Raw genomic sequence first — 144,179 nt, 5'->3', positions numbered from 1 at the left:
GACTCAATCTCGATTCAAACCTATCCCATTTCTCTGGAATTCCCATCCACTTACTTTTACAGACAGTCCAGATGACATAGTTGCAAATAATTGCATTCTAGTGTTTCAGTTTTGGCCCACTATGCTTTTTCCAGTTTTTGTGGGTGTACTGTAAAACACCATTGTATTACTAGTGTAAAATGGGCAAAGAGCTATTAATGCTTTTCAGGGCTCTTGTGCCTCTAAACACTTTCTATCTGCATTTTTATTGCTTCCTGTTCAGTATGGCTGGAGTGATTAGTGACAGCTCTGGACAGCTCTTCAAAAGAGGATGATCTCCTGGCAGCCCTTCAAACAGAGGATGGTCCTGTGTAAAAGAGGACACCTGGCCACCCTACATCCGATTGCTGGGATTCCTGCAAAGAATGACAGTCTAGATGGGTCTCATTCTGCTCTGGAAATTCACTGTCGATGTGCTTATGCAGACGTGCTCAAGGTCACTTCACACAGATTAAATCTTGGGTGCGTAACCTTATTTTGAAAATGCAAAAGAAATAAATTTTAAAAAGTAGACTTGGCGACGGGGTGGGTGGAATGAGATTCTAGTTTAATACTAAGATAGGACATGCAAGACTGGAGTCAGCCCGCCCTCCCCTGTCGTATTGCATCTGGCCATCCTATGACCCTGGCAGGGGTAAAGAAAGCTCCCTGGATTAGTCCCAGGGCTGGCTCCTTTCTCAATGGGATAGTTTCAGGAAGACTTATGCCTTAGGTTCCCTTCTTGCTTAGGACAGGGCAGAGCCAGGGCTCTCTGCCCCACATACCAATCTCACAGCACTATTTACAGGCTGCAGCGTTTGGGATTCTTGAGCTACTCCAAGAGAGGCAAAGCCAAACCACAGAGCCAGAGAGTCAAACAACTTGGATGGAAGGCAGATGAGCAGAGGATGTATGCCTGGGCTCATTCCAAACTCTCTTTGCTTGCGGTGATTAACAACTGGAGAACGGGGTGTGTGTGTGTGTGCATTTTGGGACGCTCCTGAACCACTTGCAAGCAGGAAGCAATATTTGGCTCTTTCCTTTCATAGAACCATAGAATAGTAGAGTTGGAAGGGGCCTACAATAGGGTGACCACATGGAAAGGAAGACCGGGCTCCTGTATCTTTAACAGTTGTATAGAAAAGGAAATTTCAGCAGGTGTCATTTGGATACATGCAGCATCTGGTGAAATTCCCTCTTCATCACAACAGTTAAAGCTGCAGGAGCTATACTAGAGTGACCAGATCCAAAAGGGGGCAAAGCTCCTACAGCTTCAAATGTTGCGATGAAGAGGGAATTTTACGAGGTGCTGCGTGGAAACAAAGGACACCTGCTGAAATTCCCTTTTCCGTGCAACTGGTAAAGATACAGGAGCCCTGTCCTCCTTTTCATATGCCCACCCTAGCCTACAAGGCCATCGAGTCCGACCCCCTGCTCATTTGCAGGAATCTACCTTAAAGCATACCTCACAGATATGCTTTTCCAGCTGCCTCTTGAATGCCTCTAGTGTGGGAGAGCCCACGTCCTCCCTATTAACCTCACTTTGGGGTTAATTTAATATTCTAGAATGGAAGGTAGTGACAAGCTCCATCTTAGAAGCCCTGCTTCTAATTAGCGGTGTGCATACATTTTGGAACGAATGAGAAATTGAATGGAATGGAGGCCATTTGGTTCAATGTTCATTTATTCTAGAACAAATAATAATAATAATAATAATAATAATAATAATAATAATAATAATAATAATAATACATTTATTTGTTACCCGCCTCTCCCTCTGGATCAAGGCAGGGTCCAACATGCCTTAAGTAATGAATAAGAATGAATGGGTTTGGTTTATGCACATTCATAACTCTTTCAGGGGTGTGGAACCTGCCCTTTGTTGGCGGCAGAGCTGATACTGGCATCCGCTCCTATTGGCTGCCATTTCATTTTCCCAGAATACCTTGGCCATTGCATCATTCTGAGCCATTTTGGAGAGGAACGGTGCCCTCAGTAGGAGTGACCATTTTTTGTTTTGTTTTCTCATAGCTGCCATTTCGCCCTCCCAGAAAATCACCTAGAAAGGATGCACCATCCAGGCCACTCTGGGAAAATGAAATGGCAGCCCCCAGAATCAACTCTCTTGTTGCCATCTCAGCAAGCAATAACAAGAAAGAGAGAAAGAAAACAAAATGACTCACAAAAGGAATGTGAACAAATGAATGACATTGCAAATGTATTTCTGAATGAATCAAGAAACAATGGAATAATCAAATCAAACACATTTCCTTGCAGACCCGCTACATTCGACATTACATAATAGAGGCTTCTATTTGAAGTGCTGTCAGAGGCCAGTCCTCTGTTTCAAGCCAGGCTCTGTTTGAAGGGCTGTCCGATCCAAGTCTGGAATAAGGATTTTTAAAAAATCATAAGAAGCTAGAAGAGGCAGAGCCTTTAAGCTGACCATTCACAGTTAGCACCTAAGGAGCAGGCTGAGCAGACAGGCACATAGCTAACCTGATCACAGTTTCTCCCATTATGTAGGGTGACCATATGAAAAGGAGGATCAGGCTCCTGTATCTTTAACAGTGGTATTGAAAAGGGAATTTCAGCAAGCATCATTTGTATGCACACAGCACCTGCTGAAATTCCCCCTTCATCACAACAGTTAAAGCTGCAGGAGCCCTGCCCTCTTTAGCTAAAGTGACCAGATACAAAAGAGGCAGGGCTTCTGCAGCTTTAACTGTTGTGATGAAGAGGACATTTCACTAGGTGCTGCATGCATACAAATGATGCTTGCTGAAATTCCCTTTTCAACACAACTGTGAAAGATAAAGGAGACTGTATCATATGGCCACCCTACCATTATGGTGAGAAACGTTGCATTTCTACTGAAGTTCAATAATTCTTTTTAAAGGTGCACCTATATGTTTCAATTAGTATATGCAAATGTTATGCAAATTTATGCCCCCTTTTTGGTGATGCACACCCTCTCTTCTGCTTTTTTGGAGATGTGTAGGCCACCCGTTCCAGATATACATGTCGGCTGGCTTAGGGCCTTTGCTTAGGGCCTTTACTTAGGGCCTTTGCAGTCAATGAAGCAAATGGAATTGTTTTATTTTCAGTGCTAAAGTACTGGAACTAGTGGAGTGGAGTGGCTAAGCTGCAAATTCCCTTGTTCAAACCTCAAGTGAGCGCACCAGGCCAGCCTCTCTATTCTCTCAGCCTCAGTAGTCCCAGTCTGAAATATGGGATAATTACAGACCTGTCTTGCAGGGCAGAAATAAAGATTACAGAGGCTGGGTGTCATGTGAAGTGGAATGGAGGCGGCAGGATGGACTGTGCCACTTCAAATTGCAAGTGGTGATTCACACAACTATTTAAAAAAATCTTTATCTTTTTTATGTTATTCCCCTCCACCACCACCCTGCAAGTAGAAAACATGCACAGCAGGATGAAGGCTAGATTAGGAACTTTCTACACGGCATGATGTGCTTGTTTTCTATTGACAGGGAGTTGTTGTTGTTTTTACAGGGAGAAGCATTCAAAAATGGCACCTGCCCCCACAGTCCATTTTACAGCACAGACCATTTTGCAGGCTAATTCTGCTGCATGTGCGCACTTGTCAGGCCTGAGACAACTTGAAGAGCTTTGAACCCTCGATATACTTAAATATTAGAAGAGGGCTAGGTGAACTATGGGACTCATGTGGTCATTACTTGTTTATTTTCATAGTACATGTTTATTGAGAAGTCAGTCCCACTCATTTCAGTGGGCCTTTCTCCCAGGTACATAGGTATACTTTCATTAATTAGGGTAGATGTGCTTTCCAGGGTTAAGAAAGGGAACATGCAGCCCTAAAGATAAGGCAAATAATAGCACAGAAATTGGTGGGAAATAAAGGAAAGGATTATAGCGTTGCTGGCATTCTTGATTTTGGAGGGATTCTTTATTCTCCCCACTCCACCTCAGCCTTGCACAATCCTATGCCTGTTCAGACAGAAAAAAAGTCCTACAATTCCCAGCATTCCCCAGCCAGCCATGCTGGGTGTTGTAGGATTTCCCCCTCCCTATCTAAACAGGCATAGAATTGTTTCCCAAAAGACTATGAGCTTCTGTACATGAGCAATTTATTGCATGCTCGTGATTGGCCATTCATGGAAGGTAACAGGACCTTTACATGACATTGTCAACCTCTAGGATGTCTCCTGAGCTTTCCCCCTTTATCCCGGTTTCAAAAAGATTAGAGTTGAGCAGTAATAAAAGTTAATAGTGCCATATCGGCAGTGGTGCAGCACTATAATACAGCCACTAGATAGCGCTGTTTTGTTGAACATATAGAGCATTGTCGAGGCAGGAAGTTTTCAATTCCAAACCACGACCCCAGAAGAAGAAAGCCTGATAAAGGCGCAAGGTTTTTGCTTAATGTAGAGAAGCTGTATGCCATTACTCCTCCTGGAGTGATAGAGCAAGGAAGTTTCAGTGTCCTGGCCAATTTTTTAAAAAATATTCTAAGTGGCTGTTTTTAAAACTTCTTAAAATACTGTGGACACGGTGACAGAGTCAGCAATGTCACAGGCATTAGGAAATAGAGGCCTACAATACTAACACCAGTACTGGGCCTGGCCCTTGAGGTTTTGCTGCCTGAAGAGAAGGTCAAGATGGTGCTCTTCTCTGTTCCATATACAGAAGCTGACTAGAGTGGCAGATGAATCTTTCGTCAACACTGGTGATGAAACAGCATCCTCCACCACACCTGAGGCAGCTGGCTATCTTAGGAGGTCCAGGACAAGCCATGTGGCATTCACAGCTCTGTTCTCCAGTAGAGGGGAACAGCTGGGCAGCTCAGGTGGTGGTAGCTCCCCTATCCCCAGCATCTACTGCCAGAGGTGATCACTTCACTCTGCCTAACTGATATTAGACTTTTCTACATGAAGCTTTTTAACCCACATCTTTACAGAGGCTTCCACTTCTGGATTCTTTGCAAGTTTAAGATCAACTCCTTTACATGTGTGTTTTTTTTTCTGGCTGTTTTCTCTCTCTTCCTTGCTATATGTTCCATTAGATAACCACTAGGTGGCATGGCAGTATAGCGAGGTTGCACAATTACACTAGGTTTCTGTTACAACATTCAGAAAAAGTACTAGACTTTCCTCATGAGGGAAAAATAATGATTGCTAAGCACAGAGAGGCCCTGGAAGATGACAACATTGTGTAAAGGACCAGCAAACTACTGTGAGTGAGGGATCACAGGTGTACAATAAATTCCTTGTGTAGAAAGGCTCATAATGTGCTACAATCCAAGCAGCAATGGATGCATGGTGTGTACATGAGGGGTGGGATTTTGCCAGTGGCAAAACTAACCACAGGGAATGTACTGTATAATTAAATTGTACAGAGCGAGAAGTAGGCATTCCTGCTCATTTTGATGAATACGAATTCTCTGCACCCCACGGGGAAGCCCTGCCTCAAATGAAGCTCTGTTTAGTTTGACTGATGAGCTCCATACTCACCTCCAAAAGTCAAAAAAATCCTGTTGGGTCAGGTTAAGGCAACACCCAAGGCTTTTGCACAGTTTGCCAGATGCACAATTAATCGCCTAGAAGATGGCCGGTGGCACTGGAACTGGATGCATTTGGCAATTTGAGTGTTGACAGCAAGAGGAAAAGAGCAGTTTTAGTTTTGCTGCCAGTTGTGCAAGAACTGGAGAGAACCTGTTAAAGGAGATTGGATGCTGTTTTAAAATCTGGGGCCTTGCCAAGCCAAGCTTATATGTTTGCTGAGCTTTTATATCTGCTGCTGAGCTTGTATATTTGTATATAAATAGACACCACCAAATATTATAAGTCTCCAGTAGTACTCGCCTCACAAAAACTGACCCCGTTGTGTGTTTTTTGAAGAGACTTTCCCTGGAATAGTTCTGTGAAAGGCATTCTGCACACAGTCAGAGGCACCCTTGTCATCATTTCCTCACCTTCCAAGTCAGCCTGAGCCCTGGTGAAGCAGAGACTCCATCAAACTGTCCCTGCTTAGCATGGAGGCCAGGTGGCACACTCGCTGGCCCCAACAGGCAAATTTGCCGTAAACATTTCTTTCCCTGTCATTGCCGGCAACGAAAAGAATGTCTCCCACTGTCAGGCAAACCGCAAGTGAGAGATTTCCTCATTTTGACTTCAAAGGAGGCGTGTCGAGTGTTGAGGGGTTCCAGACATGCTGAGCAGAAGATTCACACAGTCCCTTTGGGAAAGTGTGTCTGTGAGTGCGTGAGAGCGTGAGGAAGAGAAAGAGAGAATTAATCTCAGGGCGCCTTCACAGCTATCTTTCCGTACGGCTGACATTAATTCCAGCAGTCAAACGCTCCACCTCTGAACCATTTGTGCAAGGGTTGCTATTAAGCGGCCACTTGGTTTCTCTCTACTCAGTCCCCAAGCTGAGGATAAAACAGCAGCCTCAGCTGCTTACCTTTGCATTGAGCAAAGGGGTTAATGGAGGATTATAGATACCCCCTCTGTTTTGCTTCAGGCCGGACACCTGTGCCTTTAATAACAGCATAACAGGCCAAAATTCAACAGGCGAGATGTCTCATTCCCTGCATCTCCATGCTTGGAATAGCTTTACCTGGGGGAATACCTGCCTCTTCCCGGGGTGTTAAAGATACATAAGGAGAAAAATACCTTTTTAAAAAGGGCTCTATTCAACAAATGATGCCCAGGAGAGCAGACGTGCAGGAGTGGAGAACCTGGGGGCTTCTAGATCCCAATGCTGAGGGATCATGGGAATTGTAGGCCAAATAGGGTGACCATATGAAAAGGAGGACAGGGCTCCTGTATCTTTAACAGTTGCATTGAAAAGGGAATTTCAGCCAGTGTCATTTGTATGCGTGCAGCACCTGACGAAATCCCCTCTTCATCACAACATTTCAAGCTGCAGGAGCCCTGCCCTCTTGACCAGATACAAAAGAGGGTTCCTGCAGCTTTAACTATTGTGCTTTAACAGCAGTACTGAGATTCAGGACACAATCCTATGCATGTTTAGATAGAAAAAAGAGTCCTAGAACTCGCAGCGTTCCCCAGCCAGCCAGCCAGCTTGTGTGGTCTGACTCAGAATAAGGCAGCAACAGTTCCTCTGTAAAACAACCAAACTTGTACTTAAAATAAAACTACAGTATTTGATATTTCAGGGCAGCCTTTGCCAGCCTGGTGTTCTACAACTGTTTTGGACTTCAACTCGCATCATCCCCAGGAATGTCCCAAACATCTGGGACAGGCTATTCTAAGGGAAGATGTCCTACCCAGGACAAAACACCACCTGGGGGAACGCCATCATATCCCTTACCTGAGCCCGACATGAAGCTGAGTTCGACAGAGTGAAGATGCAGCAGCCTCAGGAGAGGTCAGAGGTCACGGCAGGAGGCAGGGGCACAGATGAGGCAGGGGGGACTGGAAGCCAAACTACAACCGAGGTTGGAAGTCATGTAGTCGGAGGTCCGCTACTGTTGGGGCTGATCTGACGCCAAGAGGAGACCCAGCCACAGAAATCGGAGGTCACGTGGAAGCCCACCGTGGAAAGCACCGGAGGTCACCAGGAGATGGAGCCACGTGGGAGAACGCTGATCCTACGGGGGAGCGTCCCAGTTTGCTCGCCGGAGTCACTGCAACATGACACAATGGGGTCACTCTGTCTCATTCTGTCTCTCGTCAAAAGGCAGAGCAAGGAGGCGCCCAGCGCGAAGACGACAGCAGGGACTTGAAAGGCGGTGCGTGGCTGCCAGTGCCTCCTCAGCTCCTTTGCACAGGAAGGGAGAAGGCAGGAGACATAGGCAGGCAACCACAGGCAAGGCCCTGGAGCCTGGCGGAGAGCGGTGGGAGACGGGGAGCCTGGGGTCTCCCGGCCTAGCTTAGTGGCCGCATGCTTTCCCTTTGCCTGGGAGCAGCTGACGCTGCCGACGGAATGATACTGGTAATTCCTCTCCCTGCTGAGCAAGAGGTTCTGGGAGCTGGTCCGTTGAGGGGGCAGGACAGTTTGCACAGCTGGGAAGTGGTGTTGGCTTTCACCCTCCGGGAGAGGTGGGAAGAAGAGGTGGGCCCTTCTAAAAAGCAACAGAGGGGCAGCCTGGAAAGAACACCGGTAAACCATGGACTTTAAACACAAAACAAAACCGTTGTGGTCCAGAAAGGTATCATAGTCTCCTTTCTTCTACTGGCCTTGCATCTGCCCCTTTAGGAGCAGCAGACCAACCCAAACACTGGGTTCGCACGATGCACCGCAGCTCATTGTGGCTTATTTTAGCCATAATGAGCCGCGGGGCTCATGGGCACCATCCAGGGAATATTCAGCCCCTGAACCTGGGTTGTCATGTCATGCGAACCTGGCTAGCAGGGGTATATGAGGGTTAAACAGCCCTCGTATCACCATAGAAGAAGCGATGCTCAAACAACCCTCGAATAACCGTAGAACAGGCCATGTTTATCCCTCGCACAACCCTTACTGGCGTGAAAGAAAGAGGCCTGGTTTACACATAACAACAACTCAGAGTATGAGGTTGGCATTGAATCAAGTTTTGTTGTTTCATGTGAACCTTGCATTATGGTTAAACTATGAGTTGTTAACCGCAATCAACCCGGAGTTCACAAAAACAAAACCAGATTCTTTTCCTGGGTTATTCATGGTTAACAACCCGCAAACTAGGGATGTGCTCCGCTTCTCCTCGGAGCGGAGAATCAGGAGCGAATTGGCCTGCTCCGCCTTGCCCAGAGGCGGAGTAGAAGCGAACCGGGGTCCTGGAGAAGCATGGCGAAGAGAAGCGGCCATAGGAGAAGCGCTTCTCTTTTTGCGGAGTGATCCGCCCACCATTTTGGATAATTTCACCCATAGGATTGCATTGCGGAAAAGATTAGGAGATAACTGTGTTGTTTTTAAAGCTATCTTTCTGAAATTTCATGTGCTTAGAGAGTTGTGGCTGGGGGTCATTTTGAGCCTACTCTCCGCACTCTGCGTGGTGCGGTTCGCTTGCTATATTTTTTTAAAAAATAGGGTAAAAAAAGCGGGAGAGGTACCTTTTTGAAGTGCTGAGAGGCAGATTCAACTCCCAGTCATGATCACCTGATGAAGCATCCTCCAATCCCAAAGTTGGAGGAGGGGATAGGCAAAACGGGATACTTAGTAACTTGGGATACTGGGAAACTTCTCTTTCTTAGTCTGAACGGACTTTTCCCAGCGTTTTTTAAAACAGTAGCCCCACCAAATGCACAAACACAACCTGAAATCATATACTAAGCAAATAAATAACAGATAGGAAACACAGCACTGCTACCCACACTAACCTTGGTGAACAACTGAATAGATGTGGTGCAAGGGGATGAGGTCCCCTAGGGCATGTGGACGTGCCCAGTGCACTCCTGCCCTTGGAGGGTTATCAGAGCCCTCCAAAGAGTAACCCAGTAGAGAGACTGGAGAAGCTAATGCCTCTCATGAGTTGAAGTGACAGGTAGCTTCTTAAGACTGGTACTTACTTAGGGCCAGTCAAAAACTGGCATATCCCCCTCCCCCTGGGCACGTCCACTTTCCTCTTACTAGTAAAAGACAGACATAGCCTTTTTAAAAAAAATTCTTCTTGTTGTTTATTCAGCAACACTGCTGCTTTTAATTCCATCCCTCCTTTGTTTGTTTATTTATTTATTTATTCTATTTTATATTTACACCCCATAGCCCAAGCTCTCCTGGCTTTTCCTCTTCAGTGAAGTCAGGCAGGCTTTCATTGTGGTTCAACTCCTTATTGTTGTTGTTGTTGTAGTTATTGCTATTAATATTAATTAGTACTGCTATTATTAACGTTACTATTGTTGTTGTTGTTGTTGTTTAGTAATGGCTGTGATCACAGTGCAGTCAATCAACTCTGAAACAAGGATCACAAAGCTTTACTCTTATCCTCCTAGCCTCCTAGTTATGGGATGCAAAAGAAAAGGCATCTCTCTGTGCTGCTCCCACCTCACAGGGATGGTTTGCATTACTGGCTTTGAAACTATCCTTGGCTCACTTCCTTGTGCCCCCAGAAATGTCTGCTGCCTGCCTGCCTTCCCCCCGGGGTGCTGCTGTGGTGGGGCATCTGCCGGGACTGACTCCCCCATACTAGATCTATGGCATATCTCTGCCTGGCTCTCTGCCTGCCTGTCCTCCTCCTCTGTGACCGCCTCGCAGGGATGGTTTGCAATGCGTTACTGCTGGCTTAGAAAGAAACAAGCCATCCTTGGATTACTCCTTGCGCCCGCCTCGCAGGGTTGGTTTGCAATGCGTTACTGCTGGCTTAGAAAGAAACAACAAGCCATCCTTGGATTACTTCCTTGCGCCCGCCTCGCAGGGTTGGTTTGCAATGTGTTACTGCTGGCTTAGAAAGAAACAAGCCATCCTTGGCTCACTCCTTGCGCCCGCCTCGCAGGGTTGGTTTGCAATGCGTTACTGCTGGCTTAGAAAGAAACAAGCCATCCTTGGATTACTCCTTGCGCCCGCCTCGCAGGGTTGGTTTGCAATGCGTTACTGCTGGCTTAGAAAGAAACAACAAGCCATCCTTGGATTACTTCCTTGCGCCCGCCTCGCAGGGTTGGTTTGCAATGTGTTACTGCTGGCTTAGAAAGAAACAAGCCATCCTTGGCTCACTCCTTGCGCCCGCCTCGCAGGGTTGGTTTGCAATGTGTTACTACTGGCTTAGAAAGAAACAACAAGCCATCCTTGCCGCACTTCCTTGCGCCCGCCTCGAAGGGTTGGTTTGCAATGCGTTACTGCTGGCTTAGAAAGAAACAAGCCATCCTTGGCTCACTCCTTGCGCCCGCCTCGCAGGGTTGGTTTGCAATGCGTTACTGCTGGCTTAGAAAGAAACAAGCCCTCCTTGCCGCACTTCCTTGTGCCCGCCTCGAAGGGTTGGTTTGCAATGCGTTACTGCTGGCTTAGAAAGAAACAAGCCATCCTTTGCTCACTCCTTGTGCCCGCCTCCAAGGGTTGGTTTGCAATGCGTTACTGCTGGCTTAGAAAGAAACAAGCCATCCTTGCCGCACTTCCTTGTGCCCCCAGAAATGTCTGCTGCTTGCCTGCCTTCCCTCCCTCCTCCCCTGCCCGCCTCGCAGGGATGGTTTGTGTGTGTCTTGCTTTGACTCAGGGGATAAGTCCTTCCTGCACTCACTTAGACTTTTTGAAGTTCCAAATCAATTTTTCAAGTGTGGAAGAAGATTCATATTTAGGTTTAGCTACTCCCCAATTCATGGCATGTTGGGATTTCCTTTGAAATGGCCCCATTGAGCTGTCTGCAGCTTTAAATCCCTGAGATACTGGGGTGTCCGATTTTCAAAAATTCCCCAAAAATCAGGGGAGGCTTGGATTGGCTTGAGGCTTGGCATGCATGTGTATACGTGCATGAGGTGTCATGGTGCCTAACTTGAGGTTTCTACCGTGAAAATTGACGGAGATATAGAAAGGGGTGTTTGAATTGGGGTCAGGGGTGCTGCATTGGAGGTTAAAGCCCCCCCAAATCAGGGGATGATGGAATTTGCTTGAAACTTGCCATGAATGCGGATGTGCCTGCTTCCAAGTTTTTATCTGTCAAAATGTCGGAGAACAGTCCATGTCTGAAAATGGGGTGTCCGGTTTTCAAAAATTCCCCAAAAATCAGGGGAGGCTTGGATTGGCTTGAGTCTTGGCATGCATGTGTATACGTGCATGAGGTGTCATGGTGCCGAATTTGAGGTTTCTAACCTTAACAGAAAAAAAGTTGTAGGCTTTTTTGGATTTCAATGCAAGCCTATGGGGAGGAAAGTGGAGCTCCGATCCGGATCTGGAGCTTCGCAGCGAACCGGAGCGGACTATAGGCGGAGCAGAGTGGAGCGGAGTGGACCCGATCCGGAAGTTGCGGATCTGGAAGAGAAGCGGATCGGGGGTCCGTGCACACCCCTACCGCAAACCATAGTGCAGGGTTCTCATGTAATGACAACCCATGACTCAATGACAACCCATACTCTGGGCTGTCATTATGTGCGAACAGGGGCTAGATCTAAATTAGTGCTTTTTATTGTTACGGAAGTGCTCTGATAACTGTTGGGACTCCTTGCACAGTCTGTATACCACTTTTCTAGCATTATTTCACACTTTTTATTCCGTATTACCCCAACAGATATCATTGTGTGCACAAGATATAAATATAGAAGAGGGATGTAGCGTCACTATGATGGGATCGTATCCATATGACATGAGGTGTAGGTCTGGCCTACATCAGAGAGAACTCCTTTTGTCTATTTCTCTGCTTGCGTTTAGACTGCAGTCCTATACACACTTCTCTTACATGCTGCTTCTAAGTGATCAGGTATTGGATTGCACTGTCATTTTAATTAGGGCAGGGGTGTCAGAGCCTGGAACTGAATTTCATTCCAAGAGAAGGGGTGGGGGTCGCATTCCAGTGGTGGGTGGGGCCGAAGTCAAAAGGGGCAGGGCTAGGGTGACCATTTGGAAAGGAGAACAGGGCTCTTGTATCTTTATCAGTTGTAGAGAAAAGGGAATTTTAGCAGGTGTCATTTGTATGCATGCAGCACCTGGTGAAATCCCCTTTTCATCGCAACAGTTAAAGCTGCAGGAGCCCTGCCCTCTTGACGAGATACAAAGAGGCAGGGCTCCTGCAGCTTTAACTCTTGTGATGAAGAGGGAATTTTACCTGTTGTTGCATGCATACAGATGACACTTGCTGAAATTTCCTTTTCTATGCAACTGTTAAAGATACAGGAGCCCTGTCCTCCTTTACATATGCTCACCCTAGATTGTGGGGAAGGGGCATGGCCAGGCTTGATTGAGACCCCAGGAGGCCTGCATTTGGTCCCCAATCTTGAGGTTTTGTACCCCTGATTTAGGGTTTATTACTCTGCCTCTTTTCCTACACAGAACTGATATCTGTACAGAAAATAGTGACAACAGAAGCAGCCCTTCGGGCACTTTCAGTGCAAATTGTCTTGTCCCATTCCTTATTCAATGAAATGGAGACTCTATGTTCAGAGAAAGTATACCTGTAAATACCAGTTCCTGGGGGACAAAAAATAATCTTCAAAGAAAACTGTGTGTATGTATAAGACAGACAGATCTCTTCTGGATCATGACCACAAAGGGTACATGCAGCCATTAAGTTTTAATTTGAAAACCTCCTTCCTGCAGAAAAGAAAGAAAATGTGGTCCATAAAGAGCAAATGAAGCAGAGTGGGGGCCTTGGTTAAAACAGCAAAGCCTTAAAATGTATTTCCTGGATTTACTTGTTGTATTTTTAATAAGATATTGCCCTCTTGTGGCTATTCTTTGCTATTGCACTAAAGCTAGGCAGGTGTTTGTGCTCTGGAGGTCGATCTGGCTGGAGCAAATCTTACTTGGAACCAGAGTTCAGTGTCTGCAGCTCTGCTTATGCTCAAGGCCAAGAGAGCAGCTGAGGATGGAGGAGTGATGTTCTTAATTACATTTCAGACTCCTATTTAATTGTTGTAGCCTATATAGTAAAGTATTGTAGGCAGGCAAAGGCGTGCGCAGCACATTTCAATAGGTGGTTCGAGCAGGGATTTTTAAAAAAGCGTTTAACAGCACATAATTAAGACAAACCTGTTCTACATAACATCTTAATGTTAAAATCACTGAAATGAAGAACGGGAGACTTTCAATGTATCTGAAATTAACACCACTGGCTATGAAGTTAAAGAACTATGGCAAGAGGAGAAAGTTACATGTATTCCGTTAGTCACCAGCAACACATCATATATTTTTTTTATTCTTTTACAGAAAACATTCAGAAATTAGGCCTACTAATTGGTTGCATGAAGGAAGGACTTCTCCACACAGCACATAGTTAAGTTATGGAACTCACTACCACAGGATGCGGTGATGACCACCAATCTGGATGGCTTTAAAAGGGGGTTGGATAAGTTCCTGGAGGCAAAGGCTATCAATGGCTACTAGCCCTGATGGTTGTGTGCTATCTCCAGTATTTGAGGCAGTAAGCCTGCGTGCACCAGTTGCTGGGGAACATGGGAGGGAGGGTGCTGTTGCACCATGTCCTGTTTGTTCATCCCTGGCCGATGGCTGGTTGGCCACTGTGTGAACAGAGTGCTGGACTAGATGGACCCTTGGTCTGATCCAGCATGGCTCTTCTTATGTTCTTAAAATACATCCACACCAATATCAGGAAAGCTGTCACACTTAAAACATGTTCAATAGTCAGGAAATTTCTGAATCAGTAAAAGACAGCATGACTTGGCAAAGCCCATCATGTTCATCTAGAAAGACCAGCACTCGTAAGAAAAGAGAGATGATGATGATGATAAATAGTAATGGCAAACCTGTTAATTTTTTTAAACGATTTTTTTTTAAGAAGGATGAACAGTTATCAGCAATTGTTTCAAAATATACAACATCCCAATTATATCAAACAAATTGGAGAGGAAGGTCTATGGGTCAAAATGCATTATTTAAAAATGAATTACTGTTTTCTAGCACCAACTAGAGTTACGCTTCTTCCTTTGCACTACTCAAGCAAGTGAGCCAAACCACATACCACAGAGGATGACTAAAAACAACTATCTAAATCTATGTTGGGAAAGAATTTCCTTCATGACTCAAAATTCCTGATCCCACCCAGCAAAGGTTTTGGGAAATCTCGCTCATATTGGCATAGGTTGAGATATTTTGCTGGTCAAATTTACCATCAGTAGAACACCAATGGAAATACCTTAATGGAAATGTCTTTGTGACTTTTAACAATTTTACTTTGGACTTTCAGTCTAGAGAAACTGCAGGTGGATGATATGAAATAACTAACAATTACAGGAGAAGTGGAAAACCCTTCTCCATCCCACCAATTGGCACAAGAGTTAATAGTTAGTTCGCCCTTCTCAACCCCAACCGTGGCTCACCTCTTTCATCAGCTACCTTCGTTCTTGTTCCCGGGCAGCTGAACGCCTTTGGCGTAGGACCAGGGACTGGGCGGACTTTGTCCATTACAAATTTGTTCTCTCCTCTTTCTCTTCTGCTATTTCATTGGCCAAACAGCAGTATTACTCAACGTTGATCCAGTCAAATGCTATGCATCCTCAGCGGCTCTTTGCGTCCTTCAATTCTCTTCTGAAGCCTAATCCACCATCTCTCCCCGCCTCTCTGTCTGCTAATAACTTTGCCTCTTTTTTCAATGCTAAAATCCAAACTATTCGCTCTGCTCTTGCCAGCTCTGCTCCTCTTGCAGTTCCTGTTCCTCATCTGTCAGTTCCTCCTGCAAATTTCTCTGCATTTCCTTCGGTCTCAGCTGATGAACTGTCTACAATACTGCGCTCTTCGAAGCCTTCCACTTGTTCTCGTGATCCAATTCCTTCTCGGGTCTTTATTAACCTTATCCCTGCTATCCTCCCTTCCTTGCTTCATATTATTAATTTTTCTCTGTCCTCTGGTTCATTTCCTTCTGCTTTTAAACATGCTACAGTCTCTCCTATTCTCAAGAAACCTACTCTTGATGTGCTATCTCTGTCTAACTACCGACCTGTCTCTTTGTTGCCTTTTGTTTCAAAGATCCTGGAGCGTGTGGTCTACTCTCGTTGTCTTGATTTTCTTTCTAGTAACTCTGCTCTGGATCCTTTTCAATCTGGATTCCGTCCTTTGCATCCCACTGAAACAGCCCTTACTAAGATTACCAATGATCTTCTTATTGCCAAGTCTAAAGACCTTTATTCCGTTCTTATTCTCCTTGATCTAACTGCAGCCTTTGACACGGTTGATCACGATCTTCTTTTGGATTCCCTTCATGACTTCGGATTTTGTGGCTCTGTCTATAACTGGTTTGCCTCCTATCTAGAGGGTCGCTCTTTCAACGTGTTGGCTAATGGCAGCTTGTCTTCTTCTTTTCCCCTTTCAGTAGGGGTTCCGCAAGGCTCGGTGCTTGGCCCGTTGTTGTTTTCTTTATACATGTTGCCCTTGGGTAATCTTATTCAATCTCATGGCCTCCAATATCACCTGTATGCCGATGATACACAATTATATCTTTCATCTCCGGATCTTTCTCCTGCTGTTCACGATCGTATCTCGGCATGTCTTTCAGATATCTCAGCTTGGTTGCTTCACCGTCGTTTGAAACTTAATATGGCAAAGACTGAATTGCTTGTTTTTCCTCCTAAACCTTCTCCTCATCTCTCATTCCCTCTTACTGTCAATGATGTTACGCTTACTCCAGTCAAGGAAGCTCGTAGTCTTGGCTTTATATTTGATTCCTCGCTCTCCTTTATTCCTCATATTGAGACAGTAGCTAAATCCTGTCATTTTTTCCTGTATAATATTGCCAGGATTCGATCATTTTTGTCTGTCTCTTCTGCCAAGACTCTTGTTCATGCATTGGTTATTTCTCGGTTGGACTACTGCAACCTTCTTCTCACTGGCCTTCCTTCTTCTCACATCAGTTCGTTGGTTTCTGTTCACCACTCTGCTGCTAAGATCATCTTCTTGGCTCGCCGCTCTGACCATGTTACTCCACTTCTGAAATCTCTTCATTGGCTTCCAATTCACTTCAGAATCCAATATAAACTTCTCCTGTTGACCTACAAAGCTTTTCACGGTCTAGCTCCTTCCTATCTTTCCTCTCTCATCTCACACTATTGCCCCGCTCGTGCTCTTCGCTCCTCTAATGCCATGTTTCTCACCTGCCCAAGGGTCTCTACTTCCCTTGCTCAGCTTCATCCATTTTCTTCGGCTGCCCCTTACGCCTGGAACGCTCTTCCAGAACATTTGAGAACTACAAGTTCAATCACAGCTTTTAAAGCTCAGCTAAAAACTTTTTTTTCCCCTAAAGCTTTTAAAACTTGATTTTGTTCTGACTTTTATACTGTTAGTTTTACTCTACCCTGTGCCTGTTTGGTGCATTCTCTTCCCCTCCTTATTGTTTTATTATGATTTTATTAGAAAGTAAGCCTATGCGGCAGGGTCTTGCTATTTTATTGTTTTACTCTGTACAGCACCATGTACATTGATGGCGCTATATAAATTAATAATAATAATAATAATAATAATAATAATAATAATAATAACAGCAAAGTCCAAAGGCGAGGACCGTCGAGGGGCAAAATCCTCGCTGCTGCTGCTACTCTTCTCCTTGGGTTTGGGCAGCTACGGTGGCGCGCAACAGGCACGGGAAAGCAGGGAGGAAGGAGGGAGGATGGGTGAAAGTGTCAGGAAGAGACGGCGAGGGCAGCGGCGGGGAAAAGGAGAAGAGAGAAGAGAAGTCGGGGAAGGCAATGAGGGCGGGCGGGGGGGGTGAGGCAGCGACTTTAAGTGAGCTAGCCAGGCAGGATCTACACAAGGGGTTTCGGGGCGCCCTGCAGGCGCACGCAAGCACCTTCAGGACGCCTTCACTACGTTGTGTAGATCCGCTGGTTTCAATTCGGCAGTCTCTTGCCTGCTGCTCACGTGACTCATGGACAGGAGGGGAGTAAAGTCCCCACCTGGAATCAGAGCTTTTGCAGTTCATTAATGCAGTGATAAGATAACCCTTATCAGGGCAGAGGCCCTGAGACCACAGAGCGACCTCTGCACTCTGGTTGACAGTTACGTGCTGCCTCTAACTTTGGGGGGAGCTTTTTTCCTTGAAGAGTTATAATGGGTCTGCGTTTTCCACCCCTCTGACAAGTGACACACTTTTTCACCCCGAATGAAATTAGTGGCTTATTTATTCTTGAGAGCTGAAAAGATCCCAATTTGGAGTGTGCATGTGTAAGAGTAGGAATTAATCACCACCCCCTTTGCATCAAACAAGGACCTTACTACTCAGAGCCTGGGTGGTGGTGGGAATATCATGGAAACCAAGTCCTACAAGTTCAATCGCAGCTTTTAAAGCTCAGCTAAAACTTTTCTTTTTCCTAAAGCTTTTAAAACTTGATTTTGTTCTGACTTTTATACTGTTAGTTTTACTCTACCCTGTGCCTGTTTGATGCATTCTCTTCCCCTCATTGTTTTATTATGATTTTATTAGAATGTAAGCCTATGCGGCAGGGTCTTGCTATTTTATTGTTTTACTCTGTACAGCACCATGTACATTGATGGTGCTATATAAATAAATAATAATAATAATAAGGAAAATTTAAAGCAGTTCTGTGATTTGTATCACTGATACAGTGTGCTGAACTATCCTTGTCATTTTATGAAAGGGATATGAATTTATTTATTTATTTTTAGTTTCTTCTATTTTATTTCTGTGGGGAAAATAAATGTAATGAAGTCCAGAACACAGATGCAAGGAATGGAAGGGGGGAAATCAAGTCAGGGGTTTGGATTTTTAAATTGTTGAGGGGGGAATTTACAGACCTGATAGTCACCAAACTTTTTGGCACCAGGGATGGGTTTCGTGGAAGACAATTTTTCCATGGACGGGGGTGGGGGGTGAGGGGATGGTTTTGGGTTGATTCATGCACATTACATTTATTGTGCACTTTATTTCTATTATTATTACATTGTAATATATAATGAAATAATTATACAACTCACCATAATGCAGAATCAGTGGGAGCCCTGAGCTTGTTTTCCTGCAACTAGGTGGGTTAGGCTGAGAGTCTGTGACTGGCCCAAAGTCACCCAGTAGGTTTCAATGGCAAAGTGGGGACTAGAACCTGGATCTGGCAAGTCCCAGTCCAACACTCGAACCACTATGCCACACTGGATTAGACAATGGCAGGGCCTGTCCCCATAGAAAATTAATGGAGAACCTCCAGCCCACAGACTGGATGCAGCCCCTGGGGGTTTCCATCCCTGTACAAGCAAGCTTCTGTGCTGTTAACTCTGATCACTGATTGGGGATAAGAGGATATTTAAAAGCATTCAACCTTTAAATATCCTGCAAAGAATGGGATAGTTGCAAAGATTTTGAGCAGTGTCGTTTGCAGGCAAGAGAGATGCTGCACAGAATTAAGATGTGCATTTTACAGACCAGAGACCTGCTTACTTGTGAGTAGACATGCAGAGACTTTGAATTTGGGATGCTCTTTAAAAGTGTTGCGGAGTAATTCATTCAGAAGTCTTGTCCTGCTTGCTTCTGAGTAGGGCTAGACACACAGAGAGACGCGCGGGCAGGCAGTGCTGCTTCCACCTGCCCGGCGGCCAGGTAGAGCGTGCTCGCCCAGAGCCCCCTTCCTCCTCCCTCAGCAGCAGGAAGGGAGGCGCTGCGCCGCCTGCTACACTTGCGCACACGAGGAGGAGCGAGCAGGAGGAGGAGCAGGAGAAAGACGGCAAGGGCAACCGCTGCTCAGTTTCCCTTGCGCAGCCGCCTTTGGCCTGCATTTTACACACACACACACACACACACACTGCAACCTCTTTCCTCCTCAGTTGATGGCCCTGGAAGAGAGGCTTTCCCAAACACATTTGAAGAGTGGGCGGGGCTTAGGAGCATATTAGGGGATTCAGTTGAACCTGTTGAACCTGTTGTCTGCACGCCAGGATGTGTAAGCAGCAGCATACAGTAAATTTGGAAGTACAGGCATTAGTCCAGGTAGCCAAACACCCCAAAGAGAGACAGAAAAAGGCAGGCAGCTGTTTTGATCCATAGCAGCAAACCAGTTCTCAGGGAGTTTTCATCTGCTATGAGCAAGTCCGTTGTAAAGCTAATGGGTCTTAATTGCCCATTTAAGAACAAGCCATCCCAAAATACTTTGCATCACAACAGAAAACAAAATTGTTGCTGGGGGAAATTCATACCACCACCTCCACACACACAGCCCCACATTATGAGAATGCAGCTAGATTAAGAGGAAACAAGGACATCTGAAGCGAGTGATGGATTATGTTATATCCCAGTTCAATCGCAGCTTTTAAAGCTCAGCTAAAAACTTTTCTTTTTCCTAAAGCTTTTAAAACTTGATGCTGTTTGGACTTTATACTGTTAGTTTTACCCTACCCTGTGCCTGTTTACCCTATCCAGTGCCTGTTTGCATTCTCTTCCCCCCTTATCGCTTTACTATGATTTTAATAGAATGTAAGCCTATGCGGCAGGGTCTTGCTATTTACTGTTTTACTCTGTACAGCACCATGTACATAGATGGTGCTATATAAATAAATAAATAAATAAATAAATAATAATAATAATAATAATCCCTGCTAATAAAAAAGGTGTTGGTGCATCTTTTCTGTGAACCTTAGCTCTGCTGCATGTAGAGTTACCAACTGACCATGACAATCAGCCTACAATGTTGCTCCTTTATCTTATAACAGCTGGATCCACAGAAATCAGCAAATGAAGCATAACCAGTTGCTGCAGATTGAGGTGTTATTAAAGTAGGGCGACCGTATGGAAAGGAAGACAGGGCTCCTGTATCTTTAACAGTTGCATAGAGAAGGGAGTTTCAGCAGGTGTCATTTGTATGCATGCAGCACCTGATGAAATTCCCTCTTCATCACAACAGTTAAAGCTGAAGGAGCCCTGCCTAGCATGACCAGATACAAAAGAAGGCAGGGTGCCCAGAGCTTTAATTATTGTGATGAAGAAGGAATTTCACCAGGTGCTGCATGCATACAAATGACACCTACTGAAATTCCCTTTTCTGAACAACTGTTAAAGATACAGGACCCCTGTCCTCCTTTCTATGTGGTCACACTAATTAAAGGCACAGGAAGTTAAAAGATTGGCAGTTCTCTGTGCATATTTTTGAGGTACCCATTAAACATCCATATTGACAAGTATTAGAGAACTTTAAGCTGTAATTATCTCAGCAATGTTTGGTGCAGGGGAGGTATAGGCAATGTTAAGGCAATGATTGTTCCAGGCATTCCAGGGAGTAGGAGCCTGTCAAATTAACAAGAGGTCTGCTTAATTAGTTTTCTTATCCATAAATGATTTATCCTGCAGAGTGATGACCTAAACAGTAGAGCTGTGCACGGACACCCCCCACCCCAATTTATTTCAGATCCCAATTTGGTCCTTTTGAATCAAACCTGATTAGCTTTGGATCGATTCGGACCCAGTTTGCCTCACCTCGAATCCAAATCAAGATTCAGATATCCCAATTATTTGGATTTTTCATTTTCTATAGACTTGCATTGGAAAAAGGAGCCTTTTAGCTTTTAGCAACAGTTCAAACTGTTTGTCACTTCTGCTCTTTTTGTATCTCTGCGGCACCAGCTGTCTGCTGGCAAGACAGCCTCAACTGGGAGAGCTGTTTAGCCAAGTGGCTGGACGGCCCTTCCTTTGGCCCTAGATCAGGGGTAGGCAGAAGGAAGGTCTGCAGATGTTTGGGACTAAAACTCCCAGAAGCCCTTGCCAGCATGGACAATGGTCAGGAAAGCTGGGTCAGGAAAGCCACTGGCATTTCAAAGAGGCAATAGTCCTTCACAGGATTCCAAAGCAATGAACACAGTAATGGGTGAAGGTGAAACATTGTATTAAGCAGGGACAAACCAACACCTCAAGAAAGCAGACTATCACAGGGCAATAATTGCGGCAAGAAACTACAGAGCAAGATCTGTATGTGATTCCAGTCACTGGGAACATCCAGGGCTGGTGCCAAACTATTTTGCGCCCTAGGCAAGGTAAGCTACTTTCACACACACACACCCAAAAAATGCCAACTTTGATTTTTAAGAACAGATGTTTCCTGGAAAAAATAAGAAGCACAAAACTTGAAACTGCTAAATTTATTTTAAAGTGCAAGAAATACGTCATGCCAATTATAGCAAACAAATGGGAAAGGAACGTCTATGGGTCTAAAATGCATTATTTAATAGGAATATCACCTCCAAATCATCCCCCACAACTCACGCGCGCGCACACACACACTCAGCATCACTCACTCCAAACAAACACATGCATGAACACATGCATTCACTCAAAGTCCCCATTCACCCATACGTTCTCTCTCTCTCTCTTCCGGGCGTGTTCCCGAAGTCCAAATGTGGAGCCGCCCCACCCCATCGTCCCTGGCTTCGCTTCAGTTGGGTGGGCGTGGGGCGCCATCTCGCCCGCCCAGGCCCAGCTGAATCCTCGGGCTGGGCCGGCTCACAGCCAACGTGCGTGAGTGTTGCGCTGCACCCGGCGCCCCTCTTAGCTTGGTGCTCTAGGTGGCCGCCTGAGTGGCCTCTATGGTAGCACCGGCCCTGGGAACACCCTCAAAATCAATGATGAATGAACCCCAATAACAGCCTGGTATGCAGCACCTTCTGCCTATGTCGAGGTTCTGAATACGGAGGGTCCCAGGATTACATATATTTACTACGCTCACATTAATCTCACCTATATTCTGGCTATATTCCCATAACCTCAAGGACATTTTTTATACATTCTTGCAAAGTGAAAGGATTAGCCTTAGCTGATAGCAAGCGGCCAGTAAAATACAACCATTCCAGACACCCCTCCCCCTCCCCCTCCCCGTACAATGAGACAGACCTTGAGATCTCCTGCAAGGTTCATCTAAAGGCAAATAATAGCCTCTGAGCAATAGCAAGAAGCATCACTTAATTACTTAAAGTTTAGAGCCAGAAGGAGAAATTGTTGTACACAACTAAACTCAATATATCAATGGTCTTCTGCATTTCCACTACACAGTCGAAGTCCAAAACTATGAAGATCTACTTTCTGCATAGATGAGACCTTTGTCCCTTCCCAGTATTTCCAGTTTAGAGTATTACAGCCACCCTGATTTGGAATGATGGGATATATCCCTTCCCCAAACTGGTTCCCTCCAAATGCTTTGGACTTCAACTCCCATCAACCCTAGTCAGCACGGCCAATGGTTATGCATCCAAAACATCTGGAGAGCACCAGGTTGGAGAAGATTGCCCTAGAGGAAGTCAGAGCCAGAATTGATATTTGCGAGCTAAAGCTGGATGGATTCCTTTTTTCTTTTCTTTTCTTTTCTTTTCTTTTCTTTTCTTTTCTTTTCTTTTCTGGTTCTCTCCATTTAAAAACAAACAAAACAAGGCACCAATGGTCTTTGAGCAGAAAAGCTTGGGCAGCCTGCCTAGGGAGGAAGATGTATTTCCCTTCACTTACAATCCACCAATTAAGATTTGATAACCCTTCTAAGACAGACGCTTTAGCCAAGCACAAGAAAATGAGCTTAATGAAAAGTGGAGGGAATTAATTCCCTTGCCAGCTTTGGAAAGGAGCAAGTGCCTTGAAGTCTGTGGCAGCCCAGGCTTTCTGGACTGGACACTAGCCCTTTCTAAGATCATCTTCTTGGCCCGCCGCTCTGACCATGTCACTCCACTTCTGAAATCTCTTCATTGGCTTCCAATTCACTCCAGAATCCAATATAAACTTCTCCTGCTGACCTTCAAAGCTCTTCACGGTCTAGCTCCTGCCTATCTCTCCTCTCTCATCTCACACTATCGCCCCACTCGTGCTCTCCGCTCCTCTGATGCCATGCTTCTCGCCTGCCCAAGGACCTCCACTTCCCTTACTCGGCTTCGTCCTTTTTCTTCTGCTTCCCCTTACGCCTGGAACGTTCTTCCAGAACACTTGAGAACTACAAACTCAATCACTGCTTTTAAAACTCAGCTAAAAACTTTTCTTTTCCCTATAGCCTTCAAATATTGAGTTTGTTCTGACTCTATACTGTTAGCTTCACCCTACCCGGTGCCTGTTTACACTTCCCTGTGCCTGTTTGCATTCTCCTTCCCTCTTTATTGTTTACTACAACTTATTAGATTGTAAGCCTATGCGGCAGGGTCTTGCTATTTACTGTGTTATCTGTACAGCACCATGTACATTGATGGTGCTATATAAATAAATAATAATAATAATAATAATAATAATAATAATAATAATAATAATTCTGGCAGGTCTAAATCATTTTGTCACTCAATGTGTGTGTGTGCGTGTGTGTGTATTAGGGGTACGCACCCCCACTTCAACTTGGACCCCGATTCAGCACTTCTTATAATGGCCCACTTCTACTCTGAACAATTCAGCATGCTCAGCTGTTACTCAGTACTGTACCGGAGCCAAGGTTCAGAAAACAAGGCTTATTTTTATGCTTCCCATTGACTAGCAGGGGAAATCCAAATACAGCTATAACTCCCCCCCCCCCCTGGCCAGAATTGGATGATAGGGACAGGCATAGCAGCCCTCTAGATGGAACTGCAAATATTTTTATTTCTTAGCAGAACTGGATTAAAATGGCAGGGAACATTGCCACTTCTGAGGGGATCAAGCCTGCCAAATTTCAGAATGATAACCTCAGGTGTTTTGGTGCAAGAGCAGCCTTGATATTTTGAGGATCTACCAAAGAGGACGTATTTTACCCACCAGCCCACCATGTGTTCCTTTGCAACAACTATTGCTCTGACAATTATACACAGGCTGGAGGTGTCCTGAAGGAATGGATCTGCCAGATTTCAGGAGGGGAGGGGTTCACATGCGAGGGGAGCTCTCAAATTTGCGGAAGGGAGAACTGATTTGCCTTCCCATCTCGTACCATCCCCATGTATTTCTGTATGTGTCAGAAATTTGTGTGACACATACTTGTGTGAAAATGACACACATCCTAGAGGTGTTCCCAAGCAAGAATCCTGCGAGGTTTCAGAAGGATAGGTGCAGCGGTTAGGGACTAATGATGCTTGAAATCCAGTTAAAAGGCTTTTAAATAGTTAAGGGTGGTGACGTTGGAAGAATGGCCATCTCACAGTCCCATCCAACAGTCTGGGCTGTTGGTTTTTATCATAAAGTTTTGTTTTAATTGGCAAACTTGGTTTTTATGGATTTTGCTGAATATGTCTCTATAGATTTTTTAAAACCTTGTGTGTTTTTTATCTTGTATGTCACTTTGAGAGGAGAAGCCTAGATCAGCGCTGGGGGCAGGGGCTAGGAGACGTGTTCCCGGAAGTCTGGGAATGCGTCTCCCAGCCCTTTTCCCCGGTGAATTGGGGCCCAGTCCCGGTTGCCCTGGAGACCTCTGTTTTTCTGGAGGTCTCCAGGGTTTCCCAGTACATCTGGTCACCCTAGACAACTTGCCTTCTCAACACTTGCCCATCCTGGCTTGTAGTCCACGGAGGGGAGATGGTAAAGTGATTCCTGCTGAACATTATCAATGCCTCCCTAAGGGAAGGTAACTTCCCATCATATCTGAAAGAAGCAATTGTCAGACCACATCTGAAGAACTCCTGCCTTGATCCCATAGACTTCAATCATATAGACCAATGAGTAATTTATCCTTTTGAGGCAAGGTAATTGAGAGGGGCAGTGGCCATTCAACTCCAAGCAATCTTAGATGAAACTGATTATCTTTTGGACCTCTCAGCAGCATTCAGTGCCATCGACCATGGTATCCTTCTGGACCACCTAAGGGAACTTGGGATAGTTCCTCCTCAAAAAAAGGAGCTGTTATGTAGAGTCCCCCAATGCTATTTAATATCTACATGAAACTGCTGGGAGAGATCAGCAGGGGATTTGAGGCCGGGTGTTATCAGTACACTGATGACATCCAAATCTACTTCTCCCTAACATCTGCATCCATGTAAGGTTTGGCTTCTCTGAATGACTGCCTAAAGTTGGTTATGGATGAGGGAGAACAACCTGGATCCAGGCAAGACAAGCCTGCTCATCCTGAAGGGTCCTAATTCGGGTATTGAGATATGTCAACCAGTTCTCAATGGAGTTGCACTTTCCCCTGAAGTTTGTAGCTTGGGGGTGCTTCCTGACACAGCTCTGCTCCTGATACCCCAGGTTAAGGCAACAGTGAGAAGCACCTATAATCAGTTCAGCTGATATGCCAACTACGCACATTCCTCAAACATGTGGACCTGATAACGGCAGTGCACACACTGGTAACCTCTGGGCTTGATTTCTGTAATGTGCTGTACTTGGGCTGTCTGCATATTTAGTTCAGAAAGTTAAACTGGCACAAAATATGGCACACAGGTTGGTCTCTGGGACATCCCGTGGAGACCATATAACACCGGTTTTAAAATCTTTACACTGGCTTCCTGTTCCTTTCTGGACAAAATATAAAGCGCTGGTTCTTACCTTTAAAGCCTTACCTGGTCTATCCAAGGTACCTTAGAGAGTGAATGTGAGACTGGCAGTCATATGCGAACTTTTTCCTTTGCCGCCCCTCACATGTGGAATGATCTGCCAGATGAAACGCACCACCTCAAAGTCTTCAACTAATGTTAATGGTCCTGGTGGCATTCATCAGTTGAGTGATGTGTACATCTGAGTAATTAATTATTTAATTAAAATACCTGACTTTGAGATTAAATTTATAGAGGCCTTGGAAAGGCTGCAGTCCTATGCCCAATTGGCAACTGAAAGGAGGACAGGTCTCCTGTATCTTTAACAGTTGTATAGAATAGAAAATTGTAGCAGGTGTTATTTGTATGCATGCAGTACCTGGTGAAATACAAAAGAAGGCAGGGCTCCTGCAGCTTTAACTGTTGTGATGAAGAGGGAATTTCTCCAGGTGCTGCCTGCATACTAGCCAGCTCTGCTCCGCTTCCAGCTCCTGTCCCTCACCTGTCAGTTCCTCCTGCAACTCTCTCGGCGTTCCCTTCGGTCTCAGCTGATGAACTGTCTAAAATACTGCGCTCGTCGAAGCCTTCTACTTGTTCCCGTGATCCGATTCCCTCTCGCGTCTTTATTAATCTTATCCCCGCTATCCTACCGTCATTGCTTCACATCATTAATTCTTCTCTGTCCTCTGGTTCATTTCCTTCTGCTTTTAAACATGCTACAGTCTCTCCCATTCTCAAAAAACCCACTCTTGATCGACTATCCCTGTCTAACTACCGACCTGTCTCTCTCTTGCCTTTTGTCTCAAAGATCCTGGAACGTCTGGTCTACTCTCGTTGTCTTGACTTTCTCGCTAATAACTCTGCTCTGGATCCCTTTCAATCTGGCTTCCGTCCTTTGCATTCCACTGAAACAGCCCTTACCAAGATCACCAATGATCTTCTCACTGCCAAGTCTAAGGGCCATTATTCCGTTCTTATTCTCCTTGATCTAACTGCGGCCTTTGACACGGTTGATCACGATCTTCTCTTAGATTCCCTCCATGACCTTGGACTCTGTGGCTCTGTCTATAACTGGTTCGCCTCCTATCTAGAGGGTCGCTCTTTCAGCGTGTCGGCTAACGGCAGCTCGTCCTCCTCTTTTCCCCTTTCAGTAGGGGTTCCGCAAGGCTCGGTGCCTGGCCCATTGTTGTTCTCTCTATACATGCTGCCCTTGGGTAAGCTTATTCAATCTCACGGCCTCCAATATCACCTGTATGCCGACGATACACAATTATATCTCTCATCTCCGGAACTTTCTCCTGCTGTTCACGATCGTATCTCGGCATGTCTTTCAGATATCTCAGCCTGGCTGCTTCATCGTCGTTTGAAACTTAATATGGCAAAAACTGAACTGCTTATTTTTCCTCCTAAACCTTCTCCTCACCTCTCATTCTCTCTTACTGTCAACGATGTCACGCTTACTCCGGTCAAGGAAGCTCGTAGTCTTGGCTTTATATTTGACTCCTCGCTCTCCTTTACTCCTCACATCGAGGCAGTAGCTAAATCCTGTCGTTTCTTCCTGTATAATATTGCCAGGATTCGACCATTTTTGTCTGTCTCTTGTGCCAAGACTCTCGTTCACGCACTGGTTATCTCTCGGTTGGACTACTGCAACCTTCTTCTCTCTGGCCTTCCTTCGTCTCACATCAGTCCGCTGGTCTCTGTCCACCACTCTGCCGCTAAGATCATCTTCTTGGCTCGCCGCTCTGACCAGGTCACTCCACTTCTGAAATCTCTTCATTGGCTTCCAATTCACTCCAGAATCCAATATAAACTTCTCCTGCTGACCTTCAAAGCTCTTCACGGTCTAGCTCCTGCCTATCTCTCCTCTCTCATCTCACACTATCGCCCCGCTCGCGCTCTCCGCTCCTCTGATGCCATGCTTCTCGCCTGCCCAAGGACCTCCACTTCCCTTACTCGGCTCCGTCCTTTTTCTTCTGCTGCCCCTTACGCCTGGAACGCTCTTCCAGATCACTTGAGAACTACAAACTCAATCACTGTTTTTAAAACTCAGCTAAAAACTTTTCTTTTCCCTATAGCCTTCAAATATTGAGTTTGTTCTGACTCTATACTGTTAGCTTCACCCTATCCGGTGCCTGTTTACACTTCCCTGTGCCTGTTTGCATTCTCCTTCCCTCTTTATTGTTTACTACAACTTATTAGATTGTAAGCCTATGCGGCAGGGTCTTGCTATTTACTGTGTTATCTGTACAGCACCATGTACATTGATGGTGCTATATAAATAAATAATAATAAATAAAAATAAATAACAAGTTAACACTAGCAATGGGATAGCGAACCAATGACCTCACTTGCATGCCTTGTCTCCCTTTAGAGCCAAAGAAATGTTGCCAAGATTAATTCCAACTCAGCTATTTCACCCTGGAGTCTCCATTCTCCACTTTAAGGTCCTATAGAGGGCCATTGTCTTTTTTTGCTCAGCCTCAGAAATACAGCTGACTCTACTTTCCCCCATAACAAGTTCTCCATGTTTATTTTTTGTACCACTGCTAGAAAAGAAAGCGTAGCAAAGAGCATTCAAAGTAATCAAGGGCTGGAGCAACTCAGATTCGAGGAAAAGTTCTGAGAGAGAAAAAAATACGAGTGTGGTTTCGGGGGCGGGGGTCGATCCTGATAAAAATGCTTGGTGCTTCCTTGCGATTATTTTAAACCAGTATTGCAGCTCCGCCCTGATCTTAATAACGACCCACATATCTCAGCGCAGAAGAGAAACTCCGCTGATTTCAACTGGTCTTTACAACTCTTTCATGTTTTTTTTTTTTTTACAGCCTTCCAAGATAGCAACTCTATTTTCCTCTGAGCCTTTTCTACCTTGGCTGATTCCGGGTTATGAAGGGGCGGGACGTGTGTGTGTTTGTGCGCGCACAAATCCCGCCTTGCCTGGAAAAGTTAACATGCTAAACGAGTCCGAAAAGGCATCAGGCAGAGAGCGAAGTGCCGGAGGTTGAGCTCTTGCGACAAGGAAAGATTTAGAGGTATCCTTTTCATTTTCACCGTGCCTTTGTCAAACTGTCGTGAAGAGGGGGGGAGGTGTGCCACTTTGGGGGTGAAAGGGAGGAGTAAAAGGGGAAGGGGCTGCGTTTGACTCTTCAATCTAACTATCGCAAATGGAGACGAAGTACCGAGAGTGCGGTAGCGGGTGAGGGCGGTGTCCTCTTTCAGTCCGGGTCGAACAGTTTGACAGCGCAATGCTATGCATGTCTACTCAGAAGTAAGCTTCATTGAGGTCCATGGGACGTGCTCTCCCAGATAAGCGGGTATAGGATCGCAGCTCTGCTCTAACTCGGACTGGCAGATTTTCTTAGAAGGTGCTCGAAATCCTTTTGGAAGGCTGAAAGGAGACGGAAGCCTTTTTATACTCATATATGAACTGTGATTTGTTGCTAGTTTTAAATGTTTTCTTTCTGTTCAAGGAGCTCAAGCAGGCATATGTGAATTTCCCCATTTCCTTGCAGCAGCTGTGTTCCAGTTAAATTTGTGGCTGAGTGGAAATTTGAATATGGGCCTCCCTGGTCTTACTCAAGTTCTCTAAGCGTTACCAAACTTCCTCTCCATTTTAAAAGTAAACACAAATTGCAAGTGAACTCAGGAACGTGAGCTTTCTGTAACTGGGTTGCCTGCCAGCACCTTTTGCTCCATGAAAAAAACAAGTCTTTATTGTTTTTGCTAGAAGAGACTAACACCTCTTTAGAAATAATCCAAGGAATGTTATTTTGGTACCTGATGCAGAAAATTCTACAAGTGCTTCTTCCCTCTCCCTGGCAGTAATTTAGGGCATGCGTGGATAGAAAAGGATCTTTAAACATCCACCAAAATGTTTATTGCTCAATCCACAGATCATTGAAGATTTTCTATTCTATTGTACAATACTACATATAGTTAAAACAACAGAGCTATCAGATACATAACATCCATTACTAAAATGATGGTAAAATGGGTGAACAGCAAACATACAGAAACCTTTAATTACTTCTCAATCACAATTCATTTATATCTCTGATATAATAACACCTCAAGCAAATACTGTCCAAAAACTTTACCTCTGTTAGCTTTGGCTGCCAGAAGACCTTTACTTCTTGGGAGGAGAGCAATGACAAATCTTGATAAAATAGTTAAGAGCAGAGACACCACACTGACAACAAAGGTCCGCATAGTTAAAGCAATGGTATTCCCCATAGTAACCTATGGCTGCGAGGGCTGGACCATAAGGAAAGCTGAGCGAAGGAAGATAGATGCTTTTGAACTGTGGTGTTGGAGGAAAATGCTGAGAGTGCCGTGGACTGCAAGAAGATCAAACCAGTCCATACTCCAGGAAATAAAGCCAGACTGCTCACTTGAGGGAATGGTATTAAAGGCAAAACTTAAGTACTTTGGCCACATAATGAGAAGACAGGATACCCTGGAGAAGAGGCTGATGCTAGGGAAAGTGGAAGGCAAAAGGAAGAGGGGCCGACCAAGGGCAAGATAGATGGATGATATTCTGGAGGTGACAGACTTGACCTTGGGGGAGCTAGGGGTGGTGACAGCCGACAGAAAGCTCTGGCGTGGGCTGGTCCATGAAGTCACGAAGAGTCGGAAGCGACTGAACGAATAAACAACAAAAGCTTTGGCTGCAAATAATGCAACACCCAGAAAGTCATGCTGGTTAGGGAATTCTGGGAATGCACACATAGAATTACAGCTTTATTTATTTATTTATTTATTGCATTTCTATACCACCCAATAGTCAAAGCTCCCTGGGCGGCTCACAGAAATTAAAACCGTGAAGTACACTTCAAAGTATAAAACAAACAACAGTATAAAAACACAATATAAAAGCACAACCAGGATAAAACCGAGCAGCAATGCAAAGTTCTATACAGATTTAAAACAGCAAAGTTAAAAGACCAAGACAACACCTTTTTTGTGTGCTGTTGGACACAAAATGTGCAGTTGGGGGAAAATGTGTAGTTGGAAATCTGATAATGTGCAATTGAAGGAAGTGGTGAAAAAAATAAGACATGTCATGTGTATATGTTTATTACATTATATTGTTTTATAAGCCAGGTGAAGACCTTTTTATCCTCCCAGAATTTTAACAGTCTATAAATTTTTAACCCTGCTGTTTTAAATTTGTATTTTAAATTTGTATTTTTTGCATTGCTGCTGTTTTTATCTTGGTTGTGCTTTTATACTGTATTTTATATTATTGTTTTATACTTTGAATTGTCTTATTTTGGTAAACCGCCCAGAGAGCTTTGGCTATTGGGCAGTATAGAAATACAATAAATAATAAACTTAACAAAAGACAAAAGTCAGGGATGGCATGTCACACAAATTATATAGGGGTAGAATGTGCTGCGTTTTCATAACGCAAATGCCCAAACCATTTTTTAAAAAGCTTTTTCTTTTTGGCTGGAACCTCCTCTTCTTCATCTTTGGGCAGGTAATGCTTTGTCGCACCCTTGTGAATACCCTTAAAGTTCTCCTGTTCTTGTGTTTTAGGCCTGTCTCTCACCCTATGTTCTTCTGCAGCCAATGCAAAACAGCCTTTCTTCTGCACCCTTCCTCCCCCTCCCTTCTGATCAGCTCTAAGGCTCCATAAGTGGCTCTTCGCACTATGAAGTCAGATAGGGACTCAAGGAATAAAAATTAGTTAAAAATGAAATACATGGGATTTTTTTTAAAAAAAAAGAATTTGGGGGGGAGAGAAGCTTAAACCCTTAAACTCATAAAAAGCCGTGTTTCCTAAATACACAGCATGTCTAGAGACAACTACAACAAATTCCACACACACCTTCAAATTAGTGTTTCATTCCACTGAAACAGCCCTTACTAAGATCACCAATGATCTTCTTACTGCCAAGTCTAAAGGCCTTTATTCCGTTCTTATTCTCCTTGATCTAACTGCAGCCTTTGACACGGTTGATCATGATCTTCTCTTAGATTCCCTTCATGACCTTGGACTTCGTGGCTCTGTCTATAACTGGTTTGCCTCCTATCTAGCGGGTCGCTCTTTCAGCGTGTTGGCTAATGGCAGCTCGTCTTCCTCCTTTCCCCTTTCAGTAGGGGTTCCGCAAGGCTCGGTGCTTGGCCCGTTGTTGTTTTCTTTATACATGTTGCCCTTGGGTAAGCTTATTCAATCTCATGGCCTCCAATATCATCTGTATGCCGATGATACACAATTATATCTTTCATCTCCGGAACTTTCTCCTGATGTTCACGGCATGTCTCTCAGATATCTCAGCCTGGCTGCTTCATCGTCGTCTGAAACTAAATATGGCAAAGACTGAATTGCTTGTTTTTCCGCCTAAACCTTCTCCTCATCTTTCATTCTCTCTCACTGTCAATAATGTTACGCTTACTCCAGTCAAGGAAGCTCACAGTCTTGGCTTCATATTTGATTCCTCGCTCTCCTTTATTCCTCATATTGAGACAGTAGCTAAATCCTGTCATTTTTTCCTGTATAATATTGCCAGGATTCGACCATCTCTGTCTGTCTCTTCTGCCAAGACGCTTGTAAGCCTATGCGGCAGGGTCTTGCTATTTACTGTGTTATCTGTACAGCACCATGTACATCGATGGTGCTATATAAATAAATAATAATAATAATAATTGTTCATGCACTGGTTATTTCTCGGTTGGACTAATGCAACCTTCTTCTCTCTGGCCTTCCTTCTTCTCACATCAGTCCATTGGTTTCTGTCCACCACTCTGCCGCTAAGATCATCTTCTTGGCTCGCCGCTCTGACCATGTTACTCCACTTCTGAAATCTCTTCATTGGCTTCCAATTCACTTCAGAATCCAATATAAACTTCTCCTGTCGACCTTCAAGGCTTTTCATGGTCTAGCTCCTTCCTATCTCTCCTCTCTCATCTCACACTATTGCCCCGCTTGTGCTCTTCGCTCCTCTGATGCCATGTTTCTCGCCTGCCCAAGGGTCTCTACTTCCCTTGCTCGGCTTCGTCCATTTTCCTCTGCTGCCCCTTACGCCTGGAACGCTCTTCCAGAACATCTGAGATCCACAAGTTCAATCGCAGCTTTTAAAGCTCAGCTAAAAACTTTTCTTTTTCCTAAAGCCTTTAAAACTTGATGTTTCTTGGACTTTATACTGTTAGTTCTACCCTACCCTGTGCCTGTTTACCCTACCCAGTGCTTGTTTGCATTCTCTTCCCCTCCTTATTGCTTTACTATGATTTTATTAGATTGTAAGCCTATGCGGCAGGGTCTTGCTATTTACTGTTTTACTCTGTACAGCACCATGTACATTGATGGTGCTATATAAATAAATAATAATAATAATAATAATAATAATAATAATAAAGTGCATGGAAATGAGACTCATTGCATGCAATAGAATTGACTTCTGAGTAGACATGTCTTGGATTGAATTGAAAAGCAGCAGCAATGATCGAATGAAGAATAAAAGAATACACACACACAAAATAAGTTGTTAATTGCAGGGTTATTGTGCTGGAAAGGAGAGGAAATTCTCAGTAACATCTCTCACCAAGGGCTTCATTATTCAATGACGGCCCAATGACCAGTCCACAATCTCATCAGCTGGCCTGGACTCATTAACTGGTAATTCAGTAATTGGTAATTCATTAACTGGCCTTAACAAGGGATACTACATCAACTGTTTATATCCTCCTGTGGCAATCGGAGCTAGCCGCTAGCCCAAAACTGTGTTCTTCTATTTTACCATGGCTAGGACATGGCTGCCAGAAACCCCATGCCAGGATTAGCCACTGCCACCCTGCAGCAGAGAAAGCGTGGGGTTTCTTTAAGCGTGGTGGCAACCCAGTGCCATCTAGGCAGCCCCCCGTGATTGAGAGCGGCACCTGCCACACAAAGGACTCAGGATCATGTATGCTGGATGTGCCCAAGGAAAATGGCAATTGGCATCAGAGTTTATCCTAGGAAGGTGAGAAGAGTGGCAAGTAAGAGGGCTAATCATTTCCTGCCCGATTGCTTCGTGTATATAAAGGGGCAACTGGATAGGCTGTGACTGAACTGTTTGCACCAGCTGTTATTCCTGCTGCTATATGGAAAGTTAAAATGTCGGCGTTGCCAGGTTCACTCTTCTTTAACCCCCCTTTTCCTCTTCCAGCCATAACGACCTTTGACCATGTGGTTCTACTTGGCAGCCTTGCTGGGCCTCATTTTCCTACTCCGATGGTACCGTGAAAGACAGGTCTTGAGCAACCTGACAGAGAAATATGTATTCATAACTGGCTGTGACTCTGGTTTTGGCAATCTGCTGGCCAGGCAGCTGGATGCTCGGGGCCTTCGAGTGCTGGCAGCCTGTCTTACAGCGCAGGGGGTGGAGAAGCTGACAGCAGCTACCTCAAAACGGCTGCAAACCACCCTCTTGGATGTCACCAGCACTGAAAGTGTGGCCAAAGCAGTGGAATGGGTGAAAAGCCATGTGGGAGACAAAGGTAAGGACAGAATTTAGAGCAGGGGTGTCAAACTTCAGGTCTGGGGGCCAAATCCGGCCTTCTGGCATTCCCCTAAATGGCCATGCTCCTTCCCCGCCCCCAACCAATTATTCTTTGGTAGTTTCCTAACTTTGCACTCCCTCCCCCATTCTAAAAGGTGGAGATGCCTCTACTACAGGTTTAGTTACTTGTAGTAAGAGCTTTGAGCTAAAATATGTTGGTGTTTTTGGCCCTTGCCTACCACTGGCCCCAAGAGCTTCTCTGACAATGAATTAATCCCTTGTGCTGAATGAGCTTTGACATCCTGATTTAAAAAATAATAGATTCTGTGTGTATTGAGCCTGCATGAAAAAGCATACACCTTCTTCTCAAGAAAAGTCAGGTGGCATACATGAGGCATAGCCCCATCTTTATTATTGTAACAACTCTGTGAGGCTAAGCTAGGCTTAGAGATGGTGTCCACCTGAGGAAGTCCTTATCAATTAGGAAGTGAAACAGGTCCAGTCAAAAATAAGTTTCTAAACACTTGAGGCACACTCCTTAACTCAGCCTTCCCCAACTTGGTGCCCTCCAGATGTTTTGAATTTCAGTTCCTATCAGCCACAGCCAGCATGGCTGAAGTAAAAAACAGTGGCCTCATTCAGAAGACACCTTAAACCATGGCTTTAACCACGGCGGTTAAGCCAGAAAGCCTTATTCAGCATGGTTAAAGCCATGGTTTAAGGTGTCTTCTCAACACAGCCCGGCTTTCTGGCTTAACCACCATAATTAAAGCTGTGGTTTAAGGTGTCTTCTGAATGGGGACACTGTCAAAATGACTAGAGAAATATATTTTATGAGGCATTTAATAAACAAACATCTGGGCAGCACCAGGTTAGGTAAGACTGCCTTAAGTGTATTAATTTATTTCATTTCATTAAACGGTTCGCACGACTTGCTAAACCCTTGTGGGTAGCATCCCGGAGCAACCCACAAGGTTAAGTGTGGGTTAAGTGTTAAGCAACCCACAAAGTTAAGTGTATCATGGCGGGGGTGTTTCCTCCACCCATGATGGTTCCAGTACCCACCATCAGAACCCACACTCTACATTGTGGGTTAATTGACCCAGGGTGGCTTACGGTGTCATGTGTCGGGCTCCCCATTGAAAATTGTGACCAACCATAGTGATGGGCTATGTTTGGTCACAAGTGGCCAGAAATGCCAGTGATGCTCTAGCTTATTTGGCTAATCTCTATGGTCAAGATCGCCTTAGCAACAGCTGGTGCAGCTGGCAAGAGCCTATTCTGGCTGCAGAGGCTGCTGGGACACATGGCTACCACGGTGGGAGGAACACCATTTCCTGCTCTGCCTCATGTAGCAAAATGTCTTATGCTTGCCCTGCCAGGAAACCACCAAATGTTTGGTGATTAGGGGAAAGGGAGCAGCACTGGGGAAAGGGAATGGGCCCTCTGGAAAGCAGGTGTCTTTGGCCTCCCCCTTTGGCTTTTGACTTCCACCTCCATGGAATTCAGACTCCCAAGAGTGTCTGCAAAATGGAATTCAGCCCTTGGGCTAAAAGAGGTGGAACAGAATATAGAATGTCAGCATGCACAAGAGTTTACCTGTGTGGGCAAGAGAGCTTTAGCCAGCCTTTGGAACAACAACGAGTAGGGAAATGTAATGCTAGAAACAGCTTTTAGTGCAGGCGTAATTCAGAATAGGCTCTCTCCAGCAAGCTGTCTATAGGCACAGAAAATGTGGAGCTTCACAGGAAAGCCCCACTGTGGCTTCGAGGACGCTGCTGCATCGTATAACCAAAGCAGCGCCACCGTGCACCCACTGTGGGGCTTTCCTGCGAAGCTCCACATTTAAAAGTTGGGGACTAACCCCGACTTTATAGGCTAGAATGAGGCGAACATGGCTCTTCTGCTGTCTGACCTCACTCCAGTGTCAATGTGGAGGCATTCTTGAGAGGAAGGCGACCCCTGATTGGTCACCATTCGCCAGGGCAGGGGACAAGCTGCATGGCCGCCAGAAACCCCGTTCCCTTCCACTTCATCAGGATTAGCCACTGTAGGCAGCCCCTAGTACAGCTGCTCTTGCTAGAAGTATTTTCAGGCTGAAGGAGATGGTGGCACAAAACTGCTGAACAGGCAGAAAGAACCAAAATGGTGTGTAGCAGATAAGAATACTGGACCTGGGATAGCTGCTTAGTCATGAAACTCCCCGAGTTCACTACTAGAGTTGGATTATTATACTTAGACCTTGCCTCTTCTCCAAGGAGCCCAATGCAGTGTATGTGCCACACCCTAATTTTCTCTGTGCAGCAACCCTGTGAGGTAGGCTGAGAGGTGGTGACAGGCCCAAGGTCAGCTTTGTAACTGAGAGGAAAATTGAATCTGAGTCTCCCTAGTCCACCTAGCCTGATGCTCTACCATGGAGTTAGTCAACATGGTGTCCGCAGACACTGGTGTGCCCTGAATACCTTCCTTGGTGACCGGTGAGGTACCTTACCCCTTTTATCTTTTAAAAAAATCTTTTTAAAAACAATATTTTATCTTTTTCTGAGGGAATATGCTAAATTTTGTTCTTGCATTGTTCAAAGCTGACCTCCCCTCATTAATTTGCAAAGCTCCAAGTTGAGGCAGCAAAAGTGGGGGTACTATTAGAAGATGGCAGAATAATAGCAGCTACTTAGTCTAGTCATCATATTTTTACTTCCCTGTGAGGTGCTATTTGGATTTTTTTTACCTCAGGCACCAAAATATTTTTGACAGTTTCTGGTTCGTATTCTCAGTATTTGTAGACTAAGCTATGCGAGGGTGCTCAAGAAGGGTTTTTTTTTTTAAAAAAAAGGATGGGGCGTTTATCGTATCCCTGATCTCGCCTGTCCTTTTTTCCCAACAGGTCTGTGGGGCTTAGTGAACAACGCCGGCATTTCAATCCCAGTGGGCCCCAATGACTGGCTGAGCAAGGAGGATTTCAAGAAAGTCATAGACATCAACCTTCTTGGGGTGATTGATGTGACCATACAAATGTTGCCTTTGGTGAGAAGAGCCAGAGGGAGGATTGTTAATGTTTCCAGCATAATGGGACGGATATCCATGTTTGGCGGTGGCTACTGTCCTTCAAAATATGGTGTGCAGTCCTTCTCCGACAGTCTCAGGTAACCCTGTGAGAACATGTATCAATGGCAACCCCTTTTTGCCCCAGGAGAAGCTTTCTTAAAGGGCCTCTTTGTGCGAATACCACAAAATTCTGTAAAAGCAATCATGCTAGGAAATACTAGAAAAAGCAGTTCTAAGGTGACTGCAGTGCTTTTAACAATATTTTCAGAATACAACTTGTAGAATTCACATAGGGAATTGTAGTCCAAAAACATCTGGAGGGTACCAGATTGCCTGCCCTGCACTAATGCTTCAACCGTAGCATTGGAAATAGGTTTGGGAGCTAATGCATTTCTGGAAAGCAAGTGAAAAGCATGTCTGGTGCCATATGTTTAGCATAAAAGCTGCAATAATGTGGGCCTTTTACCTGCAGGACACCATTGGTGTGGTGTTTAATTCCTCCATCTAGGAGAAGCAGCTCTTACTGGATTGGATCCAGATTTAGTCATACTTTGAGAAGACCGATTGAATCTGGATCTGACTGCAGGTCATTGTTTTGATGCTGAGTTTCTTTCTGCTTGGACTGAGACCTTTCTGCTTGGACTGCCAATAGCATCAGTTCTATCTCCTCCTTAGAACAGGGATGGGGGCAACTTTTGGGCCCTCCAGATGTTGTTGGCCTACAACTCCCATTGTCCCTCATTATTGGACAGGACTGATGGGGGTTGAGAGTCCAGCAACATCTGGAGAGCCACAGGTTTCCTCTTCCTGTCTTAGAACTTGCAAACCTAATTGAAGAGAAGGTTTGCTGGCAGCAATACAGTTACTCTTCTATACCAAACAGATATACAACCTAAGCTAACGACACTTATGCAGGTCCTCCAGGGGTTACACCTTAAAGCACCCACTCGTACAGGTAGTCTAGAGACTTGCTTGGGCAGAAGTGGTCCACCATAATTATTATTTTGGCTTTCTAGCAAGCGTGTTTGTACCTGCTGCCAACTCTTTTCCCTCCCCGAGTCCTCGGGCATGTGTGCAAAGTGCTGGCTTTGATGAAAGACTCCCTGCAGAGTCTGTGAAACAGGAATGGGCACCTTGTGGCCCTCTGTCTCTTTTCGGGAAGCTCTGGGCAGGGAAGGAAAGAAGAGGGGCAAAGGGCATCTCTGGAAGTGAGGGGAATGCAGCCTCTGACAGATTCCCTCCTCTCCCCACCTGAGGGAATATGGCCCTTGACAACAACAACAATAAAAGGCGCTTCTGTTTGTGAGAGATTTGCTTAAATTCAAAAGGTGGGAAGAAGATCCAGAAAGCTGAGCTCTGTGGGAGAATGTTTGGTTATCGTAGCTAAAGCTAACAGTTGGAGAGAACAAAGGTCCGTCATTAAAAACAAGGCTTTATTTCTTATCTTTTTCATCCGTCCAATGACAGAGGAGGATTAGAAAAACTAAAAGGCTTAGGAATGGAGGGCGGAACAAGATCCTTGCTCTGCAACCTTTACTAGACTGAAGGAAGGAAAGGAACCTCTTGTGCAAGCACTGAGTCATTACTGACTCTTGGAGGGACACCAGCTTTCGCTGACGTTTTCTTGGCAGGCCTTATAGCGGGGTGGTTTGCCATTGCCTTCCCCGGCCATTATTACCTTTCCCCCAGCTAACTGGGTACTCATTTTACCAACCTCGGGAGGATGGAAGGCTGGGTCGACCCAAGCCGGCTGCCTGAAACCAGCTTCCGCTGGGATCGAACTCAGGCCGTGGGGAAGAGTTTCAACTGCAGAAACTGCAGCTTTACCGCTCTGTGCCACACGAGGCTCTTACTAGACTGAACTGTGTGGGAATAAACACCAAGAATAAAGGAACAGAAATAAAAGGGAGTGTGGAAAATAATTTTTAGTTTTATTATTGTGATAATATCATGCCTTTTTCCCTATTGCAAGAAGCCCAATACGGTTTACATAGTCTTCCTTCTCTCTGTTTTAGCCTCCCTATAACACTGTGAGGTAGGTTATGCTGGAAGTCAGTGACTGGCTGAAAGCCACCGAGTGAGCTTCATGGCTGAGTGGGAACTAGAACCCGGGTCTTCCCAGTCCAATTCTCTAACCACTACACCACACTGGAAATGAATAGGGGGGAAGCAAGAAAGATTAAAATAATCAGAGGTTGGATGTTTTTGTGTGCAGGAGTTCCTGCTTCAGATTAGCATTTTAAATGGTAAATCTTCATCTGCATTTTTAATTAAAAGCTAAAGTAGCGCTTAAGCCATAGGCCTTTAGGGCCTGGTTGACATGATACTGCTTGTGTAAGTTTTCTTGCCCATGTCAGTTTGGCTTGAGAACTAGCAGGGGAAATCATGCTGTTTCTTGCCTTCTGTAGATGAGAGCACTGTAGACAGGATAACTAGGCTGTTCGCCAGAGGGCCAAGAGCACTCGCCCTTGGAGAGCAGGCGAGTGGATTTATGAATAGCTGGATTGGGGAGTGAAATGGCATTGTTTGGAAATTCCAAATAGTTATTGTGGGTGCAATTACCTTGGTATAAGTAATGTGGAGACACAGAACAAAATCATTATTATTATTACCATTATTATTGCAATGAGTATTATTACTATTATTATTGCAATAACTTATTTCTTTAAAAACACCTGCTATAGAAATTTCACAGTGCAGCCCTATGCATGACTTCATTTAAGACTTATTCCCAGAAAAGGATGTATAGACTTGGCTAAATCTGTTCCATCTAGGTTTCATGGATTGTCAAGTGTCTTTTTGTCCATCATCTGCTCATTGACGGAATCAGATTTTTTAAATCCAGAATTTCGTTCTACTTGCGCTAATTTACAATAGCAAATCTAGTACTTAAGGGGTTAGGCTGCTTCTGCCCACTCAAGTGTAACAGGGTGAAAAAATCACATGCTCTTAAGGTATTACTTGGGGGAGCATGGGACGTATGGCCTATCATTTATTTATTTATTTATTACATTTCTATACCGCCCAATAGCCGGAGCTCTCTGGGCGGTTCACAAAAAGTGGCTATTGGCTCAATAGCACCTCCAAATTGAGAGAGGGAACTTCTGGGTACTAACTAGAAGCTGGAGTCAATGGCCGACAGAAGATCTAAAAGGGCCATTCTTATCTTCTGTTTCAATACGTTGACTCGGTTCGGACAACACAATAACCAACAATGGGTTAAATAATCAACGGAGGGTTAAATAGTCAATGGTTGGTTATTGTGTCGTCTGTCAGGACTTTTTCACATCACAGTTGGTTATTCAGCTGAAACAACCGATGCAAATAACCAACACTGCAGAGTTGATTATTTAAACCACCGTTGGTTATCATATCATATGTCGGGCACTGTTGCCTGTTTCATTGCACATGGTTATTTTCAGCGACTACAGAGTCCCCTTGCAAGAGCAGCTAAAGCAGCAGCTGCTGCTCAAGTCCAGCCAGCAGAACTCAGAATGGCTGATGGGATACCGAGGGAGGGAGGGTGGGGGATGTGACAATCAAACACACCGTGTCCTAATAGTCAACTCATCGCTGGCCTTAATCCACACCACGGTTGATTATAATCATGTTGTGTGGGGAGCACTGCCTCGATAATCAACCGTGGAGTTGAGTATTAACCCGCCATTGACTGTTGTGTTGTCTGAACACAGCCATTGAGAACATCTCTCTATCCCTTTTTTTATATATATATATAATTTTTATTTGTTTTCTACACTATATAAACATACATAAAACATTGCAATAGTAATAATAATAACAAAAGAAAAACATCAAACAACTGCTACAAACATATTGAATAAATGTTGAGTACATATATGTTGAATAACTATTACCTATATATTATCATACTACAACATAATCATTCTTAACATAAAAGTGCACCCCCCACCTCGGGATCATTCCTGAGTCCAAAATTTAATCGTTTCCTCTGCTGGCGGTTTCCCACTTCCCTTAGTAAACACAAATATTAGGAACTGCTTCCAGATTCCTTCAAACTCATTTATTTTAGTTACGCCTTTTCTCCACTTAATATTACATGTCAATTTATCATTAATGGCTATATCCCATACTTCTTTGTACCATTCTTCAATAGAATATTCCCCTTGAATCTTCCAGTTCCTAGCTACCATCAATCGCGCTGCAACCAGCAAACTCGATATCAGCTCTATAGTTCCTTTTCCACACTTTATATCTTCAAATAGTGACAGCAATGCAATCTTTGGTGTTTGTTCTATTTTCATTCCCACTATTTCTTCAATTTCTGAAAACACCATCTTCCATAATCTTTGTACATATTTGCATTGCCACCACATATGTAAATACGTTCCTTTTTCCCCACAACCTCTCCAACAATTTGCTGAATGCTGATCATTTATCTTATTCAATCTAATCGGGGTTAGGTACCACCTCCATAAAATTTTAAAATAATTCTCCTTTATTCTCACTGATAAACTTCTCAACACTCTTTGTTTCCATAGTCCCTCCCAGCTCTGTCGCCCTATTTGTACCTTCAAATCTGACTCCCATACCATTTTCTCTGGGTTCTCTCTAAACTCCTTCTCTAACAATAATTTATATATTTCACTCATTAACCCTTTTAAAACTATACTACCTCCTTTCCCTTTTTCCTTATTTACTATTAACTCTTCAAACTTCATCATCTTTCTACAAACTCTATTATCTTTAATCCACTTTTTATTCCATTGTTCTAATTGCCCATATTCTAACCAAGATATTTTTTTCTCCTTTAACAATTTTTCCATATCCTCTCTTGTTTTTATATCTCTTAACCAATCCTTTAATTTCATTTTACTTTTCTCTTTTAATATTTTACATAATCTACCCTTCAGATCCTCTGGGAAATTCTTTAACATTATTATCGGTGCTAAGGGAGAGTTGCTCGGAAGCAGCTTCCCTTTAAATTTACTCCAAATTTCCCATTGAGTCCTCAGGAGTGGATTATCTATACTTCCAACCCACTTTCTCCCTCCATCTTTAAAAAAAACATTGTCCAAATTCATCTCTACGTTACTTATAGTTCTTTCTTCCATCCAGTATAAATCTCCTACTCCTATAATTGCTTCTACAATATGTCTTAATCTATTTGCTACGTAGTACAATTTTATATTTGGGAGACCCAATCCACCCTTTTTTTGGCTTAGATACCAATTATTTTTATTCACTCTTGCTCTCTTTTCTCCGTTACAATATTTATTAATAATATTTTGCCAACTTTTTATCTCAGTTTCTGATATTTTTATTGGTAACATCCTAAACACAAAATTAATTTTAGCTAATATCTTCATTTTTATTAAGGCTATTCTTCCGAACCAAGATAAATTTAATCTTTTATATTTCTCCAATTTCTCTAATACCTCTTTCTTTAACCTCGTTAAATTTTCCTTTTCAAGATTCTCTAATTTTTTTGTAATTTTAATTCCCAAATATTTAATCTCCTCCTTAACTTTCATTTCTATTCCCTTATGTTCCCAATCCTTTTCCTCCTTCTTAGTATAATTAAACAACATCATCTCTGATTTAGACCAATTTATTTTTAACCCTGTAATTTCTTCAAATTCCCTCAACTGATATTTAATTCTTTCTAATTTTCTTATTGGGTTCTTAATGGTCAATAAAGTATCATCCGCAAACATGTTTAACTTTATTTCCCTTACCTCTCCAATTCCTTCTAATTCTTCATCCTCCCTTAGTGCCTTCGCCAAAACTTCCATAACCATTACAAACAGGACCGGCGAGAGCGGACATCCTTGTCTTGTTCCTCTGGCTAGTCGTATCTTTTCAGTGAGTCCGTCATTTACCACCACTACAGCTGTATTTTGGGAATATAACTGTTCTATTACGCTTTTAAATTTATTTCCAAATCCCAATTTATCTACAATAATCTTTAATGCCTGCCAGCTCACACAATCAAAAGCTTTAAAAATATCCAGTGCCAAAATTCCTGCCTTAATATTTGATTTTTTTATTACATTTATTACATTTAAAACTCTTCCCACTAGTTTTAAATGTGGGTTTGTGCCTTCCTGCCACAAACCCACATTGATCTTCTCCTATATATTCTGATATAAATTTATTTAATCGTTTAGCCATAATAGATGTGAAAATTTTAGCATCCTGATTTATTAACGAGATAGGTCTATAAGAATCGGGACTAGTCAAATCTTTATCTGGTTTTGGGATCAGAATTATCAATGAATGTTCCCATGATTCAGGTATCATCTCTCCTAATAATATCCTATTATAAAGTTCCAATAGCTTTGGAACTAAAAATTCTTTGAAGACCTTATAATATTCTGGTCCTAAACCATCTGCTCCCGGTGATTTACCAACTTTTAAATTATCAATAACATCTTCAACTTCTCTTTGAGTTATTACTTTCTCCATTAACTCTTTATATTCTAGTTTTATTCCATTCTTTATAAACCTTCCAATATACTCCTCCACCTTTTCTTGTTGAGTTTCTTTACCCTTATATAGTTCCTGATAAAATTCCTGAAAATTTTTTATTTTATCTTTCATTATATGACAATAATTCCCTCGATTATCCTTCAATGCTTCTATCCCATTCCTCCCTTTTTCTTTTTGTGTGAGTCTGGCAAGCAACCTAGAATTCTTATTACTGTTTTCGAAATATTCCCTTTTCATGTAAATTAAATTCTTTTGAACCTCCTCTATATTTAAATTTTCTAATTGTTTCTTCTTAGCTTGTATTTCTACTAATTTATATTTATCTTTACCTCGCCAATATTCTTCCTCCAAATTTCTAATTTCTATCTCTAACTTTTCCTGCTCTGCACGTTGTTGTCTTTTTAAGCTACACGTCTCTCTAATACAGATTCCTCTTACTACAGCCTTCATGGTGTCCCAAACGACTGACCCAGCTTTTCCTCCCTTTTCGTTAATTTCCCATGACTCCGACAATTCCTTCTGAATTTTCTGTACCACTTTATTATATTTCAATATTTTTGTATTCAACTTCCATCTATATGCCTCTTTATAATTCTTCTTAACTGTAAATTCTAAACTTAACAAGGCATGATCAGTTACTTTTATTACCCCCATTTCCATTTTACAAATCTTAGTTGCAAAATCTTTTGAGACAAATATATAATCTATCCTGGAGTATGTATGATGAACTGGGGAAAAGTATGAGAATCCAGGCTTAATCCCGTTGAGTAAACGCCACGAATCTGAATAATCGTTTTCTTTTACTAATTTATTCAATATAGTTATATTATTCCTCTTTTCCACATTAGTGGGATTTGACCTGTCCCATCTATTATCCATAACCATATTAAAATCCCCAGCTAATATGACATACCCCTCCTTGAATTCTTCTATTTCTTTAAATAGCTTTATAAAAAACTCTCTATGTCTCTCATTTGGGGCATACACATTAACTAGCGTATATACCTTTCCTTCAATTTTACCTTTTAACATAAGATATCTGCCATTATCATCTTTTTTTGTTTCTTCTAATATAAACCCACTTTTTTTTGAAATCAAAGTGGCCACTCCATTTTTTTTTGATGTCCCTAACGAGTTAATCAGTCCTTCCCCAGGGTCTTTTCCCCAATTGCTCCCGCCCAAAGAACCAGTACTTCCTTGGAATAAAACACACCAACACCCGAAGTAACCAAGATAAAAGGTTTATTGTAAAAAGACAGCTACTAAATAGGCACTTGGTCGGTAGCAGCTATAGACAGGTAAATAAAACAGAATATAAGAGGGAATAGGGGTAGGGAATGGATAATACAGATACAAGTCAGGCAGAACCACCCATACATCCATTCATACAAGAACAGACAGTCTGTCCACTAAATTTCCCTTCCCTGGTCAAACCGACCACTTTAATTTTATCATATTCGAATTCTCGAAGCCTTGGTGTGTTTCTTGGACCATTATAATATCCGATCCTTCTTTATTAAACATTTGTTCTATTCTCCTCCTTTTCACGACTGCCCCCAAACCTTTAACATTGAGTGTTGATACTTTTATCTTTTTATCCATATTCACCCTTTTGAAATCTCTTCCGATCCCTTGTGCTCTGCAACTCAAATTTACTTACATAACAACACAAACTCCATACAACAAACCCTCACCCTCCTACCCCAACCCCTTCCCTCCTACCTTCCCCCCTCCCCACCCCCCCACTCTAATCCCCCCCCATATCCCCGTGAGCCTAATACTCCAGCCATCTACTTTAAAGGGGAGGGGGGGAGGCAGTGCTGCGCCTGGCCGGCAAGTTTCTATGTTGGCATTTCTATTTGCAATTATCTCAAGACATAATTAACAATTCTGTTACTCCCCAGATGTCCCAGCCTCATTCCCCCCCCACCCACACCAGTCCCACTTGCTTCCCCATACAGACCCAGCCTCTTCAGCAACTCTTTACCTTGATCCAATGAGGTTACTCTGTGTTCCCCCCTCCCATATGTAAATCTTAGAAAAACAGGGTAACCCCATGCATAAGGGATTTTGTTCTTCATTAATGTTTCAGTTATTGGTTTAATACTGCGTCTCCAATTTAGTGTGTGTTGAGAGAGATCATTATAAATTTGCACTGCTTTGCCTTTGTACTGCACCTGGGTCATAGATCTCAATTCTTTCATTACTTGCTCTTTTTTGTAATAATTACCAAATTTCACCAAAATGTCTCTAGTCCCTTTGTAGTTTTGCCCCCCCACACGGTGAACTCGATCTAAATCCGATCCGTCTATCGATAGGTCAGGCATCTGCTCTTTGAACCAATTCAGAATGATTTCTCTTAGATCTTCTCCTTGTGTCTGCTTCAGCTGTTTTATACGAATTGACGATCTACGAGATTGGTCCTCCAAGGCAATCAGTCTTAATTGATAATCTTTAAATTGAATATCTGTTGATTTTTCGAAAGCCTCTTGCTTCTTCTGGTCCAAATCAGCTTTTGCCTCCAATTCTTTAATCTTTTTTGAATTTTCAGATGCCTTATCAGCCAGAACACGCATTTGTTGTCTAAAAACATCCATTTGCTGATCCATTTTTTTAAAAATAACAATATTATTCTCGGCTATCGCCGCTTTAATTTCCACTAAAGAGGGTGGCTGACTGCCAATTTCTTCTCCCCCTTCAGCCATGTTTTTTTCTTTATTTGGTGCTGTGTCTAAGAAAACTGGGCCTGTATCTTCGTCTTCCTGTTCTGCTTAACATCTCTCTATCCCAAGGACTGTGGTACATGATCCTGCTCTTCCATGTCCTTTCAGGATTGAAAACATCCATTTTGGTGTCAAAGTCTGTATAATAGAACCAGGCTACTTCCGAACTAACATCACAAATGAAAGCATCATGCACGACAACTTCCGTCAGCTCTGGGAGAAGCTCCCAAAGGAGACCAAGCAAGTCTATGGGGAGTCTTACTTGCAGAAAAGTGAGTACCACCCACCTGTTGTCTTAGATTTTGATGTGGTTTGATGGTGGGTTCAAAAATGTTTAGGTGCTCTACTGAATTGTAGAGCATCTACGAATAGTGCACTGCAACATGATCACCTGGTTTCTATAGTCAAAAGTGGCCCGATCCGAGGCAGTAAGCCTGTGTGCTGGGGAACATGGGAAGGAGGGTGTTACTGCACCATGTCTTGCTTTGTTGGTCCCTGGTCGACTGTGTACAGAGTGCTGGACTAGATGGACTCTCGGTCTGATCCAGCAGGGCTCTTCTTATGTTCTTATGATACTAGATGTTTACTTGGAAGTACATTCTACTATGTCAAGTAGGACTTGCATTCAAGCAAGCCTGAATAAGCCTTAAATAGTTTATATACTTTGAAAACAAACATCATTCTGCATCAACAAAACATAATAGATAGAAGGTGCATTGCCACATGTGAAGCAAGGGTGGGCAGCACGGGGACCATATGCGGCCCCTGCCAGCCCCCACTGCAACTGACTTCCAGGAATTGCCCACCCCTAGTGTGAAAGAGCCATGTAGGAGGGTTGAAGCTTTCCCCTCACCTCCCGCCAGCCATCACCAGTTCTGCATGTGCGCACACACCTGCTATGAAATGTTGAGAGGCGTTGCTTGTCTTTGCAACCATTCAGGCTAGCAACCTAAAATAAATGCTGCGATGCTCAGTATGTTAAACGCAAATTTCGTGTGTGGATTGCAGAGGTTGCATCCAGATTTAAGCTGGATCAAATCCACTGGCAGAAGTGAACTTCCCAGCCCCATCCAGTCCCCTGAAAAGGCGGCACAGAGAGTTGGGGGATCCTGCTCAATGGGGTTCGGACTGCGACTCCCATCATCCTCATGCCAGCTGAGGAAGATGGTGTTGTAGTCAAAAGATATCTGGAGGGCAATCAGTTGGAGGCTCAATGAATGGGCTGGAAGCAACACAGTAGCAGGATTGAAGCTAAGCAGCTGTGTGCCTGAACAGGAGGCGGCTAGAAGCTGCCATGTCAGCTGTGCTGGGCAGGGGTTTTTTTAAAGCAAATTTTCCAACTGCACGAATGCCCTGTCAGACACACACACACACACACACACCCGCCCGCCCAAGCCAAACACATTATTTCTCTTTCACGACTGGACAGATTATCACCACCGCTAGTAGCACCTTAAAATTAAAGGTAGATTGACAGGGCCATACGGATACCCAGGAAGGATGACAGACCAAGAGAAACACACCACTGGTTGTCACCTACAGCCCCCAACTGAAACCACTGCAACGGATTATCAGTGAACTCCAACCCATCATCAGCACAGACACTTCTCTCTCACAAGCCTTGGGAGGCAGGCCAGTCCTGGCCTACAGACAACCTCCCAACCTGAAGCAGATGCTAACCAGCAATAGTACACAGGACAGAGGCACAGACAGAGGGACCAAACCATGCAATAGACCCAAGTGCCAACTCTGCCCCCACATCTATTCAGGCAACACTGCCGCAGGACCCAACAACATCAGTCACACCATCTAGGGCTCTTTCACCTGCATCCTTATATAATTTATGGTACGTGGCATCCCTGACTTTTTGTCTGTTGTTAAGTTCTTAATAAACACGAAACACATGTCCTGTTTTTATTGCCACTTTTTTCAACTGCACATTATCAGATTTCCAACTGCACATTTTGTGCCCAACTGCACACTAAAAAACAAACCTGGTGCTGGGCAAGAGATGCTTTCTAAGCCAAAGCAACGTGTGCAGCAAGTGATGCATCCATGGCTGAGCTCCTGCCTATACAAACTGCCCCGTTGGCTTCAAGGGGAGGAGAGAACAGAGCAGGATCCTTTGTCCACACATGTTCTTGGCAACTGATCCATACAGCTATGTGCTACTTCCAGTAGTAGAGGCAATGTGCCTATGTACACCAGTTGCTGGGGAACATGGGCAGGAGGGTGCTGTTGCCCTCATGGCCTGCTTGTGGGTTCCTGGTTAACAGCTGTGTGAACAAAGAGCTGGACTAGATGGACCCTTGGTCTGATCCAGCAGGGCTCTTCTTATGTTCGTATTTTGTGACATAATATTTTTTAGATGGAGGCCAAGGTTTCTGTTTGCCAATTATAGCTACATGCAGACACGTGGAAATGTGCATGGCTTGGGCAATTTACAGCCCTGAAGAACAGGGGCTTGTGGTCGAATTAATTCACACTTCATTAGTCAAGGCTTCTCTTTCATTTCTTCCCCCACCCCGTCCTTGTCTTCCCATATAGTACTCAAAGAAACCACTAGAATACAAGATAAATGCAATCCTGATCTGTCCCTGGTTACCAGCTGCATGGAGCATGCCCTGACTGCTGTACACCCTCGAACCCGCTACACGGCCGGCTGGGATGCCAAGCTTTTTTTCATTCCTCTGTCCTATATGCCAGTATGGCTGACTGATCAATTATTCGTCAGCTATGGCCCCAAGCCAGAGCGGTGCTGTTAGGGTTGTGGGGCCATGAAGAGCAGAAGATTGTTGTTGTTGTTTTTACAGTGATGGCCTGGGCTGAAGACCTTGCCTCTTTTTAAAAAATTGCTTTTAAAACCTTTCTAATTCTTATGTGGCTTTTGGTGAGATGCCTCCTTCTCTTGCTACATGACGGCTTGTTTCCAAGCTGGCTTAAACCTACATCCTGCCTCTTGTCGGCAGGAGCAGGTGTCGAACCAGTGCTTTGCTCTCCCTCCCAGAATTCCTTTGTCATTTGGCTGTAACCTTTTCCCTTCCTTCTGATACAGAGGGAGGTGATACCTTCCCCGGCTCTGCCTCTCAAGCAGCCTCTGGGCACCAACATCTGAAGCTGCCTTATGCCTAGACAGATCATTGATCTCTCTAGCTCAGTAGTGGTGACATGGCTGTCCAAGGTCCCAGCCAGAAGTCTCCTCCCAAGTCCTTGTAACTGAAGAGGGTGAGGATGGAACCTGCCATCTTCTGCCACTGAGATATGGCCTCCATCCATGCGGGAGTAGCTCTTATCCTATGCAATCATTGACCAATAGGCCACTTGCTCAGGGCTGGCTTAAGACACAATTGGTGCTCCAGGAAGATCATCCGGCCTACTAGCCCAGGCCCAAATCCACATGTACAAACATCACTGAAATAAACAGGATTTGTGAGTTTCTGCGCTTTGGCACAGTTTTTGTTGGCTTCAGTGTGGCTTGTGGAGTTATAGGAGCTTTACAGGGGCCCGTCTGCCTTCCACTCTGGCTCTAATCCTTGTGGGCTGGCAGCCTCATGTTAAGAATGACGCCACATTTAATCTGTAGTCACAAGGGGTCCCTTTAATGCAACATATATCAGAGGTGGGGAACCTTCCTTTTCTTTTTCTTTGCCGAAGGGCCAAATTGGCTCCCGGCGAGTGGAAGGGGCCACCGTGTCATTGCCAGCATGCAGCCATGGCCACTTCCTCAGATGCACACAAACGCACTAGTTGTTCCCATTTCTGGGAACGCACATTCATGCCTTCTCTCCCCCTGCCCCGCTCATCCCATGCACGCATACACTACCGAGAGGGAAAGGGAGCCTTGCACCCTACAGCAAGAAAAGGAGATAACAGCCTTTTCATGCTACAGGGTGAAAAGAATCTCCTTTTCCTCTGCCCTGCCTTTCTGATTGGTGAGAGCCAGCGGTGGTGTAGTGGTTAGAGTGTTGGACTGGGGCTTGGGAGATCCAAGTTCAAGTCCCCATTCAACCATGAAGCTCACTGGGTGACTTTGGGCCAGTCAGACTCAGCCTAATCTACTGGGGCATAAAATAGAGAAGAGGAGGGTTGCATGAGCTGCCTTGGGTTCTTTGCAGAGAGGAAAAAAGAAGAGATACCAACGTAATATAAATAAGTTTTCTTGGTGCGCAGCACTAAAAGGCTATTATCTCTGATCAGCAGACAGGCAGCGAAAAATGGGTCTGGAGAAGAGTCTCCCTATAGTTGACATATTTGTTCATTTTTCCCTTTTATTTTTAAATGAAAAAAAAAAAACGTTTGCAACCCTGTACCGAGGATTGGAGGAGAGGAGGTACAATATGTTGATGTCACAAGTGTGGTTCAGGAGGCAGAAAACGTAATATCTTTTAAACGTCTCCTGAAGACATCGCTTTTTACACAGGCTTTCCCTGGACTGTGACTTATTTTGGTTTGATATGGCATTTTTAACTTTTAAAGTTTTAAATTTATTCTGATTTGTTGTATTTTATGGTTTTAATTGTAAACTGCCCAGAGAGCCTCGGCTATTGAGAAGTATAAAAATGTAATAAATAAATAAATATCCTTCCAAAGAGTTTGTTTTACTGCATTGTACACTACCATCCACAGTATGGGAAACATAACACCTTTCCTTTTGGGAATCCATTCGATACCTTGGGACTAAAAATTATGTAAACATCAGACTTCTATGCTTTCACTAAAACGACATCAGAGCCTCATTCCGGTTATCTCATTTCTACTCCTGTAATGGCACAGCAGCTAATGTTGGTCTCTTTTGTCTCTTTCAGGATCTTTTATTGATGGAGTAACTGTCTATGAAAGACAATGGGGCCATTAAAACCATACACTAACCCACACTCACTGAATGTGGGTTGTTGTTGAACCATGGGTGGTAGTGGTGGTTTTCATGTCTGAATGCAGCTGGGGTGGCTTGTTAACCACAGTGTGGCTGGTTTTCTTGAACAAGCCACCTTGAGAACCCATGGTTTGTTGTTATGTTGTCAAGGGTGGTTAACAAGCCACCCCAGTGGCATTCAGACATGAGACAAAAGAGGCCAACATTAGCGGCGGGCGTTCAAACAACATGCTAACCCACAGTTCAACAACAACCCACATTCAACCACTAAATGAGTGTTAGCATGTCTGAACAGCTTCAGTGTGTACATCGCTTCAATCAGTTTTATGTGTCTTCAGTTAGCTCACCTAGGGCATGAATAAGGGACATTCCATCAACCAAAGTCCCGTGTATAGAAGATGGTTGCTGACTGTTAATTCTGCTTTCAGGGGTCCTCATGAGAAACTGACTTATTGGTTGAAAGCATGGTTGTATGTATGTGACTCAAAATGGGAGTTGGGGCCACGTCACATGACAGCACCATGCATATCTGCCATTGTGCTCGGAACAGGACTCATCTCATTAAACTTCTTTGGCTTTGACTAGCTTTCTGCCATCTTCTTTTCTTCTTCTGAATGTTGCTCCTTCAGAAGCATTTATTTGACACCTTGTGTTTGGTTGGTTGTCGCAAGTTTCATTCCCTTGTGGAATATCCTCAGTTGGAAATTAGCTGTCGTGGCTGATGCAGCTCTCTCAGATCTAACCCTGAACAGCCACGAAGGTCTGAAGTTCGCATCAAACGGATTTAGATTGTCTTCTATCTTTACAATGATGTACAACTGTGTGTGATCTTTTCTTACATACTGTAGGTAAGTCACGGCTCAGCAGCAACAACCTCCTGTTTGTGGAGCAGACGTTCTTCGTACACATTGCTCAAACTGCTTGTTCTCATGAAATGTCTTTGTGCCCGTATTTGTCCAACAGATACTGAATTGATGACTACTGAAGTGGTAGAAAGTTAGTTGAAGCCAAAATGGAAAGGGATGGATCGGGTAACTGTTTAATGGTTTGCAACGTTAGCATTGTTCCAATATCATGTCAACTCTAGATCTTGAGAAACTATTCCTTATTCAGTGTACAGAGCCCCTTGCTTGAAATACTTTGTCTCCTCCATTTTCAGCATGTTGTGTTCCAGTCAGACAAGCATTGCACTTAAACAGATTGACTGAACACAAAAGTACAATTTGATCATAGGCAATCTACAAACAAGTTTGCTGTAGGAAAATGTGCAACACAGGTTTTGAGTTTGATGTAGACAAACCAGTATGATGCCATTTTTCCATGCTCACCTGATTCAATTTTTCTTATGTTTTTTGAGAGCCCCACATATGCATTGATGAAATTCATAACTTCCTCAGTCAAATGTTCCTTTCAAAATGTCATATAACAGGATGCCACATAAACGGGTCCTATCTGGGGTTTTCCAGATGGACCTGCCCCCTTCACCTGGCCCCACCTCCCGCCCCCTTTTCACCAACCACCAATCGCTCTGTGGTGTTTATTTTGGCTTTTGTTTAGGTTTTCCCGTCCATTCTAAAGGGTTGAAATGAGCTATAGGGTTATGCTGGTATTCTTGGCTCTGTCCCCTTTTGCTTTTGACCCCACCCACCCCAGCCCCTGAGAGCTTCTCCGAAATGGAATTTGGCTCTCAGGCTGAAAGAGAGTCAATCCCCCTGGCATAAAAATTGACAGTCCTCACCTGCTATAGAAGGGATGTGTCATGGTCCCACCCAGGTGTCACGTTGCCACTGAAATAATCTTCTGAGGAAGAGCTGGAACCTTCACAGCTAGATGGCTCCAGAGAATAAGTTACTTCAGAAGACCCCAGCATTACCCAAGTTGGTCCAGGCTTCTCAGGGGTGGTGTCTTTGGCTCTGCCTTCTGAAGAGGCAAAGAACTTAGCTTCTGAGGCAGAGGAAGACGCTGGGCCACCATCTACCCCTGAGAATGTCAGCATCTTAGGATTTGTGATAGGATAGTGGCCAGGCGAACAGTGGTTGCTTACTGAAGAGGACTACTTATGAGAGCCGGTGTGGTGTAGTGATTAGAGTGTTGGACTGGGACTGGGGAGATCCAGGTTCTAGTCCCCATTTGGCCATGAAGCTCATTGGGTGATTTTAGGCCAGGCAGTGACTCTCAGCCTAGCTTACCGCACAGGATTGTTGTGATGAGGAGGAGGATTATGCATGCTGCCTTTTGTTCATTGCAAGAGGAAAAAAGAAGGGATATAAATGTAATCTTATGAGTGAGTGTGTGAGTTGGATATAGGCAACCCACATCCTGAGTGCCCAGGGCCGGCACTTCCATAGAGGCCAGTTAGGCGGCCGCCTAGAGCACCACAGTGGTATGGGGGCGCCGAACGGCACGCCCGGAAGTCACCCTCCCACTCCCAGAGCCGCTCTGGCCGAGTGAGGACAGCTTCCGGGCATGCCGTTCCGAAGCCTTCTGCCCGCCCCAGAGCCCCTGGCTTGGCTTCAGCTGGGCGTCTGCCCAGCAGCCGAAGCCAACCTGGGACACGGGGGGGGGGGGCTCCACGTTCTGACTTCTGGTGCGCGCCGGACGTCAGAACGTGGAGCCGTCTGACCGCCCTCCCCCAGCTTCCCGACTTGGTTTCGGCTGAGCGCTCCCAGCCAAAGCCAAGCCGGGACGCTGGGGGTGGGGGGAGGGGAAGGAGTGGCTCCACGTTCTCACTTCCGGCACACGCCGAAAGCCAGAACATGGAGCTGTCTGACTGCCCTTCCCCAGCGTCCCAGCTTGGTTTCGGCTGGGCCCTCCCAGCCAAAGCCAAGCTGGGGGGCGGGGCGGAAACAGACGGAAGTGGAGCTGCCCACCCACCCACCCACGCATGCATGCCACCGCAGTGTCCCGTCAAGCCAGGAGGACTTTGGGAGAGGGACAGTTAACCTGTCTCCGCCTACCTGGGGTGGGGTGGGATACGGTGGGGTGGGAGGGGGTGAAAGCAGGTCACCTTGCCTAGGGCACAAAAAAGCCTGGCACCGGCCCTGTGAGCGCCTCTTTCTTCACAGTAGCTGTGCTCAAGGACTAGCTTTGACACAGCCAAAGATAAACCTCTGTGAGCTCTTTTCTCCTCCCTGCTCTTGCAATCTCATCCTCCTCAAACCTCTCTCTCTCTCGTCAGCATTAGCATCCCAATTTGCTTACCCCCGACCTCTGCATGTATAGACAGAGAAAAAACCCCTGCAATTCCCAGCACTCCCCAACCAGCATGGGCACACCCCTCAGCAGAAGGCAGACTCGTGATTGTTTAGCATTCTAGAAGATTCTGTAGGCTTGAAATGAAGCAGACATGGCATTTTCGTTTCATTTGGCCGTTTTATTGACTCTCTCCCTCCATATTCTCCACTTACGGCTTCTACAGCAAAGAGGCCATTTCTGAAGATGTCTGTAGTAATGCAAGGGTCTTCAGCAGAAGGAAAACTGGCATGTGTTGATTGGTTTCTGGACGTCCCTGAGGTAAAGATTCTGGTGAGATGAGAGAATGAGATGGACTGAAGCTAGAGGTGGGCCAAATCAAGTCATGGCTTCCCAACTCCAGGCTCCCCCGGAAGTCCAATGCAGCTGCCTCTGGACAAGCTTCATCCTCCTGTCCGGCTTCGCCTCAGTTAACTAGCACCTCCATTCTATGGCTGCCTTTCTTCTTGCAACTGGGCACTGCACCCGCCTTCTCAGCATTCGCCACCATTTTGACTGTGATGCAGCTTTGTTTAAACTTCACCAAAAACCTATAGGAGACAAAACAAATCTCAGGCTGAAAGACAATTCATCCTGGTTCTACCGACATACTCAGAGAGGGTGTGGCAGCACTCAAGCCTGTGTTATCCAGACTTTCTGACTCCTCTTCAACCAGACAGAAATAAATTAAAGAAGACAGGGAACATCTCAAAACATTGCAACAACTTATCCATGAGGTGAGACCCTCTATGCAAGTTTTGCCCAGAGCCAACAACAGTGCTGAGGTTGAACTTTAGGGTTCTACTTTGTTACTAGAATCCCTGAGATCCAATAACGAAAGCCTGGTATAATAAAAGACATACCCTGAGAATTAAAGAATTCTGAGCCCAGAAATTTGTTTTGAGTAACAGAATTGAATGGAGCCCACAGACTTTCAACACAAAAATCCACTCCTGCTTACCCCAAGCTTTCTTTATTAATTTGCATGGGGAGTCATTTTGTTGCTGCTATCTATCTATTTATCTATTGTCTATAAAATACTAAGGTGATGCATGGCAATGTATGGCACAAAACTTTGTACACTGGAGGTTCCAAGCTATGACACACTAGAGGTTCTGAACTATGAGAAGAACTTCGTATGCTAGAGATTCTGAGCTATGAGAAGAACGTGTTTTTAAGTAACATGGTATGTAAATACAGCTGATACAGCTGGCATTGAAACATATCATTGCTGAACCAGCAGCTTCACCCTACCCAGTGCCTGTTTACACTTCCCTATGCCTGTTTGCATTCTCTTCCCCTCCTTATTGTTTACTACAACTCTATTAGATTGTAAACCAATGCGGCAGGGTCTTGCTATTTACTGTGTAATCTGTACAGCACCATGTACATTGATGGTGCTATATAAATAAATAAATAAATAATAAGAACAACAACAACAACAACAATAGATTCCCAGTAGGCCTCGCAGCTTGCTGGTGCATGCCTTAGGTAAATCCCGCAGGTCAGCAGGTGAGCAGTGGGATGTGGACACATTTGTGTTGGTGTGGACACAGCTTTAGCCTTCTTTGCATTCCTCGCCTCCCCTGCCTAACTCACTCTCCATAGCTTTTCAAGGAACAAAAGGAAAGGAAGATGATGGTAGAGAGAAAGAAACACCCAAGGAAAGGTTCCAGTACTGGCTCCAGATCCTTCCCTCTCCCTTACTCATCGGTCACTTGGAGTTTCAGTTTTTGCCTTGTAACCTCCAGCACAGTCTGGTGGAGCCGGGTGACCAGTTCAATCAGGTGGTCGCTCATAAGCAGTAAGTCCCCTTTGGTGCCTGCCGTGGAAGACTGTAAGAGGAACAGAAATGGCAACCTGTTTCAGGCACTCACGTGATGCTTTTCCTGACTTAAAAGCTTCAGAGCTTCCTTCTATCAGCCTTAGCGAACCACTGGACATCTTATTGGCTTGCTCAGCCTTCCTCAACCTGGTGCCCATCAGATGTTTGGGGCTACAACTGGTGCTGATGGGAGTTGAAGTCCAAAGCATTTAGAGTGAAGCAGGTTGAGGAAGGCTGAGCTATACAATGACAAAATGCCTTCGCTGCCTGATAAGGTCTGTTACTCTCCCCACAGAGCTGAAAACCACCCTACCTATCCGCAATATGAGGGAAGGAAGTTGTGATGCCCAAACAGCTGTAAAGAGTGTCTGTCATGGTGCCACAGTCCTCGGTATGTGCAAAATGATTATTGAAGAAAGTAACGATTACACACACACATTCACAAAAGTAAAACCTGGCTTGCAAGCCCCAAGCAATTAACCATAGTTGCATAAAAGGTATTAGAAATCTAGAGAATTAAATAATTAATAAGGTAATTGGTACAGAATAGGGAAGAAACGAAGTGAGTTCTCAATGAACATCAGGTAAGCATTATGAAAATGTAACTGGCAAAGCAGTTTGGATAATATCCAAAGAGTAAATCCTGAATTATAACTCATCATAAAGATGAAAATGATTATGAGAAATGGACAGACATCATACAATACTATGCAGGGTTAATGAATTTCAAGATTCCCCTTATCAATTAATGAGCAAAAAACATTGTGTAAGGTATTAAACAGGCCTGGCCCAAGACATTTTGCTGCCTGACGCAAAAGACAAGGCGATGGCCCATTCTGTGTACAGAAGCTGACTGGATAGGCAGCCGAATCTTCTTTCAGCACGGGTGATGGGAAACATCCCTCCGCTGTACCTGAGGACAGTAGACTAGCCTAGAAGCCTCTGAGGCAGGCTGTGTGGCAGGTCTCTCCTCCAACAGAGGGGATCAGCCAGCAGCTCAGGGTGGGGTGGGGTGGGGTGGGGTTGCTGCTACCTTCCAACATCTGTTGCCTGAGATGGACACCTCACTATGGGCTCGTCTACATGGGCACTTTACCCCAGGGTACCTTCGGAGTGGCAGCAGGTGATCTACATGACGCAGCCGACACTCTGAAGCAATCCAGGGGCAAAGCCCCAAAGCTCCGCACTAAAAAAGTCGGGAGCCTTTTAAGGGGTGGGGAATTAAAGGGGGTGTTGGAAGGGAGCAGACAGGGATCTCCGGGCTTCACATTGCAAAAAAATAAACATTTTTTGAAAAAACCAGGTGTGGGGGGAGAGCTCTCCTCCCTCTGAGCTTGCTCTGGCTGCCCCATTCCTCCCCCCCATTTTTTTATTTTTAATCTTTAGATGCGGAGGTTTGCATCTAAAGATTAAAATTTAAAAAAAATGGAGGGGGAGAGGAACAGGGCAGCCAGAGCAAGCTCAGAGGGAGGAGAGCCGGCTGCCCCGTTCCTCCTCTCTCCTTGGTCCTGCCAGAGGCGGCTGCAGCAATTCCGATTTGGCGCTCCTTCCCATGCAGATGCTGGGAAGGAGCGTCATTTCGGGAGCCCGGGGCCTCAGGGCGCAGACCAGAGGCCGTCAAGATGGGGGATGTGCCACCACTCCTGCTGCAATTATTTGATCAATCAATTAGAATACAGGTGACATAGGGTGCAATCCTATGCATGTTTAGACAGAAAAAAGTCCTGCAATTTCCGGCATTCCCCAGCCAACCATGCTGGCAGGGGAATACTGGGAGTTGTAGGACTTTTTTCTGTTTAAACACAGATAGGATTGTGTCCTTAATCAACAACATCGTCCTATGTAACGTTTACTCGGAAGAAAGTTCCACCATGTTCAACAGGGTTTACTCCCAGCTAAGTGCACATAGAATTGTAGCCTTAAAAGTATTTAATTGGTAAACTGTCTCACTGAAAATAAATTAGCAGCATAAAGTGTTCCCCAAAGCTATTTAAACAAAACAAAACCAAGAACTAAACTTGAAAATTGAAACTACAAAATTGGACTTCCTATTTCCAGATCTGTGTGAAGATATATGTCAATTTCGGCAGGATGAAGCAATGCACCTCAAAGACATTTTCACACACACTGGGGTAGTTACAGGGAGAATCACAGAAAGGTAAACATCCTAGGATGCTTCGTGCATGTCAGGCCTCCCCACTCCGCCTTGTAGTTAGGGTGGCCTCTGCCTCTCCTACTGGGTCTTCCCCACTTTTCCAGTTACCTCTCTGATATGCAGGACAAAAAAACCATCTGAATAGCAGCTCACAGAGACACTGGCGATGTCACTCAGGGTGATCACTTTTTTGGCCTCAACAGCCTTGGCATCGGCCAGGATGAAGTGGGCCTTGGTGAGAAGGAAAATTCGAGAGCACATCTGAAATAAAAAGGACAAACAGAAAGTTGCCGTCTTGACTACTCATGGCAGGGTCATAGAGCTTCTCTACATTTTTTAAAAATGTGCTTTCTTACTAGGGCTTTCTGCATCCGCTTTCTTTCTGGGATTATGATCGGCACCATTACATGGGAGCCACATGGTTTGAAATTGAAAACTTCCTCTCTCTGAGTGCTCCTATGCTGCATTTACTTTAAAGAGACAGCACCATCTAGTGGTGTAATTGTAGAGCAACACCGTGTTTACACAGTGGAAGATCACGCAATTTCTCAGATATCCCCACATTATCCCTGGGTTTTTTAAATCCGCATTCTCCAGAGGATAATGCAGGAGGAGCTCTGGATGCTGACAACTTCGTGTATTGGACCTGCAAACTTCTGTGAGTGGCTAATCACGAGTGTGCTATAAATCACTCGTTTAGAGAAGCTTACTATAAGAACACTAAAAGAATCCTCTTGCTGGTGAGCCCACTTAGTGCACTGTCCTGTTTCTACTGTGGCCATCTTGTTGTGTCCAAGCAGGACATGAATGGAATTGTTTGTTCCTCACGTAAGACCTGGGATTTGGAAGCACACTATCTCTGAACATGGAGGTTTTCTTTTTAGTTACCATGGCTAGTAACATTTTATTCAGGACCTAACAAAACTAGAAGCAAGGCCACTTTTTCTTTTGCTTTGTTAGATCATCCAACCTTCCCCAACCTGTCCTCCAGACATTGGATCCAAATTTAGCCATGCTTTGAGTAGACCCATTGAAATCAATGGGACTTAGTTTAGTTGTGACTAACCTAAGTCCCATTGATTTCATTAGGTCTACTTGGAGCATCACTAAATCTAGATCCAACTCCACATGTTTTGGACTACAGCTCCCAGGATTCCTGACCATTAGCCATGCTGGCTGGGATTGATGGGAACTGGGAGTCCAAGAACAGCTGGAAGGCACCAGGTTGGGGAAAGCCGAATGAGATCACATAGTCCAGCATGGTTTCCAACTGAGCCAGTCAGATGCATCTGGAAAGTTAGAAACACAGCATGAAGGTAACCCCAAAAGCGACATTTAGATAGGGTTCCAGAAATTGTGTTCAAAGTATTTCACATACAGTAGCTGTTTCAGAACAGGTCTATTAGGAAAAACACTCTTTGTTTAAATTGTTTTAATCTTTCTATGCTAAATTTTTTTTAATTATGTTTATTATGCTGCATTTTGTATCCTTGTGAATTGTTGTAAACCACCCAGAGAGTGGTAAGAAATGAAATAAATAATAATAATAAAAATCCTTACAGCAGCCCTCTAAGGTAAGCAGATATTATTACAGATGTAGTGGTAGTGGGGAGAGGAGGTCATGGCAGACGGTCTCATGCCAGCCACTCTCTTATTGCTTTCATCACCAGCAACTGGTGCTCAGCGATGAACAAATGTGACAGAGCAGATTTAACATGATGCAGGAGGAGGATATGAATTATGGCCTCTCTGGATCAAATATGACTCTAGTAGCAAAAATGCACGACATGATGAGGAGGGTTACAAGGTGGCTTGGGAAGCGCCCGTGTATTTTTGCCCACTCTTCTCTTATTTCTTTATTTTTGGAAAGGTTTTGCAAACATGCAAATTAAGTGGGATCTGCAACAAAACGTTGCAGCTGGGAGTGCTCCTGCTCATTATATGTCGTTCCCTTCCTGTCCCACCCATCCTCCTACCCAACAGCCAGCGTCCCATGTCCATTAAGTATGATCATTGGGTTTTCAGATTCTTCTCCCTCCGCTCCACCCCCAATCTAAGATTTTGTTTCTGCTTCTGCAAACCTTGGGGTTCGCCCAAGTCTGCTGATCCTTCCCCCCTCTTGAGCATGGATTCTGATGTTTTGGCTACGATAGGATTCATGCTCAAAGAATGAGTTAACTATTAGTATATACTGGAATTCTTTATTTTTTCTTTGAAATTATGCAAAAATTAAGTAAATGTGGATATATCTGAACTGTGCACAGAAATGTCTTGTACCAATTTGCAGACTCATTATCAGTGAGGGCTAGGCCCAACAGCCGGGTGAAGGGCAGGTTTTGCCTCCATCATAATATCACCCCAAGAGCAGCAATTTACTTTTTCCCATAGGAGTGAAGAGTGAAAAATCTCTCTCTCTCTCTCAATCTCTCTCTCTCTCTCTCTCTCTCTCACACACACACACACATACACACACACACACAGCCCTACTCTTGTTTATAGCCCTGTTCCTTTTAAGAGCCAGATAGGGACGGTGAGACATTTTTTACCTTTCCATTGCCTCGGTTCACTTTCCTCACTTGGTCAACCATCACCAGCGTACCATTGGCGGTGATCTGCTGGAGCTTCCGATATTTGGCGTTCTCCTTCAGGCCCAGGTAGTCTGCTCGGAAAGGCTGTGGGACGCTAGAAGGCACAACACATAGATTGCAATCTGCACCAATCCTGACAGGCTGATCCCATCTCGGCTGGGAGGATGTCAACTTCAGCCTTTGTACTCACCTCTTGGGGTACAGACTTTTCTTGCCCCGGAAAAGTTCACTGGCACAGAGCTTATCCTGTAAGGCTTCTTTTCTCTGTGGTGACAGCTGATCCCGATATTTCTTACACTGCACCAGGGGCCAGCCAATGGGGATTGAGAGAGAGAGAGAGAGAGAGAGAGGGACAAAACAAAATTAGATATACCTTATTTACAGTCTGGAGGAAGAACACTTGAAGGGGGCTTGAAACCACAGGCAAATTTGCCAAAAGTCACATTTGTTTTGAGTAGATGTTCTTCTAGCCTCTAATATTGCACTCTTAATGACTCCTCCCCGCATCCGCACCCCCAAAAAACTTTATTCAGGGGAAAGCACCTGCCAAGTTATACTCTTTTAAGTTGAGATCTTGCTCCGCACCCACACAAGCGTGGCCTTTTTACATCTTTTTGGTCTTGCAGGGTAACTCTGCTAGTGGGAACAACAGCCACTGAGTCTGGCCATAATGCACATCAATAATGGGAGTAGCCCACAGAGGAATGTGGTAGAGGCATGTTGAGAGCGAGGGAAGTAATTAGGCAAATGAAAGAGTGGACAGACGCCTCCCTTCCTTTGCTTCAGCTCCTCCATCCTTTCACAGTTTATTGGCCCCACATGTATTCAAACATGTTTAATTTGCATCATATATTGAAAGCCACTGTGTTTGGCGGTCCAATATACAGAGGCAGTCTTGCCTCTAACATTCCCAAGTGGGTCATGCCTTTAGATTCAGGTTTACTCTGAAAGGAGAATGAACAGAATGAGCAAGGATCTGTCTCGAACCCTCCAATGGTGGAAAATCTTCTTCAGCTCTTTATTGGTCTCCTCAACAAACTTGTACGGGGCGGGAGGCCAGGCTTGGTCAGTCACTCTCAAAGAAGGGAGGTTGTTTTTCAGGCTCAAGAAAAACTTCTGCAACTATAAGACAGGAAACAGAAAGCAGAAATCCTCAGACATCCAAGAGGGTCACCCACCAATTATGTTGTGATGGTGTATTCCTGTTTACAATAAACAAACCACTGCTACTCCCTCTAGATTGAAAGATGTATAGTGGATTCTTCATAGCAACTTGTATTATAGTAGGCAAATGATTCTAGATATGCCCCCTAACCAGGAAGCCTTTTACTGCTAGGTGGTGTCAACTTTATTATGGAGCCTGATGACACATGGGAGAATTAGGTTGTGTGACAAAATATATTTCTGTCCTGGCACAAGGGTGGCCATGTTTTCTACTTTACAGAGGATGGTTCCCTAATTGAAGGTCTCCTCTATTTGAAGGGCTGTCTAAATCTAGTTTAAAGAGAAAGAACCCTAAGAAGGGAGGGCAGGGAGGAGGAGCCTTGAATTTGCCCAGCCACACACAGCACCTGGAGATCACACTGAGCAGGCAGGATGGGGAGGTGTCTTGTATTGCTTATGTAAAGATAAGCAATAATTATCTTTACGTTAATAATAATTTCCACATTTGCATCTTTACATATAAATTAGCATATCTAAATGCTATGCCAATCGCTGTCCTCCTTTTTTTTCTTTTTTCTTTTTTGAAAATGCGCAGGCTACTGTCCGTACCTGCAGTTCACAGCCTGAAAAATGGCAATGCTCCCAAGAATACTAAAGCTGGCCACCCCTGTTCTAAAAGCAAAAGCCCCATGATATTTCAGCAGGAAAAGATGCAGGAAAAAGCCACAGATAGTTGAGGAGAGTGGCAACAGCTATGGCTAGCAGGGACGTTGCTCGCCTGCAAAAATGAGTGCTCCCATCAAACACTTAAAAAACCTCAAGGGGCTTCTTGACAAACCCAACTTAGCCTTCATTCCCCCTTCCCAAAGCCAAAAGCTGGAGATGTATGGCTGGAGATGATACTTTGTCTAACCAAAGTATCCAAAAAGAGTAATGAAAAAGAGGCCCTGTGGGATACCTTGGTCAGGACAGGAGTGTCTGCTGCTTGTTACCCCCTTCCTGTTAAGTTTGTCTGATAAATTATAGTTGCGTAGTTTCAGTGTGTAACTTGTGCAAGGCAAGAAGTTACACGCGTAACTCCCGTTACAATCCGCCCCATACACTCAGGTCTTCTGGGAAGAATCTACTTCAGCTAGCCAAAACTAGATTAACAACTGTTACCCAGAGGACCTTCTCTTCTGCTGTTCCCAGACTGTGGAATGGCCTACCAGAAGAGACTCGTCAACTTGACAGTCTATTAGCATTCAAGAAAGTTATCAAGACTGATCTCTTCCAGCAGGCCTATCCAGGGGAATTTTAGGATGATTTTAGGATGTTTTAGCAATGTATATTATGTATTTTATATTTACTGTTGTTCCCCACCTCAATCAAAATGGAGAGGTGGGTAAGAATTATTATTATTATTATTATTATTATTATATTATTATTATTATTATTATTATTATTATTATTATTATTATTATTATTATTACACAGTAAAAACTTCATCTGGGAGCATCCATGCAATGCTACCTAGGGCTGATGGAGATTGCAGGCCACACCATCTGCCGGGCCACAAGTTGCACACCCCTGATTTACACGTTGAGTGGCAGTGGTTTTCTAGAGTTTCACACAGGGCCTCTTTCACAGCCCTACTGGGAGACACCAGGGATTGAACCTGGGGCCTTTTCTGGCATGCAAAGCAGCTGCTCTGCCCCCGAGCGAAGGCCCTTCCAATGAATAAGCCCTGGAGCAAATTCCTTACATCTAGTAATCCTTACATCTAGGGAAGCTCAGAGGTTGGCAACAAGGGAGAGGGCTTTTTCAGTGGTGGCCCCCCAAGGCTCGCCTGGCACCAACATTGTTATCTTTTCCGCACCAGGTCAAGACTTTTCTCTTCTCTCAGGCAGTTAACAACATATGCTGAGTTTTTTAACTGACCCCAGAATAGTTGTTTTAAATGGATATTGCTGTTTTTATGCTTTTGATGGTTTAAATTTTTGTATATTTGTTTTTAATGTTCACTATTTTTAACTTTTGTAAACCATCCAGAGAGCTTCAGCTATGAGGTGGTATATAAATGTAATAAATAAATAAATGTGATAAATAAATAAGCCAATAAACCCACTGCCTGCCATTGTGATGCTAATAATAACAGTATTTATTTATTGAGCTCCACAATTTCCCTGACCCACGTGGGTTAGGACCTGGGTTCCTTTAGAAGGGGATAACTTATCACTCCTGACATTCACTCCTCCACCCCCCTCATTCAAAGGCTTCAAATACTTTTCTTTCTTCTCACTATACCTCCTTTTGCACCTCAAAACTATGCCAGGAGGATCTTACTTACCAGGCTGCGGTAGATAAAACTGGTGATGCGCCTTGAGGCTCCAGAGCGGAAATACTTCTGGTATTCCTTCCGCGTCTGTGAGGGGACAAAAATCCTGCTTAGCGATATCTCATAGCCCGAGCAACATTATTGATTATTGATTGATTGATTGGCTTGGGACTCTGGAGGAGGAGGCAGAAAAAAGGTCTAGGCTGTGGCAGGGTGAGAAGGCAGGAAAAGACAGGCAAGAAGACACCCAGCTGGTTTTGTGCAGAAGCTAGGACCATAATAGATACCAGAATAATTAGATACTGCAGCCCTCCCCAACCAGATGTGTTGAATTACAACTCCCATTATCCCTAGCCACTATGGGTCATGGTAGTTGTAGTCGTACACATCTGGAGGGCACCAGGTTGAGGAAGGCTGAGATACCATTTAAATTTATGCAATAGATAAGATGAAAAGTGTGTGTGTGTGTGTGTGTGTGTGTGTGTGTGTAAGTTCAAGGGATGATACACCTTTGTACATTTATCATCTCTCAGTACACCTGAAAGCCTTTTCACGATGTCACAAAGGGAGATCGTTATGTCCTGGGCAGAACTGTAGAAGCAGGGCTGATTTGTAGAAGCAGGACATGTTAGTTTCAAATTCACACAGTTCCTGCTTAGTAAGAGGAGAGCAGCCTAGCATTCAAGCAAGCTGACTTTCCAGATTCGGAGACTGGTACTACTGCAAGATCCCCTGTCTGTGTTACCTCAGGAAATTTTCTCCCAAAGCTCCAAAAAAAGTTAAACTGAGGGTGGTGGTGGTGGTGGTGGTGGTGGCAGTGGCTTATTTATGCACAACTTTACGCATGCATGAATGTGGAAATGATTGTTGACAGGAAACCAGGAATATTTAGTCGATTTAGGATGCAGTCCTATGCATGTTTAAACAGAAAAAGTCCTACATTTGTAGGATTTTTTTTCTGTCTAAAAATGCATAGAATTGTACCTTTAATAGATGAGATTAATCCATTGAAATATGTTCAGCAACTAAAAAAGTATACCTAAATCATCCAATGACATTTTTTTAAAAAAACATTTTAAATACAAGAACTGTTGTTGTTGTTGTTATCTGGGAATGGTATGATGCTATCTTAGAAAGAGCATTCCCTCCTGTGTGTGAGAGAAAGAAGCATTCTTCCTCAACTTCCAGATGTTTTGGACTACAGTTCTCATCATTCCAGGCAAGCACAGCCAATTACCATGCCGGTAATTAATCATCACCACCACCACCACCACCACCAATTCAAGCTGTGGACAGCAAACAATTGAGGAAAGTGGCAGTGATGGGCGTTGTGCTTGGGAGTGTATTTGTTACCTGATAACCTTTCCAGTAAGCAGAAATAACAGTGGCAGCCTGAGTGTGGCGTCTCTGTTCCTTCAGCTCCCGTAGGAGCCTACGAGACTGTAGAGGAAAGGAGGGGATAGATAAGAAACCCACAGGAGCCCAGAGAAAAAGAGAAGCAGAGTGAAATCACAGAACTGTGTTATTTCCCCTTAGCTACAGGGGTGGACAACTTGTGGCCCTCCAGATGTGTCGGCTTTTAACTCCCATCAGCCCAAGCCAGCATAGCCAATAGTGAGGGATCATGGGAGTGGTAGGCCAAAACGTCTGGAGGGCCACAAGTTCCCCCACCCCTGCCATAGAATGACAAGTTTTGAAGCAGTAGATCCATCAACTAAAGCTTTAAGTTGATTAAGCAGAGAGGCAATTTTGATCAGCAAAATTATCTGTGAGGCTGAGAAAGGCACACCTTTATGTTATTTTTATGGCCATTTTGGTTCTGAGTGTTACTCTAATAAGGAACACACACACACACACACACAAAGAAATGATTAAAGATAGCCTTCTCCTCCAACAATTTATAAGCTTTTATTTATTAAAGTCTGTGATATTACACACCCTTCAGGGTATCTCAAAAATACATCTGCGTTGAGGGTGTTTTTGCAAAATGCAATTTTATTTTAGTACAATTTATCAAACAGCTAAAAGGCTGCTGATTAATTAACTAAAAAATCAATTAGTTGACAGCCCCCTTTTTTTTTACAGGTGTGCTGTAATCATGGCATACCATTGCTGCATAGGCAAGAGCCTTTTCCCTCATGCAGCAAAATGCATCCTCCAGCGAGAGAGAAAAGTTTGCATGTAACGTCTTGGGGTGTGCTGCTTATTTCAGATTCATCTGAATTCACCCAGAAATGCTTGTGTAGGGGGGCGGAGCTTGACGGCCATGGTGCTGGTAAGGTTTTTTTAATTCTCTAACCGGCTTCGCCGGGAAAATCAATTATCTCTTTTTAAAAGGGCATAAATCTCAAAGCAACAGGATGGAAAAGGACTATGAATATTAAGTGTTGAAGTTGCTGATATGGTGTAAAGTTGAAAGGACGTCTAAAGTGAGATTTTTTAAAGCGACGGGAGGAATGTCTCTGTTTATGCTCAGCTATCTCGTCTCTGTGGAAAACGAAACTAACTGCCTCACGGCAGTTAATGGTCTGTTTTTGTTAGAGACATGGATCTGATTTATGGCGAATCTCACTTTTTACTGGAAAGCGAAGAGCTGTGAAACACTGGCTATTTAGAGTGAGAGTAACTCAGAAACAGTTTGACTGAAGGACGGTGTGCTAATTGAATCGAGGGGGGGAGGTGCTTCAGCAGCGTTTGGAGGGGAGACGGATGTCTGCTGATTCGGGACTTTGTTTATGTTTGTTTCGGTCTCCCCCAGTGAATGCTGATTTGATGTGTGGAGGAATTACCCCCCCCCCAAAGAAGAAAGAGTGATTAAGTATTGGAGCACAGAGAAATAAAAACAGACTGCTAAGAAGGGGAGATTTATGCCCCATGTCTGATATCAAAAGAAGGATTAAAAAAGAAATAGCAAAAGTTAAGTGGTAAAAAACAACAACGACCCAGTAATCATAATCTCTCCCATCTGGAAGAATCAGTTTCAGAAGAAGAACAGGAAAGCACAGACCCAGCTATAGAAGAAAACATGGCCGAAGGTGGAAAAGCAGCTGGCAGTCAGCCAGCCACTTTAGCTGAAATTAAAGCTGTTATTGCAGAAAACACAATCATTTTTTAAAAAATGGATCAGCAAACGGAAAGCTTTAAACAACAGATGTGTGTGTTAGCTGATAAGATTTCGCAGCACGATAAAGCTATAAAGGATTTGGAGGCGGGAGCAGACCTGATCCAGAAGAAACAAGAGGCTTTTGAAAATTCGACTAATGTGCGGTTCCAAGACCACGAATTAAGGCTGATAGCGGCAGAAGATCAAAATCGCCGTTCAACGCTTCGAATAAAAGATTTAATTCAAACGCAAGGAGAAAATTTGAGAGAAATCATCCTGAATTGGTTTAAAGAGTTGATGCCTGATTTGCAAATGGAAGAAAGTGAAATTGATCGAGTTCATAGAGTGGGGGAGCAAAATTACAAAGGGGCTACTAGAGATATTTTGGTGAAATATAAAGGCAAATCAGTGCAAATATATAATGATCTTTGTCAACACACATTGAATTGGAGGCGCAGCGTCAAGCCAATAACTGAAATATTAGTGAAGAAAAAAATTACATATTTGTGGGGTTATCCTGTCTTTTTAAGATTTACATATGGAGGGGGGGAGCACAAAGTAACCTCTCTGGATCAGGGTAAGGAGTTGTTGAAGAGTTTGGGTCTGTATGAGGATGCAAGTGTGGTTGGAATGGGGGGGGAAATGAGGCTGGGACATCTGGGGTGTAATAGAAATGTTAACTGTATTATGAGATAATTGTAGATAGAAATATTAAGCATAGAAACCTTGCCGGCCAGGCGCAGCACTGCCTCCCCCCCTCCCCCTAGAGTAGATGGCTGGAGTATTAGACTTATGGGGATTTGGGGGGGGAAAGAGGTGGGGAGAGGGGAGGGGGTAGAGTAAGGGGGTTGAGGGTTATATTATGGTGTTTGTGTTTTTATGTATGTGAATTTGAGTTTCAGAGCACAAGGGATCGAAAGAGAATCCAAAAGGGTGAATATGGATAAAAGAATAAAAGTATCAACACTCAATGTTAAAGGTTTGGGGGCAGTCGTGAAAAGGAGGAGAATAGAACAAATGTTTAATAAGGAAGGATCTGTCATAATAATGATGCAAGAAACACATCAGGGCTTCGATAATGTAAATATGATAAATTAAAGTGGCTAGTTTATTATGAAAAGTCATTGGGGACCTCAAAAAAAAATGGAGTGGCCACTTTGATTTTAAAAAAAAGTGGATTCATTTTAGAAGCCATAAAAAAGGATGATAGTGGTAGATATCTTATGATAAAAGGTAAAATTGAAGGAAAGGTATATACATTAATTAATGTTTATGCCCCAAATGAGAGACATAGAGAGTTTTTTATAAAATTATTTAAAGAAATCGAAGAATTTAAGGAGGGGTATGTTATCTTAGCTGGGGATTTTAATATGGTGATGGATAACAGATGGGACAGGTCGAACCCCACTAATGTTGAAAAGAGGAATAATATCACTATATTGAATAAGTTAGTAAAAGAAAATGATTATGTGGATTCTTGGCGTTTACTTAATGGGGTTAAGCCTGGGTTTTCTTATTATTCCCCAGTTCATCATACATACTCCAGGATAGATCATATATTTGTCTCAAAAGATTTTGCAACTAAGATTTGTAAAATGGAAATGGGGGTAATAAAGGTAACTGATCACGCATTGTTAAGTTTAGAATTTGCAATTAAGAAGAATTACAAGGAGGCGTATAGATGGAAATTGAATACAAAAATATTGAAATATAATAAAGTGGTAGAAAAAATTCAGAAGGAATTGTCAGAGTCATGGGAAATTAATGAAAAGGGAGGAACAGTTGGGTCAATCGTTTGGGACACCATGAAGGCTGTAGTAAGAGGAATTTGTATTAGAGAAATGTGCAGTTTAAAAAGACAACAATATGCAGAGCAGGAGAAGCTAGAGACAGAAATTAGAAGTTTGGAGGAAGAATATTGGCAGGGTAAAAATAAATATAAATTAGTAGAAATACAAGCTAAGAAGAAACAATTAGAAAATTTAAATTTAGAGGAGGTCCAAAAAAATTTAATATATATGAAAAGGGAGTATTTTGAAAATAGCAATAGGAATTCCAGATTGCTTGCCAGGCTCACACAAAAGGAAAAAGGGAGAAATGGGATAGAAGCATTGAAGGATAATCAAGGGAATTATTGTTATACAATGAGGGACAAAATAAAAAAAATTCAGAAATTTTATCAGGAATTATATAAGGGTAAAGAAATTCAGAAAGAGAAGTTGGAGGAATATATTGGAAGGTATATAAAGAAGGGAATAAAAACAGTACATAAAGAGCAAATGGAGAAGGTAATAACTCAAAGAGAAGTTGAAGATGTAATTGATAATTTGAAAGTGGGTAAATCACCGGGAGCAGATGGTTTAGGTTCAGAATATTATAAACTTTTTAAAGAGTTTTTAGTTCCGAAATTAGTGAAACTTTATAACGCTATATTATTAGGAGAGAAGATACCAGAATCATGGGAACATTCATTGATAATATTAATTCCAAAACCAGATAAAGATTTGACTATTCCCGATTCATATAGACCTATCTCATTAATAAATCAGGATGCTAAAAAAATTTCATCTATTTTAGCTAAACAGCTAAATAAATTTATAGCAGAATATATAGGAGAAGATCAATGTGGATTTGTGGCAGGAAGGCAGATGCATAGTTTAGTGGGAAGAGTTTTAAACGCAATACATGCAATAAAGAAATCAAATATTAAGGCAGGAATTATGGCATTGGATATTTTTAAGGCTTTTGATTGTGTGAACTGGCAGGCACTAAAGGTTATTGTAGATAAAATGGGATTTGGAAATAAATTTAAAACTATAATAGAACAGTTATATTCCCAAAATACAGCTGTAGTGGTGGTAAACGATGGACTCACTGAAAAGATACAACTAGCCAGAGGTACAAGACAAGGATGTCCGCTCTCGCCGGTCCTGTTTGTAATGGTTATGGAAGTATTGGCGAATGCATTAAGGGATGACGGAGGGATAGAAGGAATTGGAGAGGTAAGGGAAATAAAATTGAATATGTTTGCGGATGATACCTTACTGACTATTAAGAACCCAATAAGAAAAATAGATAGAATTAAATCTCAATTGAGAGAATTTGAAGAAGCTACAGGGTTAGGAATAAATTGGTCCAAATCAGAGATGATTTTGTTTAATTATACCAAGAAGGAAGAAAAGGAATGGGAACATAAGGGAATAGAAATGAGAGTTAAGGAGGAGATTAAATATTTGGGAATTAAAATTACAAAAAACTTAGATAATTTAGAAAAGGAGAATTTAATGAGATTAAAGAAAGAGGTAATAGAAAAATTGGAAAAATATAAAAGATTAAATCTATCTTGGTTTGGAAGAATAGCACTAATAAAAATGAAGATTTTAGCTAAAATTAATTTTGTGTTTAGGATGTTACCAATAAAAATTTCAGAAATTGAGATAAAAAGTTGGCAAAATATTATTAATAAATATTGTAACGGAGGAAAGAAAGCGAGGGTAAATAAGAATAAATGATATTTAAGCCAAAAAAAGGGAGGATTGGGTCTCCCAAATATAAAATTATACTATGTAGCAAATAGATTAAGACATATTGTAGAAGAAATTATAGGAGTAGGAGATCTATATTGGATGGAGGATAAAACTACAAGTAATACGAAGATGAGCTTGGAAAATGTCTTTTTCAAGGAAGGAGGGAGAAAATGGGTTGAAAGTATAGATAATCTACTCCTGAGGTCTCAATGGGAAATTTGGAGTAAATTTAAAGGGAAGCTGCTTCCGAGCAACTCTCCCTTATCACCGGTAATAATGTTAAAGAATTTCCCAGAGGAACTGAAAGGTAGATTAAGTAAAATATTAAAAGAGAAAAACAAATTGAAATTAAAGGATTGGTTAAGAGATATAAAGACAAGAGAAGATATGGAAGATTTGTTAAAGGAGAAAAAATTATCTTGGTTAGAGTATGGGCAATTAGAACAATGGAATAAAAAGTGGATTAAAGATAATAGAATTTGTAGAGAAATGACGAAGTTTGAAGAGTTAATAGTAAATAAGGAAAAAGGTAAACGAGGAAGTATAATTTTAAAAGGGTTAATGAGCGAAATATAGAAAATATTGTTAGAAAAGGAGTTAGGGGATAGTTCAGGGAAAATGGTATGGGAGACAGATTTGAAGGTACAAATAGGGCGACAGAGCTGGGAGGGTCTGTGGAAACAAAGAGTGTTGAGAAGTATGTCAGTGAGAATAAAAGAGAATTATTTTAAAATTTTGTGGAGGTGGTACCTAACCCCGATTAGATTGAATAAGATAAATGATCAGCATTCAGCAAATTGTTGGAGAGGTTGTGGGGAAAAAGGAACGTATTTACATATGTGGTGGGAATGCAAATATGTACAAAGATTATGGAAGATGGTGTTTTTTGAAATTGAAGAAATAGTGGGAATGAAAATAGAACAAACACCAAAGATTGCATTACTGTCACTATTTGAAGATATAAAATGTGGAAAAGAAACTAAAGAGTTGATATCGAGTTTGCTGACTGCAGCACGATTGATGGTAGCTAGGAACTGGAAGATTCAAGGGGAATACCTTATTGAAGAATGGTATAAAGAAGTATGGGATATAGCTATTAATGATAAACTGACTTGTAATATTAAGTGGAGAAAAGGCGTAACTAAAATAAATGAGTTTGAAGGAATCTGGAAACAGTTCCTAATATTTGTGTTTACTAAGGGAAGTGGGAAACCGCCAGCAGAAGAAACGATAAGTTTTTGGAATCAGGAATAGATCCCGAGGTGGAGGGTGCACACTTATGTTAAGAATGATTATGTTATAGTATGATATTTTATAGTTAATATTTACTCAATACATATGTATTCAACATTTATTCAACATGTATGTAGTAGTTGTTTGATGTTTTCTTTATTGTAATGTTTTATGTCTAATTAATGTGGAAAACTAATAAAAAAAAATTAAAAAGAAAAGAAAAGAAATGCTTGTGTACAGGAGCAAACAACAGGGAGCAGGTGCCAGGAAAACAAAGAGAACTCCACCAGGGTCTTTTCACAAAGAGGTGAGTGGCCCCATAGCACTGGCAATTCACTGGCATCTGTGTAATACAACCAGAGTCCAAGGCTCTATCCTGTCCATCTCTGTCATGGGAGGAGGTGGGACAGCAGTGTTTGACTCCACTGACTTCAATTGGAGTGGTTTCACTTACACCATCTCTTTGCTAGTGCCATGCGACTCTGCCGTGAGGAGCAGATCTGAGATCTTCAAGAGTTTAAGATGCCAGCATCAGAGTGGAATGAGGTGCAGCCCTGCACCTCATTCCACTCTGACGCCTACCTCACGCCACCCATTTTTGCAATGTTGCATCAGTGTTGGGGTTAGGCCAGCACAATATCACTGGTGCAGTGATACTTTCTCAGGATTGTAAGGACCATAGAATTTCACAGTTCACTCACCACATAGCCACCCCAAGCCCCCACCCCAAAACAAGCAAAACACACATACCACACGCACAAAAGGACACACCACACCAACCTCCTCATGCAAACCAAGCTAGCAACCCCCCCGCCCCAAGGATAAGATGCATGCACTCACACACAGAGGAAGAACACAAGCAAAACTCCTCCCCATACTTCCCACCAACCCATTTAGCCCCCCCTCCCCAAATTCTCCCTAGAAACACTCCCAGCTTCCCCACAGCTTTGGGTGGGGGGCATCTGCACACACTTCAAAATTAAGTGCTAGATAACAGCCACTTTTTATTTTCTAAGAATACTTCTTGGTCGGGATCACACTTCGCTTTGCAGCTTACCAACCTCTCGGGGTTGGGAGTAAATTTAAAAAACCTTAAAATAGCACGAGGGCAGGAAACCTGGTGGGTGCCAACGGAGGTGTCTATAGGCACATTAGGAACCTCAGGAATACACAAGTCATTAAAAGACACACATCTTAAAAAAAAATTATTTGCTTCAACTAACTCAGGGATGGGGGATTGTTTTGGCCCCGGTGGCCCAGAGTGGCTCCTGGAAGACCCCACCCCAGGCAGATGATGTCAGGGGGGTGCCCCCCCACCTTCCAAAGCCCTGCCTGCTTCTCATCATCCATTTCCCTGCTTAGTGCTACAGAAAGGTCATCCTTACGCTAGTGCTGAGCTGGGAAACTCCACCACGTTTCCCCATGATCAGAGATAAGAGCTGCCTTTCTGTAGTGCTGACCTGGGAAACTCCACTGTTTTGGAGATAAGAGCATTCCCACAGCTCAGCCATGTAGAAAGGGGCTGCCTTGCGGGGGAAACCCCAGTGGGGCAAGGCTTGTGGGGGTGGGGGGAGGAGAGAAGATGGCAGGCTGAATGAGGAACCTCCACAGAACATAGATTCCCCATCGTTCTAGAACAGTGTTTCCCAAACTTTTTCAGGTCACCGCCCCCTTGGTTCCACAAATTCATGCCCAGTGCCCCCCCCCCACACACACACTATAAAAATCATTATTCAGAATAGTGGTTTTCAACGACCTACTAAGGAAGATAACAATAAAATTCAAAACAGTAACAATTAATTGATTGTTTATTCAAAATCCAATTAACTTTTTTTAGTTTATTCAACTAAACTTGATCCAGTGATATCATCTTTTCAGTTTGATAGTCATTAAGCAAGGATATTAGATATCACATTTAGTAACTAGGGTAGAGTACCTCACTATTCTGTAAATTCTTAATGTGATGGATTGATGCCAGTTTCTCAATGTCTGGTTTAAAGTCATTTAACATGAGTCTTAAATCACCACGTTTAGTTATCTGGAGTTGATTTCTTTGTTTGGAGAGAAGTAGGCAGACCACACTAAAACCACATTCCACCAAATATGATGTTGGAAATGCAACCAGGAGCTTCTGAACCACTCTCCATAGTGTAGGATAGCAATTAACCTTTAAAACGACTCTTCTTAAATGGTATTAATACATATGTGGATCCCCTATTTGGCTTGGGACCAACCTTCTCCCATAAAAACGTCCCTGGGTTTTAATACCTTCTGGAGAGGTGCTTCTCAGAAAAGACCACCTCGAGCACACACACCCCGCCGCCCCCTTGCCTCTTAATGCCCCCCTATGCAATCCCACTGCCCCCAAGGGGGCAGTACCGCCCACTTTGGGAACCACTGTTCTAGAACCTCATAGGTGCTTATAGACCTAGTTTATATCCAGCTTCCTGGTTTCACCCCTCTCACCTTCCAACCTCGGACATTGGACTGGATAAGAACAGCAGACGATTTCATCTTTGCATATTTCTTCTTTTGCTGCAAAATAAAACGTTCACCTTAGTAGAGAGAGGCAGACACACACAAGGCCTCATTTGATCACCACAAAAGAGCAGACACTATGGTTTTGCAACATTTGCCTAGTTTTATCCTGGTATAAATTCCTTCTATGCCATATTACGCTGGTTCATGCAGTTTCCCCCATGGAATCTTCCTTGTAAAAGACTGCCACTAGGCAACAAAGACTTGCAAATTCATAGAAGCAATGAACAGGGCAATCTGCACTACAAACCTATCTTGGTTTTATACAGGTTTAACTAGGGAAGGCTGGTGGCTCCAGTTTCTCTGGGGCGGAGATTCCATTCTGGGTTTTCGTTCCAACCAGCCAGAAGTCAAAAGAATCTATCCAAGGTGCTGAACCCTATCCCAAAAATTGTGCAGGACCTTGAATAGTTCCTGTAGACTTCTGGCTGAACGTAACTAAAACCCAGAATAGGATCCCCTCCCCACCAAAGCTGGAGTCACTGCTATGGGTTTAATTATTATGGCTTCACCTGAAGAATCCTGGGAATTGTAGTTTGATAGTGGTACTGAAAAGCTTCTGTTAGAAGTTACTGAGTCCTTTCCCAGCACTACATTTCCCAGAGATCCCTGAGAAGAGAGAATAGCTGTTGAACCCTTTGAAGTCTGTGGTGTAGATATAGCTTTAGGACATCAACTGAGGGGCAAATCATTACAGATTCACAAGCCAACCAGGTACTGTACAACTGAGGTCTAAACGACACACTGCATTAAATATGTAGCGTGTAGCTGAACTTTAACATTTTATTTACCTTAGTGTAGGTATAATCAATCTTCTTGGGGCCAGGGGCATATCTGGCAATTTGAGTAGCTGTCCTGGGAAACCTATTTCACAACAATCCCAGGTGCCAGTAAGAAAATATGTTCTTTTTTAAAAAAAAAAGTGGGCGGGGGAGAACTTGATGTTCTCCCAGGAAAGTATTTGCTGGTATGTTGGTGCCCATGGTGACCACATTGCCTGTGCCTGCCTTCATGTAAGCAGGTGGGACCCGTGAACTGGACTGGCATTGCCATGTGTGAGTAGGGGAGGTTTAAACCTTCCCACCTAGTCACTTTTTTCTCCCAACATTACCCCTCCTTCACTGCAGGGACGAACCCTCTCCCTGCCCTGCTCAATTGGCGCCAAAATCATGAGGATCAGCTGCACTCTCTGTATTTAATGTAGCGTGTCTATTCCTCATGGTGCACACTAGGCAAACCTTTAAAATTGGTCCACCACCAAGCCCTTATAACAGCCAAAAGACTGATATTATTACGTTGGAAGGAAGGATAAATGTTCGCCTCCCATAATGCAATGGATTAAGGACCTAAAAACATTATCAACATTTGAACGGGTGGTATATAGGCAACACTTGGGAGTGGATAGATATATGGATATTTGGTCTGCCTTTCTTAAAACGTATGCATAATCCCCCCCCCTTTTTTTAAAGAATGCTGTACTTAATGGAAGATTGATATTTCTGTGCATGTAATTTTCTGTTCTTTTTCCATTTTTCTTTTCACGATTTGTTTTGTATTGTTAAAAGTCACAGTAAAGGGCAAAAAGATTAATAATAATAACAATAATAGTTTTGCAAAATACCAAGGGCAATGAGACCTGCCAAGGCAATTAGCATCCAAGCATGTAGACACATCCACACATGCATATATCTGCGCCATACCGCATGTCCCCGGAACCAGGCAGAGATCAGGATCTGGCTCTGGCGCATCTGTTGATAGCGCTTGCGGCATTTCCAAGCCCGGAAGGCTGCTTGGATCATGGCAGCCAGTTCCTGTAGTCGCTGGTGGCGTCTGGCCTCCAGATCAAAAAGCTGTGAGGGGAGGGTTGAAAAACATCAGTGCAGGGTCAGATTCGAGAAGACAGGACATCTACCCTGATCAGCATTAAAAAGTAGCTTTAACATTTCCTCAAACTTCTATTGTAATGGGAGCCAGTTCAGAAGACACCCTAAACCACGGCTTTAACCACAGCGGTTAAGCCAGAAAGCCGGGCAGTGTTCAGAAGACACCTTAAACCATGGCTTTAACCATGGTGACTATTCACCGTGGTGAATTTGTGACCTAGTCAAATCTGGTTGGCCGTGTCATGTTGTGAGCTACATGAGCGATTTATTGCACCCTCATGATTGGCCTCTCATTGAAGTTTGCAGGTCCTTTACATGATGCTGTCAACCTCCAGGACTTCTCCCATGCCTTCCCCCGGTAATCTTACTTTTTAAAAGTTCAGAGATAGTGCGCTATTTAAAATTATAGCAGGATATTGCGGGGCACTAGGTGGCACTGTTTCATTTAAGTTTATGAAGCATTGCCAAGAGGGGAAGTTTTCAATTACAAATCATGTGGTCACCATTGGTCACCGTCTCAAGGAGCCATAGTTATCATGGAAAGACCAAAGAAGAAGAAAAAATAGTAACGTTTTTCCCCCACAATGTAGAGACACTCCATATCTGTCACTGTGGAATCATTGAGTGGAATCACTGGAAGGGCAAGGAAGAAGCAGCAGTCAGGGAGGAGATGACATGACATAAGCAGGAGCCTGGGAAACAAACATCCCATAACATCCCATTTTCAGGAAAAGCTTCCGAATTGCTGGAAAATTCAAAGTGGCGAATGTTTGACACAGAGCAATAAGAACGGTCACCTTTCTTCCCTTTCACTCTTGGAGTGCTGATAAGCATAGCCCTATATCCCCTCCCCACGCACCCCAAGCCCATGACACCACAGCTTACCGTGCGTGGTGTTCGGATGAAGATCTTAGTGTGCCCGTATGCCAGCTCCTTGGGTTCAATGGGTAGGCTGCTCAAGAGGGTTTGAACACCATCCCTGCACCAGGAAGGAGAAGAAGGGAAGGAGACCAGAGATCAAGCGGGTGGGGGGGTGGGGGGCTGACTTGCCCGTGTGCCCAATGTCAGGCAGCATGGTGGTTCTCCACCACAGACCAGGGCCTCAGCTAGACCTAGCGGTCTAGCAGGATGGAGGGGTGAAGATCCTGCGATATTTTTATTGCGCGATCTCCCCCTCTGTTCACACGTGGCGCGCGACGACCTCAGTTTTTAAAGAGACAGGAGCGCATGACCACTTGTGTGCAAAAGGTAAGTCCTTTTTGAAAATATATATTTTCTCTGCTCTCCCCAACCCCTATGCGCGGGTCCCAACTCCTCACAAGGAACCACGAGGAACTGGGACAAACCGGGATGCTCAGCCCTAGACCACGGAAAAACCGGGCCTAAAGTGGAGGGCGAGATCCTGGGGCAAGGGAGGGATGATCCCTCCCTGATCCCAGGATCCCCTGTGCGTCATGTGGATGCACAAGGGTGATCCCGGGTATTGCCCCGGGATAAAGCCCCGGCTAGCTAAGGCTCAGGTCTCCCAGCTGGCATCTCAACGTTATGGACTGGAAGCCTGCTGCCAGAATTTTGGTGGGATGACCTACAGCCCTACAGCCCCATGGTGGCACCACACACTCAAAAAACAAACTCTGGGTGGGCATAGAAGGAGCAAAGTATATTTCTACAGTATGTGGGACAGATGCGTCCCATATGTTAAGATCTCTGAATAAAATAATGGTATATTTCAAATTAAAACTTTTGCCCTCAACATATTGTTTCTGAAATAAATGGGTTATTTATTTCAGCCTACACCGCAAAAGGGGAAATTAACTTTAATTTTAAAAAATATGAATTTGTGATTAGAATTTCTTTTCTTTCTTTTTACTCTTAGGCATTCCATATATAAATAATAAATCCAGTTAATTCTCTCTCCTGCATGTCAGATATTTCCCCTTTCCCTTCGGTGGACGGCCACTAGTCTGTTGGCATCTTGGAGAGTACGGCAGGAACTGAAAAATGCGTCGCCCTTGCTAGCTCAAGAGCTACAGCTGAACTGTGGAAGAGCTATGGAGAGTATTCAAATTCAAGCCCCCAGGAAGGCTCCTTCTCCCTCAGCTGTCAGCACCAGCAGCCATTCCATCAGGCTATGCTGAGGGAGATGAGAGGGGAAACTGGGCCATTCTGCTAGACCTGCGGAAAGACTACATGAGCTTTTCCTCTTCCCTCCCCATCCCATTTTCCTTGTGTGTCGTATCTTTTAAGACTGCAAGCTTTCAGGAGGAGCCATCTTTTTTATGTAATAGCACGTAAGCCGCTCTGGAAACCCTTTTTGGCTAAGGAGCAAGATAAGAATAGTTTAATAAATAAAATAAAATCCCAACCCACCTGCCAACCACAGCATTACTAAACCATTGGATACTCACAAAGACCATATGATGCCAGTCTTAAAGGAATTGCACAGGCTGCCTATACACTTCTGGTCATAATTCAAGGTGTTGGTAATGGCGTCTAAAGCCCTAAACGGCTTGGGACCTCGATACTATAGGGAGTGCCTCTCCCTATATATGCCTGCCTGAGATTTGATGTCTGTTGGAGGAGCCCTCCTCTGCATCCCACCGGTGCAAGACATATGCTATGGTGAAACATGGGGGAGGGCTTTCTCTGTTGTGGCCCCCTGGATGTGGAATGCCCTCCCCTTGGAGGCCTGACTGGTGCCAGCCTCATTTTGGCACCAAGTTAACAAAGCCTTTGATGGCTAAATTCACCAAGGTTGTATATAGTTTTAATAGTTTTTTTAAAATTCTAGACTGGTTTAGCTTGATTAATGTGTTAATTTGGTTTTAGTTATGTAAATTGATTGTTTTATACTGTCTGTATGATTTTATCTGTACGTCGCTCTGAGATTCTGGTGATTTATTTATTTATTTATTTATTAAAACATTTATATCCCGCCCTGTATCACAAGGATCTCAGGGCGGCGTACAGATAAAACCATACATATAAAATAGAACAATACATATACAATTCTAAAACAAATTAAACCATTCATATATTAAAACCAATGTGAAATTTTAAAACAGTAAAATCCAACCAGTCAGCAGGCTGGTGGATTTAGCCGTCAAAGGGTGGGATATAAATGTTTTAATAAATAAAAAGAAAGAAAGAAAACACTCCCCACCCCCCGCCCTCTCGGCATTCTGTTGACCCCAGCCTCTGACCGCAGCACCGTCTCTAGCACACCGCAGTGTCTGCAGTTTACCTGGCGCTTCCTTTCCACTGTGGCCAGGTGTTCTTGCTGAGCATCTTGTAACGCTCCAGACATGGGCCATAAGCCTGCCGATAGGCATAGCCAGCCCGCCGGACCCTCACGTTCTCCAAGAGGCCAAGGTAACGCACCTGAGTCCGAACCAGCTCATCTGTGAACACAGCATGCCTTTTGGTGTCATTGGGCTTGATGCACCTGGCAGCAAAGGGAACATAAGAACAAATTGAGTGAGATGAATTGTTAGCCTCCTATTTCTGTCAGTAGACTGGACAGTTTCCAAATATTTCCCAGCTCTCTCTCTCTCTCTCTCTCTCTCTCTCTCTCTCTCTCTCTCTCTCTCTCTCTCTCTCTCTCTCTCTCTCTCTCTCTCACACACACACACACACACAGAGTTACTTCCTGTTTTCAAACAGGAAGTAAACTAGGTGCACGAGGGCCATTCAGTCCCTCGTTGTGAACACGCTGCTTCTCCCACACACAGCGGGAGAGCGCAGCAACTTCAGTTTAAAAAACATTTTGCCATTTTTCTGGGGTTTTTTGCAGCTCAAGGAAGACCAGAAGGGGCGGAAGGCGTGTGAGAGGCAGATGACGTCATGTGAGGGACCTCTGAGGAATCCGTTAGTGCCCAGTAACGAGCGTGCAATGAAAAGCTCATTGGATGGAGCTTACACACACACACACACACACACACACACACACACACACACACAACCTGATATAATTGGGGTTCTTGGAATAGAGGTTCTTCATGAGGGTGATCACAGAGGCTTTGAACTGGAAACCAGCAGTGGGTGGACGCTTGAGTGAGGCTTTTTGGGGGTCCCCTTCAGGAAAGAGGCTGCGCATGAGCGCATGCTTGGCCTTCCACATGGCTTGCATCAGGTCTCTAAAGAGTAGATCGTTGTTCTTTTCTATGAATCCCGCCACATTGTAAGTCACCTGAAGTGGAAGAGGGTCAGCAGTGAAGTAGGCCTCAGCTCAGGCACATCTGGTAGTGGACACTGAGAAGGCTCAAGTAGAAGGTGAGAGAAGGGGGCCTTCAGACCTAAACATTCAGGCCCTACACAGGTTTGTCATCTCAATTAAGACAGGGGTGAGCCACCTATGGGGCCAATTCACCCACCCACCCACACAGAATCCACTGGGGGCCACACCCCTGCTCCCATCACCAAATTTGTTGCAGCAAACGTACATTGATTTTTCTTTAAAACAAGGCATGTGGGGAGCACATGGCTCATTTTGAAGAAAAACTGTGCTCCCTTGCATACCTTTTTGCCACTGTGATGCCACCAAATTTCAGCTGCAAACTTTTTGGGCTGCTGCTGTTGCCATGGCAAATTCAGCAGCAGCAATGGGAAGACTGTGAGGGCCACGAAAAAGCCCGGCTGAGTGCATGTGGCCTGCAGGCGGCACGTTCCCCACTCCTGAGTTAGAACCTTTGTCATCCATCCCCTAAGTTTGTCCATCCCCTAAGTTATTCCTGCCTCTCCTGTACTATCTTAATGTAACTGGAAGCATATGCATATCATAGAGGGAGGGAGGTACTGCTGAATACACAGGTTAACAGAGGGGTCCACAACTTTTTGGACCCATGGCCATATTTGGGAAATTGAAAATACTGCTGTAGGCACTACAAAATGGCTCACATGGTGGATATGGCTACTCATATAATGGTTGCCGTGGGGGCCCTGGTTATTCAAGAGGTGTATTGGTGCAGGGGAGAGAAATAGTGAGGCTAGAGGCTGTAAGGGAGCTGTAAGAGATGCTTCCTGGCCTGCTCTGTTGGCATTTCCCCTTTGCTCTCTTTTTCTTTCCCCCTTTGTTCTCTTTTTCTCCACTCCCAGGCTCTAGCCTGACTACTTCTCTCCCCACTAGGGAGACCAACTGTCAGGATTTCCCCGTATTTGTCCTGGTTTTTGTTCTATCCTGGGTGTCAGGGGAGATTTTCTGTAATTTCCTATAATGTCCTGCAATGACACACTTTCCCCTTTAAGACAAGCTTTAGTGTGGAGGGGTGAATGATGCACTTTCTGGAGGCCCCTATTGGAGCAGGGGGGGGGACAGGAATGACACACTTTAAGGCCCCGATAGGTGTGGAGGAGGGAAAAGTGTGCTTTCTTGGGCCTCTGGAAAGCAGGTGGTTCACAACCTCCACGCTAATGACAGCTGCCAATAGCATGGCAAGAGGAATGACATGCTTTCCAGAGGCCCTGGAAAGCACACTTCTCCCCCCCCCACCACCACCACTGGGCGTCCTCTTTTTGGTTTCCCAAATATGGTCACCCTATCCTTGTCTCCCTTCCCCATCCTTAGCCTTTTCCTTTCTCTCCCTTCCTAGCTCTTAGCCTTGCCCTGTCTCTCCCCACTTTATCTTGCTGCTTCTCTTTGCTCCCAGCCTCCAGCCTCTCTTTCTCTCCCTCTGCCCTCATTGCCTTCCTTGTTCTTCCTGTCCTCTGAACAGCTAATCAGCAGATCAGCAGCAGGTTCAGGAAGAGGAAGGAGAACCTGGCACCCTAACACTTTTTCAACTTTTTATTAAAAACTTTTTTTTTGAAGCAAGCAAGGAGTGAAGAGGTGTGCAGGTGCCATTGGAGGTGCACTCAGGACCCCTGGGACAACAGGTGCTTTATAGCCTCACTAGTTCATAGCAACTATAAGCTCTTGTGTTATACTGTACTGCTTCTTAGGTGGACTTGTGACATTTCAGATCGGATGGCCTTGACTGGGCCGGCTGGTCTTTGCTCCACATGGGCTTTCCCTTGCTAGGGGAAGTCTGGGTGGAGCAAAGCCTCCCTGAGTTAGGTGCCGATGGAAGACTGCTCCTCTACTCAGTGCCTTGACTGGGGAATCCTCCAAGGAGGTGGAGCAGTGTAGGGGGATCACCTACCTGTTATTACCAACCTGTGATTGGAGATAACAGTGGGGATGGATCCCTATTATTATTTTCGACCAAGACTGGAAAGTCCTCTCCCCGCCTCCTTCCCCAGCCCCTGGTAGGGGGGGCATGAGGCTTCTGGACTGTGGGGCCAGGGCCTGTGGAGGGAGCACAAGCCTCCATGGGCCAGATTAGGCTCACAGGCCAGAGCTTCCACACCCCGCTCTAAGCCCACCACACTTCCAGATTGGAGCCTTCCTACGTCCCACACTCTTGCCACCAAGAACTGAAAAAGACTCCCAGCACCACTGACCTTGCCAGCATAGTGATTAATACGGAAGCAGTTGGCAGACAAGGTAGCATCCATGATATGCTTGGTGTTCTGGGTGACTCTGCTCTCGTAGCGCTGGTGTTTCTCAAACACGTGGTTGAGTTTATTTAGGAATGTGGCTTCGTTCACCGCCCCTGGGCGTAGGCACTCCTCATCCAACATGGCCAGGATCCCACCTTTGTTCTAGGCAAAGAAAGACCAGTTACGATACAGGACCTCTCAACCCTCTCTGACCTCAACCCAGGATAGACTGGGCATCTCTCCTGGCTGACAGGGAAGGAGGGGGAGAAAGCAGCATGTCTGTACCACCGAGCGGAAAAGAAAGGAGGGTTAAATGTGCCCAGAAATGCTTATGAATTTTCATGCAAACGTTTAAAGAAAAATATTCTCAAAGTTCGGGATAAGCCGATCATAAGACTGGAGAAATTCTAAAAGTTCAAGATGGAAGCGAAGTGAAGGTTGGAGAAATCTTCAGTTTCAGAGAAACTGAAACGAACAGGCTTGTCCCTTCTTAGCTAATAGAGTTGCTTGCCTAAAGACAACCAGTGACATCACTGGTGAGATCAATGGGAACTGGCACATTCCCAACTCATAGCTCCTATTCAAAAATGTACACAAAAAAAAATAAATTAGGGGAAATTGTGTTAAAACCCATTATGTTAAGAAAATTGCACACAAAAATCGTTTATTAGTCAAGAAAGTACACAAAAATGCATGTGAGGATCTGCTTCTTTCTTTCTGCTTCTTATGCCCGGAATGCCTCTCCAGAACCCTTACACGATACAACCACTCTCCCTTCAAACCCTTTTTCAAAACACTCTTAGGGACTGTCAATGGCCCTTTCTACACCTAAGGATTATCCCAGGCAAATGGAGGGATCGTCCCTGCCTGCTCCCGGGATCCCGTGTGTCATTTGCATGCACAGGGATGATCCCGGGACAAGCCCTGGAAAAAAGGCAGGTGTAGAAACGGCCTATCTGTCTTCTAGGCTCTGCAGCGACCACGCAGTGGGGCTGGGTCACTTATATGATGCAGCTGCCGACTCACAGCCACCGTTCAAGCTGTGCGGTAAAAAAGACAGGAACTTACCCCAACTTTTTTCTTCAAAGCAAAGTCACCACGGCCCTTTCGCCATGTGACCTTGCTCCAGATCCGAGCCGGGGGTGCATGGCGACCCCTCATTGGCTGCCAGAAGCCAGGCAGATGACAGGGTTGCGTTAATTAACTTCTCTGATGCTGTGTTAATTCACCCCAATTTATATCTGAAACTGCGCATTTGTGGAGGGAGTTTATCCCAGGGAGATTGTAGGGAGCACCCACGCACCCATTTCACCCCATTCTAGCAAACTGTCAGGGTACGCACAGACCTCTATTTTTATAAAAGGGAGATGCACAGCTGTGCATCAGCAAAGTAAAGGATAAAAGCTCCCTCCACAAATGTGCAGATCCTCCCTTCAGATCTTGCCTTCATTAACTTGGGATTATTGCTTCTTCTCGGAACGGTGGGCATGATGGGGAGGGGGGGAGTTACTACTCCTGCGCACTCCCCACCTGGAAGTATATTTTCCCCAGCATTGACAATCCAGGTATTAGGGACAGCTAGTTCTGCCATAGAGCACTGATGGAGCAGAGACGACTAGAACCCGGGGTCATCCCATGAAGCTGATTGGTGGGAGATCCAGGACAAATAAGAGGAAGTACTTCTTCACACAGTGCATAGTTAAATTAGGGAACTCACTACCACAAGATGTAGTGATGGCCACCAATTTGGATGGCTTTAAAAGGGGGGTGGATAAATTCCTAGAGGCGAAGGTTATCAATGGCTACTAGCCCCGATGGTTGTGTGCTATCTCCAGTATTCGAGGCAGTAAGCCCGTGTGCACAGTTGCTGGGAAACATGGGTGGGAGGGTGCTGTTGCATCATGTCCTGCTTGTTCATCCCTGGCTGATGGCTGGTTGGCTGCTGTGTGAACAGAGTGCTAGACTAGATAGAACCTTGGTCTGATCCAGCAGGGCACTTCTTACGTTCATCATACTGTGGAGAATAAGAGCAATGCACTTTCTTCCTGTGCTTGTCAAGACAAAGCCTTGGTCTATGAAGGCTCGGGGTTTAACACCAGGAGGAGTCTATGAAGGTACAGTCGGTATGTGCTATCTAGGATATTACTTTTAGCTATCAGAATTGGGGCGCAGCCTCTAGCAAGGAGGAGTTGCAGTCAGTCTTTTGGGCTTCCCATGGGGGGATCTACACTACTGCTTTTAAAGCGCTTTAAAGCGCTTTGAAAACGTTTTGAAACCTGTATATGCAGTGTGTCCTGGGCCCCAACAGTTGTCAAAACTGTTATAAAGCGCTTTAAAGCAGTAGTGTAGATCCCCCCCTACGTGTGACTTCTAGCCAGCGCGACCCAGTGTCTTTAGCCTGTCCCCCAATCCTTGTTCGTTTCTCCAGCCTCATCCTTGCAGGTGTGGTTAAAAAGCAGCCTCTGTCCATTGGCTTTTCTCTCTTCTCTTACCCATTTCCCAAGAAGAACAAAACAAAAGTTCCTAACCCTCGGCTGCTGCTCTTGTTAGCCCAATTCACAGAAAGTGCCCTGTCCTCTCCTCCCACGCCCTATCCCATATTTTCCATAACGAGCCCCCAACCCTAAGAAAAGACTTTTCAGGCATTACATGTGGCTGGAAATTTTCCTCCCACAAACTTGCTTAAGTTAATTTTTCTTAGGATCCAACCCAATATATTCATAATAATTTGAACCCAAGCTTTGAACCTGAGCTTCCCAACCCAAAGCCCATGCCATTGACTTCTGCAATACCGGAAGAAAAGAATGGCTATGCAAGTGAAGGGGTGCCCTCTGGACCGAAACCAACCCCCTCGTCCACTATATCCTCCACAGTTTTGAAAACAACTTACATCCTCTATCAAGTTGCAGATGATGCTGTTATCAAAAAAGTCCACAGGGGTCCAAGTAATGCCCTGAGGGGGAGAAAGAATGTTATAACAACACCCACCATTCACCATGGGTGACCGCCGGATTTTATCAAGGCAGCAAAGCTGCAGTGCACAGCCGTTTGTGGCTGTAATTCACACACATAGCAAACAGTACTACAGTACACCTGAGCCCTTTCCTTCTGTGTGCACTTTGTTGCTTAGCATCGCATTCCACGACATTTAGAAGCTAGTACAAGAACCTGGGAACTGAACAGCACTAATGCAGAAGAATGTTATATTCTAGAAGCATCATGAACTCCCAACAAAACTTTATTTCGAGGGATTAAAAAAAAACACCTAGGAAAAGACCCAAATGCACAAACAGTACAGCTGTCTTAAAAATATCATATTGGATATTTTATGGCATCATTACCCTTATCGTAACATTGACAACTTCACATAATTTGCCTGGAATGATTTCCTTCTTTCCACTCTCTAGAGCAGTCTTACCCAACCTGGTACCCAGCAGATGTTTGGACTACAACTCCCAGCATTCCATATCGGCTGAGGCTGATGGGTAACTCCAAAACATCTGGGGGGCACCAGGTTGGGGGAGGTAACTCTAAAAGTAGTAGTTGTGCCTGTGGGGAGTGCCTTTACCAGTGGGAGGAAAACTGGGTATGCTTGATCAAGTTTCGGGTTCAAGAGGACCCTAAACTTACTTGTCACGTTGTGATCAGCCATCTGCTAACCACACAACTTTTACATGGCTTGAATTTTGAACTGCAGCAATGTTCTTTTGGAATTACATTTTTTTTTTTTTGGCTCAAACTGCCCGTTTTGTGTATGGTTGCACATTTTTAAAAAAAGCTCTGATAACATCAGAGAAGAGGCCCACCACTTCTGCTAAAAATGACAAGGCCTGGGCACCATGTCTACCCAGATAGGTAGACGTGGCCTCTGAAAAATCTGTGTACCAGATCTACCTTTCTGTTGTTTCTCAATGGGTAGACCTGGTATCTAAAATAATGTCTTTCCATTCGCAACTCAATTCTTCCCCTGACTCCTTTCATCTCTATAATTGCCCCTGGGCCATTACTTGGCTGAAGGGCATGGTTAATTTTGCGGTAAGCTCTGTTCTGTAGGCAGAACCTTTAGTTCTTACTACAATACATGAGAAAACGCTACGTTCTGAGGAGCTACATGGCACAATGTCTCAGCTCCTAGGCCTGTACTAAGAGAAAGATGGGAGAGGCTCCACTTGGGCCTTCTGCAAGAACTAAACATGGCAGGCTCTCTTTAAGCTATATACATACGAACAACCCCCTCTAGCCCTTAATAAATTGCACACTGCTACGATCAATTTCACAGCATTTCCCTAAAATACCAACACACCAGGAGCCTGGATAACAACCCTGGACTACACTGCAAAGTTGTCTTACACTGCTCTAACCTCACCACCACCAAATGGGAATAACAACACTGGTCTATTCTGTACATTTTGCCTCATGTCTTGGGTTCTACAAGGGCTACAGACTTGCTTGCAGATCCTGATGAGGAACATTGGGGGCGGGAAAGAGGATTTAACCTTGCCCTACACTGCCATGATCCTCATCAAGGTATCTGTTTCCCCACTGTGTTTGAAAAAAAGACATGTTTAAATATGTTTATCTAATCCTATAAAATACATATGCCATTTCCTTCCTAGCCTCGTATTGAACCCTCGAGGTTATTGACAGCTGCACATTATAAGTTATTGGTACCCTCACTATTTTATCTATATTCGTTCTTTTGCACAGAATATTAACACCCCTGTCTATGTATCAGGTCTTGCTCGGGAAGGGGTGGGGAATGGCGGGGAGAGGGAATGTCTACCTCCCGAATGTACTCCTCTTGCTCCTCCTTCAGGGTCAGCAGGATGAAGATCTGCTGGAGCTTCTCGTTGCAGTAATTGATAATGAACTGCTCAAAGCTATTGTTCTATGAAGAAGAGAGAGATAAACAGAAACTTTGAAAGCAAAAGAGGACTAGGGAAAGGATGCAGCTATCTGGACCCTGTCCCATACAGAAAACATTGACAATGCCCTTCCAGCCATGCCACAACATATGTTCAGTTCTTGTTGGTGCTCTTCCATTTAATGCACGCATATAGACACACATGCTTATCTATTCACACAGATACACACACACTCCTCACATTATAAAGCGCCAACATGCCCCACTCTGTTCCAGACCTTCTTCCCAAGACCTTTATCAAATCTCTGCCTTAAGAAAGAGAGTTCTAGGTATTCCACCACTCACCTGAAAAATCTCAAAGCCATAAATATCCAGAACACCCATCACTTTCTTGTGCTCAGTTGTTTCCACCTAAGAAAAAAGAAAGCTGGTGATGATCATTTTCACTGGATCACAATCTCCTAAAGACACGACCACTTCCCAATTTCCCCAGCCATTTAATTTGGAATAGCTACCTCTGGTTTCCCAAGTCATGAAAACAGAACCAAAACACCACTTCACATATAAAAAAATGACAATCACTGCATCCCGCCCTTAGAGCTTTTCTACATGAGGCTGTTAACTGCTGTATCTAGTTTCAGTTTCATTGCAGAAATTAAATCCAAGCCCTACACAAGAGCTTTTCCTTTCCTGCTTTCCTGCTATATAAACTTTAGGTGGAGTGCAAATACACAAGTAGGAATTTTTTCTTTCACTTTCAGAAATAATATCCATTTTCCCTGCTCCAAAAAACCTGGGGAAGTGCTCTTAAATAACAGAAGCAAAACTGGTGGATCATGACATTGTCTAAAAAACCTATAAACACAAGTGCACAACAAATATCTCATGCAGAAAATTGCCTACATCTCCTATCCTCCCCAGCCAGCACGGCCAATGGTGAAGGAAGATAGGAGTTAGCAGCAACATCTGAATATTCCAGAGCTAAAAATGTGGTGCTGTTAGGTAATTTTAGAATCTGGACTTAATGGCCTTATCGGAAGGGGCTTTTTAGACAGGCCATTTTGGCAGAGGCATAAACTGACTGCTTTCAGGGGATGTTTTGACATTAGGCTGAGGGCTGTATGTTGTCCAGCCCTGTCACAGAGAGAAGAAAGGGCTCTCTCGCCTTTCTAGAAAACAAAACTGAGAAGAACACAGATACATCCCCTCATAGCATCACAGGTGGGGATTTACCAGTGTGATAGAAACAAAGATATTAAGTGTGACACATCTCCCTTAACCTGCTCCAGAGTACCTAGACCTGTTTGCTCGGATTCATGCAAATGCACCCTAAGAAGAACACTGCATTACACTTTTCATCCGCTTGATGCTTCCACCATGCACACTCACTTTGATACTCTCGTTGATCCTGTTAACGAGCCAGTTAAACAGCCGGTTATACATGTTCTTTGCTAGGGCATCCCGTACGTAGTAACCCTAGGAACCAAGATAGAGGTGGTTAGACCATGGGATATAGTCAATTCAGAAATCTAAGACTGAATGCGAAACATTCAACCCCAGAACTCTAGCAAAAACATTCTGAATAATACATCTCCAATAGGGCATGTCTGCTCTGCATACCTAAACTGGGTTGAAACTGGTATCATCACTTATTCCCCATATATTCAATGGGACTTGTAGAATCGTCCTAATAATCTGCTAATTCCCAGAATTCTTCGAAGGGAGAAGGCATGACAGAAATATATTGCATTTGTAATAGTACAGAGAGTGTCCCACAAAAGCCTGGATTTTTACATCTGCTGAAGGGTCCGATTTCAATTAAGTGGTGAATCCTCTCCAGGTTTCAATTAGAACTAGTCAGAACTCTAAAGGAGCTTCACACCCCTGACAGCACCCTTAGAGTTTTGACCAATTCTGACTGAAACCTGGTCTGGATTCCCCACCCCACTGACTTCAAAGCCACCAGCCTCCTCTTGCAGGTAACCCAGTAGTTCTTAACTTTCTTTTGTAGGGATCTACCAATGAAGTTATATTCATATTAAAGACCTATTTATTAGTCCCATCTCTGGCCCAGGCCCCTCATTCATAGTTTTTATGTTTTCTTGCCCAGCACCTTAATAAATCCATACACATATTTGGCCAAGCAGGGTCCTCAGGGCAGCTTACAACTCTTCTCATAAAACAACCAAAGTCAATGAAAACAACAAAACACTGACAAAAAAAGCAATAAACATTGAAAATAAAATAGTGACAGCGTATTTTAGAAAACTGCACAGAAAACAGGGGCACACATCTAAAACCAGCTCAGCTTTCTAACCCAAAGGTCTCTCTAGAGGAACAGTTTGGTCTTCACCAACTTAACCTAGGGAGGGAATTCAGTACCAAGAGTTTCAGCAGCAGAAAGGCTCTGCTCCTTATAACCATCAGGCTGAATTCAAATTCCTGCACTTTGATGGCCCATCTTCTATACTGGCAAAAATGAGTTTGCACCACTGATGAAACGTTTGCAGTTGAGTGACAAGTGCAGATTCCAGCGTGAAACAGAATGTGCTCATGGTTGGCCCACCATGGTCCAGTCAGGCTGAAATGGCTGGGAGCCAACATGAGCAAGACTTTTTCTTGAGGCCCTGTGTCAGATCTGGGTTCTGCTTCTGCCAGATTCCAGTCATCAATCAGATTCTTTTGGTTACTGAGATTAAAAAAAAAACCAAGCTACTTGTGCAAAAAGATGAGAGTTTATTGATAGAAAATGAATGAAACATATATACATGCAAAGAAAGTCCACACCTCTTTTCAGCTAATCAAGCTTTCATAGCTGCGTGTTTATTGGGGGGATAGCACGCTAGATAGAAGAGGTCCCAGGAGCCACAAAAGTTCTCCAGGCTGACTATGCCCATTGTCCCCTGAAGTGAGAGCGAAGCACAAAGCCTGTGGATAGGATTTTATAGGCTCTTCTGCTAGATGCCTCCCTCCCTCTCAGGAGCTGACAAGCTCCATTCCTCCCCATTCTCAGAAGGAGCAAGTGTGAGGGCCTCCCTCTCACAGGTTACCAAATATCTCAGCTTAGGAAACTAATTGCCCTTCTAGTGCTTGCTTAGGAGTGAAAACCTCTCACCTTCTCTAGGCTGAGATAGGACTCTATGAGAAAAAGGTGAAATAACTATGAGAGGCCCATCCAGGGAATGAGGCCTACTCTTGTCAGCTAAAGCCTGCTAAAACCTACTCACTGTGTCAGGCTACACAGGTCTCTTAGCAGCATTTGGGAACTCTGTGAAGTCTATATTTCTGCTCACTAACAAACTCACTACAGGCCCCCAAACACATTCAACTATTTGAGATGATATGCTCGTGCCTCTGTGAATATTTTTTTTAAAACATTGGAATGCAAACATACCATCATAATGAACATTTGTACATGAGTATTGGCAACATACCAGAAAGAGCGCTCATGCACACACGCACCCTTCTACTCCACACTCACTTGTGAGACACTCAAGGTTGTCACCACCTTCTCCTGATGGGCCTCCACTGTGCGAGTGCACAAGGCCTGCTCCAGTATATTTTCATTCAGCTGGATCAGCTGACAGATTTCCTGTACCACTGCAAAAATAAAACATGGAGCTGGATAGCAAGTACAGCAGATTTCCTATTAGTTCTCCTCCCTGACATTGATAGCAGGTTGCAATTCAAAGAACCAGGGTTGAGGACTAAGGCCAGGGTTTACAAGAGGGTTCGGCAACCTTTGTGATCAAAAGGCTACATGTAGTGGTGGGTCGCAGGCTGCAGGGTAGTATGCATGGCTGGAGCTGGTGCTGAGTGGGGCCTGGGCTGGCATCCTCATTGCCCCCTCACACATGCAGCTTCCCCGTCCCCATCCACACACACTCATGAAGAGGACTGGTGTACTGGGCAGAGAGGGTTAACCCTACCCAGGCACCATCCTGCTCATGTCAATTATGCTTCCTCTACCCTGTTTGGTGGGTTTTAATTTGGCGGCAGTGGGAGGAGAACATGGTGGAAGCAGGCTACGGAGAGGGCTATATGTCCCTCACATGTGTTTGACCGCCTCAGGTTGACGTACGCAAACAACCAAGCATTGCTCCAGAGCAAACCCTATTAATTTTAATAACTGTGCCTGGTAGACTGCAGTCTAGGGAACTGCAAAATTAGGTGCATGCCAAAAAGTGGTGATGGATTTGGGTCCTCCCCCCCACCCCCCACAGTCATATAATTATTTCACGAATAGACAGATTTTGGCATTGCTCTTCTGACAATTTATTTTCATTGTTGTAAAAATAATGTGGAAAACAGCCCCAGGAGCTGCTTCTAGAGTGAGGGCCGACACCATGGAAATGAGAATATTAAGCAGCCAATGGGATCCAGGCTGTGGGCGTCCACAGAAGGAATGGAGAAATCAGGTTCTTAAAAGCCTGAGCTGTGGTGCAAACAAACTTGGCCTGAGCTCCTCACCATCACCCTGGAGATGACACCACCCACCCACCCCTGCTGACCTCTGTCATCCTGGATTCCACAAGATTGTGCTCCACTGGCTTGAAATTGCTCCCCCAGCTGCACGTTGCCCAGTTTGAGGACCACGGCGGTCACCTCTAGCACTGCTGTCACCTCTGAGGGGGAAAAGCCGATGGCTTTCATGGCATCCTGCAGGAAAACAGTTATTGGAGGACAGGATGAATTATGGGAAAGCACACCTCCCTCCACACACCCAAGCTAGGCTGCATGTGCATTTGGTGATGTGGGTTTTCTGGAAACCTTTGCATTGGAAAAAAATCTCATGCAAGTCAGGGGAATTTGCATAAAGTAACTTGCACTAGAATTTTTTTAGTTTGCATCAGAAATTTTTTTACGCTGTACAGCACCATGTACATTGATGGTGCTATATAAATAAATAAATAAATAAATAATAATAATAATTGTCTGATGCCCTAGAGCAGGATTGACCCTGCTTCTAGCCCTCCAGATGTTTTGGCCTACAACTCCCATCACTCCTAGTCAGCATAGCCAATGGTGAGGGGTGATAGGAGTTGTAGGCCAAAACATCTGGAGGGCCCACAAGCTGACCACCCTTCCTCTAGAGCAGTGGTTCTCAACCTGTGGGTCGGGACCCCTTTGGGGGTTGAATGACCCTTTCACAGGGGTCGCCTAAGACCATCAGAAAACACATATTTCCGATGGTTTAGGAAACTGTATTGACTGAACTATGTCATGTATCATCTTTTGTATTATTAAAGCTATTGTTATGTATTATTTTCATTAGCAAACCATCCCATGACAATGGATCGTGTAGAGAAGAACGAAAATAATTTTATGGTTGGGGGTCACCACAACATGAGGAACTGTATTAAAGGGTCGCGGCATTAGGAAGGTTGAGAACCACTGCTCTAGAGAATGATTGAGTTTAGCATGTTTACTCGTATTTAGTAAACAACCAAGCTAAAAAAAGAACCCCATGTTAATTTCTTGTCTAAATGCACCATTAAGCATTTGATCTGAAATATTTGAGAGGGAAAGTTAAAGCATGCTTAATGTGATTTACGTTTTATATTATGTAAATGTTTTTATTGGAATACTGAATCACCTGAAAAACATTAATTACCACTTTGAAACAGCCACGCTTGCCTAATATGGTATTTGCATTTGGCATCCATTCATTGTTTCTAATGGACTTTAGCACTGGAAATTTTTCTGGAGAAAATTTAAGCACTAGAAAAAATGGCATTTCCGCCCTGAATCATTGCATATCTACTGGGATTTAAGGCAAAATCCAGTGATGCTTTTATGGCAAAAATTGGGTATGGTGAAAAGGATCAGGGTAACATGAAATGCAGATCTGGGATATACAACTGTACAGGTTCTAATGTGCCACGGAGCTGGTCCATGGACTGACTGTACCTTTAAAAGCTGGACCTGAAAGTCAATGTGTCAATGTAATTCCCTCAATCCAAAACAGGAGTGCTCCTGTTGAAGGGGGGCAGACGGCCACACCCCCTTCCAGGAAATTCCATTCCATTTCCCCTCCCCACGTTTTTTGTGTCCCCAGCCAGTCAACATTCCATAATGAGCAAGCATACTCAGTCCTCGTTGGCTCCCCCCTTAGGATTCTTTTCTCTGAAGGTTTTTTTTAAAAAAATTGTTACTTTGCAAACCTTGGGGTTGCCCTGAATCTGCCTCCTCCTCCTCCTCCTCCTCCTTGTATGTGGATGGCACCATTTTGGTCACATACAGATCCACAGTCGGAGAATGAGTTCTCCATTAGTATATATTGGTTGCGTTTTGCCTCTGCCAGGCCAACATGATTTGCATCCCAGACCCACCACCCATAGCTCAGCCCATACCTGAATGACTCTGAAGTTCCCTGCATCATCCATACCCTGCAAGCTTGAGGCCTCCTTGTTGAGGTAGCCATAATGGCTGCAGTTTCGCTCCAGCCTCAGTTGTTCTGTTGAAGAGAAGGACCTGTTGTCATGGCCTTTTTAGTTCTCATCCTCCTTGCCCTCAAGCTTTTATCACAGCGGTTCCTTTGCACCAAGGGTGCTCATTTCCTGACACCATGATGTTGAGTTTTTCTACACGAGTCTGTTAATCTGTTGTCTCTATTTTCGATTTCATCGCAGAATTGAGATCCGAGCATTACACAAAGAACGTTTCCTTTCCTGCATTTCTGCCACATAACCTCTAGGTGGCACTGTAGTATAACAGAACAGCACAAATATTTACATGGAAACTGCACTTTCTTTCACTTTCACAATTAAGTGCCGCATTTTCCCTGCTCTAAAAAAGCCTGGTGAAAGTGCTGGTTAGACACGGAAAGGTATGTCATTGTCTAAAGAACCCATAAACGACTGTGAATAGGAAATGATGAGTTCACATGAAATACCTCGTGTAGAAAAGTGTGTCTTCCCCATTTTCATGTCCCGCATTCAAAAGTAAAATGTCCCAACACCCTGCCCCTAGTAAGGTCTTGAACACAACACCCTGTGACTCTCCTCTCCTCTTTTACAGCTGGCTTATTTCCAATCTCTTTGAACAAAGATTTTTGGGAAAGTGCCTGCTAAAAGACCTTCAGCTAGGTCTTGGATCCAGCTGCCTGCAAGTTCCCAATCAATTTTAACCCTCCAACTCTGCCCATTACCCTCAGGTAGCCACATCTCAGTGGGCTGACACCAAAAACTACCATCCTTTGAAATGAGTCTTCCAAATTCTAACACAGGATTCCTCGGCAGTTCCCCCAGTACAAACAGTCTCCTCTGGGGCTCTCTGTCCCCTTCCTTAGGATAATCCTACGCAAACATCAGATCCCACATTTGAAGGACATACTGAGCAACTGGTCAGAGCCTCCAGACAGGAGCTGATAGAAGATGTGGAAGTTTCTCTCGCCCTTTACATGATGCACTACCCGGGATTTCTCTAGCAGGTCTGAGAATAAACAGGGAGAGGGGGGGAGAGAGAGAGAGAATGAGAATGGAGAGATAAATATTGGAAGGGCCTAAGGCAAGATTAGGCTGCTATACATAACTGGGGGCAAAACACCTGCTGGTGGTTAGCACTACTCCTTCATCAATCCATGGAAGAACGTTGGACCCTCTAGTTCATTCTCCTGTTCAAGCAGCCCCTTCTGCCATTAACTTTGTCCAGGGCCAGCCCTACCATTAAGCAGAGTGAGGTAGTCACCTCAGGTGGCTGATGCTGGGAGGTCACACAGACTGCATTTTACCCCCTAAGTTAGCCTGCAGCATTCAGGTGTGGTGGAGGATGCGGTCCCCTTTCCAGTGTTGAAGAAAGATTTAGCTGCCAGTCCAGTTGACTTTTGTACATGGAATACAAAAGTTCCTCCATTCTCGCCATGGAGGAATTTCTGTCTGTACCCTCTTCTGTGGGAGGCAGTGGGGAGGGGAAGTCTGCTACATCTTACTCACAGTTGCTGATGACACCACCCAAAGGATCGCCCTTGAAGTCAAACTCAATATCCATGTATTTTCCCTAGGGAGAAAAGGAGAATCAGAAAGAAAGCTGGAAGCAGATGGAGCAAAATTCAATGTTCATAATCTCTGTACAATTTGACTGGGTTCACCTATCATTGGTAGTTTTAATCCTAGTCTTAATTTTATCTTTGCTTCAAATTAATGGCCAGCACTATGAGCTTCCCTAAACGAGCAGTGTATTGCATGGTGATTGGTCCTTTACACAGCTTTTAGGATATCTCCTGCATGTTCCCTCCTTTATCTCACTTTCAAAAAGATCAGAGATAAGCTGTAATAACAGTTGATAGCATTATATCGGCAGTGTGTAATGCCAACATTGTGCTATAATTCAGCCCCTAGACGGGGGGTTTGTGTTGCTGTTTCATTGAACATATAGAGCAATGCCAAAAAGTGAAGTTTTTAATTCCAAACCACATGTTTGCCATCTAAAGGAGCTCATTGTAAACCTGGAAAGACATCAGAAGAAGAAAGCCCGGTAAAGGTGTGGGAATTTTGCTTAATGTAGAGAAGCTTTACATCTTGTGGTAGTTGATTCCTTTGAATCTCCCACCATTCAGTTTTGTGAGATGACCCCCAATTCTAGGACTATGAGAGAGGGAGAGAAATATTTCCCTATCCACTTTCTCCACACCATGCATAATTTCACACCTCCCTTAATTGCCTTTTTTCTATGCCCTTTTCTGCACCTTTTCCAACTCTACAAAATCCTTTGTGAGGCCTGGTGGCTAGAACTGTACACAGTACTCCAAACATGGTTGGTCGCACCATAGATTTGTATAAAGGCATCATGATATCTAGCAGCAGTTTTATTTTCAATCCATTTCCTAATGATCCCTAGCATGGAATTTGTTTGTTTTTTCATAACTTTTTCACATAGCTTTCTTTGAGCTAACACCCATGACTCCAGTATTTTTTTCTTGGTCAGTCAACGCCATCTCAGACCCCATCAGTGAATATGTGGCTAGGATTTCCCCTGCCCCCCAACGTGCATCACTTTTTCTTATACTGAAGTGCATTTGCCATTTTGATTCTCATTTCCCCTATTTGGAGAGGTCCTTTTTGGAGTTCTTCACTGCCTCTTTAAAAAAAAAAAAGATCTTAAATTATTTGGCATTGATGGCATAGTTGAGCATAGAAGCCTTGCTCCCCTAGTAACATCTCCATGTTTTCCAAAAGATCCTACAAGCTGTCCGACAAAGCATTCATTCCCCAGCAATTACTTACAAATCGCGAGGAGTTGTCATTGCGGATGGTTTTGGCATTCCCAAAGGCTGCAAGAGAGAAAGAGGAAGATGGTTTAAAAAGTGTATTTCCCCAGGAATGCCTTGGCCAAGCTAGCCTAACCCAGCATTTCATCACAGCTCCTCTGGGCTAGATTGCGGAGGCAGCATATAGTGGTAAGCAAGGGCTAAAAAGATCTATAGAATTAATTAAAGGAGTAGTAGGCAACCTGGTACACTCCAAAGGTTTCAGGCTACAACTCCCATCATCCCTGACCATTTCTCATGCTGGCTGGGATTTGTGGGAGTTATAGGGCATTTCTATATGAGGCTTTTATCTCGCACCTTTACCGAGGCTTCTACTTCTGGATTCTTTGCTGGATTAATTGTGGTATTTGTCATGGGTAACATCACAGGCACTGTCCAATACATGCTTGCGACATTCATACAACTGTAATCATTATAGCGTTTTCAGGAACAATGAATGAACTAGCTGAGGGAAGAATTGCATTTTCCCAGCATAACCTTTGCAACAAAAGGTTTGGCTTGAATAAAGACATCTGGATCCCCTATGAGTAATGAGTAACAACTGCACAGTTCATATCCTTAAGCATAGAAAAGCCTTGATCCCGCCCTGGGCTTCTGCTCCTTCCCCCTATCCCATTCCCGAAGAAGGAGAAAGGTACATACCTTCCAGCACAGGGTTTGACTGCAGCAGCTGTTCCTTGACACGATTCACTTGCTCCCCTTTTCCACATACAGCTGCCACGTATGACATGATTAGCTTGCTAGCCTCTGGTGGAGAAAAAGTGTCAGGTTAAGTATTTAGAACGCAGGTGAGGCTGAACGTATCTCACATTTCCAGTGCTTTTGCTACATGGTGGAGGCTACCACTTTCGTTCGGAGATGCGTGCACAACAGTTTGTGAGCACCTTGGATGATTTCAGGTAAGTGTGGCAAATTCAGCTGGGAGCTATCCATCTACATGACTCTATGGACTTGTTCAGATGCGCATGGGAGGAGGGGGCTACAGAGCAGAGATGCCAAGGGAAACAACTACAAGGAGGCCTGTCACACAAGTGGGACCTATGCAGCACTCCATGGTTCACATACCCATTCCGGCTCTATGGATAAATTTGTGTCTTCCCACTTCCGGTTATTCCAGCAGTCATTGCAGCAGGGAAAGGCATGTGCTACCTGCTCAATATGCCATGGTGACCATAGAGAAACTCCACAGACGCTCCTACCATCTCTATGGTTGCAGAGATATCTCCACGGAGGGGCTACTCTGAACTATGGCGAGCCTGCCAGACAACATGCAAACCACCCCCAGGGCCCCGTTACCACCACTTCACCCATCTTGGAGAGGAGGAACACTGCCCTCATAACATGCTAACCCACCATGGATCAAATTTTTTAGCCATCCATGGTGGGTTAGCATGACATCTGATCAGGCCCTGTTTGGATACGGAGAACTGATGGGCCGAAGAGAAGAGTGGCATACGCTTTCTGGTGGTCTGCAGACCGCATGTCGCAGAAGCCATATTAATATCTAGATCAGCCTTCCTCAACCTGGACCCATCTAGATGTTTTGACATACAACTTCCATCATCCCTGACCATTGGCCATCCTAGCTGGGACTGACGGAACTTGTCACCCAAAACAACCGGAGGGCACCAGGTTGTTGCTGTAGATGAAGTAGCCATATTGAAACCAGTCAGCCAGCACCATTAAACAAATGAAATCCACCAGCTTTTCAATTTCTGCCTCTTTGCACCTCCTTCTGCTGCTTCTACAAGCCTGATTCATGCATTTGTGAAGTCTACATCTTTTTATATAAGCTAGGGTGGGCAGAAGATAGATCAGGATCTAGTGATGATATCCAGTAGATTGGCAAGGGTTCCTAAGGTGCTGTTGTCTAACAACTGCAAAAGCTAAAAAAGGTTTCATACCCTAAGTTATGTTACCAAAGAAGAACATTGGGGTGGGTTGGTAAGGAATCAGGAGTTGATTTTGGAGCTTTTCTATATGAGGCTTCAGTTTTGTTGCAGAATTAAAATCCGAGCACTACATGAGGAGCATTTCTTTTCCTGCTTTTTTGCTACATGACTTCTAGGTGGCACTGTGGTATAGTGGAATAGTGCAACACACAAGAGGAACTCACACTTTTTTTGCTTTCACAATTAATTGCAGCATTTCCCTTGCTCTTAAAAAAAAAACTCACTGAAAGTGCTCTTTAGACAGAGAAGGAAAACTGGAGGGTCATGACATCATCTAAAGAACTGCAAACAACCATGAGTAGGGAGGAAATGTTGAGTGTACGATAAATGCCCTGGTGCGAAAGGACTTCTATGCTTGGTTCCAGTACTGATTGCAAACATGCTCAGAGGCACCCTGTTCCTCAATTCTTAGCTTGTGTCTGCCTGACTGAGCTGAACCTGGCACCAGTTGGAAGGCCTTAAGTAGTTCTCGCAAGCCTGAAGTCTACCCACTTCTGATTTAACCAGCCATCCACAAAAATGTCATCCCACCAAATCCATGCCATTTAGGCACCAAGATGCTATGGAAGACTCCGATGCAGTCTCTTTTCCCAGTTCTTGCTGCTTACTTTACCTGCACCCTCTGTCTTTCCCTGTGATGATTAACAGTTCCTAAGCATATCATCTCATTTTCTCCTCTTCCCACAGAGTGTTTCTTTTTATAACACCACCCCCAATCCATCCTCACTCACCTGTTTTCCCAGCCCCGCTCTCGCCGGTGATAAGAACACACTGGTCTTTGTCCTGATCTCGCAGTGAGCGATAGGCATCGTCAGCTATGGCGTAGCTGTGCAAACAAGAGTGGACGAGCGTTAGGAGGATTGGTCCACTCACTACCAGTACCCCTTCCCTTGGGGCTATTTGGGGTTGCTTTTCCTCAGCATCTCACTTACATGTGGGGTTTTACAGCGAAGAAGTTACAGTTCTTATATTCCTCTATGGTCTCTTCTGAATAAATGGGCAGTGGCTCGTACGGGTTCACTGAGATCACCACATTCCCAATGTACGTCTGTGAGGAAGGAATAGTGTTCTCATTATGAACAAGGTGGCAACAAAATGCTGGCAGTCCTCACATTATGGGAGGAAGGGTAAGGGGATGGGGCCCCTTAATGAAATCCACAAGCCCTACCACCTGACCCCCACCCAATTTCAGTCATATAAGGTTGTATCGAATTTTAATCTAACTTAAGTTACATTTGTTTCAGTAGGTCTCCTCTAAACAGGGGCAATGTTGGATGTAACCAATAACGCTCCCCACCCTTCTGCACCTGTCATACCATAGCACATATGTAGGGTGACCATATGGAAAGGAGGACAGGGCTCCTGTTTCTTTAACAGTTGTATTGAAAAAGAAATTTCAGCAGGTGTCATTTGTATGCATGCAGCACCTGATGAAATTCCCTCTTCATCTCAACAGTTAAAGCTGCAGGAGCCCTGCCCTCTTTTGTATTTGGTCACTCTAGTATAGCTCCTGCAGCTATATATGTTGTGATGAAGAGGGAATTTCACCAGGTGCTGCATGCATACAAATGACACCTGCTGAAATTCCCTTTTCTAGGCAACTGTTAAAGATACAGAAACCCTGTCCTCCTTTCCATATGGTCATCTTATTGTATAGATTTTTAATGTGTTAAAAAAAACCTGATAGGCTGGCATGGAGCAAAGATAAGTGCCTGCTGCCTCCAGCACCTACTTTATTTCTGTGTGAGCCCCAAAAGGGTTCTTAGAAAAGAAAAATAGGAGTGCGTGGGTGGGAGAATAGGGTGACCATATGAAAAGGAGGACAGGGCTCCTGTATCTTTAACAGTTGAATTGAAAAGGGAATTTCAGCTGGTGTCATTTGTATATATGGAGAACCTGGGAGAAATTTCCTCTTCATCACAATGGTTAAAGCTGCAGGTGCCCTGCCCTCTTTTAAATCTGGTCACTCTGGTATAGCCTGCAGCTTTAACTGTTGTGATGAAATGGAAATTTCACCAGGTTCTCCATATATACAAATGACACCAGCTGAAATTCCCTTTGCAATGCAACTGTTAAAGATACAGGAGCCCTATCCTCCTTTTCATATGGTCACCCTATGGGAGAAGCTTATCAGTTTGCCTTCAAAGAAATAAGTGGTGGAGCAAAGAACTGTGGGGTCAAAAGAGTGTTTTTTTGTTTTAGAGCTCAGGCCCAATCTCTTCTTTAGTCTTCGGTTCTGGGGAAACTTATTTTTCCTTTAGTCTCACCAGTTTGCCTTCTGGAAAATGGGTATTTTATGACTGGCCACACCTAACATGAGAGCCATTTTGTGAATGGACAAGCTTCGCTAGCAGCCATTTTGTACAAACACCCAGGACACTCACTCAAAATTCCAAATGTGTGCACCCACTCTCAAAAGGTTGGGGCTCCCTGGTTAAGGGATTTAAACAAAAAATAAAGCCGTAGAAAAGTATTGTAAATACATTTTAAAAGTCTCTGACTCTGTTTCCCCCCCTCTCTCCATCACTCTTACATAGATTTCCTTATGTTGGAAGCGTTCTTTCAAGTTCTGCATCAACGTATCTTCTGTCAATGGGTCCAACAGTACCAGGTCTCCCACTCCAACGGTGTCGAGTACCACCATGGTCTCCATGGCTACGAGGATGACAGGAATTTAAAAAATAAAGGCCAACCTGGAAATCAATGGAACAAAGAAGTTAAATCTAGCTGATCCTGCCACAGGAACAGAGACATCCTCTTAGCGAAAGGTGAAAAGCTGCTAAGGACTCTTGACATGTACAAAGCCAGAGAAAATAGACGGATCTTATGCAAGACCCAAAGCCTAGTATGAATTTTTAAAGAGAGTAACTGTACAGTAAAGGTTTTTCTCTCTCTTTTTTTTAGCATTTAAATTTGTATATATACATAGCAATGGATAAATTTGAAATGCATATTTATGAAAATACAACTTACTAGCAATTTCATGTACTAGCAATTTAGATGAACCGTACTGCAGCTTGACAAATCATACCATCCAGATCCTGACACATAAATGGATGCCTTTCCCACAACTCCTCTTAGAAATTGCTAAATCATTCTAGATGATGATGATTGAGAAAATGCTCCTACAATCATAGAATAAGCCATGGATTGTGGAGGGCTTTGTAAACCGACCTGCCACATACCCTTGCTAGTTTTGAACAACATGACAAACTGAACCTGGTGAAGATACCTATGATGATGCAGTGTATGCACAGGGAAGGGAAATAAGCTGTGATGGCTTATTTTCCCTTCCCCAATTGTGCAAACCCAGTCAATGTGAGCTGCAGTCTAATCAGATAGAGATCTCGGGGAACTGCTGCTCCTTTTATGCTCCTTTTGTCTGTACGCCACTCTGAGATCTTAATGATATAGGGTGGGATATAAATGTTTTAAATAAATAAATAAATGTTGTGATCAACCAAAACACCCTATCTCTGTTACAATGTTGTGAGTTTGCTGTCTGATTACTGTGAATAGGTTTCTATCCTGCTTCTATGCAAAGTGACTCTAGGGGCTTGTCTTGACGAAGGGTTTAACCCGGGGTGGATTCGCAGTAGCGGTAGGTGATCTACATGATGCAGCAGCCATTGCAAAGCCATCCAGGAGCAAACCCCAAAAACTCTGCTGAAAAAAAGTCGGGCACTTACCCTGACTTTTTTGTCTGCGGAGGCATGTCACAGCCAATGGTGCTCCCTGACTGGCTGAACAGGGAAGGGGGCAGACCTCCAGGAGCTCAGGAGAGCCCTGTGTGTCCTGGTAAATAAAAATACATAAAAATGGGCGGAGAGGAGGAACAGGGGCCCCATGTCTGTAAATAAAAAAAATAAAAACGGGGAGAGGAGAGGAACGGGGCCTGTCCCCCCCATTTTATTTTATTTTAAAATCTGTATTTGTGCAGCTTCGCAGATACAAATTAAAAATATAATAAAAAATGGGGGAGGGGAGGAATGGACAGCAGAGGGAGGTCAGAGGGAGGAGAGGCGGTTAGGGCGCCACACATCCCTCTCTTTGTCCCCCTCTGGCTGCTTCATTCCTCCCCCATCCTCCTCCCTTGGTGCCTAGCGCAGCGTCAGTGGCGGTGGCAACTCCACACTTGCGTTCCTTCCTGTGCAGATGCTGGGAAGGAGCACAAATGCGGGAGCCTGAGGCCTTGCGGCGTGAAAGCACCACAGTCAAGACAGGGATTAGGTGGTTGATATTCTTTAACAGCAGTGGATGTTTCCAGAATGGGCAATTCAGCCAGTTCAAGACCTTTGAAGTTTTGTTAGCTGAGACAAAGCTAGCAAAGGTTCAGGCATTTTACAAGGGGGAGCATTATGAACAGACGAGTTTCAATCATCGAGCTGGCTAATTACAAAATTCGGCTGCATCACTCCACGAGACTATTTGAAAACAACGCCAGGGCATCTGTATTGTTGTTGTTGTTGTCGTCGTTGTCATCATCCCGTCTTTTCTCCCCCAAGTAATTCAAGCACTCCAGCATTGTGGAAAATTGGTGTTTGGGTCAAAAATTCAGCATCCCTGCTGTTTTATTCCCAGCATCTGGAATTGAGAGGTATTTTGCCTCTGAACGTAGAGCTTTCACTTAAGTCTGTCAGTGGCTTTTTGCAATGATCACTGCATTCCACTACATTCCCAGAGTGGATACACAGCCCCACTGACATCGGAGCACCAGCCTCCACTGACTTGTCTCCAACAAAAGAAATGAAGAAAAAGGAAAGAGAGCGAGAGAGAAAGAACAACAAAGTCTAAAGGACTCTGGGTTTTTGGTGTTATTTTCAATGTTAATCTTACTTAGATTAGACCCATTGAAATGAATGGGATTTTTTATTTATTTATTTATTTATTGCAATTATATCCTGCCTTTTTCCTCCAAGGAACCCAAGGCAGTGTACATAATAATCCTCCTCCCCATTTTATCCTGACAACAATAACCCTGTGAGGCAGGCTGTACTGAGTGTCTGTGACGAGCCCAAAGTCACCCAGTGAGCTTCCATGGCCAAGTGGGGTCTACAACCCGGATCTTTTTATTCTCCCAGCATTTTAACAGTCTATAAATAAATTTTAACTTGGTGTTTTAAATTTGTAATTTTGCATTGCTGCTGTTTTTATCTGGTTGAGCTTTTATATTGTATTTTATATTATGGTTTTATACTGTTGTTTTATACTTTGGATGTTTTTAATTTTTGTGAACCGCCCACAGAGCTCCGGCTATTGGGCGGTATAAAAATGTAATAAATAAATAAATAAATAAATAAATAAAATCTCCTGATTCCCAATCCAACACTTGAGCCACTACACCACACTGGCTCTCTCACACTGGTCTGGTTCAGACAACACGCTAAACCATGCTGCTTAACCACAAAATGTTTAAGGGAATGCATACCCTTAACCATTTTGTGGTTAAGCAGCATGGTTTAGCGTGTAAGCATAATGAAGGACAGATGGGAGCAAGTTAGCATCATTACAAATGCTGCCTCTGCACCATGAGGAAGCGGCAGCTCAGGGAAACCTGCTCAGGGAAGGCCAAAAGGTTGCCAGCTCAGAAGTGCTTTGTTAGGAGTTGGCAAGCTGCAGGCTCTCCCTGCATCCCCATTCCCATTGATTCCTAGGCCAGCTGACAGGTGGTTGGCGGCCAAACTTCCTGCTCTGACTCACTGGTGTCCTTCCCAGTGGTATTAACCCCCTCACTGCTGATTCTGAAACCTAGTTTATTACAGAGAGCACCCTGGAACACTTTCCTGGGCTGCGCAGCAATAATGCCATGCTCAGGGTCAAAGTAGAAGTGACATTAGGGTGCAGGATTATTTTATTACTATATGAACGGCAGACACAGGCAGGTTCAAGCAACGCTCACTCTGCAGTTAAAGGCTCAGTGACTTGAAAAGAAGCCCCACTAAAATCAGTGGGACTTCCAAGTAAACGTAGATGCAGTGGCGTTGTGCAGATCCTATTTATTTAGGGTGAAAATACGAAAAGGAGGACATGGATTCTATAACTTTAACAGTTGTATTGAAAAGGGAATTTCAGCAGACGTCGTGTGCATGTAGCACCTGGTGAAATTTCCCTCTTCATCACAACAGTTAAAGCTGCAGGAGCCCTGCCTTCTTTTGTACCTGGTCACACTAGGCACGATATAAATTTGGTAAATAAATAATATAAATACTCTTGAAAGCCTGCAAGCTGTTTACTGTAGACAACCTCCAGTCAGCCTGATCGGAGGTTGTCAATACCATGACGTGATTATCAGTGGTTTGTTGTTGGCTTAACTGCTGGATTGACAAATGCCCCTCAGACTAACAACCTCTGATCAGGCTGATTGGAGATTGTTTAGAGAAATGCGGCTCACACACAACGTGCATTCCAGCAAATTGTGGATTAATTTACACAGCAACCCTGTTAGGTAGGGTGGTCAGTGCTGGCCCAAGACATTTTGCTGATTATAGCAGAGCCCAAATCTCCCCCTCCCCAGATGTTAGGGCCAGCTTCTCTGCACCAGTTATATACCAATTCCTGCCTTCATCTATCACCCTACCCCATGCCCAATAGTGTTGCTCACCAAACTCAAAGGATATGTTAAATGTTTGTGACTGATTTAAGGTAACCATGGTGTGATCTACACTACTACTTCTAGAGTGACCATATGAAAAGGAGGACAGGGCTCCTGCACCTTTAACAGTAATGTAGAAAAGGGAATTTCAGCAGGTGTCAATTGAAGAGGGTGAAATTCCCTCTTCATCACAACAGTTAAAGCTGCAGAAACCCTGCCCTCTTTTGTATCTGGCCACTCTACTATAGCTAGTGTAGCTATAGAACTCATTCTGGTTCCTGACTTGGAGCTAAGCAGAAGCAGGGAAGAGCAGCTGGCCCAGCTCAAGTAGGAGCTATAAAAGTAAGCCAGATTCCCAGGGAGCGAGCGAACAGGAGTTTGACAGGGGAGGTCAAGGGGGAGGCCTCTTAAAAAATAAATAAAATAATAAAAAAATAATAAAAAATAAAAATAAAAAAGAGGTGGGGGAAAAAAAAGAAGAAAATCATAAAGAGAAAAAAACCCCACAAAACCACCACCAAACAAAAGCAAAAAAAACCCCAAAAGATTACTTTCCCTTAAGACATCCTCATAAAGTTGTGTACCTTCAGAGAGGACACAACAAAGCAAAGGCAATTCTGCTATAATCAAAAAGGAAAAAAACCAAAGCAGAAATCGACAATATGGATGGAAAGGAGTCCCTAGAGGTGGTGACCTGCAAAGGGTGTGCAATGTTCGTGTTTCTGCCTGAGCTCAACATGGCGTATACCTGCAACAAGTGCAAGCTGGTGGCACTTTTGGAAGAAAAAGTGAGGGGACTTGAGCAGCGAGTGTCCACCCTCCAAGGAATAAGAGAAGTCGAGGAGTTCTTAGACCGAACGGTGGAACTGCAACAGCAACAAGAAGCACATGAGATTGAAGAACAACAGCCAGCTGAAGCCGAAGTGGAGTATGCTGAGGGGAGGAAAGCCAATGAAGAGGAAACTCCTTGGAAAAGAGTGACAATTAGGAGAGGAGGAATTAGAAGGCGTTCTGCACCGGTGGGGCCATTGGAGTTAAGCAACCGCTTTCAGCTTCTGGAGAATGAGACTGAAGGACAGTTTGCAGAGGAGGAAGTACAGGAGACACCATGCAACAGTGACCAAGGGACAGAAGGTAGGTCAACCAAGAAGAAGAGAAGAGTAGTCGTTGTGGGAGACTTCCTGCTGCGTGGGATTGAAACCCAAGTATGTCGTGAAGACCCATGGACTCGCCAGGTGTGCTGTCTCCCTGGAGCACAGATTAGAGATGTGACTGAAAGGTTACCGAAGCTCATAAAGACAACGGACACATACCCCTTTCTTCTCATCCATGTGGGAACAAATGATGTCGCCAAGCAGAGCTATGAAGAAATCATTTCAGACTTTGAAGTTCTGGGAAGGAAACTGAAGAACTTTGGGGCCCAGGTAGTTTTCTCATCCATCCTCCCGGTTCTTGGAAGAGGATTAGAAAGGGAAAGAAAAATACTCCGGATGAACGACTGGCTTCGAAGGTGGTGCCGTCGTGAGAGCTTTGGATTCTGGGACCACGGGCTACGCTACTTGGAACATGGACTGCTGGCAAGGGATGGGTTGCACCTCACAAGGGCTGGAAAGAATGAGTTCGGCCACAGCATGAAGAACTTCATCAGGAGGGCTTTAAACTGAATCTTACGGGGGTGGGAGACGTAAATTTTGAGGCAACAATGGATGAAGGCCAATGCACCACAGTACAGAGAACAGCTCCAACAGTGTCCCAAAATAGTGTCTGCAACAAGGTAGGAACAAAGCCAGACTATAAAACACATGGTCTTCGATGTCTATATACTAATGCCCAGAGCATGGGAAACAAACAGAATGAACTTGAACTCTTATTACATGAAGGCAAATACGACTTGATAGGTATAACTGAAACTTGGTGGGATGACTCCCATGACTGGAATATAGCAATTGAAGGATATAACTTGTTCAAAAAGAACAGAAGAAATAGAAAGGGAGGTGGAGTTGCACTATATGTTAAAAATACCTATCCCTGCACAGAAATACAGGCGGATGAGATTGGGAGCCCCGTCGAGAGCGTCTGGATTAAAATAAATGGGGCTAGGAATAAAAAGAATATGATAATCGGAGTCTACTACCGACCACCCAATCAAGGAGAAGACGAGGACGAAACTTTTGAGAAACAAATTACCAGTGTTTCAAGGAAGTGTGATGTAGTAGTGATGGGGGACTTCAATTACCCTGATATCTGTTGGGAGACCATTACTGCCAAAAGCGGCCCTTCCAAGAAATTCCTGACATGTATGGGTGATAACTTTCTCCTACAGAAAGTGGTGGAAGGAACTAGAGGATCGGCAATCCTTGACTTGTTATTGACCAATAGGGATGACTTAGTGGATAAAGTGGCAGTTACAGGAACTCTGGGGGAAAGTGACCACGTCATACTTGAATTCTTGATTATGAAGGAGACAAAAGTCGAGCGTAGCCATACACGTACTCTGGATTTTAGGAAAGCTGATTTTAATAAACTCAGAACTATAATAAGTAAGGTCCCGTGGCAAGGGAGCCTAAAGAGAAAAGGAGTGCAGGATGGGTGGGAGTATCTAAAAAATGAAATTTTAAAGGCACAGTTACAAACAATTCCAACAAGGAGAAAAGATAGAAGACAACAGAGGAAACCAATGTGGCTCCACAAAAAGCTTATTGATGAACTGAAAACAAAAAGGGATACATATAGGAAGTGGAAGGAAGGCCAGGCTACAAAAGAAGAGTACAGACAAGTGGCGCAGAAGTGCCGAAATGGCGTCAGGAAGGCTAAAGCTGTGAATGAGCTGAGATTAGCGAGGGATGCTAAAAGCAATAAAAAGGCTTTCTTCAGATACGTGAGTAGTAAAAGACAGAGGAAAGAAATGGTGGTTCAGCTGCTTAATGAGGATGGCAAATTGATAACAGATGACAAAGAAAAGGCTGAAGTGCTCAATTCCTACTTTGCCTCGGTCTTCTCCCAAAAGCAGGTCTATGACCCCTCTGGAAAAAGTGAAGCAGAAGTTGAGGGGGCAGGATTGCAGTTTGAGATTGATAAACAAATGGTCAAAGAACACCTAATTTCCTTGAATGAGTTCAAATCTCCAGGGCCCGATGAACTGCATCCAAGAGTAATGAAGGAGCTAGCGGAAGAACTCTCAGAACCTTTGTCTATTATCTTTGCAAAATCATGGAAGACGGGTGAGGTGCCGGACGACTGGAGGAGGGCTAACGTTGTCCCTATCTTCAAAAAGGGCAAAAAGGAGGAACCTGGGAACTACAGACCAGTCAGTCTGACATCCATCCCTGGGAAAATTCTGGAGCAGATTATAAAGAAGTCAATCTGTAAACACCTTGAAACCAATGCAGTGATTACTAGAAGCCAACATGGATTTGTCAGGAACAAATCCTGTCAGACTAATTTGATCTCATTTTTTGATAGGATAACCTCCCTTGTGGACTGTGGGAATGCTGTGGACGTCATATATCTTGACTTCAGCAAAGCTTTTGACAAAGTACCACATGACATTCTGATTAACAAACTAGCTAAAAGTGGGCTAGATGGAACAACTATCAGGTGGATCCACAGTTGGCTACAGAATCGGACTCAAAGAGTACTTATCAATGGAACCTTCTCAAACTGGGGAGAGGCAACGAGTGGGGTGCCGCAGGGCTCAGTCCTGGGCCCAGTGCTCTTCAACATTTTTATTAATGATTTGGACGAGGAGGTGCAGGGAACGCTGATCAAATTTGCAGATGACACCAAATTGGGTGGGATAGCTAATACCCTGGAAGACAGAAACAAACTTCAAAGTGATCTTGATAGGCTGGAGTGCTGGGCTGAAAACAACAGAATGAAATTTAATAGGGATAAATGCCAAGTTCTACATTTAGGGAATAGAAACCAATTGCACAGTTACAAGATGGGGGACACTTGGCTCAGCAATACTACAAACGAGAAAGATCTTGGAATTGTTGTAGATCACAAGCTGAATATGAGCCAACAGTGCGATATGGCTGCAAGAAAGGCAAATGCTATTTTGGGCTGCATTAATAGAAGTATAGCTTCCAAATCACGTGAGGTACTGGTTCCTCTCTATTCGGCCCTGGTTAGGCCTCATCTAGAGTATTGCGTCCAGTTCTGGGCTCCACAATTCAAGAAGGATACAGACAAGCTGGAGCGTGTTCAGAAGAGGGCAACCAGGATGATCAGAGATCTAGAAACAAAGCCCTATGAAGAGAGACTGAAAGAACTGGGCATGTTTAGCCTGGAGAAGAGAAGATTGAGGGGAGACATGATAGCACTCTTCAAATACTTAAAAGGTTGTCACACAGAGGAGGGCCAGGATCTCTTCTTGATCCTCCCAGAGTGCAGGACACGGAATAACGGGCTCAAGTTAAAGGAAGCCAGATTCCGGCTGGACATCAGGAAAAACTTCCTGACTGTTAGAGCAGTGCGACAATGGAATCAGCTACCTAGGGAGGTTGTGGGCTCTCCCACACTAGAGGCATTCAAGAGGCAGCTGGACAACCATCTGTCAGGGATGCTTTAGGGTGGATTCCTGCATTGAGCAGGGGGTTGGACTCGATGGCCTTGTAGGCCCCTTCCAACTCTGCTATTCTATGATTCTATGATACCTGCTGAAATTCCCTTTTCTACATTACTGTTAAAGATACAGGAGCCCTGTCCTCCTTTTCATATGGTCACCCTACAGTTTATAACAGTAGTGACAACTGTTGAGGCCCAGGACACACTCCATATATCGCTTTAAAACCATTTTCAAAGTGTCATATCCTGCTTGGTGTAGATCTGGCCCCAGTAAGCTTCAAATGTGGGTTGGGCTTTGAACCCCAAGTCTCCTTGCTCCTAATCCAGTGCTTTAACCACCACACCAAACCAACTCTTCCTTTAGGCATCCCTAAACGAAAATTATCAAAGAAAATAATGGAGCACCAGAGGCTTTATTCTTCATTTCTACCACATGCTGAAGAGGCAAACATTTTTTTTCCAATTCTCAGGGGGGAAAATGCTTGCCTCTTCAGCACTTTGAGGCACTGCAGTGGGAACCTCAAAGAACATCAGAAGAGCCATGCTGGATCTGACCAAGGTCCATCTAGTCCAGCATTCTGTTCACAGTGGCCAAACAGCTGCCTGTGGGGAAACCCAAAAGTAGGACACAAGTACAACAGCAAATCGAGTTTCTCAGCATACCCGGGAGCCACCATTGTGGTGCATGCTGGTCTGGTGGCGGGAAAAGGAAGAGAGCTGGCAGGAGCCTGTGCAGTAGCAGCGCCTCCCGATGGCTGATAGCATTGAGCCAATCAAAAGGTGACTGGCTCAGCCGGAGCGGGGACATGAGGAGGTAATCTGAATGGAACAGGTTCCCGCCCTTCTCTGCCTACACACAGAAGAACAGATCCTCATGGTTCAGCTGGCGCCATTGCCGTTGCTGACTTCCCCACCTCACCCACACCTGTTAATAGCTCCTCTCGCCTAGGAGTTACACAATCTACAAATGCGAACTCACACCATCCAATCGGTTCAACTCCCTTCCTTTCCGGCCATAAAACTCTCTTATAGTCAGGTGAATGATCGTGCTCACAGGAACCTCTCGATCAGTGCTGCTGATGTAGCTTCATTAGGGTTTCTTGCTGAATCTTCTCTGGAATAAATAGCAATCTACTCAACTAAATGCTTTTGTAAGCAAGATTTGCATGGAGGTTTGTCAGGCAGTGCCAGGAAAGAGAGTCTTCATTGGGCTCCTGACTTTCCGTTTCAGCCTCAGACAGCAGCAGGAATAACAGATGTATAATACTCTGCTACAACATTATGTGTAGTTGTTGCTCTCTCACACACACACACAAACAGCAACTGCTGAACCTGCAATTTCAACTGCAAGACTGATATAGGGAGAAGACGACTCCTTACCTCCATTTTATTGTTTTTGCATTGCAATTATTCTTATTGTAGCTGAAATTAAGAACTGCCATGCTGGATCAGACCAAGGATCCATCTAGTCCAGAACTCTGTTCACACGTGGCCAGGAACCCACAAGCAGGATCAGTGCAAGAGCACCCTTCCACCCATGTTGCCCATATAGGCTTACTACCTCTGATGCTGGAGGTTGCACTTAGCCATGAGGACTAGCAGCCATTGATAGCTTTCTCCTCTAGGAAATTATCCAACCCCCCTTTTAAAGCCATCCAAATTGGTAGCCATCACTACATCTTGTGGTAGTGAGTTCCATAGTTTAACTATCTGCTGTGTGAAGATGTCCTTTTTATCTGTCCTGAATCTCCCACCAATCAGCTTCCTAGGATGACCCCCTGGTTCTAGTATTTTGAGAGAGGGAGTAAAATATCTCCCTATCCACATTCTCCACACCATGCATAATACTATACACCTCTATGAGGTCTCCCCTTAGCCTCCTTTTTTTCCAAGCTAAACAATCCCTGCTGTTGTAACCTTCCCTCATAGGGGAGATGCTTCAGCCCTTAATCATTTTAGTTGCCCTTTTCTACACTTTTCCCAGCTCTATTATATCCTTTTTTTAGGTAAAAAAATACTTTTTGTTAGTTAGAATACTTTTTGTTAGTATTCTACCAGCTTTATCACACCAGCGTTATATTATGCAATCACTGCGAATTGCATGCAAAGGACTCAGAAGTTTTCCACCTTATAATCTGCTTTGATTGTGAAGTACTCCTATGCATCCTGCTTTAATTGTGCAATAAAGCAAAAAGATTCGCCCTATTAAGCTCCTACTTTTTGAGCGTAGCTTCCGAGCCGCCGCTGGGGTCCAGGAGCAGGATTTTAAACAAATGCTTACATCTGCGTAAGCTTTAAAGATAAAGACACCAAAATTGGCACAGTAATAGATATTAGGGAGAGCTTTATGCATACCAAATTTGAATTGAATTGGGTCATCCGTTGATTTTTTATGATTTTTTACATTTCCCCCCTTAAACTCACTTCCTGGTTTGCAAAGGATCGCTGTCGCCTGGTAGCAAAAACAACAACAACTGCGAAAGCTTAGCGCTATGGGGATAATCCGAGGGAAGCAGGTACATGGGATGAAGCTTTAAATGTGGTCGCACCATAGATTTGTATAAAGGTGGTATGATACTGGCCGTTTTATTCTCAATTCCTTTTCTAATAATGGCTAATATGGAGTTTGCCTTCTTTACAGCAGCTTCACATTGCATTGACAATTTTAACCTGAGATTGTAATATTGTTATATGTAAACTGCTTCAGGGTGGTATTATATTAACCCATATATAAGTACTACTAATAATAAATAAAATCATAAATAAGTATTAACTCTTTCACCTCATACCATTTTCCCACTGAAAATTACACACCTACACTCATACACATGCATGTACCCTAGCTTCAAGGGAAAATATACAGGTTACATAGCATTACAATGTGGGGAGATGTGGGGGAAATATTGCAAACCTAGCTCCCCTATAGTCCTAAATGTGAAAGGGGGTGGAGCCTGAAATATAGAGCTGAAACAAATTGGGAGGGGGGATTCTCAAGCAATTCAAACATGCAAAAAACCCAAATATAATTTCCATGAACTCTTTTTTTAAAAGAAAAAAAACCCTCATCTTTAAACCACCACCACCACTATGTTCCCATTTATCAAATAGTGTTGAATTTGCAATAGTATTGAATTTAGCCAGTTGATACTTATAACATTAGATGTATTGCCTCAAAATTCAACAACGATTCTCAAGGGCCGAATTTCAAAAGCAACCATTTGCTTTTTTTTAATTTTGTTTTTTAACTTTTGAATTTTGGAAATTGGGCTAAATTTAGGCAATTTTTCACCAGCTCTACATCAAAGACCAGTTTAAGGAGAATGTAAAATTAAAAGCCCCTTCTATGGAACAGATTAACCTGGTTGCAAACCGATACCCACTTACCTGGGTATAAGCCCTATTGAACTCACTGGGACTGACTACGGAGCAGACATGTATAGGATCGTACTGTCTGCTACCTTACAGCCTTCCCCAACCGGGCGCCATTCAGGTGTGCATGGATTACAACTCCCATCATCCCCAAATAGCACCTGCATGCTAGTTAGGGATAATATGAGTTGTAGTCCAATGCATCTGGATAACCCCAGGTTGTACAAGTTTGGCTCACTGGCAGTAAGAACATAAAGACGTAAGAAGAGCCCTGATGCTGGATCAGACCAAGGGTCCATCTAGTCCAGCACTCTGTTCACACAGTAGTTCCGCAGGATCTTAGTTGGACATTCTTTCCTAGCTAAGGATGCAATCCTATGCATGTTTAGACAGAAATAATCCTTCTACTTCCAGCATGTCCCATCCAGCATGGAATAAATAACTAAATGACTAAAAATAAGCAAAACAGGGGAAAGGGGGATGTTGGATGATAAAGACCTAGACAAGCCTTCCTCAACCTCGTGCCCTCCAGGTAGTCAGACTACCACTTCCATCATCCCCATTCAGCAAGGCCATTGTAGTGTGTGTTTTCTTTTTAAAAGGAAAACAAGTCTAAACCAAAATAATATTGCCTTAATCGTAGAGGAAAATCGACAAAATCCATATGTGTTTCCGCTCCACAGAGTCTATTTATTGTTGTTATTGTTATTGTTGTTGTCATTGGGTTGGTTGCAAAGTCATACTTAGAACAGATCTACTTAAATTATGTGCCATTAATTTCTATGGCTCTGCTCTGACTAAATCTGAATCCAACCCGTTTTATTTAAATAAAAAAGAGGCCTCAGGAGAGAACAATCTTGACGAATGCAGGACAGGGAGGGAAGGTGATGCTCTATGTGTGATTTGCCCCTAAGCATCCCTAGGAGCTGTTCCATTTGGCCTATTTATAACATATCCGACAACTGGCCCCACTTCCCAGGAATTGTTATAGGTAGGAAACTTTGCCACCGTGCAGCTTAGACCTTTCCTCTTCCCTTAGTTCAACCTTGCCCTGCCTCAGCGTAGCAGAAAACAAGGAGTGATTGTGGTTCGGACTGTAGCAGCCCTTCTCCTGTATTAGAAAAGTCAACTCCTTCCCCAGCTGGAACATACTTGGTTCCGTCTAAATTTTCCAAGGCCTTTTGCACGCCAAACTATTGTCAAACTTGGTTGTATTCCTCCGAACCCATCAGATGACAAAGTGGATGCAGTAAATTTCGACTAGCACAGCTTCATTTGTAAAATGAAAGGTGATATGTGGGAGATGGGGGACAACCTTCCCCAGTTGGAGGATTTTATTTCTTTATCTGTGTAAAGTATTTGTGAGTCACCTTTGCTATGAAAAGCTCACAGTGAAATGCTCAAGTAAGCTGAGTAAAGCTGTACTTCTGCAAAACTTCGGGTTCTCCCGAGCATGTTTACGCCTTATTCTTGTTTCCCAGTGGCCCCATTTTGGTTCCATCACTGTCGGCCCTCACCACCTAAGTTTGCTATTAGAGGGGTGATGGAAGAAAATAACCCAGGGCTTTTCTACATGAGGCATTTATCATTCACTCATCAATCCCTTCTCATGGTTGTTTACTGATTCATTCATTCTTTCTTTTTTTCTTTCTTTCTTTCTTTCTTACATTTATATACCACCCCATAGCTGAAGCTCTCTGGGTGGTTTACAAAAGTTAAAAACAAGGAACCGATGTCATGACCCTCCAGTTTTGCTTCTGTGTTTTTTCCACCACTTTCAGCAAATTTTTATAGAGCAGGATAAATGTGGCATTTAATTGTGAAAGTGAAAGAAAGGGTAATTTTCTTTTGTGTATTTGTGCTATTCTGCTATACGACAGTGCCAGCTAGAAGTAACATAGCAGAAAAGCAGGACAGGGAACACTCTTTGTATAATGTTCGGTTCTCAATTCTGCCATGAAACCAAAAGTAAACCAAAAGATGGACAGCCAATTAACAGCCTTGCATAGAAAAGATCCCAATCTATATGAAGCTGCATCATCAGTTGAGTCAGGTCACTGGTTCCTGTAGCCCAGGGCTTCTACTTTGACTAGTAGCTGATCTCAAAGGTCTTAGGCAAGGGACTTTCTCAGCTGTGTAGCCTGAGATCCTTTTACCTGGAAATCCCATGGAATGAACCTAGGATGTTCAACATGAAAAACACCCAGTCCACCACTGATCTTCTATGCCCTCTCCCCAATACAGGAAGAAGCAAGCAGATATATACTGGCAAATGCTTAAGATCAGCACAAGGGCATGAGACACACGCCCTTAGTTAAACGATGCATAACTAAAGCAGAAGGTCAACTTTACAGAATACCTATGTAGAAAGCAATTCCGTGCAAGACTTAGCATGTGGTACGTTGCGTTGCACCTCATCACACATGAAAACTACACAGGCTTGGACAGGCTGTATACAATTATTGCGGCAAACTACACTCACATGCGCTAGTTGCATGTGGCCATCTACCCAGGGGCTGCATGCTAATTTCTACACAGCAGTAGCGCTTTCCGTGTGAACATTTTGTAGAACGTTCAGCAGTCCTAAGAAACAAGTCATTGTTTAGAAGCAACATTATCCTGCTTACACAAATCCGCTCCTTTGGAGTTGTGCCAAATCCGGCATCTGTATATAATAACAGGATCTGTAATCAAATACCTTCTGTTGCAAAGGTCAGGAGATCAACACAACATCAGCCTCTTTTTTTTAAAAAAAGAAAAAAAGTAAAGAAAAATGCACCACCCACCTTTATAGCACTTCATAAAAGAGCCAACCTTCACCTTTGATTTATGAAGCTGCCGATGGACTCTGCACCACCACCATAAAACTCTGATCACCTTATCAGTCCTGCTTGAATCAAATGGCTATCAGGACTTTGAAACTAAGAAGCCAGGTGTTGCTTCCCCCCTCCTCCCTCCCAATCCTTTTTCCTTTTGTGTCATGTATTTTCAATTATAAACCTGCGGGCAGGGACTGTCTTGTTATTCATCTATGTGAGGTGCTTTTTTTGACTGAAGAGTGGTCTAAAAGTTTTTAGGGTGACCATATGACAAAAACGACTGGGCTCCTTTATCTTTAACAGTTGCATAGAAAAGGAGATTTCAGCAGGTGTCATTTGCGTGCATGCAGCACCTGGTGAAATTCCCTCTTCATCGCAACAGTTAAAGCTGCAGGAGCCTTTCCCTCTTTTGTATCTCTATGATAGAGTGACCAGATACAAAAGAGGGCAGGGCTCCTGCAGCTTTAACTGTTGTGATGAAGAGGGAAATTAACCAGGTGCTGCATGCATATAAATTAAATCTGCTGAAATTCCCTTTTCTATGCAACTGTTAAAGATACAGGAGCCCTGTCCTCCTTTTCATATGGTCAGTCTATCTAAAAGCACTGTAAATAAATATTAAATCAATGTAAGCAAGTTTTCACTCCCTTGGTATATTAGGGTTGTTTCAAAATAGGATATGACAACAGCCAGGGCAATGTAGTGCAAGTGTGGTGTAGTGGCTAAGGTGCTGGACTGGGAGTCAGGAGATCCGGGTTCTAGTCCCCACTCAGCCATGGAAGCCCACTGGGTGACTTTGGGCCAGTCACAGACTCTCAACCCAACCTACCTCACAGGGTGGTTGTTGTGAGGATGACATGGAGAGGAGGAGGATTATGTATGCTGCCTTGGGTTCCTTGGAGGAAAAAAGACGGGATACAAATGTAATAAATAAATTAAATAAAGTCAAGATGCAGTTTGCAACAAAAACACTTGTAGCTGCGCAAGCTGAATTGCAACATAGCCTGAAATATTACTGGTGCTTCCAGATGAGGCGTTTATCGTTATGCCTGATTCACAGGATTTCAAGAGGGGGTGTGGTGGTTTCCAGATGACATCATCTTCCACTTTGTAGCCCTCCCGTGCTTTCCCACTATTTCTTCCATCTTTTTCCTTTGCACAAAACAAACAAACAAACCCCACTAAGGGAATAATGAGGACATCAACAATGTCTGCTGATTGGGAGTGTTTGGGGGCCCTCACTTGGAAGCATCCTATTAGCCCAAGCTATGAGACTTGTGCTGCTCTCTGGGGATGTCACAGTGCACATGCTGCCCTCTCCTCCTGAGCTGCTAAGCCAAGGCACAGGAAGCCAGGCCTGGAGGGAGAAGGAAGCAGGTTCCCTTACGGAGCTGCCTAGCACTGGGTGGGTCTGGCTCTTCTGGTCTCAGGTGGCAGTCTTTCCCAGTCCTGCCAGGCTTAGAGCAGACTTCCCTAACCTGATGCTCTCTCTCCAGAAGTTTTAGATTTCTAGCTTCATCCCACGTACTTGTTTCCCTCGAATTATCCCTACAAAGCTAAGCTGTAGGCGTTGTTGTTGCTGCTACCGGGCGGCTAGATCCTTTGCATACCAGGAAGTGGGTTTAAGGGGGGAAATGTAAAAAAAAATCATAAAAAATCAACGGATGACCCAATACGATTCAAATTTGGTATGATTTAAAGCTCTCCTTAATATCTATTACTGTGCCAATTTTGATGTCTTTATCTTTAAAGCTTACGCAGATGTAAGCATTTGTTTAATTTTTCTTCAAATCCTGCTCCTGCGCCCCAGTGGCCGCTCAGATGATACGCTCGAAAACTAGTATCCAAATACAGCGAGTCTTTTGCTTTTATAGCACAGTTAGTGCAGGATGCATGGGAGTACTTCACAATACAAGCAGATTATAAACTGCTTTTATAGCACAGTTAGTGCAGGATGCATGGGAGTACTTCACAATACAAGCAGATTATAAACTGAAAAACTTCAGAGTCCTTTGCATGCAATTCGCAGTGATTGCACAGTATAACGCTGGTGTGATAAAGCTCTTCAACTCCCACCAGCCCCGACCAGCATGGCCAATGGTCAGGGATGCTGGGAGTTACAGTCCAAAGCATGAGGAGGGCAGCAGGTTAAGGAAGGCTGCCTTGAACCATGTGCACGTGCAAAACACATGCTCTGCTACTGATGGACAGCCTCTCCCACCCTTTTGATCTCTGATCCCTTAACTCAGGGATGGGGAAGGTGTGGCTCTGCAACTCCCATCATCCCGCACTATTGTCTATGCAGGTGCGGGATGATGGGAGTTGCAGTTCAACAACCTCTGCAGGCTGATACATTCTCTGCCCATGCCTTAACTGGAGCTGCTAGGGATTGAGCTTGAGGAAACGAGTGCATGCCCAGCACTCATATCTCACTGAGATATGGCTCCTGCCAGGGTCCATGGGCCCTCCAACTCCTACCTCTGGGTGCCTCTTCGGACTCGTACTACCTGAGCCGCAGGCTGGCTCCCCGTATTCTGGCATCCTCCAAGAGGCAGCTGGACAGCCATCTGTCAGGGATGCTTTAAGGTGGGATTCCTGCATTGAGCAGGATGTTGGACTTGATGGCCTTATTGGCCCCTTCCAACTCTACTGTTCTATGACTCTATGATCCACAGTGAATCTCGGGCAGGAGTCCTTATGATTGCTTCCACCAGAGGTTCTTTCCTTTGGATCATAACAGTCTTCCCTAAGCCACACCCTGGTGCTGCCCTTAAAAGTGTTGGTCTACAACTGTCCATCCCCAGGTGGCTGGGGATTATGGGAGCTGTAGTCCAATGCTTCTGGAGATGTGGATGCCCCCCAAATGTGTTGGACTACAATGCCCAATGGGTGGGTATGGTGAGCGTTGTAGTCCAACACTTCTGCGGGTTGGAAAAGGCAGTCTAGTTCAGTGGTTCCCAAAGTGGGCGGTACTGCCCCCTTGGGGAAGGTGGGATTGCATGGGGGGGTGTTAAGAGGCAGGGGGGCACTCGAGGTGGTCTTTTCCGTACCAGGAGTTTTGGTTACAGAAGGAAATTTCTGATCGCTATCCTGCACTATGGAGAGTGGTTCAGAAGCTCCTGGTTGCATTTCCAACATCATATTTGGTGGAATGTGGTTTTAGTGTGGTCTGCCTAATTCTCTCCAAGCAAAGAAATCAACTCCAGATTACTAAACGTGGTGATTTAAGACTCATGTTAAATGACTTTAAACCAGACATTGGGAAACTGGTATCACTTCATCAAGCCCATCCATCACATTAAGAATTTACAGAATAGTGAGGTATTCTACCCTAGTTACTAAATGGGATATCTAATATACTTGCTAAATGACTATCAGACTTTGACAAAATGATATCACTGGATCAAGTTCATCAATTAGGTTTAATTGAATAAACTAAAAAAATGTAATTGGATTTTGAGTAAATATTCAATTATTATCTTCCTTAGTGGGTCATTGAAAACCGCTATTCTAAATAATGATTTTTATAGTGAAGGGTAGGGGGCACTGGGCATGAGTTTGTGGAACCAAGGGGGCGGTTACCTGAAAAAGTTTGGGAACCACTGGTCTAGTTCCAAGAGCTGACCTGCTCTTGCCCATAAAAGATTCCTCCCTGCTCTTCCTCCTTTCCATGCCCCCCCCACACACCTAGACTTGTTTCTTTTTTAAACTTCCGTGTCCTCAAACATGGGAGAATTTGTGTTTGTCTTAGCCATATCCCTCCATACAAGGCTCCCGAATTCTTCCCAGGAAGTATCAGGGTTGCGGCAGGGAGAGGGACGGGGAGAGTTGGGAGAAATAAGCTTTTAACGCTTCCTCTTAAAAACAGAAACTAGACAGACTTTACATGGGGATTTCCTATAGACAAAAGCCGTCTCCCCAAAGGGGAGAGAGGATTATTTTTTTGTAATAACACAGAGAGGATGCCTGCCCAGAAAATAAACAACGTTTTAAGGATGCAGGTTTCCTATTTGATAGAGGAGGGGAAAGGAGGCCCAGCTGTGCTGAGCCCTGAGAGAGGCATCAAGTTGGCCTGATTTGCAATCAGGAATGAAGTTGGCAAAGAAGGGAGCCATGCACTGGGAAGAAGAAAAAAACCTGAGGCAGGTTCATACTCACCACCACCAAGAGCAAAGAGCAGCCCTGCAGCTCTGCAATCACGTCCCAAAGGTTCCCCACGACCACCACGGAAAAAAAATCTAGCCCTAGGTAGGATCCAAGAGAGCGAGGAGGCAACTCCTGCTTGTCAGGAGCTGTCCATGGTTTGTGACTTCTGGACGGTCCTGCCTTCGGCAGAGCTGTTTCTGCCACACCTACTTCCTCCCTGCACAGCCTGCCACCACTGGCCTCCTCCTCCTCTCGGAGGACAGGACTGCAAAGTCAACAGGGTTAATGATTACATCCGAGCAAAGTGCCCATCAATACTATGGGTGGTGTGTGTGTGTAAAAAGAGGGCTTGTCTATTGAAAGGATCACATGGGGATGCAGTGTGTGCTCTGCCCACAAAGACATTACGCACTCGCCCTGCCAAGCTCCCTACCCAATGCTGAGTGGCTGAGAGCAGGGCTTGTTGGTCTCACTATCAGGTATTGCTTTATTTTTCTTCACAGCACAGAATGGCAGCCAGTAACTTCTATGGAAGAAAGTAAAACAGTGCACTTGGAGATCCACTGTGGTGGGGCTATCTCTGCTCCCTGCTTCTGTCAACCCCAGTAATTAAGAATTTAGCTTGTCTTTGCCAGTGTAGTTATTTATTTATGTAGTACCATCTTATTTATTATTTGTTTATTTGTTACATTTATAGCCCCTTTTTTCCTCTTGCAAGGAACCCAAGGCAGCCTGCATGGTTCTCCTCTCCAGTTTATCTTCACAACAACTCTGTGAGGTAGGTTAGGCTCATTACTGGCCCAAAGTTACCCAGTGAGCTTCATGGCCAAGTGGGGACTAGAACCTGGATCTCCCAAGTCCCAGTCCAACACTTTAACCACTGCACCACTGTTGGCTCTTGGTTCTGTTCTTGGTTCTCTGTCAGACTAGAGAAGTTGTGGGCAACTTGTGGCTGGTCTTAGCCTAATTTCAAAAGCCCTCTGCAAGTTAGCAGTCTTCAGACCTCTACAGCAACTCCCATCAGCCCCAGCCAGCATGGCCAATGGTCAGGAATGCTAGGAACTGTAGTCCAAAACTTCTGGTGAGTACCGGGATGGGGAAGGTTGTGATGATGTTGTGCATGTTCAAAAGACAGGGGGTAAAATCCAACATAAGTCCTATTTAGAGTTGACCCTTTGACTTGAAAGGTACTTAAGTTTGTCATGATTAACTTAAGTCCCATTCATTTCAAGGGGTCTACTCTAAGTAGGACTTACATTGGATTTTCATGCTCTACCATGGAGTCATGGCTCCTCCCATGCCTTTCCCAGGATCACAAAACATCTGAAGATCTATTTTCTGCCCACCCTTGCTCTAGATGACCATGGTGAGAGACTTTCACTGTTTCATTTATTATTTTTCGAGGGGAAAAAGCCACTCTGTTTTATTGAAACACCCAAAAAGCAATGGTTTAAGATCCCCAGCAACATTTGAATCTCAGCTTTTGGGGAAAGATCAAATAAAGGGTGTTATGTGTGGAGAATACACAACAGTTTAATGGGTGAATTGCATTTCTGAGACGGAGAAGAAATGAAGTGTTAAATTAGATAATTTTGTTTTGTGAGAAGAGCCACTGTTTTCCTACTTGTGTAACTATGAGAGAGTCAGGTTTTAAACAGCTTGCCAGATGGAATATGAGCCCTTGGTGACAGGAAAAGAATTACTCATCAAAGCTGGGGCTGATGTTGGAGGGGAAATGGTTTAGAAGGTACATGTTCACACATTGATGACCTGGTTTATTATTTTTATCCTGCTTTTCTCTCTTACAGAATTAAAAACAATAAAATGTTAAAACATAAATAACAAATGGTCATAAAAGCAAACACTTTGAAACAGTAGCAGATTTTTATTTTTATTTTTTTAAAAAAATATATCCAAAACAACGTATTTAAAAGCCAGGCACAGTAAGTGATGAAAACACAGGAACACTAAAGTCTTGCTGAAGCAAAACAATGTTCAGTGAATGTCGGAAAGCCAAAACACACAATGAAAAGTGAAATGCCATGGGGAAGAAATTCCATTGTTTTGGCACTACCACTGAAAAGGTCTTGTCAGAGGTACCCACTCATTTAATTTCACATAAGGGTGGAATCACAAACAGAGCCTAAGATGCCACTCTTACATGGGAGCAGATATGTGGCTGGTTGCCTTAAAGTTAAATCTTTCTCATATGAGATATTAAGTCCCTTTCTATACCTAAGGACTATCCCAGGAAAATGAAGGGATCGTCCCTGCCTGCTCCCAGGATCCCCTTGTGTCATTTGGACATACAGGGATGATCCCTGGACGATCCCAGGGGAAAAGGCAGGTGTAGAAATGGCCTCAGTATAATGAATAGACTGACTAAATTACATGATTCCTTTGAAGACAGAGCTCATTTTGATTAGGGATATTAAACATTTCGTTCACGAAAACAACCATAAATTACTTTCATATGTATTGGCAACTGCTGGGACATTTATTGCATGGGGACAGCCTGAAAACAACCAACAATTCCCTATGTTTCAATGTTTGAAAAATATATGAGACCTAGCTCTTATGGAGTTCTTATGAAGCTTGCTGGACTAGAGTATGGTAATTGTTTATTGTACTTTGGAATATTCTCAATCATGAGTATGAACCTGTAGATGCAGATATGGGTATGGGAAGAACATTTGATATATGATACAATTTATACAGGACTTTGTATGAATTCTGCATTTCTGGACTACTTTAGTAAGTACTTTATCTTTACTTTCAGAAAATATTTATGTAAAACCCCAATAAAGATATATTAGTAATTTTTAAAAGAAGGAACAAAAAAACAAGAGAGAGAGAGTAAAAAAACCCACTTTATGCATGAAAACTATGATAGCGGCTTCTTCTTCTTGTTGTTATTCTTATTACCATAATCATTATGTATATCACTCCTTTACCCCAGGAAGTTGGAGGCAACATTTTATCTTCACAACATTTTATCCCATTTTATTCTCACAACAACCCTGTAAGGTAGGTTAGACTAATATGTAATGACTGGCCCAAGATCACCCAGTGGGCTTCATGGCTGATTTAAACTTGAATCTCCCCAGTTGCCAGAACTACACCAAACAGGATATAACACTTTGAAGGCAGTTTGAAAACGGTATATGGAATGTGTCCTGGGCCCAAACAGTTGTTAGTGCACTTCAATACCATTATAAAGCAGTAGTGTAATTTCCCTACTCTGGAAATTAACCATCCTCCCCCCTTCACACAGACATGCAGACAGTGATAGATAGACAGATAGCTTTTTCAGAATTATATTTAAAAATAATCACACACACACACACACACACACACACACACAGAGAGAGAGAGAGAGAGAGAGAGAGAGTCCAAATATAGGCAAATGTTTTACTGCAAGCACTTCACACACATATTTGGAAACCAATTGTCAACAACACCATAATAAGCATGAGCTCATTTTCAACACAGCGAGCACAGAATAAGCCAGTGACATCCGTAAACAAAGAACCAGGAAATTGTGACAAAATGCAGCAGTAAAGCACAGAGGGATTGGTCAAACCTAACATCTTCATAGGAACTGAACAAGTCCATAAATAGGAGTGGAAGAACAATAGCTATGGCATAGTCAAAAGCAAACAACCAGGCTTGGTTTTCTTTAGTACTTTAGCTTAGCACATAAGCAAGAAATGAGCAAACAGCCGCACAATTGCCATGTAATAAGATGATCACCTCTATTACCCCTTGCACACACACACACACACACACACACACACACACACACACACACATATATAATGCATAACAATTGGCCATTGTGCACATTCATCATATGTCATGAACAATTTGCGTAGAATCTGTTCATGAAGAGGGAATTTTGCACATTCTCCAGCCACTGTTCATAATCCCCAAAAGGCTTTGGAGGATGTGCAGATCTTCATTGCATTTTGTACATTCTTCAGGTAATAGGCACATTCTCTGGTCAATAAGTCTCGAACAGTCTTCAAGGCTGTGTTTCTCTCAACAGTGTTTGCATATTAGCAATTTAATTCATATTAACGATAACATACATGCCAATTTTCAGGTTTCTTGGCGGCCAGGAAGAACATGGGCCATTCTGGAACAAACTTTACTCCCCCTTCATTCATAATCTCCACGAAGAAGTCTCTATGCATTTGAGAAACAGTGGGGGCAGATCCCTAGTCCTGCCCCCAAGGCTGCATAGCTCCCCGACACATACACACACACCTGCCTATGTCCATATATTAAGCGTGGATATTTGCATCAGGGAAGCAATGGAGAAACTCACTAAATATCTTTGGATACAAAGAGGCCAAATAGAAATTGACACTTTTTATGGAATATGGTATCCATTTATTGAATTTGCTAATATTGTGATGAATGCATAATAACCTCCTAAGACACACTTAACTCCACGGCATGATCTGTTAGGATGATGAGTGATAACTTGATCAGATAATCTTGCTGATACCAAATAGAGATCCAGAGCGATTTGAAAGGCTGCAAAGCATTTGACTCACATCAATAAAAAAATAAACCTATCTACATACATAATTGGAAATAACAGACTTAAATCCTAAAACAATTTCATGAAAAATAGTATTGACAAGGAGTTGGCTTCAGCACAAATTCATAAAGACATAACTGGAGCTTACTGTTTCTAATTAAATGATAATGTGCAATACGGAATCACCTTTCCCCATGTTGAATTTCTGAGTACATCATAATGCTGTAAGTTTAACCAAAGATCACAGGTCCCAATTTTTCCTCAAAAGCCTAACTCTTTTTGATCTTTGGCTGGAATTCCATGCTTTCGCAGAGAGGATCCTTATTATTGATCTGGCCATGGCCACACATGCCTTAATTACATTCCATCTGGGCTGCGTGTAACCGGCTGTCTTTGAAAACTATTCAGAAACTTTCGCTGGTCCTGAATAGGGTGGCCAGACCGTTGACTGGGGCAGTTACAGGGAACACATGACTGACTCCTTTGTTAAAGCAGCTTCACTAGTTACCAGTCTATTTCTGGGCACAAGTCAAAATGTTGGTTATGTAGGGTAACCATATGAAAAGGAGGACAGGGCTCTTGTATCTTTAACAGTTGTATAGAAAAGGGACTTTCAGCAGGTGTCATTTGTATGCATGCAGCACCTGGTGAAACTCCCTCTTCACCACAACAGTTAAAGCTGCAGGGTCACGCTAGGCAGGACTCCTGCAGCTTTAACTGTTGTGTCTACCTTTTCATTTGGTCACCCTAGTTATGACCTATAAAGCCCTATATGGCTTGGAACCAGGCTACCTGAAAGAACAACTTTTCCCTTCTCTCTCAGTCTAGCCCCATCAGAGACATATTTGCTGGGGGACACAAAACAAGGCCTTCTTAATGGCAACTCCCAAATTGTTGAGGTAGGCTCCCCTTCTTTGGGCTTGTCTTGACAAAGGTTTGCCCTGGGGTGGATTCAAAGTAGCAGAAGGTCATTTACATGACGCACCGTTACTACAAAGCCATCCAGGGGCAAACCCCAGAAACTCTGCTGAAAAAAAGTCAAGCACTTACCCCGATGTTTTTGGCTGTGGATGCATGTCACAGCCAATGGCACCCCCTGATTGGTCGCAAGGGGGAAGGGGGCGTCCCTCTAGGAGCTCAGGAGAGCCCCTGCAAGTAAAAATAATTAAAAACAGTGGGGGGAGAGGAACAGAGCCCCGGACATCCTGTAAATAATAAAAAAATTAAAATGGGAGAAGAGAGGAACGGGGCCCATTACCCCCCCCATTTTAAAAAAATTATCTGTATGTGTGAAGCTTCGTAAATACAGATAAAAAAATAAACAACCCCAAATGAGGGGGAGGAATGGTCAGCCAGAGGGAGGTCAGAGGGAGGAAAGGTGGTTCGGGCAATGCACATGCCTCCCTTCATACCCCTCTGGCTGCCTTGTTCCTCCCCCATGTCCTCTCCCCCCACCCCCGGTGCTCAGCACGGTGGCAGTGGCTGCGGAAACTCCACATTTGCATTCCTTCCCACGTAAATGCCAGGAAGGAGCGCAAAAGCGGGAGCCAGAGGCCTTGCAGACGCCAACGTACCGCTGCCAAGGCAGAAGCCTTGTGACCCTTTTCTAGAAGACAAAAATGCTTTTATTCAAGCAGACCTTTGTTCTTTTGCAGAAGAGAGCTTTTTTAATGTGGTTGGTGTTGTTTATTTCTTTTATTGTTGTGTTTCTAGTTGTGTGTCTTTTTTATGTTATGTTTTAATTAAGATGCTGCTTTTAATCCTGATTTTATTGTCTGCCACACTGAGAGTGCCATTTTTTGGCAGAAAGGTGGGGGTATAAATTAATTAAATAAATAAAAGAAATATTCCCAAAATGTATCAGATTGCTCCTTGTTTATCAGGAGGAAAATATCTTTTAACATATTCGAACAATCAGAAAGTAGGTATCTGGACCCTACTTTAAAAAATAAACAAAACCTTTCTCTCACTGATGGAATCAGAACAGAGCTACGCAGCAACGTTCTTACTTGAGATTTGCCAGCCACTCTAGGGACTAGTACAGTGCTGGCTTCCCAATGAGATATAGCACCAGATCTTGTTTGTTTATGCCCTACGCGTAAAAAAACAAAACAAAAAAAACCCCTTCCCAAGATGCTAAATTAGTGGTGCACTGTGCAACCTTGATTTCCCATTTATTTGCATCACAAAGGTACAAAAGTCTTGTAACTTTTATACAGAAGCCGTTCATCCTCTATCAACGATACTATCTATGCGAAAATCTGAACATTCTGTGTTTTTGTTTCCATCTAGTGGCCAAACTACAGATTAGCTTGGCCAGCATGTTCCTGGAGTTCAGACAAATGCCAGGCTGGCTGTGCCCTCAGAACAAAGTAAGACATTGCCATTTCTTGGCATGATTCCCATACCTTACAGCAGGCGCATCAGAATTCTCACATGTATATGAGATCTCACATATACTACAGAAGGGAAAACTCTTTTCTAATAATATATCCTCTATTGTCCTCTTTTTTTTGGCAAAGTATAAGTGGCCACCTTAATCTGGCTTTGATAACTTGTAAATCCTTAAGGCGAGGGTCCCTTTATCCACTGAGTGGAACAATGGATAGGTCGTATTGTAGGACTTGGTTTCCATGATATTCCCACCACCACCCAGGCTCTGAGTAGTAAGGTCCTTGTTTGATGCAAAGGTTGGGTTAATTCCTACTCTTACACATGCACACTCCAAATTGGGATCTTTTCAGCTCTCAAGAATAAATAAGCCACTAATTTCATTCGGGGTGAGAAAGTATGTCAGTTGTCAGAGGTGTAGGAAACACAGACCCATTATAACTCTTCGAGGAAAAAAGCTCCCCCCAAAGTTGGAGGCAGCAGGTAACTGTCAACCATAGTGCAGAGGTCGCTCTGTGGTCTCAGGGCCTCTGCCCTGATAAGGGTTATCTTATCACTGCATTAATGAACTGCAAAAGCTCTGATTCCAGGTGGGGACTTTACTCCCCTCCTGTCCATGAGTCACGTGAGCAGCAGGCAAGAGACTGCCGAATTGAAACCAGCAGATCTACACAGCATAGTGAAGGCATCCTGAAGGCGCTTGCGTGCGCCTGCAGGTCGCCCCAAAACTCCTTGTGTAGATCCTGCCTGGCTAGCTCACGTAAAGTCGCTGCCTCACCCCCCGCCCACCCTCATTGCCTTCCCCGACTTCTCTTCTCTCTTCTCCTTTTCCCCGCCGCTGCCCTCACCGTCTCTTCCTGACACTTTCACCCATCCTCCCTCCTTCCTCCCTGCTTTCCTGTGCCTGTTGCGCGCCACTGTAGCTGCCCAAACCCGAGGAGAAGAGTAGCAGCAGCAGCGAGGGTTTTGCCCCTCGACGGTCCTCGCCTTTGGACTTCGCTGTTGTTGTTATTATTATTATTATTATTATTATTATTATTATTATTATTATTTATATAGCACCATCAATGTACATGGTGCTGTACAGAGTAAAACAATAAAATAGCAAGACCCTGCCGCATAGGCTTACATTCTAATAAAATCATAATAAAACAATAAGGAGGGGAAGAGAATGCACCAAACAGGCACAGGGTAGAGTAAAACTAACAGTATAAAAGTCAGAACAAAATCAAGTTTTAAAAGCTTTAGGAAAAAGAAAAGTTTTTAGCTGAGCTTTAAAAGCTGCGATTGAACTTGTGGATCTCAAATGTTCTGGAAGAGCGTTCCAGGCGTAAGGGGCAGCTGAAGAAAATGGACGAAGCCGAGCAAGGGAAGTAGAGACCCTTGGGCAGGCGAGAAACATGGCATCAGAGTAGCGAAGAGCACGAGCAGGGCAATAGTGTGAGATGAGAGAGGAAAGATAGGAAGGAGCTAGACAGTGAAAAGCTTTGTAGGTCAACAGGAGAAGTTTATATTGGATTCTGAAGTGAATTGGAAGCCAATGAAGAGATTTCAGAAGTGGAGTAACATGGTCAGAGCGGCAAGCCAAGAAGATGATATTAGCAGCAGAGTGGTGAACAGAAACCAAAGGACTGATGTGAGAAGAAGGAAGGCCAGTGAGAAGAAGATTGCAGTAGTCCAACCGAGAAATAACCAATGCATGAACAAGAGTCTTGGCAGAAGAGACAGACAAAAATGATCGAATCCTGGCAATATTATACAGGAAAAAACGACAGGATTTAGCTACTGTCTCAATATGAGGAATAAAGGAGAGCGAGGAATCAAATATAAAGCCAAGACTACGAGCTTCCTTGACTGGAGTAAGTGTAACATTATTGACAGTAAGAGAGAATGAGAGATGAGGAGAAGGTTTAGGAGGAAAAACAAGCAATTCAGTCTTTGCCATATTAAGTTTCAAACGACGGTGAAGCAACCAAGCTGAGATATCTGAAAGACATGCCGAGATACGATCGTAAACATCAGGAGAAAGTTCCGGAGATGAAAGATATAATTGTGTATCATCGGCATACAGGTGATATTGGAGGCCATGAGATTGAATAAGATTACCCAAGGGCAACATGTATAAAGAAAACAACAACGGGCCAAGCACCGAGCCTTGCGGAACCCCTACTGAAAGGGGAAAAGAAGAAGACGAGCTGCCATTAGCCAACACGTTGAAAGAGCGACCCGCTAGATAGGAGGCAAACCAGTTATAGACAGAGCCACAAAATCCGAGGTCATGAAGGGAATCCAAAAGAAGATCGTGATCAACCGTGTCAAAGGCTGCAGTTAGATCAAGGAGAATAAGAACGGAATAAAGGCCTTTAGACTTGGCAATAAGAAGATCATTGGTAATCTTAGTAAGGGCTGTTTCAGTAGAATGCAAAGGACTGAATCCAGATTGAAAAGGATCCAGAGCAGAGTTACTAGAAAGAAAATCAAGACAACGAGAGTAGACCACACGCTCCAGGATCTTTGAAACAAAAGGCAACAAAGAGACAGGTCGGTAGTTAGACAGAGATAGCACATCAAGAGTAGGTTTCTTGAGAATAGGATAGACAGTAGCATGTTTAAAAGCAGAAGGAAATGAACCAGAGGACAGAGAAAAATTAATAATATGAAGCAAGGAAGAGAGGATAGCAGGGATAAGATTAATAAAGACCCGAGAAGGAATCGGATCACGAGAACAAGTGGAAGGCTTCGAAGAGCGCAGTATTGTAGACAGTTCATCAGCTGAGACCGAAGGAAATGCAGAGAAATTTGCAGGAGGAACTGACAGATGAGGAACAGGAACTGGAAGAAGAGCAGAGCTGGCTAGATCAGAGCGAATAGTTTGGATTTTAGCATTGAAAAAAGAGGCAAAGTTATTAGCAGACAGAGAGGCGGGGAGAGATGGTGGATTAGGCTTCAGAAGAGAATTGAAGGACACAAAGAGCCGCTGAGGATGCATAGCATTTGACTGGATCAACATTGAGTAATACTGCTGTTTGGCCAATGAAATGGCAGAAGAGAAAGAGGAGAGAACAAATTTGTAATGGACAAAGTCCGCCCAGTCCCTGGTCCTACGCCAAAGGCGTTCAGCTGCCCGGGAACAAGAACGAATGGTTAACCGAGGACTTCGGAGTGTCCAGAACCGAAGTCTCTTGGTGCGCCAAAGGGGGGTGGGAGTGGAAGTGTCAGGAAGAGACGGCGAAGGCAGCCGCGGGGAAAAGGAGAAGAGAGAAGAGAAGACGGGAAAGGCAACGAGGGCGGGCGGGGGGGGTGAGGCAGCGACTTTACGTGAGCTAGCCAGGCAGGATCTACACAAGGAGTTTCGAGGCGCCCTGCAGGCGCATGCAAGCACCTTCAGGACACCTTCACTACGCTTCGTAGATCCTGCCCCATTGATTGCAGCTTTCAATTCAATCCCCACATGGAGCCGAGGGAGGTGAGCACTAAAAGCATGAGGAAAAGGAGATCCTGGGAGCAGACCAAAGAGGAAGAGGAGCCACAGCAAGTACCCAGTGGTGAGAAGGCTCTGGAGAAAGATCTGGAGTGTGAGGAAAGGGTGGCTTTCCAAATGGTTGGAACTGCAAGGATGCCCACGCGAGGAGCCAAGGGCTGGGTTTTCTAGGATGTGCCTTCATGGGGTACTGCTTTGCAGGGGGTGGGGGAAGGAGCCCTTTGGTTGCACCAGCGCATTCAAGGGGAGCTTAGTACATGTGCAGTTTTTCTTGGGAAACGGTGGGGTGGAAGGGAGGCTGGCGCAGGGCAAGGACGAAGAAACCGGTCTAAAGGCAACAGCAGAGGGAGATGGTTGCTAGCAGCCCCGCAGGCCTGGGCATTGATGTGGCGAAATTAGCGGCTCTGATCTGCAATCACATGTGGCATCCAAATAGCATCCAATGAATGGCAGGCTTTCCTTATTAATGAATAGCTGTTAAAACTTGTCTACGTCTGCACATTTTCTTGGACTAATTGTAATTGTTAACATTCTAGTCCATGATTATGCTCTTATTAGGCTCAGTATTGAATTCATACTTATGCAATCAAACGAGGCATTGCAGCATTCAGTAAATGCAGCTTAACTCTCGCTTTTTTTATTTACATTGGTCTTTTGAACTAAGCCTTTTTTTTTTTAGTGCTGGTTTCTACACTGAACCGTGATATTTGTTAGAGGTGTAAATAAAATCGTGCTGATTTCCTCCATATCTTCTGGAAGTGTCTGATAATTGTGGGGGGGAATGAGCCCCATGACCACTTATCTATTTTACCTGGTAAGCTAAAGAAGATTGAATTACATAACAATCCTTTAAATTAGGGTGACCATATGAAAAGGAGGACAGGGCTCCTGTATCTTTAATAGTTGCATAGAGAAGGGAAATTGAGCAGGGATCATTTGTATGCATGCAGCACCTGGTGAAATTTCCTCCTCATCACAGCATTTAAAGCTGCAGGAGCCCTGACCTCTTTTGTATCTGGTCAAAAGGGCAGGGATCCTGCAACTTTTGCGACTGGGGAAGGCAAAGGCAAACCACCCCGCTACAAAGTCTGCCAAGAAAACTTCAGCGAAAGCAGGCATCCCTCTAGGCGTCAGCAATGACTCAAGTGCTTGCACGAGAGGTTCCTTTCCTTTTCCTGCAACTTTAACTGTGGTGATGAAGAGAGAATGTCACCAGGTGCTGCATGCATAACAATGACACCTGCTGAAATTCCCTTTTCTATGCAACCGTTAAAGATACAGGAGCCCTGTCCTCCTTTCCATATGGTCACCCTACTTTAAATACCAATATCCACTGGCTGGAGGAAGCTAGGATGGAGCAGGAAGTCCCTCCGCAAGCTGAGAGGATCTCTACTCTTAGGGGAACTGGCACATTTTATCGGTAGCAAAGTTTCTCCCCGGCTGGAGAGAACACAGCTAGAAGATTTTTCGTGCACAGTGACAGTCACAGAGAGACTATAGACAGACCACAGCAGACAGCAGTTCTTCAATAACGATTTACTGAGGCATAAGACTTAGGTTACTCAAAGATATATACAGCACAGCATTTCATACTCACAGTACCACGGACATCAATTTACACAGGAGAGAGAAAAAAATAGACATTTCTGTACAGGACTTATATACAAAACATTATCTTCTTAGACAATTTAGCCCGAATTGGCAATCAGACCACTCCTGCCAAGGCTCTGCTAATTAACCTTGACATTTCAGTAGCTGATGAAACATCCTGTAAATCTTACATCAGGGAGGGTGAGCCTAAAACTGGGGACAATGAAAATCCAGTCCCGGACACATTTGCCCCAGGGGGCCTCCCAAAACACCAACTGCAATCCTAAATTTCTCACAGGTGTTTCACTTATGACTCACCAGAAAAGAGCAAAGGAACAACCACTGGATCCTCTTGCAGTAACCATCTGCCTCATGCAAACCCTAAAGCTGTAGAGACACCTCTGGCTGTAAATCCAGCAGTGAGCTGCAGTGTCCATTCACCCAATGTTACATTACGTCTCCTGAACATAGAATAGAATCATAGAATAATAGAATAGCAGAATTGGAAGTGGCCTATAAGGCCATCGAGTCCAACCCCCTGCTCAATGCAGGAATCCACCCTAAAGCATCCCTGACAGATGGTTGTCCAGCTGCCTCTTGAAGGCCTCTAGTGTGGGAGAGCCCACAACCTCCCTAGGTAACTGGTTCCATTGTCGTACTGCTCTAACAGTCAGGAAGTTTTTCCTGATGTCCAGCTGGAATCTGGCTTCCTGTAACTTGAGCCCGTTATTCTGTGTCCTGCACTCTGGCAGGATCGAGAAGAGATCCTGGCCCTCCTCTGTGTGACAACCTTTTAAGTATTTGAAGAGTGCTGTCATGTCTCCCCTCAATCTTCTCTTCTCCAGGCTAAACATGAGTTCTTTCAGTCTCTCTTCATAGGGCTTTGTTTCCAGACCCCTGATCATCCTGGTTGCCCTCCTCTGAACACGCTCCAGCTTGTCTGCATCCTTCTTGAATTGTGTAGCCCAGAACTGGACGCAATACTCTAGATGAGGCCTAACCAGGGCCAAACAGAGAGGAACCAGTACCTCCCATGATCTGGAAGCTATACTTCTATTAATGCAGCCCAAAATAGCATTTGCCTTTCTTGCAGCCATATCGCACTGTTGGCTCATATTCAGCTTGCGATCTACAACAATTCCAAGATCCTTCTCGTTTGTAGTATTGCTGAGCCAAGTATCCCCCATCTTGTAACTGTGCATTTGGTTTCTATTTCCTAGATGTAGAACTTGGCATTTATTCCTATTAAATTTCATTCTGTTGTTTTCAGCCCAGCACTCCAGCCTATCAAGATCGCTTTGAAGTTTGTTTCCGTCTTCCAGGGTATTAGCTTTCCCACCCAAATTTGTGCCATCTGCAAATTTGATAAGCGTTCCCTGCACCTCCTCATCCAAATCATTAATAAAAATGTGGAAAATGTACCTTTGCTGTCTCTAATTCTCTAGGGGAGGACAAATGCCTGGACATCATCACTGCCCACATCGAATGGAAGAGGCACATGGAGGTAACAGCAGAATCCAGTCGAACCCGTGGCTCTCCAGATGTTGTTGGATTCTAACTCCCATTGTCTCCAACCTAGGATGACTATATGGAAAGAAGGACAGGGTTGCTATATCTTTAACACCTGATTTCAGCAGGTGTCATTTTTATCCATGTAGCACCTGGTGAAATTCCCTTTTCATCACAACACTTAAAGCTGCAAGAGCCCTGACCAGATACAAAAGAGGGCAGGGCTCCTGCAGCTTTAACTGTTGTGATGAAGAGCTTTATCACACCAACATTATACTGTTACTGTGTAACAGAGTTGGAAAATGGGCCAAGAGCCCAGGAGATGTAGGACAAGTCCTATATTCTAGATAGGAAGGCCCCAAGAAATAGAAAGGTATAGATCACAGGTAGGCAATCGGGGGTTCTCCAGATTATTATTATTATTGTTATTGTTATTGTTATTATTATTATTTCCTTTTATTGTGAATTTAAAACACAGAAACCAAATCGTGAAAGGAAAAAGGAAAAAAGAACAGAAAAATATATGCATGGAAATATCAATATTCCATCAAGAACAACACAGAAAAACTCATTGTCCAGACCCACTAACTCATCCAAAGAAAAAATCATCCTGTCCATCCATGTCCTCCACAAAACCATTTTCTTTCCATTTTTTAAAATTTGGATCTCTCCATAAAGTCAATTTAGCATGAAAGCATGGATCAAACTGTTATTGATGTGATACTATATGCCACACCTCCCTAGCAGCCAAAATTGTGGGAGGGGTTTATCTATTCTGATGTGCTGAGAACTGAGTGCCATCAGTTTGGGAAGAGGGTCCAATCAGAAGGATTCCAGAACGGACCAGGGAGGAAATCTAATCAAACTGCAGAAGACCAAAATTTAGTGCAAGTCAATAGGTAGGCCCGATGGTATAAAGCAAGGTCTGGCAAACGAAACCCCCTTCTTTAATTGGAAGCTGCATCTATATCAAATATATTTGTGGTGGGGAAGAACCCCAGAAAAATCTCCAGAACAAAGCACTGAATTTTTGAAAATATTTTCCAGGTATAAGTAGAGGAATTGCACACATAACATAAACAATTTGAGGCATGATATTAATCTTTAGTGTGTTAAATTTACCCCATAAACTCAACTTTCATAATGCCCATCTGTCTATGTGTCACGCAATCTCATTAATCAGCTTATTCAAGTTTATTTTAATAAGTTGAGATATCTCTCTGGGAATAGGTATTCCTTAATAGGTAATGAAATCTGGGCACCATCAAACTTGCCTGTTAGCCAACACACTAGGAAATGTAGGGTGTTCTCCAGATGTCTTGTGCTCTACAACTCCCATCATTGCTGGTCATTGGTGATGCTGTCTGAAGCTTATAGGAGGTGCAGTCCAAAACTTCTGGAGGGCACTGGATTGCCTACCGCTGATATAAATAGGCATTCTGGGACGCTTTGCAGGACGGATTGGTAAGCTTCCTCCCTGTATTTTGTTGATAGGTGACAAAGTCGGAGGTGCTGGCGCAGGTGCACGCACAACTCAACAAGCTCCTGGACAAGGCTTTGGAAGAAGCAGCGCACACCTTCCCCCAGCGTTTGAAGAAGGGCCCAGGAAAAAAGCAGAGCAGGTGAAATAGGGTGACCATATGACCGGATTTGCCCGGATTTGTCTGGGTTTTGATGGCAAATCCAGGAGGGGAGGGGAAATCCGGATTTTTTTCCAAAGAGCAGCTCTAATGGGAATTAACAAAAATGCTTATAACTCTGTCATTTTTTAATATAAAGACATGAAACTTGGCACAATGGTAGCTCTTAGGAAGGGCTTTAGTCATACCAAATTTGAAACAGATCCGTTCATCTATTGATTTTTTAGGATTTTTTTAAGAAATGAGATTTTAAAATTATTATTTTTTAAACTGTCATTTTTAAAGATAAAGAGCTGAAAGTTGCACCATGATAGCTTTTAGGTAGAGCTTTAGCCATACCAAATTTGAAACAGATCTGGGGCCAGTAGTAAAGCCTGTTAACAACAACAGCAGCTTGCAACGAGTGAAGATACAGTCAGAAAAGATATTTGAGGGAAGGGGAGAATGTAACACACAGATTATAGCAAAAGCTTCAAAGTACAGCAAAACCTACAAAAGTAGGAGTAAGTGAAGTTAATTTCAGATACATTGAATCTCTCACTTGTTCTTTATTTCAGTGATTTTAACATTAAGATGTTACGTAGAACAGATTTGTCTTAAATGTGTGCTGTAAAATCAGACATGTGACCAAGGCTATGTTCGGGTGGGCACGCCCCCTTGGTACTGGACGCGCCCCCTTGGGGGCGACCATGTTGTCCTCCTTTTTGGTTTCCAAAATATGGTCACCCTAGGTGAAAGGGCTTCATAGCAACTAGTTTTGGAGCTCTCCTGCCGCCCCCTATATCATCTCCATGGGGTGGACAGGCTGAACAGGTCTTCCTGAAGCTGAAGCCAAGGGTTTATGGCAGCCTTCCCCAGCCAGGTGGCTGCCAGATGTTTGAAACCACAACTCCCATCACCACCAATACTTAACTCTTTCATAGCTGGTCACTCTAGCATAGGGATAAAAAAAGAGGGCAGGGCTCCTGCAGCTTTAACTGTTGTGATGAAGAGGGAATTTCACCTGCATGCATACAAATGACACCTGCTGAAATTCCCTTTTCTATACAACTGCTAAAGATACAGGAGCCTTGTCCTCCTTTCCATATGGCCACTCTAGTCTAAGAACATGAAAAGATACTGCTAGGATTTCTAGTTGCTCCCAACATGATGATGGTGAATTTATAAAGTACCTAACACATACCAAGGTCTATACACATTTTAAAAACAAGACAGTCTATGCCCACAGGCTTACAATCTAAAAAACGCAGCACGGAAGGACATGTAGAAGAGGAGGGAAGAGGAAAACAAGCCAACCCAGACCCCAGTTCTGAAAGTTACATGGTAGTCTTAATAACGAACACTTTGAATGGGAAATGCTTTGGAGGGGAGGGGCAAATGGTCTCTCAGCAGAGAGGATGGAGTAGGCTCTGCTGCCCCATCTCTTTGCCTGCTGTAGGCTGTAGCCAATGGAATGGCTGCTAATAGGTAGTTGATGGAGAGGAAAAGCCAATGGCCACAGGCAGGACAAGTAATCCTCTAGTTATGCAAGGAGGGGAGAGGAATATACTGCAGCAATTCCGTGATGTTCTTGCCCTGCTCCCAACCCCTTGCCCAGAATTGAAAGGGGTTTGATCATGGTATTAATGACCTGCCTTGGAACCTTGCAGAGAGAAGGAGAAGGTACTGGAGAAGCAGAAAGTCTTTGTTGACCAACAGTCATTGCTTGAGTGAGTATGTGTGTCAGGCAACCCTCTCTCTCTCTGGGCTTTTCTACACAAGGCATTTATCATCATTGCTCATCATTCCCTACTCACAGTTGTTAACAGTTCTTTAAATGATGACATAGGCCTTCAATTTCACTTATTGGTCTAAGCAGCACTTTGTGAGTTTTTTTACAGCAGGCAAAAGGAGGTATTATTATTGATGATGATGAAAGAAAGCACAATTTCCTCTTGTGCATTTGCACTATTCCACTATACCATAGTGCCACCTAGAAGCTATGTAGCAGAAAAGCAGGAAAGGAAGACACCTTGTATAGTGCTGAGTTCCCAGTTCTACAACAAAACCAACAGCACATATAGCAGATTAACAGCCAATTAGCAGCCTCTCTCTCTCTCTCTCTCTGCTTCCAGATGGGGCTTTTATTATGCAGCTACCCTTCCTCATTCCAAATTTTATGGGGGTCCAGAAGTTGTCAGCTCCTGCTCATAACCCTCCTGTATTTTTCCACGATTTCTTCCATCTTTTTTCTATTGCAGAAAATCCATGGAGGGAAAAAAGATGCACAAGGCTTTCCAATTACCAAAACGAGGAGCCCTCAGATTTCTCTTATCAGATAACATACTAGATAACTCTGATAACTTGCATAGGGCTGCCACCATCCTCCCATTGCTCCGTCCATCTCTCCCTCACCTCGTTTTCCCCATCCTTGTCTGAGATCTGAACTGATTGCTTGCTCAGGGCTGCTTGGAGTTGTAATCCAAAACATATAGAGCACTAGGTTGGCAGAGGCTGTCTTAAATTATGGAATATCTTTTTTCCCCTTAGCAATGTAAGGGCTCTTTCACATTTATATTGATTGGTTACACACTGAGTTTGCGGGTCTTTTTCATGATGTCATCATTCACCAGCGCCTCTCATGCCATTTTTTAGCTTTATTCCACCATGATTTAACTCGCCGAAAATGCAGTACTAAATTGGTTAGCGGAATATTGTAATGTTACAGTCCCATCTGCTGGCTGTATGAATGGAACTTATGGAACTTCTCCACAAAGGAAACTGTCAGAAAAGTGGGGGGAGGAAAAGGGGAGGCATGTGTATTTTGGCCATCGTAATCCCAGAAAGTCTCCGCAAGAAGAAAGCCCAGTAAGGGTACATTTTTGCTTAATGTAGGGAAGCCCTGTGTGTTTTTTCCCTTTCATCTGAAACTGCGACAAGCATTTTCAACACACATTGATTAGACTTTGATGTGTTGAAAATAGACTTTGATCTGGCGTCCAGGAGGCCAGATCAAATTACTCTGGGTCCAGATTCATTCCATGGAGCTCAAGTCCAACCTCTCCCCCGCCCTTAGAGCTTGCCTGCTGGCAACCCTGTCCCCATCTCTCTGTCTCTCTTTCCCTTTTGCAGTGAGCTGCTGGAAGTAGAACACTTCCGCACCATCTACCACATGTTTGTGGCCATGTTCTGTGTCTTTGCTCTCAGCACAGTTGTTGTGGATTTCATTGATGAAAGACGGTAAGCTTCTGCAGTGGGACAAAGGTGGAGAGATTTTCCTGTGCTGCATGGTAGAACAGGAGCCTTGCCAGGGTTAGGATTAAGTGTTTCTCTTGTCCTTTCTATGGATGGTCTTATTGTCATCCGAATCAGCTCCCTGTGAGTAGCCACGCGTGTCGACAAAAGAAACACTCCAGTGGTGGCTTGGAAGAAACTTGACTTTAGGAATAGGTAACTTTCCATCCTAGGGTAGGATGGCTCAGTTCAGCCATGTGATCAGCAACCCATGAGGCAGGGAACAAGAAGAAGGAAGTAGAGGGGAGGAGACAGGAAGGGGAAAAACAAACGTCCCAGCAATCCCCTCCCACCTTGTTCAGGTACACATTAACTCTTTAGCTCCAGGTTCAGTGCCCTGTAGCCCAAGTTCTGCTAACAGGTCTTTACTCAAGTGATGAGTTATTCAGACTGAAGAGTCAGCCCAGGATCTGAGGCTTTTACAAGGCCAGGTGGTGGAACCCCATTTGCCTCTTGGGTCACCTGACATCTATTGCGCTAGCAGCTTCAGCGCTACCGATTGGCAAGCTGTGCTTTTGGTATCTAAATGCAGCAAATAGCAGACCAGCTGCTCTGCTTCTGGTACACTGTCATGGTGCCAGAAAGTATACTGCAGGGGTAGCCGTTTCGGTGCCTGCTGGCACCATGGCACCCATGAGCACTTCCAAGGGGTCTCCGACAGGGTAATAGACATACATGGGTTTGTATGGAATGCATACAACTTTCTAGCAATTATACATGGGCCGCAATAAAGGTGGATCTGATATATCCAAATAAGTATCCATTTGAAAGTGATATCTCTATGTCACACTTTCAAATATTTAAAGTGTTGTAAACAAGGTATTCAATCCATTGCATTACTGGAGGTGAATGTTTATCCTTCCCATGTTGTAATATCAGCTGTCGAAAGGGGGCAGAGGATCCATTTATGCTGACCATTGGTAAACTGCTCAGACAGCTTCGGCTATGGGGCGGAATATAAATGCAATCAATTCTATGAAGCAGGTAAATAATTTAAAAGAGCGTGTGCATCAGTGAATATTAAAGACTGTTCTATTACGAAACTCCCCACAAAAAGAGAACTACAAGTTCAATCGCAGCTTTTAAAGCTCAACTAAAAACTTTTCTTTTTCCTAAAGCTTTTAAAACTTGATGTTGTGCAGACCTTATACTGTTAGCTTTACCCTACCCTGTGCCTGCTTACCCTACCCTGTGCCTGTTTGCCTTCTCTTCCCCTCCTTATTGTTTTACTATGATTTTATTAGATTGTAAGCCTATGCGGCAGAGTCTTGCTATTTACTGTTTTACTCTGTACAGCACCATGTACATTGATGGTGCTATATAAATTAATAATAATAATAATAATAATAATAATAATAATAATAATAAGCCATTACTGAATGTTGCCAGAACATGTGTTTAAAAGAAGCATTAGCTGTATTGCACCACCAATAATTAGCTGAATTAGACAATCCCTTACTAAAGAGACGTTGTAGTGTCTGGTAGACACAAAGCAAATGTTTTTGCTGAGTAAAAGGCAGCCTAAGATCCATAAACGTGACAGGTTGCACCAAAGCGGCAATCCACTGATCAAGCATTTTGTGGTGGTGCCCACAGCATAGTCTCAAATTCCCAAATGTTCCCAGGGGACCCGAAAGGTTGGGGACCCCTGGTATGGTGCCTAAGGATGCTTGCTTGTGTCCTTGGGCTGAGACCCTCTGTAACTCCCAGCTCCCTGTTGGTGATCCATTGATGTAAATTTGCTTAGATCATGAGCGTTGAATCTCTTTCAGCCTGAGGCTATGGTCATTGGATTTGTCCTGCAAGCCTAATGTTCATCACCCGTGACTTAGCTCAGCCTTTCCCCTCCAGATGTTTGGACCCAGCCAGCATGGCCAATGATCAGGAATGCTGGGAGTTGTAGCCCAAAACATCTGGAGGACACCAGATTGGGGAAGACTGTCTTAGATTATCCTGATATTGGTTATTGTTGATTTTTTAAATATTTTATCCGTTTTCCAAAGAAAATCAACCAAACCAATAAGAATAAGGAAAAAAGAAATAGGAAGTAAATAGATTAAGTTTACATCTAATCATTGAGGATAATTATTGAGAATAGATTTAACATCTATTTGTATTTTTCCACTTTACTTTACAGATCAAGAGATAAGTGGAATCCATAGGCTGCATAGTTTTCATTATAATTCTTCAATATATCAAGCCTATATTTAGTCTCTTCTATGATCTGAGGAAAGGCTTTGACAAATACTGCTGAGCGTTGTCCCTGATCCAAATCCTGCCATATTTTATAAAAGTCAGTTATCTTCACTTTACCTTTACGCAATTTCAGTTGGCATGTCAATTTTTCTGTGACGGCTATTTGCCATAATTCCACGTACTATGATTTCAATGTAAAAGCTTCTGCAGTTTTCCGACTTTTACCGACTGGTGGTTGTACCCTCATGGCTGCCTTTTGTGTCTCCCGCAGCCCTGTCCTGAACTTCAATCTCTTCATCTTTGCTTTTGGACAGCTGCCCACGGCCCTCACAGCCTGGCTTTGCATGTTCCTCTATACCTTGCTGGTGCCCTACAAGGCCCTGCAGCTGTGGGCCACCTCCTTGAAGACCGTCAGGTTCCCCAAGCTCTTCACCGTCGCCATGGCTGCGGTGCTGCTGGCCTGCCATGCTGCTGGTTTGGGCTTCTGTCCCATCTATACTGCTGTCTCCTACCGTTTGGGGCCTGCCTCCCGCTTCATCGTCATTCTTGAGCAGGTGCTGCACTAGGATGATATATATGGGACACTGAGGGACAGAAGTTCCTAAAGGAGGATGGGGGAAGGTTAAGAGAGGACCATATTTATTTTTTTATTAAGTGTTATCACATGGGGGGAAATCACATTTGTTTACCATCACTTCTCTGCCTGCGTGTTTGTCCCTCATTACTTCCTCTTTTGAAAGAGGAAGTAAACAACATCCACGTGGCCCATTCAGTGAGCTGTTTGGATCCCGCTGCTTCTCCTGCACACAGCAGGAAATGTTGACAACTTCTGTCTTCAAAAATAAGTTGGACTTACTGGGGTGGTTTTTTTTTTATGTCCCCAAGAAGGCTAGAAGGGGCGGGAGGTGCACGGGAGGCAGATGACATTGTGAGAGGGGCCCCCCAAAAACTGTGAGTGCCCAGTAACAAGCATGCAATAAAACACTTGTCTGATGGAGCTAATTATTTATTACCACATTTACCACATCTCACTTTTTTCCTATTGCAAGGAACTCAAGGTGGCTTATATGGTCCTCCTCTCCATTTCATCCTCATGGTCCAGCAAGATCTGGAGGGCCAGCCCTGGTCTCTCTATTTACTTATTTGTATCATTTATATCCCCCCTTTCCTTCAAGAAGCCCTAGGTGGTGTACATGGTCCTCCTCCTTCTCTCCATTTTATCCTCACAACAACTCTGTCAGGTAGTTTAGGCTGAGAGTCAGTGACTAGCCCAAATCCACCCAGTGAGCTTCATGACCAAGTGGGGGAGTAGATTTCACCCAGTCTCCGTACTTGTCTCCCCCTGCTGCCTAGATCCGGTTCCTGATGAAAAGCCACTCCTTCTTGCGGGAATCTGTGCCTCCCATCCTCCAGTCCACGTCACAAGACGGTGAGTTTGTTTTGGGCTTGGTTGTTAAGATGGGTTCCACACCCCACCTGGTCTCCAGGGCTTGTAGCTGCTCCTTATCCTCGGCATGCAGTGCCAAGGGGTACCACAAACAACAACAACAACAACAACAACAACAACAAATAATAATAATAATAATAATAATAATAATAATAATAATAATAATAATTCTTACCCGCCTCTTTCTTTGGATTGGCTAGTCTCAGCCTTTCCCTGATGGGAAGATGGGAGTTGTAGTCTAAAACATCTGGAGGGCACCAGTTTGGGGAAGGCCAGTCCGGAGGGACATGTGTTGAGAAAGGCTGTACTAGTGCACAGTAGACGCAACCTCTACCAGGGGTGACACGAAGCACATCTAAGCCCCCTGGTTTCTGACACTGTGCATAATTTCTCTTATACTTCAGATTTTATTGTGCTTCTGTTAGACATGTGGAGGGACAAAGCCCCATCCCTGACTGGAAATCTTACTCAGAACCCTTTCTGACTCTGGAGATTTCAAATCTCTGCCAGCATTAGGACTGAAAGCCCATCCCTTTTTTAAAACGAAGATGGAGATTCTCGGGATATTGCACTCCATACCACACACTGCAGCTTTTCCTGTGCTTGCACAGGAAGGATCACAGAGCACACAGGGCCCCTGGGCTATTTCCTGCTGAAATGATCCTGCCGAAAATGGAACCGCGGCACTTGTGCACCGTGCCGCTGTGTGCTAGCGCAACCTCCAAGGCATCCCCTCTTCTCAGTATTCAACACAAACCCATGCCTCTCAGCTCCTCCTTCATGATTTCTTTTTCTTCCTTCCAGGGAAAGTACACCCACCTGAATTCTCAACTTACCTGTATTTTCTCTTTTGCCCTACTTTGATCTACAGGGAGAACTACCCAAGGTGAGTCCTCCTATCCACATCC

At 43.9% G+C, this 144,179-nt stretch overlaps 3 protein-coding genes across 10 annotated transcripts in view; 2 read left to right on the top strand and 1 right to left on the bottom strand.

The window, feature by feature from the left end:
* The first annotated feature begins 28,903 nt into the window (after nt 1-28,903).
* On the top strand, nt 28,904-79,147 carry LOC134394291 (retinol dehydrogenase 16-like). Of its 4 annotated transcripts, none has more exons than XM_063119595.1 (6): nt 28,904-29,012; nt 34,131-34,461; nt 37,348-37,606; nt 46,811-46,974; nt 56,927-57,022; nt 79,068-79,147. In XM_063119595.1, exons 2-6 carry the CDS (start codon nt 34,149-34,151, stop codon nt 79,100-79,102), a joined length of 867 nt encoding a protein of 288 aa, XP_062975665.1. In that variant the 5' UTR covers nt 28,904-29,012; nt 34,131-34,148; the 3' UTR covers nt 79,103-79,147. The 4 variants fall into 4 exon arrangements, with proteins under 4 accessions (XP_062975665.1, XP_062975664.1, XP_062975663.1 ...); XM_063119594.1 differs by lacking the exon at nt 79,068-79,147 and adding an exon at nt 59,146-59,195; XM_063119593.1 differs by lacking the exon at nt 79,068-79,147 and adding an exon at nt 58,690-58,808.
* LOC134394290 (unconventional myosin-Ia-like) lies at nt 54,784-121,281 on the bottom strand. 2 transcript variants are annotated; one of them, XM_063119589.1, is made up of 29 exons: nt 121,208-121,281; nt 102,234-102,393; nt 100,633-100,748; nt 100,432-100,526; nt 98,391-98,495; nt 97,705-97,751; nt 96,415-96,478; nt 95,816-95,914; nt 94,834-94,937; nt 92,992-93,139; nt 91,962-92,080; nt 89,870-89,956; nt 88,826-88,891; nt 88,400-88,504; nt 86,507-86,569; nt 83,578-83,778; nt 81,102-81,328; nt 80,384-80,584; nt 78,025-78,118; nt 76,957-77,106; nt 75,185-75,253; nt 66,209-66,295; nt 64,868-64,942; nt 62,362-62,496; nt 61,565-61,671; nt 61,333-61,468; nt 58,895-59,047; nt 56,514-56,641; nt 54,784-55,357 (listed from the first exon to the last, which is right to left on the bottom strand). In XM_063119589.1, the coding sequence occupies exons 2-29, from the start codon at nt 102,351-102,353 to the stop codon at nt 55,234-55,236; spliced, it is 3,225 nt and encodes a 1,074-aa protein (XP_062975659.1). In that variant the 5' UTR covers nt 102,354-102,393; nt 121,208-121,281; the 3' UTR covers nt 54,784-55,233. The 2 variants fall into 2 exon arrangements, with proteins under 2 accessions (XP_062975659.1, XP_062975660.1); XM_063119590.1 differs by lacking the exon at nt 66,209-66,295.
* Nucleotides 121,282-131,283: 10,002 nt separating this feature from the next.
* The window catches only part of SOAT2 (sterol O-acyltransferase 2), a 19,798-nt gene continuing 6,902 nt past the window's right edge, over nt 131,284-144,179 (top strand). Inside the window, exons 1-8 of one of the 4 annotated variants that reach the window (XM_063119599.1) lie at nt 131,284-131,680; nt 134,652-134,710; nt 136,210-136,337; nt 138,005-138,064; nt 139,467-139,574; nt 142,096-142,378; nt 143,178-143,253; nt 144,076-144,157. In XM_063119599.1, the coding sequence (XP_062975669.1) occupies nt 131,587-131,680; nt 134,652-134,710; nt 136,210-136,337; nt 138,005-138,064; nt 139,467-139,574; nt 142,096-142,378; nt 143,178-143,253; nt 144,076-144,157 (890 nt within the window). In that variant the 5' untranslated portion in view covers nt 131,284-131,586. The remainder of the gene's footprint in view (nt 131,681-134,651; nt 134,711-136,209; nt 136,338-138,004; nt 138,065-139,466; nt 139,575-142,095; nt 142,379-143,177; nt 143,254-144,075; nt 144,158-144,179) is intronic. The other 3 variants (XM_063119598.1, XM_063119596.1, XM_063119597.1) reach the window with 3 other exon arrangements.

The sequence above is a fragment of the Elgaria multicarinata genome, chromosome 3 (assembly GCF_023053635.1).
Source record: "Elgaria multicarinata webbii isolate HBS135686 ecotype San Diego chromosome 3, rElgMul1.1.pri, whole genome shotgun sequence".
NCBI classification, from domain to species: Eukaryota; Metazoa; Chordata; class Lepidosauria; order Squamata; family Anguidae; genus Elgaria; species Elgaria multicarinata.
Note: the sequence above shows the minus strand (reverse complement) of the source record. Positions and strands in the feature narration are given on the sequence as shown.

Bases quoted from the DNA above. Each gene is read 5' to 3' on its own strand.
- LOC134394290 (XM_063119589.1), bottom strand. From the start codon at position 102,353: ATGGAGACCATGGTGGTACTCGACACCGTTGGAGTGGGAGACCTGGTA. The intron at 75,254-76,956 runs GTATGGCGCAGA...TTTATTTTGCAG, and splicing joins CCTGGTTCCGGGGACATGCG to CAAAAGAAGAAATATGCAAA. The intron at 55,358-56,513 runs GTAAGGGAGAGG...TGTCTCCTATAG, and splicing joins AAACTCCAAGTGACCGATGA to GTTTTTGGTGAAGTTTAAAC.
- LOC134394291 (XM_063119592.1), top strand. From the start codon at position 34,149: ATGTGGTTCTACTTGGCAGCCTTGCTGGGCCTCATTTTCCTACTCCGA. The intron at 37,607-46,810 runs GTAACCCTGTGA...ATGTCCTTTCAG, and splicing joins TCCTTCTCCGACAGTCTCAG to GATTGAAAACATCCATTTTG. The intron at 46,975-49,249 runs GTGAGTACCACC...CTTCCCATATAG, and splicing joins GGAGTCTTACTTGCAGAAAA to TACTCAAAGAAACCACTAGA.